The sequence below is a fragment of the Elgaria multicarinata genome, chromosome 5 (genome assembly GCF_023053635.1).
Source record: "Elgaria multicarinata webbii isolate HBS135686 ecotype San Diego chromosome 5, rElgMul1.1.pri, whole genome shotgun sequence".
Lineage (NCBI taxonomy): Eukaryota > Metazoa > Chordata > Lepidosauria > Squamata > Anguidae > Elgaria > Elgaria multicarinata.
This window is the reverse complement of record NC_086175.1, coordinates 12,833,897-12,955,792: the sequence shown is the minus strand read 5'-3', so window position 1 is coordinate 12,955,792 and position 121,896 is coordinate 12,833,897. Positions and strand designations below refer to the sequence as shown.

The window sequence follows — 121,896 nt, the reverse complement described above, 5'->3', positions numbered from 1 at the left end:
AGTACTATTTCTCCCCAGTCCTTTGCAATTTTATGCAAATTAGCCTATACGCATCCTAGTCTTGTACATTTCCTTTGCCTGCTACCTGCTCTACTTCACTTCTCCCTTTGACAGCTGAAACATACAAGGAAATTAACCAGGCAAGACTATACATATTAGACAGCCATAAGAGCACACTTTGCACTTGTGAAAGACCACCACCACCACCAACAACAATAAATAATAATAATAATAATAATAATAACAACAACAACAATAATAACAACCGCAATTGTACATTTTTAGGGACTAAAAGTTTAAAAGCTATTGAGTGAAAAGTGTTAGTGATTGAAACAACACAAATTGTGCATTTTTGAGGCACTGGGAAAAAAACCCACTTGGAATGAAAAGGTACAGTGATCAGAAGGGAGAGGGGGAGAAGGAAACAAGATGGGTTTTGCTGCAAAGTCTCCTGGGATACATGCCAGAGCCGACTGGAGGACTGAAGGTGAAGTAGGGGAAGAGCAAACCATGGCAAGCCTGATCATATGTTGGGCATTCCATGGGTTGTTCCTTGAGTAACCAACCCACTGTGGCTTATTCATAGAGTAAGTTAACATGATTTGTGAATCCAGGAGAATCTCCACACCTGCATACACTCGGTGTTCTCATGGTGGAAGGAAAGTGGAAGAATATCAGTTGTATGTTGAAAGTATGAATAGCATTACTTTGCTTCACATGAGATTTTTAGTAGACTTTTTGAGCCACCTTAACAGATTGTTTGTTTCTTTATTTACAGCACTTGCACATTAAGACACTGACAGATGATGTGGTAAGATTATTTTGCTTTTGTTCTGCTGTGAATTCATATCAAACAGCTAACAAGTACTTATTTTGGAATACAATGCTGTTGTGCTTTTTGTCATTCTGTTTACTGAAATGTTGTAGCTCACTTCAGATGTAATGCCAAATAATGGTTGCTGCATGAAAATGCCTCAGGCTCATGTGCTCCCTCCTTCCTTCACAGCATCTCTCACTTCCTCTTGTAGTAAACTATAGTTTGTGTGAATATGAATCAACCTGGGCTTGCTGCTTCCCTTGTCTTATGGCATTGTTGCAAGGAAGAGATTGGAAGCTGTCACTTGGGTCTTAGTTAACATTTTAGCATTATGTCTGCATCCTAAACTGTGATTAATCAACTATGGATTATTGAAACCAGCCAATTTCATAAACCACATTTTGAAGCGGTCTTGTTTCAGTACATCATAGTTACCCTATTTCTTCGATTCTAAGACACACTTTCCCCCCATCTAAACATCTCTAAAAATGGGGTGCGTCTTAGAATCGCAGGTGTGTCTTAGGTTTTTTTTTTTTCCTGTTGGTGGTACTGAAATTAGGGTGCGTCTTACAATCGATGGAGTCTTACAGTCGAAGAAATATGGTAATACTAATCACAGTCTGTCTGAATTTGGACATAATGCTAAGCTCTAGTTAGTTCAAAATGGAAGCAAAAGCGTCTTATTTCTTCCTTGCAGCCATGCAGGAGGAGAAGGGGTGTAGACAAGCCTGAGTTTCATCCAAGCTTATTTGAACCATACTTTTGTATTATGTCTGAATAAAGTCCATCTCTTAGTAGGACTGGTAATTTCACAGGGAGATGGTAATTTCTCCTCTTCTTTGTTAGGAAACAAAAGATCCCCAGCATCTCTAGCTAGAGCTAGGAAAGAAATCCTGTCTGCAGCCATGGAGAGCTGCTTCCAGTACTGTTGACAATCCTGGGCTAGATGGACCAATGTTCTGACTCTGTATAAGGCAGAGTCCTATGTTCTCATGAGAGTTTTATTATCTGGGCTTAGAAGCAGTATTTAGATCTTGCCGTTATTATACGTAACAGGAAAGAAACATTCTCATTTATAGAAAAATTCTTCTTAACACTTTCAGATTTGTTTTTGTTCTTCAATTGTATACATGTGTATTTTCAGTCATCAAGTTTATTTCGCTACATGCAGAAGATGGAGGAATCTGAGGCAAGTAAGAAGCACAAGGAGTCAGTGCTGTACAAAGGCTTTGCTTCCATGTTGCAGAAGCAACACGCCTGGCAGACTCCCAGCTTACACCAAATACCTGAAGATACACGAGGAGCCTTTATTCCCAACAACAGAAGAGGATGACTGCACAATAGATACAGTTTCCCATATGAAGAGGCCCTTGAAACGCATTGGGAACTATATCTATTGTGGAGCTGACTACCTTCTTCTTGGATTTTTCTATGGCTGTTTTGTCTCTATTTGTTTTTCTTTCCTGTTCCTGCCCCTAACCTGGGCCTCCACATCTCTAAATGTGGCTGACAGTCATGTTTTCTCTATCTTTGCTTATCGGTGAGAGCCTTGTCAAGTTGATTGTGCTTTTGAATATCTCTTATAGTAAAAGGTTCTTGAAAATTGTTTTTTGCCATATGGAAGAAAACAAGATCTGTACCCACACATTTCTTTGAAGTACTTACCATAAGTAGTCAAACATGCGTTAGCCTTTTTTAAAAAAAGAAGACGAAAGTTAAATACACATAACCTTACAGGTTTAAAGAGGGGGGTAGGGAGTTAATACTCGGTAGTAAGCTCTATTACTTGCTGCTTTTTCAGCATGAGTAGCAGTTGCTGTTATATGAGGACTTGAGTAGTAAACTGAACCTCACCCACCTAGGACAATTATCTTCCCTTCCTAGTCTTGGAGTTTAGTAAGGGGAAAAGCTGAACCACTTGATTATGTGGTAGTGAGTGGAGCAGATGATGCACATCTTCTCCCTAAGAACTCTGTTTTATGGTGGCACACTTTTCCAGGCTAAAAAAATGGCAATTTTATAAAAAGCGGTGTTGCTTTTGAAAGAGGTTTGACCAAAAGCTTAAACAAAATTTAAGAATGGAAGTGTGTTATTTGTGGTTTGTTCACTTTTAGTTGATCGAATTAGTGCTGAACGTCTGATAATATATATGATGCAGGGAACATATGTATTTATATATGTTAGGAGGCATGTACTCTTTGAAATGTTGTATAAAATGTCACATATTGTGCAGCTCAGTAATTGATAGTAGTAACATCTTAAGAGATGGCTGCTGTATGTCAGCTTCTGGAAATACTACATTGTTGAGTAGAATTTGCAAGGAGACCTAGTAGAAGCTTCTTTTTGATTGCTAAAGGAAAGATGACTAAGGCAATTTCTTCTGACTCCAACTTCAAATGCAATTGAGAGATTACTATTCAGTCACATAGCAAACAACACAGTCTTTTTTTTTTGCACCCTCCATTTTGGGGTATCCTTAATAATCATAGTTGTAAACATTAGAACAAGATGTAAATTGGCTATTGCTACTGGTTACACTAAAGGTAACTTCTTCCTCTGAGACTGGTAGAAATAAAATGTTGATAGGCATACCATATTATTAGTACTTTTTTAAAGGCTGTTGTTAAGGTATGCTGTTGATCACATGTGAGAGCAATTTTAGGTGGTGTTCTCTCTCTCTCTCTCTCTCTCTCTCTCTCTCTCTCTCTCTCTCTCTCTCTCGTTATATGTCTTGTTGAGACATGCTCATCCTTATTTTTTGTTCAGTTTGATAGATTTTCCAGCATAAGGATTCCAGGCAGCAAAAAAGAGAGACCAGTGCTACCAAATCTGAAACAATCACATTCCTCAACTAGTGATTGGCCTACCTCTGCAGATGCAGATGACTTCATCCCTACACCTTTGTCAGACAGGGAGGTCCTTGCATTATTTGAAAAAATGATGGTAAGAGTTGTTTAATAAGCTGTGATGCTGTAATGATTTCTTAAATGGAATACTAAATTTCTAACTGTTGTGTGGGGCTTTTCTTGCAAAATAATAGCACTGATAAAAATTATATCTGTATACAAGGTTATCAACTTGACCAATAGGACCTTAAGAGCGTTGAAATATAGTTTCATGTCCAGATATTCACTAAACACCACAAATCTGATGCAACTTTTAACTCCCACACTTGGTGGTTCTATTGCTTCCACTTTGTTGCATTTTACTTTGTTACTAATGACTCACCTCTCCTGTTAAAACTGATTACTTCCCTTCTAAACTACTTTAGTGAAAGTTGGGGGTGGGCAACAAAGAACTCCCATCAGTCCACGCCATTGGATCTGCTGGTTAGGGCTAATGGGAATTCTAGGCTGAAACATTGGAGAGCCACAAGTTGCCCACCACACTGGTTTAAGTCTTGATAGCTGCTTTACAACATGTTAGGTTACACCTCTTAAGGCCCATATTTAAATTCTGTGAGTAAAATACAACCAGTAAACTTGAATCAACAGATGATTAATGTACATATGTGTGAAGCTGTAATATGTACTGTAAACAGCCTGCTCCTCCGCACTCCACAGTCCCTTGAGAGTTCCGCTGTGTGGAAGGTAGAAAAACTGCAGCTGTGAAACATTAGCAAATATTCATAGCTTGTATGGGCGTTATATCTGAACTGGCTGTAAGTAGGAAGGGCAGTTTAGATACATACCCTATTTCTTCGATTCTAAGACACACTTTTTTCCCCATAAAAACATTTTTAAAAATGGGGTGCGTCTTAGAATCGCGGGTGTGTCTTAGGGTTGTTGTTTTTCTGTTTGTGGTACTGAAATTAGTGTGTGTCTTACAATCGATGGCGTCTTACAATCGAAGAAATACGGTAGATCTTCTTAAATAAAGTTCTGTTGCATGCTTAGTGTAGTGTTGGGGAGGGGGCCTGGAGGATGACCCTTTTTTTTATATATCAAGGTTATTTACATTCCTGCTGTGGCTTGGAGATGTGTTGCTCACTATATGATCGTGATGATGATAATACTTTTGCGTAGTGCTTTCAAGTATTCAAAAACGTCACCTGCATGATTTATTTGTAATCCTTAAAACAACCCTGTAAGTTAAGTCAGTAGTAGTATCCCCCTTATTGCATATGGGAGTTAGAGGATTGAGGCTGAATGAGTGCTTTGCCTAAGGCAGTGAGCTCAGTGTAGAAGTGACATTTGAACCAAGGACTTTCTGATTCTTAGTTCAGTCTCGTTAAACAGAAATAAGTTTTGTACGTCTTACATTTTCGTAATACAGAGTACATTCTGGCAATATGTTACCAGGTTATTGGTAAATGTTTAGAGAAATTGGAAGATGTCTTATTCAAAACACTTGAAATATTTAGGTGTTGTGTGTGGGAGGGGGTCTATGAATATGAATGCACTGTATAAGGCCAATGTCAAATTGATTCATGGTTGGTTGGTATCAAGGGAATAACACAAGTGCTTAGTTCTTTCTTCTTGATACAGATAAATGAGAAAATAACGGTTAAGAGTATTGGATTTAAACTTGGAGGTATTTTATATCAGGTGGCTAGATAAAATAAAATAAAAAGATTAATAACAGTAATGTGTGTATGATGTAACAGTCTCACTGTTTGGGCATGTATGTTTCCCCAGTTTAAAGTGTACCAGTTAAGTGTTGTTTGTTTGGTGTACATTTTGAATGGGGAGTCAACGAGCCCTTAAATGATTAATAGTGCAGTTCTATACACGTCTTACTCAGAAGTAAGTTCCAGTGACTTTATTGTTTGTGAGCAAAGGGCATGTACTGGTTTCTGAAGCTCAATAATGCATTGCTTGAAAGGGGGTATCCAGCATTTTTGGATTGCAGTGGAAGGGTCCACATTGCACTGTTACAAAAAATCCCCTTAGTCTTTTATTTGATTATGATTTATTTATTTATTTAAAACATTTGTATCCCGCCCTATATCATTTAGATCTTAGGGCAGCATACATATTTGAGATACTGTGCTAAACAACATTGACAGTTGCAAGCAGTTGCTCATAATCCCGCCCCCTCCTTTGGAGGTTCCCCAAAGCTGATTTTTTTTTGCCTGGAAGCACTGCAAGGCATTATTTTGGCATAGGCAAATACTAATGCTGGAGATGAGGAAGGACCTTGTAAATCCACAAAGGTTACTAACCTGCAAACCCCTGTACTAGCAAGAGAAGAGGCTCATATCCTGTGTTTCCTTGCTGGCCATAGAGGAGCGGGAGCTATCACCTCCGCAGCCAGCATGAAAATGCAAAATACTAGCCTCCTGGAAGACGGTAAAAAAAAGTTGCAGTTGCGTTCTACCAAACAGGCTGGGAGAGGAGGGACAGAGGTGGGGGATGGGCTTCCCTACCTTTGCAGCCAGAATGGAAACCAAGTGGACTGGTGGAGGTGGAATGGAGTGACCTGACCGTCCTCTCCCAGCTCACTCACCTTCATGAAATTCTGTGCAATCCTATGTGTATAATTCCTGATTGCCTGTGGTTACCGGGGGAGTTGGTAAATACGAAGCTGGTTTAAAATAAATATATCCTAGATCATAGAATAGTAGAGTTGGAAGGGTCCTATAAGGCCATTGAGTCCAACCCCCTGATCATTGCAGGAATCTACCTTAAAGCATACCTGAAAGATGGCTGTCCTGCTGCATCTTGAAGGCCTCTAGTGTGGGAGAGCCCATGACCTCCCTAGTAATTGGTTCTGGTGTTGTACTGCTCTTAACAGTCAGGAAGTTTTTCCTGATGTCCAGCCGGAATCTGCCTTCCTATAACTTATTTATTTATTTAAGCATTTTTATGCTACCATTCAGCCAAAAAAGGCTCTCACGGCGGCTTACAAAAGTATTTCCTGACAGTCCCTGCCCACAGGCTTACAATCTAAAAGACATGACACAAAAGGAAAGGGGATTGGGAGGGAGGAGGAGGGGGAAAAGGAAAGCAAATTCAGGCACTACAATCTTAGTTGCAAAATTTGAGCCCATTATTCTCTGTCCTGCACTCTGGGATGATCAAGAAGAGATCCTGGCCCTCGTCTGCGTGACAACCTTTTAAGTATTTGAAGAGTGCTATCATGTCTCCCCTCAATCTTCTCTTCTCCAGGCTAAACATGCCCAGTTCTTTCAGTCTTTCCTCATAGGGCTTTGTTTCCAGACCCCTGATCATCCTCGTTGCCTTCCTCTGAACCCCCTCCAGCTTGTCTGCATCCTTCTTGAAGTGTGGTACTCAAAACTGGATGCAATAGTCAAGATGAGGCCTAACCAGGGCTGAATAGAGGGCAACCATTACCTCACATGATTTGGAAGCTATACTTCTATTAATGCAGCCCAAAATAGCATTTGCTTTTTTGCAGCCATATCACACTGTTGGCACATATTCAGCTTGTGATCTACAACCATTCCAAGACCTTCTTGCTTGTAGAATTGCTGAACCAAGTATCCCACATCTTGGTTTCTTTTTCCTAGATGTAGAACTCAGCTTTTATCTCTATTAAATTTCATTCTGATGTTTTCAGCCCAGCGCTCCGACTCATCAAGATCACTTTGAAGTTTGTTTCTGTCTTCCAAGGTATTAGCAATCCCACCCAATTTTGTGTCATCTGCAAATTTGATAAGCACTCCCTGTACCTCCTTGTCCAAATCATTAACAAAAATGTTGAAAAGCACTGGTCCCAGGACTGAGCCCTGCTGTGCCCACTTTTAACCACCCCCAGTTTGAGAAGGTACCATTGATAAGCACTCTTTGAGTCCTATTCTGTAGCCAACTGTGGATTCACCTAATAGTTGTTATATCTAGCCCACTTTTTGTCTAGTTTGCTAATTAGTATGTCATGGGGTACTTCATCAAACGCTTTGCTGAAGTCAAGATGTGTTATGTCCACAGCATTTCCACAGTCCACAAGGGAGGTTACCTGATCAAACAATGATATTGGATTAGTCTGGCAGGATTTGTTCTTGACAAATCCATGCTGGCTTCTAGTAATCACTGCATTATTTTTTTATAATCTGCTCCAAAATTTTCCCAGAGATTGATGTCAGACTTACTGGTCTGTAGTTCCCAGATTTCTCTTTCCCCTCTTTTTGAAGATAAGGACACCATTAGCCCTCCTCCAGTCATCTGGCACTTCCCGTGTCTTCCATGATTTTGTAGCACTTCACACATCTTCAATGATACTACTATCCTCTTAACATCCTAATTATACCTCAAAATGACCACTTAGTCTTTAGCCCCACTAGAAAATAGACCTTAAACATATGTAGCTGCATTCATGTATATTCTTTCATGGTTACCTTGCCTTTGTCTTTTGCTATATCGTCTCTCTGTCTCTTCCTTGTTGAAATTTAGATTGTAAGTTCCTTGAGGGAAGAGAGTTGTTTTTTCTCGTGTTATTCTGTAAAATGTATGTATATCAGTAATGTAAAATGTTGTGTGTATCAGTGATGCTGTAAAGTAAGAAAAAACAACCTTCCTGTCCTTTCCCTAGCTGCTCTGAAGTGGTTTGTAATAAGAAGTGCTTTTTTTCCCATCAGAGGGACATCATAAGTCTTGTACGTGTAATACCTATGTTGGCTTTTCTTCCTTAGGAAGATATGAATTTAAATGAAGATCGAAAGGCTCCATTGAGAGAAAAGGATTTCAGTACGAAAAAAGAGATGGTTATACAATATATTAGTTCCGCTTCTAAAGTGGTAAGTACCTTTCTGGAAGGGAAAGAAAAAGTATAATAATGCTATTGAGAGTGGTTTTGGTTGTGAACAGGAAGCTCAGCTGGATTGGTTAGCGTATGTGAAGTTAAATGAAGCATTGTACTTATTTTCTGACTCTGACTTTGTGCTGCCTTACACATCCTTTGGAATAAAGGTTGAGGAAGACTACGGTAGTTTAGGGCAGCTGTTGTATGGGCTGCAGGAAAGGGACGAAAAGCTGACTGTCAGTGGGGAGAATTACCTAGCTGAGAATCAGTGTCTCCTGTTCTTTCTACCTCTTTCTCAGCATTGTATACTAACTCTGTAGGCTGGCCTTCCCCAACCTGCTGCCCTCCAAATGTATTGGAATACCACACCAAGAACCTGCCAGTCAGCTCTGCTGATTGTGGGGTTCTGGAAGTTTTAATCCAACACATTTGGAGGTCTGGTAGGGGAAGGCTGCTATAGGCTTTTTCTACATGTGCAACACTTTTCTATCATAACATTTTTTGCTCATTTCATGGATAGTCTTAAGCATTTATATTTGTTAAAGGCAGGGGATGTTTCTCTTCCTGAAGTTGGAAGGCAGGTTTAGGCTGCAATGCTATGCAAGTTTAGGTAGCAAAAAGTCCTACAACTCCCCACATTTGCCAGCCAGCTATGCTGGGAGTCATCAGACTTTTTTCTGTCTAAATATACATAGGATTGCATCCTTTATTCAAAGAATTGATCGATCAGGATTTTTTCTAGTTAACTTGCTGCCTTCAATAGACAATTGCATGGGTATTGAGCACCATTTTCTTGGTGCAAAGGTGGAGTATAAATCGAATAGAATGTATAAATAAAAACTGTAGAAAGACAGCTCCATCCATCACATTGAAATTAAAGATTAACAAGCAAGTGAATGTATCTTCGCCACTGATTTTTGTACAGTGAGGACAAATTAAATGATTAAGTAAGATTCTTTATATAACTTTGTTCAAGTTGTCACAGGGACAGGCTGTATGGTAGAAGAAATGGTAAAGGTTTTTCGAAGGTTTGTTTGGAATCACTGTTGTAGAATAATAGAAACAAATAGCCCTGCATTGAACATATGGTAACGTGTCATTTATTTTTCATTTCTTTATTTTCAGCATCACCTTATCATTTCATTGCATTTTAGCAGTGAACCAAATAGATATGCCTGTCTTGGCGGAGATCACGTTACCATTAGTTTTGTCACCCATATAATTAACTCTGTTGGACAATGTTGTGTTTGATCTCTTGTTTCTTTGTTTGTAATTCCTTTAATTTTTTTAAAAAAATCTACAGTTGCCTGTGATCTGTAGTACTCTTTGTAGACTGACAGACAGCTCCACCAGGCCCAGGTATCATCTAGTCAACAGACTGTTCCCAACATGGGCAGGTCAAACACTTCTATAAAGCACCTCCCCACCTGTTGCAGTTTGTCTTCCAGCAAACGGGACATGTTTATTTAATAAATACTGTGTTTCTGAAGCTGGAGATTCATTTTAGCTGTCATGGTAAATCACCTTTAACAGACATATGCTTTGTGAATATGTCTGATGCTTTCTAAAGCTGACTAAACCAGTAGCCATTGCCACATCCAGGAGTGATAAACTCCAGCAGTTAATTATGAGTCTGTCCTGAATATACAGTCTTGTCCATGTACTTCTTAACTGCAAGTAATAATGATCTTTCTGAGGAGGTATTTTGGAACCACTTTTGTTTTGTCAAATCCAACCCTGTCAAGAAGGGTTTGTTCTCACCACCAAATTACCCTTCAAGTAAAACTGATGGCTGTCAAAGAAGGTTAGGGGAGAAAATCTCCTACAGGTGTAAAAGCCATCAAGAGTCTGTGCCCTTGCTGTTTGACTATGATGCATGGATGTTAAAGGATCAGGTTGATCAATAACGTTTTGTATTATTATGTTAAGGGTGTATCAATTGATTTTATTAAGGGTATATTAATTGATTTTGCAATGAGCATTCAAAGATTTTTAATTTAGAGTTAAAGCTGCTACATTGCCAAGAAAGGTATTCCAGAATATGTTGCTTGTGCAATCCACGTAGGTTTTCATAGAATCATAGAATAGTAGAGTTGGAAGGGGCCTCTAAGGCCATCGAGTCCAACCCCCTGCTCAATGCAGGAATCCACTTGCACTGTTGCAGTGGTCTATTATTTAGTGACAGGGAAAGGCTGGACAAGTCCAAAACCCCACTGGAAGGATGGAGCCAGTCACTGGTTATCTGGTAGTGGCCTCTGTGTGTGTTAGGCTGTTATTCATGTAAAAGAAGTGGGGCTTTAATATGTTCCCATTCATACTCAATTTTAAATGGTGTTGTGTTCAGTGTGGAGATGAGTGATGGTATATTTGAATTAGTTGCTGTATTGCAGTGCCCCTGGGTATGCAAAGCTAGTATGTTTGTGAGATGTAGGGAGGTTGTACAGTGGCAGGTAGTGCAAAAAATGTAGTTCCCCAAAGTCATATTAACGGAAGTACAATCCTGTGAAATGTATGCAATGCCCTGCAAAATGCCTGAATAAGCCTTTGGTACTGATGTATTTGCTGCTGCATCATCATCATCATCATCATCATCATCATTATTATTATTATACCATATTTTCATGGTATACCCCTTATTCTGGACTATAGTTTAGATTTTGAAGTCTAGAAAAGGTTGTATGTTGATGAAGTATTGGACTGGTTTGCAATTAAAATTTCTGTTCAGCGAGAGCCTCATGGATTGATTGCAACTATACTAAAATGTAGAGAATTGAGATATGTGAACATCACTAATGCTAGTTTCCAGATATGCATAAAATAACTGCAATAACTGTGACTGCTGCCTTTCAGGGAAGCCTCAAGCGTAGCAGACAGATTTCACCACAAGAGTTTATATATGAACTGAAATCTGGAACAGCAGATGAAAAACTTGTCAGCTGCTTAGAATCCCTTCGAGTTTCATTAACCAGTAACCCTGTCAGGTAATTCAAGTAGCTAAACAGTTGTTCTTGTTTTATAAATGTTTGTATATTACATTGTTCCTTCATTGTTACTAAATAAATGTTTTAAGATTTTACAAGGTGTTCTATTTGCAAGGTTATTGCTAGATGTGTTAGCGATGGCCACTTTTGCCTGTGTGTTTAGGTCACCCCCTGTGTGTTCTCGTTTACAAATGGTGTATATCACTGCACTAAGTCACATAACACATTGTGATAGAAATACGTACTTGCAAGCCTAATATTTTTTGTGCAAGGTGAATTGGCATTTTTAGATAGGATAAAATGGCTACCATTTGTGCCGTAATCAGAAGAGAGGATTTATTTTTTGTTTTATAGTAGCTCAGAAAGGTGCTGTCATGTGTACATTATTATGCTATTGGTGTGCTTCGTCTGTGTTGCTCATTCACTTGTTGCTAAATTAATCTCCATATCATTATGATGTTGCCAAAAGGTCTCTTGAACTAAAATTAGAATTTGATTAAATCAACAATTAATATGAGCTGTAGTATTTTATGGCAATGTCTACATGAAATTGCTTACATGAGTTTATGAGCACCAAATGTTCACACATTTCATAACTTGCTCTAAAACATTATCTAAAGAACTATATAAGGCTTTGTATTATTATTATTATTATTATTATTATTATTATTATTATTATTTATTTATATAGCACCATCAATGTACATGGTGCTGTACAGATTACACAGTAAATAGCAAGACCCTGCCGCATAGGCTTACAATCTAATAAAGTTGTAGTAAACAATAAGGAGGGAAAGAGAATGCAAACAGGCACAGGGAAGTGTAAACAGGCACTGGGTAGGGTGAAGCTAAACAGTATAGAGTCAGAACAAACTCAATATTTAAAAGCTATAGGGAACAGAAAAGTTTTTAGCTGAGTTTTAAAAGCTGTGATTGAGTTTGTAGTTCTCAAGTGTTCTGGAAGAGCGTTCCAGGCGTAAGGGGCAGCAGAAGAAAAAGGACGAAGCCGAGTAAGGGAAGTAGAGGTCCTTGGGCAGGCGAGAAGCATGGCATCAGAGGAGCGGAGAGCACAAGCGGGGCAATAGTGTGAGATGAGAGAGGAGAGCTAGGCAGGAGCTAGGCCGTGAAAAGCTTTGAAGGTCAACAGGAGAAGTTTATATTGGATTCTGGAGTGAATTGGAAGCCAATGAAGAGATTTCAAAAGTGGAGTGACATGGTCAGAGCGGCGGGCCAAGAAGATGATCTTAGCGGCAGAGTGGTGAACAGAGACCAGCGGACTGATGTGAGACGAAGGAAGGCCAGAGAGAAGAAGGTTGCAGTAGTCCAACCGAGAGATAACCAGTGCGTGAACAAGAGTCCTGGCAGAAGAGACAGACAAAAATGGTCAAATCCTGGCAATATTATACAGGAAGAAACGACAGGATTTAGCTACTGCCTCGATATGAGGAATAAAGGAGAGCGAGGAATCAAATATAAAGCCAAGACTACGAGCTTCCTTGACCGGAGTAAGCGTGACATCGTTGACAGTAAGAGAGAATGAGAGGTGAGGAGAAGGTTTAGGAGGAAAAACAAGCAGTTCAGTTTTTGCCATATTAAGTTTCAAACGACGATGAAGCAGCCAGGCTGAGATATCTGAAAGACATGCCGAGATACGATCGTGAACATCAGGAGAAAGTTCCGGAGATGAGAGATATAATTGTGTATCATCGGCATACAGGTGATATTGGAGGCCATGAAATTGAATAAGCTTACCCAAGGGCAGCATGTATAAAGAAAACAACAACGGGCCAAGCACCGAGCCTTGCGGAACCCCTACTGAAAAGGGAAAAGAAGAAGACGAGCTGCCATTAGCCAACACGCTGAAAGAGCGACCCTCTAGATAGGAGGCGAACCAGTTATAGACAGAGCCACAGAGTCCAAGGTCATGAAGGGAATCTAAGAGAAGATCGTGATCAACCGTGTCAAAGGCTGCAGTTAGATCAAGGAGAATAAGAACGGAATAATGGCCTTTAGACTTGGCAGTAAGAAGATCATTGGTGATCTTGGTAAGGGCTGTTTCAGTGGAATGCAAAGGACGGAATCCAGATTGAAAGGGATCCAGAGCAGAGTTACTAGAGAGAAAGTCAAGACAACGAGAGTAGGCCACACGTTCCAGGATCTTTGAAACAAGAGGCAACAGAGAGACAGGTCGGTAGTTAGACAGAGATAGTCGATCAAGAGTGGGTTTCTTGAGAATGGGAGAGACTGTAGCATGTTTAAAAGCAGAAGGAAATGAACCAGAGGACAGAGAAGAATTAATGATGTGGAGCAAGGACGGGAGGATAGCGGGGGTAAGATTAATAAAGATGCGAGAGGGAATCGGATCACGGGAACAAGTGGAAGGCTTTGACGAGCGCAGTATTTTAGACAGTTCATCAGCTGAGACCGAAGGGAACGCCGAGAGAGTTGCAGGAGGAACTGACAGGTGAGGAACAGGAGCTGGAAGCGGAGCAGAGCTGGCCAGATCGGAGCGAATAGTTTGGATTTTAGCATTGAAGAAAGAGGCAAAGTCATTGTGCACTATAGTGTGCACTATTGTTACCTCCTGCTTAAGTGCAACGTGCATTTGTGGTGAAAAGACAACAGAGAAGTTGCTGACCTAACCTTCCTCAGATTGGGAGTTCCAGAGTCTGGGAGTGAACACGGAGAAGGGCTTCCCTTACGTCTCACAAAACATGCCTCTGCTGGTAGTGGGATCCAGAGGAGGGCGTCCCAGTAGATTTTAAAACTCGGGCAGGCTCATTTGGGAGATAGCCTGGTCCCAAGTTCTGTAGGGCTTTATAAGTCCTAACCAGTAGTTTTGACTTACTAATGACAACAGAAGAGTGCAGTATAATTGTATTTGAACTAAATATAGGTAAGGGGGCACTCAACACTGTTGTGGCGGACATAGGATTTTTTGGTTTCTGGGAACTGATGTTGGAGCCAGCAGCCCTCTTCCTCCCTGTCTTTAGCCTGCATGGTTATCCCTTCCACAGCTCCTTTTCTGTGCTTGGGAATGAGGTGCAGAGAGGGACTGGCTTCCCCCTCTGCTGTGAAGCTCCTTGGCTAGTGAAAACTGCAGGGCAAAAGGAGCACCGAGGAAGGAATCTCCTCCGTGCTTCATCTGCCCTGCATTGGATAGTCGTTCGTTGTAAGCACCCAACCTCAGAGGCCATTGCAATAGGATTGGACCCTAAGTTGGGATTCTTTTGTAGAGTTCATTGAAAACCAAGAGGCAAAGGGGTAACTGCCAGTTCCTTAGACATGAAAACGAGGAAACAGGATGGTGCCAGTATATGGGCATGCTCAGTAGCTAGAGAAGAGGACCCAAGTGGTTTAAAGGCTTTGACAGGCAGGACAAAAAACCCCACTATTTTGTTTAAAAGTATTTTTTTTCTTGCAGTTGGGTGGAGAACTTTGGACATGAAGGACTTGGCTTATTATTGGATATTTTGGAAGGACTGGTCGAAACAAAACTGTAAGAAGTACTCCCCACCCCATCCCCATATAAATTTAGAATGTTCAATAAGAGTAGAAAAACCTACATTTATGGTATAAATGTCTTGCCCTTAATTTCTTGCATTTAGACAGGACAAAATTCTGAAGAAGGTACAGCATAAAATCATACAGTGCTTGAAGGCTTTCATGAATAACAAGGTCAGTAACCTCATTTACTTAATTATTTATGGCTGCAGTCTTATACTGTGTTACATTGGAGTAAGCCCCATTAAAGCCAGTAGGACTTCTGAGTAAATATGCATAGGTTTGCACTGATATTTTGCTGGATCCAGCCTTGCTTCCCAGCCACCCCGCCCCCAATGAAGATAAGGATTCCTTCAGTTTATGGAAGGACTCTGGATTTATTGTAGGCTTCCTACTTGAGAAAGTGGTGGGTTGCTGATATTTTGCTGATGCCTCTTGCCTCCAGTGTCATCTCCAGGGACACTCCCTTTGACAATGCCTGGCTCTGGGGAAGGACCCCTGAGAGCCAGGTATTTGGGTCTAGCTGGCTCTCTGCAGAGCCATGCCAGCAGCTTTTTGGGATTGACATGGTTCTTCAGAGAACAGCTATGGGGTGAGAAATGTGACACCAAAGAGGTGAGTGGGAAAGGTGGGGGGCTGATGGGTGGGAGACAGATGTGGTTGAGGCTGCGGGTGAGGATTGGAAGAAGACAGGCATGGCTGGCACCCAGGCGTGTGAATTGAGTGAGGAGATGGATGTGGTGCAGGGAGACAGATGCCAGAATGGTGGTGACAGCATGTGTGTGCTCTCCTGCCTCAGGTGGCAGGAGAGCTTGTGCTGGCACTAGTTTCTGGGAGCACCATTTTGCAATAAAACAAGGTTGGTGCTCCTTGCACACTTTGTTTTAAATACAGCTATTCCACCGATGGGTTTCAGAGGGGCAGAAATTGGCCCACAGACCCTATGAAGTTGCTCATCCCTTGTATAAATGAATCTGGCTGACAGTCACCTTCTGCTTCATTTCTTTTTCTTTTTTCTATAGTATGGTTTGGATAGAATAATGGGTGAACAGAGAAGCTTTTCATTACTGGCCAAAGCAATTGATCCCAAACAAATCAACATGATGACAGATATAGTTAAGCTTCTTTCTGCAATATGTATTGTTGGAGAGGAAAACATGTAAGTACAGCACAAAATCCATGAACTTTTTTTAAAAAAAAAACAAATTGGTGAGAATTTTATTTGGAAATCATTTGTGTTAACTACTGAGAGGCTCAAGCTTAGACTTGAAAATACTAATGGTATTGAAAAGTAAGCATTTTTGTTTTAATTTGTGGGCAGTTTAACTGCCACCTGTGTATGTTGGAGTCTTTCACAGACAATGTTTTGCCAGGACTTACAGAATAAAGCCTTGCTTTATCAACATCTGTGCAACCACAAGGGCTAAACAGCCTTTATAAAAGAGATTCTATGCTTCAAGCATGTGTAGAATTCTATGGGTATGGATGTGATCAAGCATGATGTAAAGCTTTAAGCATACATTTCTATTTCCCTATCAAAATAATGTGTTTTGGTTTGGTTCCCTTTAATGCTATAGCCTTGAAAAGATTTTGGAAGCTTTGACTACAGCAGCAGAAGAGAGGAACATTGACAGATTTTGTCCCATTGTGGAAGGTCTTCAGGGGAATTCAGTCCATTTGCAAGTAAATGATACCTCTGTAGTATTTTATAGCAAATAAATGCAACCTATCTACTGCGTGTTTACTTGTGGAAATAGAAATGCTAGGATATTCTCCTCAGTTCTAGATGCAGATGGATATGCAGAGAAATGTTTGCAACATCATTTTATGTTGAATTTGTGTGGCTCTGTATGTTGATGCCTCTTTGTACAAATATTATCAAATCAGGCTTTAAGTGTGTAAATATTAGACAAGTCGTTTGCATTTAACATGTTGTACAACTCTGAAAACATGTTTTCTTGAGAACTGAAAGCCCAGCAGTGATGGATTTAAAGAACAGCAATTTCCTCATATTTTGCTGAGCAGTGTAGAGTTTACATGCTTTATACTATTGTAGGTATTTCAGTATACTTGTTCCACGTTTCCCTACAACATAGTCTGCCTGGAAAACCCCCAAAACATTTTGGTCATTTATTCACAACAAATCTCTACCCGATTTAGCATATGATCCGATGCATGTTTAGACAGAAAAATGTCCTGGAATTCCCAGTAGTTGTAGGGCTTTTCCCGCCTATCTAAACATGTATAAATTTACACCTTAAACATTTTTCTTTTTGGCATTAGATTATTTCAGTGAATGTTCTAATCAAATGATAATATATTCTTGTACATTTAAACCAGGGGTAGGCAAATTTTAGGCCACACGTAACTCCCCATGTGCCCTCATCCCATGCTGTTGAAATTCACATGGCGATGCAGCAACATAAATAAATGACTGTTTACCATTGAATTTTGGCAGAAAACTGCTATACAAGGCTAAAATGGAGGGATTTATTTTGAATATGTTTTAGTTTGGGTAGATTGGAAATTTGTATTTTGTAAGCTGCTGAGGAGCCACTGCTACCTAAAACCCCCTAGGTGACAAATATAATGTATATTATCCCTGATACAGATGTTTTAGTTCAAACAAACTGTCATGTTATACTTTACAAGAAAATGAAATTTTCTTTTAAAAGCCATGTTGCGATGTATCATAGTTTTCACTGTTGTGTAACTCCCATATTGAAATATAATTAATTCTGGCTATCAGACTCTTGCATCTTAAGATGGTATTAAGGCTTCTTCAACGTTAGTACTCTTGGTTCATGCCCATTACTGGGCATATAACAACAACTTATATCTATAGCTTCATTCCTAAATGAAACTTGTTCCAATCACTGGTTCAGGAAAGTTTCTATTGATGCTTGATCTGGAGACTGAGGACAGCAGAGTTAACCATGCTTAACTATGCTTCTGCTTGGGAACGAAAAAACTCCCTAGGGTATTTTCAAGATGAAAGATGATGTTACCTCTCTGATGAAACATCAACAGTTGACAAAGTAACTGCATATCTGTTAAAGTCTCTTGGTGTTTTTACTATGAAAGAACTCAAAGAAGAATATTTAGGCAGACTGTTTCAAGTCCTGCCATCAATAGTCAAATTAATAAGCTAATGCTATTAAGTATGCCATTAAGAATAAGGCTATTAATTCTTACTAGGCTGTTAAATGGGATGTGCTCCATCCAATCATGGTGAACATGTTTTGAAGCAGGATTAAAAATTGACAAACTCTTAAAAGAGAATATTCAGGAAAGTGTTTTTTTACCTATTGCTACTTGATTCTCTTACAATAACTTCATTTTATTTCAGTTATATAAGTGTTTGGTATATTTTCCTAATCAAAAGTGAATCATTGGCATTTTATAGATATTGGTTTGCATTTCTCCTGACAAGTATATTCCTAGATAAATATTACAAAGCACTTTATATTAACACAAAGTGCAATCTATTCAGAAGTAAGTCCAATTGAGTTCAGTGGGGCTTACTTTCAGCTAAGTATGTATAAGATTCTGCTGTGAATATATGAACGGGCCTCTGTGCTCAAGCCAGTCTGAAGATGTGGCACAGGAGAAGGAAGGGAATATTCTACAGAAGAAAGTAAGATTGGTATCATGGAGAAAAGAAATCCAGAGCAAAAGAAGGCAGCAAGGGAAGAACGGGAAACATGATAGAGAAGAAGAGATCCAGGTTTTAATTAAGTTGGCGACAGTGTGGAACAAAGACTTAAGATAGTGAAGAATTGCAAGAAATAAAAATTCAATGAAATATGGGGAGGAAAGGAAGCAAATGAAAGCATTTGAGAGCAGTGAGTAAGGAGAGTGATTGCAAAATTGTCACAGATATGAGAAGTAGAAAATCCAGTGAGTAAATGCTACAATCTAAACATGAAATTAGACCTGAAATGGTGGTGTTTTTTAAAAATTAAAATCTGACCCCCACGCCATGACACATACATTTCAGAGATAATGAACCGGCATGTGTTAGGAAAATGTAAAATGAAAGGGAAGAATCAAAACACTGGGATTATGAGTTTAAGAAGGTAAAACTGAATTAGCAGAGGAAGAAAAGGAACGTTTGGAGGGAAACTAACGTCACTTTTGAACATGTATAACTTGAGACAATGATTGATCTAACACGCAGATGAAAAAAGGGAGAAGGCAGATTAATATAGGCGTTATTATGGGAGGCAATTTGAAATAACTGGATAAGATTGCTGAGTAATCTTATAAATATTAGGGAAGGGGACTGAGAACCAAGCGTTGTGAAGAACTAATAGAGAATAAAATGGCATAGAAAGAGGAATCAAAACTTATACACAAAATCTGGTAAGAACAGTACCACGACAAGAACAAAGAGAGAGGTCGGCTAGAATAGAACTATCAACCTTCTTTAATGTAGCCCATGAACAAGAGCACAAGTAGAAGAGACACTAAATTTGATTGGTCATGGCTGGAATATACCCACTGAAATCAATGAGACTTCAGTTAGTCATGACTCAAGTCTCACTGACCTCAGTGGGTCTACTTTTTGGATGATTAAGTCTGGATCTGACCCAATGCGATTAGCTTGGAGAAAGTCCTTGATATTTTTTTCCCCACGGAGTACAATGGATGAAACCCAGACATATAAGGATCAAAGAGAAAAAATTAAAATCCAATTTAAGAATCCAATTTTTAAAAAACAATCAGCGATTTTTATCTACTCTGCGCCCTTCTCTGCTAGCCTGCTCACTTTGCGTGCATGGAATTTTGTCACCTATCGCTATCAGGTGATTTGTTAAATACAAGGCTGCTGTACAAGATGTTTCCTGCATCTCTCTCACCAGCAAGAGTTCATTTTTTGTAGTCACCGTTGCACAGTATTGCTTTCTCCTTTACACATAGGGAAGGCACTAGAGGTTTAACTTTTCCTCTGACAAGAGGTTAGGCCAATCAAACATGACTTCAGCCTGCTGAGGAGAATGCTCCTAGTCCATGGCTCTGCATGTCCAGTCAGAGGAGCAGTGACTCAGACCAAAGGGGTTTAAGCCTGCAGTCTCTGCACGCAGGTACAAACGCAGAGAACAAGGAAAAGCCTCTCTTCTACACTGTGTTTGACTCACCTATTTAAGAAAATAGGTGCCATAGCTTGACTAAAATGGGCTTGGACTTTTTCCTCTCAGCATCCCACTGAATTCTGGGCCTTGTAGCTCCTGCATCTTGATGGCATTGTTTCCTTTCTACCTGAAGCAGCCAGTTACATGACCTGCTTCCTATCCCCTTTTCGCTTCCTGTTTAATTATATTGCAGTTTTTAGGCACAACTTCACGCCTCGCCCTGATTTGCTTCTCAGCCAGGCCAAAGGTGGCTCAGAGTTCAATATTTAGTTGGCTATTTTCAATGGAGCTCCAAGGTGGTGTACTCTGGGTTCTGTTCAATGGGACAGGTGCCCAGCTTGTAGGTAGGGCATTTGATTCCCATCACTCAACTGAAGTACACTAGGTCCAGAGACGGATAGCTCCTTGGTAATTGTGATTCTGACAGAGCCAGGAGTACTAAGGCTTGTCGTCTGAGGAAGCTGTTCACTCCCAAGTTTTTGAACGAGATCGGCTACAAATTCCATAAGCGTAGGGGCAGTCACACCCACAAGCACAGGTGAGAACTGTCTCCTTTTCCAGGTAATTTCTCATGCTTTTCCAAATCCAAACATAGGGCTGAAAGAGCTTCCTAGGATGTCAAGACATTATTGTGCTGTATGTTAGCCTTCACTGATTTGATGTCCTCCAACCTGCATCATTGGTTATTCTAGCCAGGGTTGATGAGAGTTGTAGTCCAAGACATATGGAGGAGGAAAGCTGCTGTAAATGATTCTAAATCCTTATAGCTGGGGATTAAGTTTATATCTGGCTCGGTCCTATCCATCAAGTTCTCCCATCTGGCTCCAACTACCTGGATGATAAGGGGGAAAGATCCAAAAAGTGGAGTCACTGAGTATTCAAATTGATTTCAGCTGACAGGGTGGTTGAGGCCAGTGAAGAGTTCCAGAGGGAGCAAATAATCCTTTCCCAATCAGTCTGCACAAGAAGGAAGGTAAACTCTCAGAGGAAAAGAAATGGAGTCTCTCTTCCTGCCTATGAATAGATGTTTTCAGCTGGACATATTCTATATTACGTTTTATTATCCATATGCTGCACCCCAACAGCAGGCTTCCCCAAGATTCCCTCCAGCAATCTGTTCTATGGAGCTTTAGACATTTTCCCTGACTCTACACAATCTGACTCTACCATCTTCCTCTAGTTTTCTAGAAGCTCTTGACCAAAGAGTGGCAAGACCTAGCTCGACCTAAGATTCTCAGAAATGTAGCCAAAAACTGCTTCTATTTTTTGTCTTCATGTACAAAATTTTCTACTGGATCTCAGTGTTGCTCCCCTTTATCCCAGGGTCGTATACTAAGGGTGAGGAGGAACTTCCCAAGATACAAGCCTCCCTGTCTTAAACTACTGACATATTGCTGCCTAATAATACTTAAATCTGAACACCTAATAGGGTCTTCAGATTTCGTGTATTATATTTTGTTTTGAAATTCATCGGTGTCTTGCAGGATGAAAGTATTTCTGCAGCTTAAATATTTTGGATTTGAAATAATTTATTGAAGACTGTTTTGACTGTTCTGGTTCTCTTTTGTTAATTTTAAAACTTAAGTTATAAATTCTTAAGTTGTATACATTACTTGATATGTTGATTGTGCACAAGTCATGTTTCTTTTAAAAACTAAAATTTACTTAATTAGTCTAAAATTGTTTAGGTACTCTCCCTTTATTCACAATATTTAACAGTTAACACACTAAGGTCTGGTTTGAATGGCACAGTGGCAAATCATGGTTTAATTAACTAATCGTAGGTTAGCTCTGGGTTGTTAACTCAAATAGCCCAGCACGTCTATGTTTGTACGTCACACAACAACCTATGAATGGAGCGTTCGTAGGTTGTTTTTTCAAACTGGAAATGGCTCGTGTGATCTGTGTGGTCCTATCAAACCATGGATTAATTAACCCATGTTTTGCTGCCATGACATGTGAATCAGATCTAAGAGATGTGTGTTATGGCAATTTGACACTACTGCATACATGGCAATAAAATATCGGCGTAATTGATTGTAAACTAACCTGATACTATTTACCATTGTTTGGTCTGTTTTCACCTGAAATGTTAGCTGTTCACATTCAAAACATACAAAGAACATAGTTGTTTCTAATGTCACTGACATAATCAAATGAAAGCTAAATGCTCTAGCTGAAATGTATCATCTCTTGCAGATAGCCTGCATGCAGCTCATCAATGCCCTAGTTACATCTCCTGATGATCTGGACTTCAGACTCCACATTAGAAATGAATTTATGCGCTGTGGATTGAAAGAGCAATTGCCAGTAAGTGCCGTGTAGTGTATATGTAAATGAATATTTAAATTAGAAGGTTTACCTGAGTTGAGAGGAAGTTGAATAAAGTCCTTTCTGGAATAATTTATTAAGATAGAGAATGAAAAGTTGCATATAAAAATTTATTCACAAATAGCTAGCTTAACATGAAATAAAGATATGTAACTACAGCACCGGATTTGTTTTATGGAATGTATTCCAAGTTAGTGTGAAAATATATTTTGTGTATTTGAATAATTAATAGAGATTCTCTAAAATATATACCTTGCTGTGTTAAAAACTGGAGTCTTTTCAAAATAACTCATTTTAATGTGCAATTATTAATTAGGCACTATTGTATTATTTTCCACTGCAGCAATTGAAATGCATAAAGAATGATGCTCTAGATATCCAGCTCAAAGTGTTCAGTGAGCATAAAGAAGAAGATATGATTGAATTTTCTCACCGTTTAGAAGATATCAAATCAGAGTTAGAATATCCTTTGAAAGAAGACAACTCCCCCACCCCTGGGACCCCAAATAGACCTGGGTTAGCAACAAGCATCCCAGTTATGTGTTAGCTCAGATCCATACTAAGTTATATGGGCAATTAACATATTTTGCAGAAAGTTCTCATCCTTTTGCGTGTTTAAAAGTGGGATGTGTTGATTTGGAAATTCTCAGCAATAGTGGGAACAGGCAATTTGGGCCAAATGTATGTGACCAACTTATACTTTTCACCCTAGATTAGTTTATACTTTTAAGTATAGTAAATAGTGCCATGTGCAAATGGCCTCTTGAAATTCTTCACTTTATTTGTGGGCAGAGAAATTGTGGGGTGCATGGGTGGGTGGGAAACACAGACTTTTTTCCAGGGAAAGGAGAAATTCTCAACAGTTTCTCACAGCTAGAGGATGTTGAACAGCTTCTTTCTTTTTCTAAGGGATTTGGGGAGGGGCACGTTGCATTGTCACTATAGGTCGGAACAGCATCAACTGTTTGCAGGCTCCCCCCATTTGGCATCCACCATAATGCAGCTGTGAGGGGGGCAGTGTTGTGTATAGTTTCAGGGAAAAGGTGGAACCAGTGCTGTGCCAAGATCTATCCTCCAATTTCCTGAAATTTTCTCGCCTGAATCCAATCCATGAGAATTTCTCTGAAATATTCTCCTTCGAACTTCTTTTCGAAAGCAATTCCTTTGCTATCAGAATGGTCTAAAAATGTGGGAGAAATGTTCAGCAAGGCACTAATATGTAAATTCTTTTCTGAAAGCATAAAATGCTTATATGACGTAGAATGGAAATTAGTCGTATCATCCTTGACTTGATTACTGAAGCCAATGATGTTTACAATGTAGTGTGGAACACTGTTAAGGACACAAGTGCAGAAGGCTATTTCCTTTCTATACTTCAGCATCTCTTGCTAATACGAAATGACTATTTTATACGGTAAGAAAAACTTCCAACAGCTCCTACTCAGGTATTTATTATAAAAGAATGTATAATATTGATCTGCTCATTTTTTTTCTTGGGGAGAGTAACTGTGAACTGATGCGAGTGAGTTAGTATTAAATAGGAGGAAGACCTCTAGGGGACCTGGAGTTTTCTTAGAGCATCAAAGTGATACGGTGCACAAGCCTGCAAAAGAGCTATCTTTGCTCCTTAAGACATATAACTTGTTGGAGTTAGCTCCCTCTTGTAAATCAGGCTACAGTAAGATTTGTTTACTCATGCAAGCAATGTAATTTTGGAGGTGGCTCTCCTCTCCTCTTTCATTATTAACAACAACAAAAAAGTGTCATGGAAGAGGTGTTGATTTCTGAGAAGTACCCTCCTCTGGCATTACACTTATTAGATTATTTCAATGACCAGTTATTTGTAGAAGAGATCTGGCTCCAATAGCAAATAAACTGGCTCTTAAACTGCCACTGACTTTGAAAGAGCTAATGACAATATAAAACCAGGGGTGCAGTCCTTTGTTTAAAAGTGTTATGGATGCCCGTGTATTGCTCATTTTTCAAGTGAAAGTATAAATATCCACTCCTGGATGTTTATTACACACATGCTCTCTTCTCCTGAAGGCTGGCATATAATGGTTACTGTTTGTTTCATACATTCATTTTTATTTTCTTCATCTTTGAAGTGCTTGTCTACACAAATATTTAGCCTTGGTGTGAATATTTTTGCTAATACAATTGGAAGCAAAATGATTATACAAAATACTGCAGGGTGGAGAGTCTTTTTATATAAACATTTATGCAATGCCTTTGAGGTCTAGTTTATGTTTTGAGCGCATAACGACAACACAGTGTATGTGTCGAGTGTGGATTGTCATTGAATTGTGGCTTATCGTTATGGGAGAACCCGGCACTACGGTTTAACTATGGATTGTTAACCATGAACAACATGGTTTTTAACATGAGGACAACAGCCCTCTTCCACTATTGCCCAGCATCTGGTATGAGGCATGTTACCTCTGATCCTAGTAGTAACATATAGCCATCAAGACTACTTGACAGTTATAGCTTTATCCTCCATAAATTTATCTAATAGTGGAGACAGGACATAGTCTATTCCTTAACTGTGATCAAAGGATAGGAAATGGGCCATTGGATTGTAAACTTCCATCCCTCTCAAGCAATGAATCCTCTTCACTACCTTAACAATAGTTAAGTGTTATATTGGTACTACAACTCGCATTAACTAGGCTTCAGTCTTGACCTGTTTTTGATACAGGTTTCAAATCCTGGTTAAAATCAAGCCTAGATTAGCATCTGCATGTATCACTGAAGCAGAATAAGAAGCAACATTGTGTCAGAATTTTCTAATCTTCAAGGACACTATTTTCTGAAATGAGGGGATTGTTTTGATTTTTCCAGCATAAAATTGTAGTGCCAAATGTTTGCTTCTCAGCAGTAACATAACTTGCAGAATGACTCAGAGCAATTCTGTAATTAACAGAAACATAATTTCTCCCATCTCCACTTCTGTAGGCCTCTGTATTTCAAGTTAATTGAGGAGTGTGTTTCACAGATAGTCTTACATCGAAGTGGAGTAGACCCAGATTTTAGTTATCGTAAAAGAGTGGATGTAGACTTCAGTCATTTAATGGGTAAGGTTTTTTTATATATTACTGCTTCATACAAAAAGGATAATAGAATATACACCCTATATTCTATTATCCATAGGGCTATCTTTGGTTTCTGGGAGCTAGTGTGCCCTGCCTTGACCTCACAATTGTTTATGCATTGACATAAATCTAATTCTTCAAAGGGAGAGAAGTAAAACTGGGAAGTGAGTCACTGTTAGGCATTTTTCCATGCATCTTCAATTGATTTCACTGAAAGAACAGCCCTTTGGGAGGGATGCAAGCCATATGAGGGTGGGTCTGTACTCTAAGACTGACTAACTGGGTACAGATGACACTTTAACTCACAGTGGGTTATTCAACGCATTGTGGATTATTGCGTCTTGTCAGAAACTTTTGTAACCCACAATGGGCTAATTGACTGAAATAACCCATGGTCTGTAGAATGGGTTGTTTATCCCACTACGGATTATCATGTCATCTGTCGGGCACTGTAGGTTCATTTCCTCGCTTAAAGAGTTGCAAGAGGGCTCCTGATTGCTGCTGCCAGTCTCTCTGTAATGGAAACAGCAAAGCAGTTGCAATATCCTCCTCTGGGTGCAATTTCACAGGATTTTGATGGTGCATTGGGTGCCTCCCAACTAGGAGAGATTACCTATGTACTTTTGTCCTGATCCTGGAAACTTCCAGGGTTTATATGTGCTGTTCCCTTTTTGATGCACTTAGGATTTCCCCTCCTCTGCGTGTAATTGTACAGAATTTTGAAGTTGGATCGGGTGCTTCCCGACTAGGGAGGCTGCCTATGAACTTTGGAGGGTTGCAGGATCGGGACCAAACTTTATGCCCAGCCTCCCCTAATCAGGAATCACATGATCCACCTTCAAAAACCTGCACACACATACCCAGATGGGTGGAAAGCTTGGGTGCATCAAAAATGGGGTGGCATTATCAACCTTTGGAAGGTTGCAGGATCGTGGCCAAACTTCATGCTCAGCCTCCTTTAGTTGAGTAGCACCTGATGTCCCCTCAAAACCCGGTGTCTTTTGCCCACAAGGTCTTTTTTGTCATATTCTCCATTCTGTCCTCATGGTTTATCTGCTTTGGGAGAATGGGAATTTCACTGGCACTTTCTGCCTCCTTGGGGAGGATGTGGCGTTAAGGCTGGCGAGCCTTAACTCCCAATTTCCCTGCTTTTTGGTCCTTGGTTGAAAACTGTAGAGCCTTAACGTTGTTTTGTAAACTGTAGGTTTTTTGTTTAATTAATCAACATAGTGCTGTAGCGCTGTGTCGTGGGGCTGCTATTTTTCCCATTCGCTAATGCACAGCTGCATGCATTAGCAATTGGGCTGGGTCTCTTCCCCCCCCCCCCCCCTTCACTATATCGGCTTTAGTGCTATATTCTGATGTTTCCTTTAGAGTCGTGTGGCGGCAATTTGAACTGCTGTTACTGCGTGACTCTCTAGGCAAGTGATTTAGCCCTCGGTGTTGTGGTGTGGGTCATCATGGATTATTTAAAAAATAAGCCACTGTGCCTAGCTTATTAAACCATCATGGACTAAGACATCTGAACCTGCCCACTGAGTATTGGAAGATATTTTAAGACTTGGAAAAACAAACCAACCAACTTGGTTTTCTACTTAGATATCTGTATTGAGCAAAAGAAAATGGAAGAACTTGAACAGAGAGCTTCAGAATTTTCACAAAAGGTTAGTAATTTCACAGTAGGTTTAATTATGTTTGTGTAGCTTTTGATGCATGCATGCATGAGTTTCAGTCTGTTCTGAGACCTGAACAATACAACTTTTATTAGGGCTGAAACAGACACGATGCACACGATCCATGATTATGATTGTTTCTCAAAGTTTTATTTTAACTTGACTTATAAAGCAGCTTTGTGGTCCCAAATTGGATTTGGACAGCGGTGTTTGGGCAGGCATGGTTTTAACCCTTCCTCCCAATGCCATTTTCCTAATCAACCCCCACCCCCCCACTGTAGAAAAAGATGGGTACCTGTATCATGCTTGTCTTTATTTCTCCCAGCAGGGCTGATAGCAGCTAAATCAGATTTTGATTGGAAAAGCGACATGGGGGGAGAGGGGTTGTTAAAACCTCCCTCCCCCAACATTGCTGCACTCATCCAGTTACAGAAGCCACAGTTGCTTTTAAATGTCAGCATTATGTCTCTTTAGCCTGCAGTATTGTATGTTGAAATGTTTTATTGTAAATAAACATATTTGTACATCACATCATACTGTATGTTTTGGATCCGCTGGGTTCATTCTATCCTTCAGAGAGGCCCCCAAATCAGACTCTCCATCTACAACAGCCTGGTGCTGGCATAACTAATTTCCCCCTGATTGTACTGGGGGGAGGGAGGGGGGGTTTAAAAAACCCCATCAAAGTTGGTCTCCCAAACCCCATTTAGGATTTCACTGTTAATGTATCTAGGCAATACAACACCAAACACTTAAAGCACTCAGGAGTTTCACTGGCAGCTTGGAAAGAATAAATTTAATGATGTACAGTACTTTCATGTTTGTGTTCTAGTTTGAAAATGAATTTGTAGCTCATCAGGAGACAAAGGCACAACTTCAGAAAATTGAAATAGAACGCAAGGTAAAGGAATTCCTTATTCCTAAAACTTTTTGTTTATATAATCACAGTAATTGAAAACAAGGTTGTATATTGTGTTACAACTGGCTACTATTACAGAAATGAATTAAAGATGCCTACTTTGTTCTGAATATGTTTAGTTTTTGTCATTTCTGCATAAAACGCACACACATACACACACACTGCTAAAGCGACTAACTTTTCAACCTCTGGTCAGAATGAATGAGTTGGGACATAATGACCAGCCATGGGTTAATTAATGGTTGGTTGTGCCATGCAGGAGCAAGCCAGTATGCTGCCTCCGGCATGCTTGCCACTTCCCATTTGATTTACAACAGTAAATCATGGATTAAAGCTCTGGACTTTTCCTCTCTCAACCAAGAGTGCTGGGCTTGCATGTCACTGAGAACAATCCAGGAATGGAGCATTTTAGGTTTCTTTTCTAAATTGGAGGCAAAGTGGAAGTGGCAAGCAGACAGGAGACAGTGTGCTCTCTCCCTCCATTTCTGCAGCCTTGAGAACCCATGGATTATGTGTATGGCAGGTGGAAATGGCAACTATGGCTATGGGACAGAAAATACCCAGATTGGTGCTTCAGCTAGGAAGAAGTGCTCCCAAAATGAGATTGCATTAGCTAAGGCCTTTCTCAGACTTTTGCAGAAAAGAGAAAGGAGCATGTTGTTGTGCAATAGAGCAGATTATCTCAAAGAGTGGACTATATGTGGCATAACACCACGTATCTTATAGTTAGGCATGATTGGAAGGTGCAGCCACAAGGGTCATTGTTTGGAGTTCGACTTTTCCAGCAACAGAGCTGGGAAAATATTCATCTTATGAAGAAAGGTAATAACCCCTTCTTCCCTTTAAGCTTGAGCAGGGTATCCCACTAAGAGTGAATGTGTATATTAAACATGCATTCCTGGAGAGATGTTACTAGATTTGGCAGAGGTCTCTTTAAATTCCCCTCTCTTTACAAAGACACTGTCCACCTTGAGAGGGAGGAGTTGGGCGTGATCATAAACCTGAGAAATTTCAGGGGAAGTGCCAGAATTAGGCTGTAAAGCATTTTTTTATTCTACTTGTTCTTTCCTTGTGCTTCGGTGAGCAGTTGGGACAGGGCCAAGGATAGGCTAGGACTCGGGGTTCAGAGGTAACATAAAGCCACAGTTACATCAAGCAGGGATTTGTAAAGCAACAACAAACCATGCTTTCAAACTGGGGTATGTTGCTGAAAAATAAATCATGCTTTGTGTAGGTTAAACGAATCCTGGCTTAACTTTACAACTTTACATGTCAATAAAGCAAGTGTCAAGTATTGCTTTAACTAAGCAGCTATATCTTATGTTCAGTCTTGTAAATAAGGCCAGAAAAGTTACTGGCTTCAACATATATTTTAGTAGCCTTATACCAGGCTAGTTAAAATGACAACAAAAACAACCTGACAGCTTTCTATCAGGAGGTTTAGTAGAGGAGGAATGGATATTTCCTTCTGTTATCTTCCAGCCTACTTGGTTTCTATGCCGGCCGGCCGTGGAGGAAGGGGCTTCAGCAATCCATCCCTCTTCCAACAGCCCTCTCACTCATCTAGATGGAATTCTATGCACTTGCATGGAATTCCTTATCATGTATGGTGATCAGGAAAGTAGTTAAATGCAAAGCCGCTTGAGTTCCTTCTAACTTGAGGCTGTCTTTAAAGAAACTTGAAAAATCTCTTCAGATAACCTTGCTTTAAAAAATAATAATGAAGTCTTCCAAATATCACTTAGCCCATGAGAACTTGGCCAGGAGGCTTTCAAAAGAGGCTTGACCTTATGAACTTGGCCAACTATCTCTGCTTAAAGATAAATAAGAGTAATTGTTGCAGAACCTGGTGAACACTTGGGGGAACTACTTCAGGGTGAGTGGAAGGCCTGGTTCAAGCATCACAGTCCAATGAAACTATGGTTTTATTGGACCAGGGAGGAGCTGTGTGCCCATGCAACTCCCTCCTGCCCTTCTTGCCTCACATCTCTTGTTTGGGAGAAGTTTTAATAGCTTCTTAAACCACAGTTTCCGGTGTCATCCAAACTGGGTAACTGTGGCTTAAGGACATCTTCCAAATGAGGATGTTTTAATGCTCGTTATTTATTTAAGATATTTATATACTATGTTTTAGGTGAGCCTCACAAAGCAGTTTACATAAAAAATATTAAAATAATAAGCAGCAATAAAAATGTATATAATAAAACAGCAAAGACAAGTAGAAAGGGAAAAAACTTTTTGAAACATAGTTCACTCCTCACCTTGGGGCAAGATGGTTCTTGAGTAGTGTTGTGGTGGCAGTTGGCAGAGGGAAAAGCCACCTCAGCTGGAATACTGGGAGCTAGATGGTGGGATGTGAAGCAAGGGAGCTCTTAAACTGCAGGGTGCCCCCACATCATCATCATCATCATCATCATCTTTCCAGGACAGAGTTTGGGAGTGTGTGGCCCTCCAGATATAATGTTTTTAAATGTACTTTTAATGTTTACAGCCTTCTGAAGAAAGCCTTTGAGAAGGCACAGGCCGAAATGCATTGGGCTTTGTATCAATAAATCCTTTGCATCCTGAGAATCTGTTTCTCCCTTCTTTTCACCTGACTTGGGTGCTTTCTTCCTTTGGTGTTTGGGAGTTGTAGTCATGACAACATCTGGGGGGATGCACATTCTCCAAGTCTGCTTCAAGGCTATGAAAGTTGCAAGACAGTTTAAAAGAGCTCCACTTTTCATACTTCGTGTATGTGTAGAAAGCAATATGGCCTTCTGTTCTCTTGGCCCTAGCAGTTAATCTTGGGCATAGCAATTGATCAGGCCAGGCAATGGCAACACCCTGCCCTCCAATACCCTGGAATATGCCCACAATTATCTTTTTCTTACCTCTATTAAAGTCAATGCAGTAATACTGCTCCATTAACTTTAATAGAGGAAGGGAAAGGGGTGCCTACTGAAAAATGGCTTGCGGTGGGGGGCGGGGGGGAACTGACCCCCACCAAGAACTCTTGGGGCAACAGGGTGTTTGATGGTGGGTGGGCTTCACCCAAGTCATTTTTCGTCAGAGGATCCTTTCCTCCAGCTCTATCAGTGCTGTGAGATCACTCATTTGACTTTAATAGAGTTGTGGAAAAGCATCCCTTGCTGAAAAGTGCGGAGCAGGGAAGCCCATTCCCCACCAAGGATCATTCGGGCAACAGGGTCCTTGGTGGGGTGGGGTGTTCCCCCCTCCACTTGTTTTTTTCTGCATAGAGTTCAGTAGAATTGGGGACAAAAATCACATGCAAAAATATGGCTGGAGGAGGTGGGGAGCAATAAAACTAAAGATCCAGGAAATGGGGACCAAGAAAAGTGAAAATCCAGAAAGGAAGGGTGGTGCAAACATCCCCCAACAATCTGTGACGGCGCCTGTGATGCTTTTTCAAAATGTCAAATGTGCCCGCAGGTCCCAAAAAGTTGTCTATCCTTGGTTTAGGCATTTCAAATGGAATTCTAATGTTGTTCATGTCCTGTATGTATCCTTTTCATTGTGTATCTTCTTTTTTGCTTTTCATTGTGTATCAATAGCTACTAATCCTGATAGCACAGTGGAATCTCTAGATTCAGAGGCAGGATTCCTCCGATTACCAGTTAGTGGGAGACAAACTAGATGGAGTGGTTGGTTTAGCTACCGGGCCCTGCTCATAAGCTTCCCAGGAACACCTGTCTGGTTGCTATTGGAAATGGGATGCTTGTGAACCGCCCAGAGAGCTTCAGCTATTGGGCAGTTTAAAAATGCAATAAATAAAATAAATAGAGTAGACAGACTGTTAGACAGACTGTTAGTCCAGCAGGGCTCCTAGATCCTTTTGTCTCTGAGCTGGCGCCACAACATCATTTGAGAAAGATTACAGATGTAGAAGTTATTGTGAAAAAGCATTGTACAAATGTTGGATCCAAGCTGCATAAAGCTTTTCAGGTCATCACCATCTCTTTGCATTGTGGTTGGAAGCAAATAGCTAGGCACCGCAGTTGAGTTGCATGCTCTTGGCAAGCTCTGGCATTCCATAATTATTGGATGGAGGACAGAATTGAATCCTAAACTGGCAAATTAATTGTCACACACAAATATAGCTGTATAAAGTGATCATCTGCATAGGCTTATTTTACATTTCTATATTGAATTTACAATTGAGAGTGGTTATGCAGGGTTTAAAAATTTGCATTTTGCTGTTAAGAGAGATGCAACATTTGCATTCATTCTATGGGATGTTTCATAAACTCAAAACATTTATTTTCAGAATGGCTCAGTATCAAATGGGTTAGGTGCCGCTCCACTCCCATCAGCTGCTGCAGCATCTGGTTTATTACCACCACCACCACCACCTCTCAATGGAGCGCCGCCACCACCCCCACCGCCCCCATTACCACCTTCATTTATGAATGGTTCAGGAAAGCCTCCTCCTTTTGGTGTTCCTCCGCCTCCTCCACTACAGACGTTGCCTGGAGCTCCTCCTCCTCCTCTTGTGCTGCCCTTTGGATTAAAGCCTAAAAAAGAGTTTAAACCTGAGGTCACTATGAAAAGACTCAACTGGTCAAAGGTAAATCAAGAATGGAAAGTATCTTATGCAAAGCTCTACGTAGAAATGAATGCTATGGCACTGGAATTGAATTAAATGGTAGTTAATATGTGAGATGCAATCACCAGTGGCTAGTGAGATGGTGTGCTGGAAAAAGCCTGAACAGTGACAGAGAAGGAGAGTAACCTTGTTCCCTTTCCAGTTGGCATTGTGAGGCAGTAAAGCCATGGGAGAAGTTAGATGAGTACTGTGCATGTACATAGCTGCTGATGGGCCAACAATGCCTAGCACAGGCTACTGAATGATGCTAACTTAAAAGCTCCCAAAACATAACTGCCTTGTCATGTCTACCAGTAAGGGTGTTGGTCTGTCCTTCCTCTTGGTTACTGCTCAGCTTCTTACTTCCTAGTGCACCATTTCACTAGCTGCCATTGTACTGAGCATCTCATCTTGTGTCATACTAGATGGCAATTGCTATTTGTGTGTTTAAAGCTTTGTCATTTGATTTTCAGATCTATATAGCACATGATTGACACATCTGTTTAAAGCTGGTGGTTTCCATGCTACTAAGGTTTAGATCAACCTTCTCTAGCCTTGCTGGATGGGACTGACGGGAGTTGTACTTCAACATTGCTGGAGGGCACTAGATTGGGAAAGGCGGGTTTAGGCAGTGATGTCTATGATGTACTTCAGTCTACAGTGCCGTTCTTGTTTGCTCCTATCCTAGTATTGAGATCAATAGTGCTCAGCTGTCAGTACATGGTTGTTGCATGTAATCTCCTGCAATTTTGCTCAACAAAGCTGAAATGTGAGTACGATCGTAAAACAAGCCGTGGGTTATGAGGGTTGCCAAACCCTCAAACTCTGCCACCTGTGTTTGCAGGGCAAAACAGGCCACAGCAAGCTGGGCTTCAGGGACTGCAAAAATTGTGCCTGTGAGTGCCTGGCACGATTTGACAACCATGGTAGGCTGACATGTTGTGTAAACAAGGTCACTGTCTTGTTTACACACTGCCAACTGCATTAAAGTAGCATTCACTGTTTGCTGGCTAAGGGTTTTTTGTTTTGTTTTTTAGTAAAGGAGCACCTACAAGTACAGTTTGTTATCTGATGGGCATCTACTACTTCTTTGCATCCATATATAACCAGACTCTTACTGTTTAGGTGATCTAAACATCAAATTCTAGTAACCCAGATGATCTATAGTGAATATAGTGATCCAGGATTAGAAGTGTCATTGTTAGCTATCTACATATCACTGGCAGTTAAAAATAAGCTGAAAAAATGGACTGGTATCAGAAGCAGTTGCTTCTCATGAGGCATGGTTACTTTTGTGTAGCCCCATCACAATCTGACATGCTCCAAGACCTGGAAAAGTTAGTGAAAGAGGATGGTTGAGAAGTACATTTATTTGGGGGAGTGAGGAGGCCAATCCTGGATGCAATCCTGATATAGTCTGCTCCCGTTGTGCAACTTAGTCCTTCCCTTTGATACTGCTACTGGGTGTCTGGAAACATTTGGCAAAGCTATCTACCCCATTTGGTCAGCTATGCGCATTAGCAAAAACAGAACATACTTCATCTTAATAATTATTGGATAATTAATAATCAATTTCAATATTATATGTGTGACTTTTACAATAGTATGTCTGTAGCTGATTAATATGGTGCAAGTATAGACTTCAAGGTTATGATATATTTTGCAGATTGCACCACATGAAATGAATGAGACCTGTTTCTGGATAAGGGCAAATGATGGCAAGTATGAGAATGCTGATCTGCTATGCAAGCTGGAGCTTACATTTTGTTGTCAAAAACATGGTAAGTAACTAATTCTGATCTAAATTACCAGTTACTAGGAATTGAACTTATTACATTTTGATTGAACTGTCAGCAGTTGTAATGATTCCCACTGAAGAATAATTATGTATATCATTTGAGAACTAAGTTAAATAACTAAGTTAAGGGGCAGTATCCTATACCGCCGGTCCGACCGCTCAAGCTATTGATATACTGCTAGTGTAAGTGACCTCTAGCAGTATGCCAATAGCGTAAGTTGGCGCAATGGGTTTTTTGGGGAAACCCATCATGCTTGTGCTGTTGGATACTGCCCAAGCTCTCTTATGAGTGTGGCATATATTTATTTGTTAAATGTATATACCACTCTTAAATACCAACCATAAAGCAGTTTATAAATCAAATAACAATACAAGCCTCAAACAATATTAAAGCACTAGTGTTAAAACACTAAAACCCCATAATATCTAACAGTTCAACTGTTCTTTATATTATCCCATAATAAGATAAAGCTGAGATAATTAAATTTTGTTCAGAAGTTTATATTTAAATCATGACCAGTTGGTTTTTTGACGTTTAATCTCTATGTTAGAAGAGGAGAACTGGTTTGTGGGGTGGGGCAAATTGCTCCCCAGCTGGCACTGAATTGCTCACTGAATGAATACAATGCCAGTCAAACTAGGCTGTTTCAATATTAGGAATTACCTTCTTCCATGTGTCTGTCCCTAGAAAATCCTTTTATATTATGTTCATACACACAGCTCTTCAAGTGCGTTAAAATTAGTATGTTAGTTTATCAGCCCCTTTATTTGTTTAAATGTTAAGAAAACAAACTAAATGTGTATGCTGTTTAATTACGTCTTAAAATATTTACAGATATAAAAATGTCCAAATACAACTTTCAGTTTGACTATACTGCTGAAATCACACTAAATGTGCTCTGTTGTTTTTATTTCTAAGTAAATATTGCAGTTCAGCCATTTTTAGCTACTTGAAAAAAAATGGTTGCGTACCAGTGTAATGAAGTTGTAATGAGTTTGTACAGTAGTGGGTCTGACACTTTTGCATGGATGAAAATGAGGTTTCCACATGTGGTAGAAGGTTAACCAAAAAACGCAGTTGGATAAAAGCCATAGAGATCTGATTAACCATGTTTATTGTGGTTATGATTCCCTTTTGTAGGGTTGAACTTGGTTGAATAGGGTTGAACAGAGGTTAAACTTGGATATCTGAGAGACACCACCATGGGTTATTGTATTGTCTGAATGCAATGTGTTTTCTGCAGGGTGGCTTGTTAACCATACAATGTGGTTTATTTTTCTCAAACAAGCCAGCCTGAGATCTCATGGCTTGTTGGGTTCTTCAGGGTGGCTCTTCAGTGCATTTTGCACCCCATGGAAAACGCACTGCATTCAGACAGCTCATTAACAAACCCTGCAGAAAACTCACTGCATTCAGATATCACAATAACCCATAGTTCAGCAACAACCAACACTGAGTGGGTTAGGGTGTTGTGTGAACCCAGCCACCCTGGGTATGTAGAAGTACACAAATTTGGGGATTAGGCAGAAACGACATACATATCTAACAAACCAAGTTGGTGAATAAGAGGCATTGAGAAAATGAAGATGGTGGATGGCCATCCTGTCATTAAGTAGGTTTTTAGAAGCCATCTTGAGAAGAGCAGGGAGTCAAGAGCTTTGTGGATATAGTGCTGGTTTCTCTGCACTTGGGTGCTACATGGCAGAATGCTGGTTTAGCGTTACAGGGATGAACCTGCAGGAACTTTGGGCTTGTGTGATCCTCCCTCTGCAGTTTGGTCCAAAGATAGATAGTTGTTCAGTCTTCAAACCAAGATTGAATGGTTATTATCCTGCTTAATTAACTAACCATATAATAAACCAACTATTAATAAACCATGCTGAACATCTATATTAGTGTCTTGACTCGAGAAGATTTGTCAGCTTTTGTAACTTTAAATATAATAATAATATATCCTTACTTTTTGCTGACAAAAGGATGTGAGCTGAATTCTTCTAAAGAAATTTCATGTAAGTCTTTGCTCATAATGAGTGAATCTAACATGTGCTGATATCCGATTCCAGGTATTAAATGCACTCCCAACGCTATCCAAGAAAAAGGGCGTCTTAATATTATAAGTTTACGCATGACAAGTTGTAAAGCTTTGTATAGATCTGGCTAACAATCAATAGAACTTGAGTACACAATTAATTTCATTTCTCAGGTCCTTAGGCATGCCAAATTTGTTACTTAAAACAAAATGTTATACTGTATCCTGACCTCCCAACAGAAACGCGCCAGTTCAGAGTTCCAGCTTGTCATGACTTCCTCCTTCTTCCCAGTTTTCCAGTCTCCCCCCACCCACCCCGTCTGACATTCACTGTTCTGTGGTGTCTGAGCATTCTTCATAGAATCATAGAATAGTAGAGTTGGAAGGGGCCTATAAGGCCATCGAGTCCAACCCCATGCTCAATGCAGGAATTCTTGATATTCATTGGGATGGTTTGGGGACAGGGTTTTTGTAAACATTTTTTGTACTTCTACAAACCCTAAGATTTTCCTAAGCATGCTGATTTTTTCAATGGCCTCATTTTGGCTAGGTAGTCACAGATGCTCACTGCCTGAATTCACTATTAGAATTTATTTATTTATTTATTACATTTCTATACCGCCCAATAGCCGGAGCTCTCTGGGCGGTTCACAAAAATTAGAAGAAATAGGAAACTCAAACAAGAAAAGGAGATTGGTGCATGGAAGCAAGTTGTTGCTCAAATAAGAGGATCTACGTGTAGGATTAGGCATCTAAACCCTCTGCCTAGATCTCTGCATCCACTATAAACCTATTTATTTATTGCATTAGTATCTTATTTAGTTTCCTGGTGCTGGTTCGGGGCTGCATATTACAGTCCCAGGAAGATGGATACTGTCAAAGCTGGTAGCACAGCCAATCTCCTTTTTTTTCTCTGTTCAGTGAGTGAACACTTTGCCCCCACTCCACCCCCTGGTCACAGGTAGGTGTGTGTGTTTGTGATGGCTCCTGATGTATCACGACCCATGTGTATTGTGACAGCGCTGCTGAGAATGTTTATTGTTTGATTCTGAAATCTAATAACAAGAAACTTGTTAAGTTCTTCTCGTATGTAGTGGAACTCTGTACATTTGGAAAAAGTTTCTTTTTGTACAGACATGATTTTGAAATCCCACCCAAAGTCTATTTTTAAGAAAATGTGTTAATTTAGCACTGCTGTATACTGACAGATGTCATTGTACTTTTTTTATAGTAAAAAAAGATGAAGGTTTTGAAGAGAAGAAATCTGTTAAAAAGCGAATCAAAGAACTCAAAATTTTGGATCCAAAGATTGCCCAAAACCTTTGTAAGTAAATGTTTGAGATTATTTAAAATATTTAGGGATATTTATTGATTTTGATTGTTATGTTTGATGTTTGCTTTCTAGATGTCAGAGCATTACTTTTTAAATAGTATTTTAATACAACTCTCTCTTTTTGATGAAGCAACATGCTATAACAACAATATGTTCAAGTTTTGTAACAGTGGACAAGGAATCCATTATTGTAAAGAAATGTCTTGGATATATTTTTCACTAAATTAAAACAATTTAATTGATTTTAAAATCATATTTGTTTTTAAAACTAAGATAGCTGTATCAGTATGTCTTCCATTCATGGATGGATATTTGTGTTTTGTTTTTAATATCAGGAGTTTCTTTTTATTTCATCTCTTTCTGGATTGCTTGCCATCTTTACTGGAGATTTAGCTAATGAACTTGCTTTTTGTTCTCCTTCTCTCACACCATTTGCTTCTTCCTCTGCTTTCTCCTGATTACAGGACTGTTTTGCATGACATGACAGTCCACCATGGGTTATTTTATAGCTTGTGGCAGATGTGGGGTGCATGTGGCTGCCATTTTGAATATGCTACCCTCACTCAGGTTGTTATGTTGTGCGAAACTGGGTTATGCAAAAGTTAAACAACCCATAACAGACCCCCACCAAGGACCCTTGGGGCAACAGATTCTTTGGTGGTGGGGAGGCTTCGTCCCTCCCTTCACGCTGCTGAGCTGAGCACCTCTCGAGGGTATAGAAAAAAGGAGTTGGAATAAAGATGTTTTCAGGAGGCGCCGAAAGGAGTGCAAGGTTGGCGCCTGCCTGACCTCCAGAGGCAGGGAATTCCACATGGTAGGAATTCACTCTCTTCTCTGAACATATAGTTAAGATCTGGTATGAATATTTATGCCTCCCCATTCCTATCCATTTAGATATGTCTTGGCAATCACTATAGTTGGACGATTTAGCTCAACTGTTTTTGTTTTTGTTTTCAAGTAAAGCAAAGTAGAATCTTAAATGTCCTGTTTCATATGCTTTCCATGTGTTTTTCTTTTCTTTAGCTATTTTTCTAGGTTCTTTTCGGGTGCCTTATGAAGACATAAAAATGATGATACTGGAAATAGATGAAGCCCAGCTGTCAGAGTCCATGGTTCAGGTATCGTGAATTGACAAGCAATATTTATTTATTTATTTATTTATTTATTATTGTACTTAAATCTCCCCAATGGCTAATGTTCTCTGAGCATATAATCAGGTTTTCTGTATGATGCTCCCTTGAATACTCAGCTTGATTCATAATTAATTTTAGTTGCATTTGTAGTAAATGCAAGGCCTATATCTGAACAAGGCCTATATCTGAACAACTTGGATTTCATAGGTTAGTGACTCCAGATACTGCTCAGGACTACCTTTGCCTGGAACTCCCAGTTTCTAAATTTCTCCTTCACATATGTAAATCTTTCTGTAGTCACTTGGAAACATTTTTTTTACATGATTGTGCTATGCTTAAAGAAACTTGTAACACTATACTGGTCAATTTGAGTTCATTTGCTAAAGGTTCAGAGCATATTGTCTTGTACTTTTACATTGCATATCCTTGGTATGCCCTACGTGAGGTGCATTACAATTTGAAACATCTGTTACAGAAGTAACTAGCTTACATTATCCTACTTAATTAGAGCGATAGGACTTGAGATCCTGCTTTTGCTGTACTTCAATTAGCCAGTTATCAGTAATTTCATCTTTGGAGGTAAGTTGTACAGGACATCATATTGCATATTATTTTTTCCAAGTGAAAAATGTATGCAATTTTATTTGTAGACAAGAGGCATGAAAGTGACAGACTTTATTTACTGTTGAAAAATATCTTAAACAGTATGTCTGTATGTAGAGAAATGCATCAGGGAGAGCAATCCTATGGCCCCTGGGAGAGATGTAGGATTTTTTAAGCCTCAGTTAGGGTTGTTAACCCTTCTGAAGATGGCCCAACTATTAGTGAGTGAGCAGGATTTTGCAAAACTCCCCTTCCTAGAGTTGGAAGACCTAAAGATGGTAGCACTCGCGCTGGTAACTTTGAGGCTCGATATCTGCAATGCGCTCTACACCTTTGTGCTTAGTCCAGAAACTACAACTAGTGCAAAATATGGCAGCCAAGTTGGTCACCGGTACATCTAGGGGTGACCATATTTCACCAGTTTTAAAAACATTACACTGGCTGCCAATTAGTTTCCAAGCGAAGTATAAAGTGTTGGTTATTACCTTTAAAGCCCTACATGGTTTGGGTCCAGGTTACCTGTGGGATCGCCTTCTCCCATACAATCCGCCCCACACACGCAGGTCCTCTGGGAAGAATTTCCTTCAGTCAGCCAAAACTAGGCTGACAACTGCTGCCCAGAGGACCTTCTCTTCTGCCGCTCCCAGACTGTGGAATGGCCTGCCAGGAGAGATCTGCCAACTCAACAGTCTTTCTGAATATAAAAAAGCAATAAAGACTGATCTCTTCTGGCAGGCCTACCCAGTCAAATTTTAAGACCTCTGGCTATTATTTTAATAATGTATTAGTTCTTATATGTTTTAATCAGTTTTATGTATTTTATAACATTTTGTATTCCATGTTGTTCCCCGCCTTGATCCAGAGGGAGAGGCGGGTAATAAATAAATAAGATTATTATTATTATTATTATTATTATTATTATTATTACTGCATTTTTTATTTGTAATGGGCTTTTGGGGAAAAAATTCTGCTAGGCAATTGCAGTACATTGGATTCCATTCCTAACTTGTTCGTAATACCAGTACTTCATTTATGTTTCTCTTCTGCTTCCTTGTCCTGTGCTACCTGATAGCCTAATGAAGAATTTATATTAATATTATTAGCTCCAATGTTCTGCAATAACTTTTGTGTTAGGCTATGTTTTTGGAGTGTGTTACCAATAAAATATATGTTAATGTTAAGCTGGAGTCATTTTTAATTAAACGGTTAACTTTATTTCCAGGTAGGAATTTAAAGGGCTCCATTGGACACTATTAGGAAATGGTGTAGAAGGGCTAAGTTAGAAGGGTGCAATATGTTACCTTCCAACTTCCTGTTTCTTTACTTTTATTTCACGGTTATTCTTTTTTTAAAATCTTTTGTTATGTGTTGTTGTTTTTAAAAACACATGCGTTTTTTTCTATACAGTGTCATAAAAACAAAGGTATCTAAAAGGAGTTTACCCAGATAAACAAGGCGGTAACCAATGAAAGGAAAATCACATTTTTCACACAAAAAATATATCAAGCAACTTGAGCTATACACTACTGTAGCTATACTTTTGTTCTGATATATTATATATTTAAATTATTTGTAAAGTTGCATAAATTTGTAAGGAGTAGTTACTGTGGCATCGAAATGCAGCATTAGTTTTTTCTAGGACATAGAAACCCCATGTCCCAATAGGAGGCTAGTCTAGTAACTCACTTAAAGTTCCTCATATTCATGATGGGAAACAATATATTCATTATCGGCATTTGTTAAAAGGTTCTCCACCCCCTTCATATTTTCAAATGCTTGCTCTTCTTTCTAAAGCCTTTTACAGACTGGCAGTTTGGCAATTTTTTTCTGGCACTTGACACTATGATACAACAGTTTTCTGAAACTGAGAGAATGGACTCCCTGGCTATTGAATCAATCAGTTGAATTCTGCAGTTACCTTTCACTAAGATTTTAGTTAGAGTAAGATTTTAGTTTTCAGGTATTTAAGTTTAGGGTTTTTTTGGTTTTTTTAACTGTCTATTTGGACATTAACTTTAGGATACCTTCTGAGAGCAAATTGAACTTTATCCCTTTCGTATTTCTTTTGATTATACAAAATAAAACATTGATTAACTGGTCGAGAAAAGGCCATTAAAGAGTCTAATTTCATGTCTTTTCATCGTATGCAGAATTTAATAAAGCACCTTCCTGAACAAAAACAACTCAATGAATTGTCCAATTTAAGGAGTGAGTACAAGAACTTGTCTGAACCAGAGCAGTTTGCTGTTGTGGTAAGTAGCACTGCTCTTTTAGCTTTTGCTTCATGATTGCATGGTATTCATGTTTTCCCTATTCTTTAAATTGTTGGAAGAAAATTTGGTACTTTCCTCAGAATTCTCTCTTCAAGAGAGCCAGGGTGGTATAGTGGCTGAAGTGTTCGACTGGGAGTTGTGAGTTCTAGCTCCCACTCGGCCATGGACACTCACTGGGAGACTTCCGGCCAGTCAGAGACTCTCAGCCCAACCTACCACACAGGGTTGTTGTGAGGATAAAATGGAGAGGAGGAGGATTATGTACTCCGCCTTGGGTTCCTTGGAGGAAAAAAGGTGGGATATTAATGCAATAAATAAATAAGAGAGCCATTTGTCATTCATATATACAAGATCACATGGAAGGCCTTTCTCGGTGCAAACATAAGGCACTTGATTGTGAATCAGCAGACGTTAAATACTTTCTTCAGTTCCTTCAGTCTGGCCTGAAGCCCAACACATTACACAGACAAACCATGGTTCTCTTCAATTTTATCCAAGCCCCTCAGATTATATCCACACTTAAAGAGATTCCTCAGAGGGGCAGCATTCAGCAACTCCTCTACAGGTTTTCTTCATGGCATTTGGACATAGTCACACCATAAAGCCTCCGTTTGAACTGTTAAAAACAGTATCGCTAAGAATCCTTTCCCTCAATGTTGCATTTTGCATCGCCATTACATCAACCAGAAGAATCTTTAGAGTTGAGCGTAAGGGCCGCCTGTGCATGATCCACAAGGACAGATCTACCCTTTGTATGGTGCCTTCCTTTTTTATAAAAGTGAACACTGGTTTTCATAGATCCAAAGAATTTATTCTATCATCAAGCTCTCTCACTCTTCTGAGAGGGCCTGGCACAAGCTGGATGTACACATCAGACAAACTGAGAGCCATTAGGGGGAAAAAGCCGCAGCATATGAATTCCTACACATACCAAAGCTACTTCACATTACAGCTCACTCCACCGGAATGGTGGCCATATCAATATTGCTTTTCCACCAATGCCTACCATGTAGAATACATTCATAAAGTATTACCAGCTGGACATGTTGTCCTCTACAAAGGTGACCTTTGGGAGAAGGATACTACAACATGTGCTTTCCCTTTGTAGACTTGTTTATCCACCCTCCATCTTGAATAGGTTGTGCACATTCCAGTCTTCGATGCCTCCTTCACACCAAATGGAGAATGGAATATTGTGATGTGGATGTTATGTAAACAGCAGTGTGAAAGAACAAGCAAAATCCTGAGTTATAATTCCAAGAAATGTGGCTTGTGTGGCAGGCTTTATTTACTTGTTTTACCATTTATACTAAGGTCTCCTTCAGAAGTTCACTGTGGGCTGTTTATTATATTTCTTCTAGTGCAAACCCCATGGTGCCATAGGGGCTATTTATCTGAGAATTAATGGATAAAGACATGTTTCCCCGTTTCTACTCCCTACTGGAAGAACTGTACATTTTTAAAATAAATCTACTCAAAATAAATCAGCAAAAGTAAAAAAAAAAGTTCTTTTTTAAAAGAGCATCTACCATTTCTTTAAGTTGAAAGGCTAAACCTTCAGAACCACAATTTCCAGAGTTCTTAACATGTCTCTTGGCAGAGGTTTACTCACCACCACCAATGTGAATGGTTTTGTGGAGGAGGGGGTGTGAAGCTCATTTGCCCCATTCATCAGCCTCCCTGCTATCACCACACCCCAAAAACTACAACTCCCAGTGCGCTTTGTACTCACTCATTCAGTCAGCTTTACCTCAGTCTCTTGTTGCTGGACTTGGCTTGCTTGTTGTGAAGCTTCTCTGGCTGGAGCTTGTCCATGGCAGCTGCTTTCTCAGGGGCCTTCCTGTAGGAGCTGGGATGACCTCAGGTTGGGCCTGAACGAAGCTGGGGAGGATGTGCTGTTGCTGCTGTGCCTGTGCAAGTGAGGGCAACGTGTGTGTGTGTGTGTGTGTGTGGCTCCTCCGCACCCCTCTCTATCCAAGTACTGCGTTACTGCAGGCTGGCCTTAGCAGATGACCATGTTGATGTTATGGACAGCGGCAGTGAGAGTGACGGAATATAAAAGGTATTGTGAAATTTCTGTTGCCAGAGGAATTGGAGACTGTTTGGCAAGGAGCCAAGAAACATCGTGTTTTTCTATTAAAGCGCGAGCTTTGAACTTTTTCAGTTTCAAAATTTTCTGCACATCTACACTGCTCAAGCTTCAATTCCCCCCCCCCACACAAAATGAGCAAAATTGGTCTTGTAGATCTCTAGTAATAAGCCTTACACTGCGTACTCTTATGTGGAACCTAACCTAGTTCTTCGATTCTAAGACACACTTTTCCCCCATATAAACATCTCTAAAAATGGGGTGCATCTTAGAATCGCAGGTGTGTCTTAGGTTTTTTTTTTTTCTGTTGGTGGTACTGAAATTAGTGTGCATCTTACAATTGATGGCATCTTACAATCGAAGAAATAAGGTACATATATAAAACGCTACATCAACGTGTGGCATGCTGGAGGTGCAGAGCTATGAGAAGAACTTTGCGTTGCAAAGCAAAGCAACACAATAAGCACAGCTGGCCTTGAAACATAACATTGCTGAAGCCGCTGAACTGCTTCTGGCCGATTCGGACCAATGGCCAGCTGCTGCCCCCCAGCCGCACGAGTTCCTTGAGGCCTCTGCATGCGCCAGCAAGCCACCCAGCCTCTCTGGGCTACCGTAGATTTGGTGTTGTAAAGGAGATTTAGTGTAGAGGAGGCTGTGTAACTCACTGGCACATGCGCAGAGACCTCAGGTAATTCCTGTGAGTCAGAGTGACTGCGAGGGAACAGAGGGGAGTCCAGTGGACTCCCAGTTGGCTTTTCAGCCACCCCTGTGTGAATAAAGAAATGTATGATATTGAGCAATGAAATACTAGTGCTCTGATGCTCTCTGTGCGAGACAAGCTATTTATTGGGTATTTGTACTATATTTAATTTAAACGTGATGTAAGACTATACTTTGATCTTCCTTTTTATCCATCCGAATTAGCTTGAAGAGGGCAATGGCTCTTCATACTGTTCACAGTTGGATTTTAGTGGCTTGCACAAGTGTTCCTAGTTCAGTCATCTGTTTGTGATAACATGTAGGCGTGAAGTTGAAGCTTCAAATCTGCCAAAGCTATAAATCACCCAAGATTATACTAACTTCCTCCATGCTAAAGCATGGTTTTAAAGGAGCTTTTTCTCCCCTTTTTCAATCAGATGAGCAATGTAAAGAGATTGAAGCCACGGTTGAATGCAATACTTTTTAAGCTTCAGTTTGAGGAACAGGTGAGCAACATCAAACCTGACATCATGGCTGTCAGCGCTGCCTGTGAAGAGATACAGAAGAGCAGGAGCTTCAGTCAGCTTCTGGAACTGGTGTTGCTAATGGGAAACTACATGAATGCAGGATCTCGAAATGCACAGACGTTTGGATTTAACCTCAGCTCTTTATGTAAAGTGAGTGTTTTAAAGCACTATAGTCGCTCTAGCTCAGTACTGCAATCACTTCCTTTTCATGTTTTCAATGCTACTTAAATTGCTTGTTCTGTTTTTTGACACTTAACCTCTTCAATAATTTGAGCTTAAATATCTATTCACTTCTGCACGCCCACTTACAACAGCTGCTAATTTGCTTTGAGCTAGACAAAAGTAGACTTTGCACATCAGGTAAATGTGTACACTCTGTTTTGAGATCACTGCACACTCTGTTTTAAAAGCTTCTCTGTTTACCACAGACACAATGAATGTGATGTAGTGAACTACCATTGCTGCTCATTGTCTCAGTTAGGAATATTTTCAGTAGTACTTCAAAAGTAAAATGTGAAAACCTGTGTTAAATGAATACTGTTAAAAGCTCAGTCGGTCAAATAATTAACCCCAGTCCTACAAGTAATTCAGATTTGTACAGTATATGATACATTCAGCTCAGTTTTGCCTCCAGATCTTGAAAGTCAATATTCCCCCAATACTAACTGAATGTGTACAGTTTTGGTCATTGTTTGATATCGAATTTCAGTATTTGAAATCATATTTTGCAGAATCCATCGATATTTAGCAATATGTGAAAGTTAACATGCCTTCTCACTTAACAACTTTTGTACTAACCACATACATTCAACCAGTTGGGAATTCTTTCCTGAATAGGCATCTAAGCCAAACAGTTGAATTTCAAACTTAGATGTCAAGATTACTTTTTGACCAGCTTATGTATTATTTTATTTATGAGACTTTATATCCTGCCTTTCCCCCCTCATGGAACTCTGACTAGACTCAGTCCTGCTTATGTTCAGCAAGGTTGTTCTATCATGTTCCTTCAGGCCAGGCCCTAGGTCCTGGATTAAATGCTGCTTCTAATTCTGAATTAGAAAGTGAAATTCAAAATTGCAATTTAAAATGACCCAATTTCTAATTGTTCCAAAACTTGTTTCAGTCTCCCACAAAACTTAATTTTCAAATACAATGCAAGAAAAATGAGCCACTTCTACAACGTAAATATTATGCAAGATACGATTTAAATTTACTGATGTTTCTGAATATTTTCTTACTAATTTCTAGTTAAAAGATACCAAATCAGCTGATCAGAAGATAACTTTGCTTCATTTTCTGGTTGAACTATGTGAAGAAAAATATCCCAGTCTCCTGAGCTTTGTTGAAGACTTGCAACACTTGGATAAAGCAAGTAGAGGTTTGTATTTAAAAATAGGCTCATATATTTTGTTTTACTTTTGCCCAGAATGAATAAATTTTGAACTTTTGTAGCCTGCATTAACCTCTGCCCACAGCTAAGAATTTGCATTCAAATATCTTCCTCCTTTTATTTATTTATTACATTTTTATACCGCCCAATAGCCGAAGCTCTCTGGGCGGTTCACAAAAATTAAAACCACAGTAAAACACCCAACAGGTTAAAACACAATTATGAAATACAGTATAAAAAGTGCAACCAGGATAAAACCACACAGCAAAGTTGATATAAGATTAAAATACAGAGTTAAAACAGTAAAATTTAAGTTAAAATTAAGTGTTAAAATACTGAGTGAATAAAAAGGTCTTCAGCTGGCGATGAAAGCAGTACAGTGTAGGCGCCAGGCGGACCTCTCTGGGGAGCTCGTTCCACAACCGGGGTGCCACAGCGGAGAAAGCCCTCCTCCTTTTTCATGCTGGTTGCTACTTAGCCTAAATTGGCAGGGAAAACTAAGGCAGATGTATGGGGAAGGTTAATATATTTCCTGAAATTTAGTTCATTTCACACACACAGAATGTCCAGAGCTCAACAGTGTTACTCAGTGAGAAGTGCAAAAGCAAGGAAAACCCCGTGGGGGAGTAAAAAGAAGCCAAAGGCAAAGGTAGAACCAGGCAATCTTCAAAATGAAATATTTACAAAAGTTTATTTACAGCGCACCTTGGCACTGTAAATAAACTTTTGTAAATATTTCGTTTTGAAGATTTCCTGGTTCTACCTTTGCCTTTAGCTTCTTTTTACTCCCTTACTCAGTGAGAAAGCAGCAACATAGGAATGGAAATATTTTCCATGATCTTGGCATGTACCTTTGAAATGAAAAGGTAAGAAAATACAAGACTTGAGTGTGAAGGTTAGAGCCCTACAGAGGCAAGGTAATATAAAGTCAGGCCTAGAGGCCTGGGGTTTTTCTTTTGGAAGGGGTATCCCTGAGAGAGATAGTTTTATTTTCCCCAGTTAAGATTCATTTCTCCAGTTAAATTTCATTTCTTCAGAGTTGAAACAGTACTTTCTGTTTTGGGGGAAGAGAGTATAAAAAGAGATGAGAGAGCTAGAGCAGGAAAAGATGAGAGCATGAGGAAGACACAGCTGGAAAAGCCTAAATGAAGCTAGAGTAAAAGAATTAGGATTTTTGCACCTTTTATTTTTTCCCCCAATGCCTTTTTAGCACTCAGCTCTATTGACTAAATAACTTTGTAATTTGTTTTTTTAATTGATTGATTGATTGTATTTTTATACCGCCCAATAGCCGAAGCTCCCTGGGTAGTTTACTAGTACTAATATACTGGTAAACTGTTGTGTTCAGCCACAAGTGTTTGGAGTGTCACTCATCCCATGTCTACAGCTTAAGCCCCATGTTATTGGAAAGGGGGAAGTAAAAAGGAGGATGGTGGAACTTTTAAGGAGGCAAGAGATCCTTAAAGAGTTGCTTAAGGGGTCCAGGAAACGGAAGGAACCTTGACATTGAGCAACAAGATTTAAGAAGTCAAATCTGGAAAAAGAAGATGAGCACTCACCTGATTTTTTTTAATGGCTTCCATGTTTTCCAAACCTCTGTATGGATAGCTTCTGCACCAAAAATTGTTTCTGCAGTGGAGCATGGAAATACACTGACACGAAGAGGTCAGCAATCTTGGAGAAAGAGACACTGCAGCTTAGTTAAAACTTAGAACTGTAACAGAATACTTGCATGGATGGATAGGACTGTAATGCATTGTAATATCTATTTCTGGTCTGATTGTCAGTATGCAATTGCCAATGACCATTGGATTAAACAGGAAATATATTTAAACCTCTTTATTGAGCTGATCCAAGAAGCTGTTTAATCATCTATGGTATCTGGGTATTGGTGATGTTTCATTCTCTCATATAGACAAAAATAGTACATTTGTCCAGTCAGGAGGCATGGCCATCTATAGAACTGACTTCTCCTGATTATGCTCCCTATTTCCCAGACGTTGCACGGGTCATAGCTTGACTCCCCAAGAACAAGCCACAGAGATCAATCTTAAATTACTGTGTTTTTTAAAACTCAGCTCACTTTTTCTCCATCCAGCCCCTTGACACATCGTAGAAAGGTTGTTGAGGAGGCATTAGCCTGCAGATCTATTATCCATGAAGCTTTGGAGAGTATCAAAAAGTAGTGGTGTCTTTCTGCCCCCTCATCTCCCTGATGCTTTTCTTCCCTGTGGAACCATGTTTCTAAGGCCCACCTGCCACCACAGAGTGGAAAGGAAAATGGATGACTGTCAGATGGGTTGCACAGATAACTTTGGTGTAGGCTGGTGTAGGCTCTTGACTTTTCTTCTCATAGATTCATCACTGGATGTAATTCAACGCTAATTGAAGGGCCATAGCTTCCAATGTGGTATCCCAATGCATTTTTTACTCCAAAATGGGGATGTAGATGTTTTGCTCTTGACTAGTTGGCAACTTTCAGGTGCCAAGTTCTTTGGAGAACTGACAGGTGCATTTCTAGCAGAGACCCAAAACAAGAAAGCCCTTCCAACTACAAAAGAGACAACAACAACCACAACACTACACAGCCATTTTGGAACTTTCTGTAATCTAAAGCACTAGAGGATCAAATATATACATGACCAAATGGACAAGAAACAAGTCGTCAAGAGTTCTTCACAGTCAGCTGCTGGGAGCTGTTCCAAAGAAAGCAAATATTGCTCTATATGATACATTGTAGAGCATTGATACCTGACTTCCTTGCTATGAACCACAAGTGGGAACAAATCAACATGAATGCATGGGTTGATGAGATAGTCATGCATAGATATGTACTGGAATTTGTCAGATTTGGGTCCTCCCTGTGTTTTAGGAATGAGAACAATCATCAACTCACTTGCCCAGCCATTACTAGACATTTATTAGACATAGTACTACTGGATACTAAACAAGTTTCAAAGTCCAGACATACTCTGGAGCATTTTTTTTCTTGCTGCCAAAGGAATGGTGACAAAGTGATTCTGTTTTAAAGTGTTGTGGTTTCCTGAAGAAGAGAAAATTCAAGATGGAAAGATTGAGGTCCTTTGTGTTAGTGCTTGATGGCCTTATAGGCCCCTTCCAACTCTGCTATTCTATGATTCTAAGAGAACATCTGGCATCCATAGATGTGTTGAAAGCACACCTACACATCTTGATATGGGCATCTTATTTAAAGTTCCTGCAGTTTGCTTACTACTGTAGGTACTTAAAGCACAGAATGTTACCATTTGGTCTCATGGCAGTACACATAGATTTAACTGAGGTACTAGAAGTGCTGGTGGTACATCTCAGGATGCAGGTGGTGTTCCTCTACCCAAATCTAGTTGACACTAATTTGCTAATGCTCTTCGGAATCAAGTGCTTCAGGCCATTCAAGTCATCCTAGCTTGTATCAGAGTCCCCATACTCATGATGAACTAGGAGAATTGTTTTCTGGAGACAACACATGTGTTGGAACATCTGAAAGTGAAAGTAGACAGGAATTTAGCATGTTACTCTCAGAAGTACCAAGTTTGGCATGCTGGCACAGGAGGTCAAGCATTCTGCCCAATTGACTCTCATGGTTATTGTTTAACACCAGAACCAATGTGTATTTCCAGGATGTTGTGAACCATCTTACCTATATGAGGATTCTTTAGAACATCTTTCTCTTTAGGGTGAAATATCTAGACCAAGGGTAGGCAATGTGGTGCCTATGGGCAGCAAAGCACACCCAGACACATTTCTTGGCACCCACCAAAGTGCTCTACGTCTCCCACTTAATTTAAAACAAATCAAAGTTTGTGAGGGAGCATATGGGTAGTCATCCAGAATGAGAGAGAAAAAGATATAGGGAATGAGTTGTCTCACAGAGCAGATGGGAGTGCAAGAAAAAAGTGCCATCTGTGAAATAGGTTTCTGTTGGTGCTGAAAATTGACTTCAGAGGGGTTGTTCAGTGTCTTGGGGATCAGACCCCACCTCTGCCTTGTAGTCAGTCTTTGGGGCAGTTTACTTGTCCATTGTGACTAGGCACACCACCCAAGGCAGCCATTTTGTGGTGGTGCCCAGGACAGCTTCTTAAAGTGCCAACTGTGCTCTTGGGCCCAAAAGATGTGCCTACTACTGATCTGGACAGAAACATATACTCCTGATGGTCTCCCAGTTCTGAAACAATTTCTAGTTTCCTTGGTACAACCTGAATACTTTCATCCTATCTCAGTTGTGAACAAGATGCCCAAATATCTCAGCATGTGCAGTATCTAGCTTCAGCCCATGTGAACTTGCTTTCTGCTTCTAGTGGCATGATTTTTACCCTTGTAAAATATGAAGCCTTGGAGTAGGTTGTCTGTCCTATACTTGGCACATATGTCTTTCATTAGGCACATAATGATCTTGTACATGCCTTCTTGCAAAGATTAATCTAAAGAGTATTCATCTTTTGGCATATCTGAAGTTTTAATTATTAATATATGTTTTAGTTTCTGCAGAAAGCTTGGAGAAGAGCCTAAAGCAGATGGAAAGGCAGCTTAAGCAACTTGAGAAGGATTTGGAGACCTTTCCCCTTTCTGAGGATATTCATGACAAATTTGTGACAAAGATGGCCATATCCTTTTTCTGTTAAATAACTTATCTGGCTTTGTCTAAGGTTCTTTTACACTTTTTAAATGTATTTGCATAATCTTTATTCAACATACAGCCATCACTTTTGACAACCCTAACCTCATTTCTACCATAAGTTACTAAGAACGTAAAACGGCTTAATAAAGATTCACCTGTAATTTATAATCTGGAGGTAGTGACTCCAGTGACTTTAAAATTTCTTCCTATACGTATGAAAGTACATCATTGAATGAAAACACACACAAATCAATAGCATCTTGAGAAGTTAAGCATGGCAATTTTCAACTGTGGAGTAAACAGTTTAGTTCAGACATGAGACGAGAGATAGAAATAGCCATTCAGATTGTCCATTTTGATTGTGGTTGTTCAACTGGAGCTGATTACTTTATAGTACAAATAAAACTTATTTCAATTTCTTTAAGCTTCTCCTTTCCCTCTTATCCTCTTGAATAGTACCTGCAATTATTCCTCTGAATTTACAGGAATAATCATAATCCCCTTCGGTAAATCCTATGCATCTATCTGCAGACTTCTCTTCGGGCTTTTTTTGATCTGAAATTGTTCTGTGCTTACTTTATAGTTTGCTAAGTAGCAAGTAGTATGAACATGGAGGAAGAAAGCACACAATTGTTTCACATAAAAGCAGATAGGATGTTACTTTTATTTACGTTGGGCTATAGGAAAGTCTAAGAATAATATGAAAGAAAAAATCAAAAATTTTATGGTTCGCATTCCGTTTAGCTTGCCCTTCTTGTTGCTGACGAGGTTTGTATGAGCTCTTCTAAGAGGGATTGATTGCTGTTGGCTCTTTGAGGCCAAAGAACATATTTTCACATGTATTGCTTTTGTATAGTATATCCTTTGCAGGAAATAGATGCGTTCACGTTTTAAAGCAATTCTGCCAAAAAGTCATTTATGCCATACTGAATGCTAAAATTTCTACAGTGGCAGTTGTCAAGGTTTAGTGGCACATCTGTATATATTTCTGCCTTCTAGTTTACAGATGTTTCTTCTGGGGCTTATGACTTTTAAGTAAGAATTGCCAGTTAGTCTGTTGTTCAAGAGGTAGTTTGGAGTTAGCAGAATGAAGAGAGATGTTCTCTGATTCCATATGAAGAGGCGTTTCTGCATGCATACATGCAAAAATGTTTGTCTTTCCTTGCTTTCTTAATCCTCATATTGAAACATCTCCTATAACATGCACAATTTATGAGAGTGCTTTCTAAGCCAGTACTTTATGTACTTCATATGAAGATAGGTACATACAATCTACAGGTTCACACACAGGTTTCTCTTGTTTATAAGATGGTGGGATCTTGTTTATAAGATGGCGAAATTTCCAGTACTGGGAACTTCACAGAAATGCTTCACCATTTTTGCCAAAACTGCATGTGTCACTTAAACAGATGGTTTGATCTTTAAACACTGTTAACATGCAATAGTTAGCTGACTCCTGTTAACTCTCCCTATAGGCAGGGAATAATTGAGGAACAGTGGAGTTACATGTGGTTTCTGGTAATGACTGAGCTTGCTAATTAAAGAAACTCACTTCTAGGAAAACTAGCTACGACAAATTACAAACCAAAGGAGTCTTGATGTAAAGGTTAGATAATCCTGCACAGCATGAAGAGGTCTGGGCTTCTTATTGTTATGACAGGGGAAGTTGAATGATGTGTATGTCTTGAAAGTCATGCGGTTCATAAAAAGCAGTTGGCAGGAAAGTTGAGACAGGAAGGATGAGGCTTCGTGAAAACTAATTTTTCATTCTGCATACAATTATGCTCCATAGGCAACTCAGCTATTACATCCTGTCACTAAATATCACAACCTGGAGCCTGCTAATGAATTGATTAGCGTTCATATTTCTTTTGGAAATCAGATATGTCCACATTCAGTGCACTTTATTATTGATAGAATTTATAATTATGTAGATGGGCTCCTTTATTGGATTATTCTAGTTGGCTGACCATTATGGTTGTGTACTTTATTTTACATGTAATTAAATTCCTTTGTTATGCTGCAGATAGGAATTCCAAAGAAATCAGACCTAGAACGTAAATCTATTTATGCAAACATAGTGGGGGAAGACAATTAGAATTACTTCAGAGATATTATAGATGTGCAAACAAGTTAAATAAAGATTGAGTGCTTGAGCAGTATTGAAGAGCTCAAGTTTCAAGATCATACTATGGATGTAATATTTTCAAAGTAAACTACAAGTACAAGAGATCTTAATACTGAACACCCAGATGTTTGTTTGTTTGTTTATTTATTTATTTAGAGAGTATTATAGGGATATAATAGTTTGATGCTAACCATTAGATAATTATTTAGTTTTGTCAGTATTTGCTTATTGAAGTTTGATTTTTTTAAAAGGCCATTTGCAGTTACATTGCAGAAGACCACAAATCTACATTGTTAAGAAGTTGAATATTTATTTTATGAACAGGTTACAAAACTCTATGTTGCACTTCATTACTTTTTCAGAATAGCAGGGGAAATGGTGTCTCAGTTTCTTAATAAACTGACAGTTTTTGAAAATAAAGCATTTTAAAACTATATAACAAGTTAGATTGGTAATTTTGCTTTATTAATCACAGCAGTGTGTTTAATAGTGTGCTTAACCTTAAAAGGTTTTATATAAATCTTTCCCTGTAAGATAGTATTGACTTGGCATGAAGATCTATTGATGTAAAATCAAATTTCCAGTGCGACGAACTGCTATAGTCATTCAATGAGTAGGAAATTGCCATCTGAAATATAACTTCCCATTATGTTTAGTGAAATTACAAGGGCTGAGTATCTAAAAACATAGGAGACAAGAAATTTTAAAATATTGCTCCAGTAATATCTAGCACCTTTTCATCGTTCGTGGACTAGCATGATACATTGAGTATCAAGAGGTTTTTAAGATACACAGAAAGAAATTCATCCAAAAAAGGGCAAAAAAGAAGCAAAGAAAATCAGCTCAGGATTGTTTTTCATCTAGGAAGAAAATCCAGCATGAACTTGAAAGGAGGATTGGAATATTGCGTTGCATTAGATAAAATTAGAAGCATGTCTGATAATAATAATAATGAAAGCTATGGATTTTTTTTAATGTTGCCAATATTGGTTAATATATAGAAAAAGGTGTCTGAAGTTGAAGTGGCATAGAAATTGACAATTATGTCAGTGAATAGAAGGGAAGTTTGATTAAAATGTTTAAGTGCTGTACTGTTTCCATCCAAATACCTCTATTAACAGTCTTTCCAACAATTAATGATTAGAGAACAATTTCCTAAACATAATGAAAAAAAATCCCAGTGGATTTGGCTTTTATAAACACTGACACCAACATGCAGATTGGATATACTTCTCTGTCACTGCAACTGCATTACTTCAAGGGCTGGTTCTCCAACTGCGTTCCTTCAAAGGCTACTGTATTTCTTCGATTCTAAAACGCCATCAAAGCTTTTTTTACTTTTTCTTACAGACGCACACTAATTTCAGTACCACCAACAGAAAAAAAGCTTTGATTCTAATAAATAATAAACACACCCACGATTCTAAGATGCACCCCGTTTTTAGAGATGTTTATATGGGGAAAAAGTGTGTCTTGGAATTGAAGAAATACGGTAGTTCAAATTGTTCTTTCTGCTCTCTGTCTCTCTCTCTGACCTTTCTTTCCTTCCTTCCTTCTTTCTCTCTCTCTTTCTTCTTTTCCCTCCCCCTCCCTCCCCCTCTCTCTAGATCTTCTTTCCTTCCTTCCTTCTTTCTTTCCCATTCCTTCCTCTTCCCTCCTCGCTTCTCTCTCTCCTCTTTCTCACTACTGTTCACTTTCTCACTCCCCTGTCCGTCCGTCCGTCCGTCCTTCCTTCCTTCCTTTCTTTCTGGTTCCTCCTCTCTGCCTTCTTTGTCACTGTTTTTTTCTCCATCCACATGCAAATGAATGGAGCTTAAAGTGTCAGTCTCAATCTGATGTTTCTTTTTTTAATGACTACTGGTTTTGTAACTCTGTAACCTTAACGAGCCCAATGTTCGTGTTCTGTAACCTTAACAAGCCCAATACACCTTTGTAGTTCAAGCAAAAGAGCACTTTCAGAAACTTTCTAGGATGCATGACAATATGGAAAAACTGTATCGGAACATGATGGAATTTTATGCTATCGATTTGAAGAAGGTTTCAGTGGAAGAATTTCTAACTGATGTGAACAACTTCAGAACAATGTTCATGGTAAAGTATATATAACAATAACATGTTAGACTCGGCAGGAGTAGCATAGTCATTAGGCTTATACTTTCAAGTTTCCGCTGCTGTTAACATCACTTTAAGAGGATAAGAATATTCTCCAATGGCCAGATTGTGTATAGGGGCGGGTAAACATACAAAACAGCCCATTCACTCAAAGGAAGGTGTGGTACTTATGAGAAATTAATGTAGTTTAAACAGCAGCTGCTAGTATAGGCTTAAAATTATGCTGCATATCATTCCCTCTGTTTTTGATGTTCAGTGATGAGTGCTGTTCCTTATGTAGCTTTAAGAGCGTCACCCATAAATAAGAGGAGATTCTTATGCACAAATACAATTTTATTCTACCTAAGTAAGTTAGAAGAGAGTAAGAAACAAAAATAGAAAAAAGGAAAATGGTTCATGGGGTGCTAGTAGTCCTGCTCCTTTCCCAGTGCTTTGCCCTTCAGTCCCCTCACCACAGAAGGGCTCATGAATAATGAAAATGTGGCTCATGCAGAGTGAATCCCCCCTCTGAAATTTGCACGTGGCACAGCCTCATCCCCTCGCATGCCCCGATTGGCCACTGTGGCGTTACAGCCCAGAAGTCAGTTCCCTAATGTATGTCTAACATTTGTAAGTCTATTGTGTTTAGAATGTTGAACTGAGTGGGTGGAGATTGAATACCTTGGGGGGGGGGGAGGATATATAAGGGAATGACTGAGGTGATAGGTGGTTTTTTTAAAAGTACTTTGGTTCGAATTAGAGGATCAGGGCAAAGAGGGTTGACTTTTGAGTGTAGTGTGCAGATAGTCAGTCGGTGTATATTAAAACCATCCTGATAATAAAGAAAGTTCAAGAGTGAAGGTGTGAGAGAAAGGAAAGCATGTATGAGAAGAGAAAGGATTGGATGAGAAGTTTTAACAAGGGTCTGAAAAGTTTTATTATGAAACAAAGTTTGTGAACATTGAAATAAATTCTTATTCAGTTTGTTTTACTACCACAAAAATCCCACGTGCCTCCTTGGCATTTATCATTTGCAGTTATATACATATTTTGCAGTTATATACATATAACACCCGTTCTGACATTAATTCACCAGCAGCACATATAATGCACAGCACATTATTTTATTCCTGAAATCATTCCTGTTTAACCCCTTTCTCCACATAGTTTGTAGAAAGGTGGTGTTTGTCCCTCACCTCAGGCTCATAAAGTGGTGGCGCTTAGCTTGAGCAGGGAGTGTCCGCGGACAGGCCTGTTGTAAAGAGCCTGTATCGTGGCAGCCACCTTCATCCCCTTGTTGCTGGTGGCAGCCACCTTCATCCCCTTGTTGCTGGTGGCGATAGCCTAACTGCATGGCTGCGCCCAGGACCCTACTTCGCACCACACTGAGTGTCCGAGTAGGGCTGTCCATCAGGGGTTGCCCTGTCTGTTTGGCCCAGAGGAAATGAATTGCTATTAAAGTTCAGTCTTTGAACTTTTTCAAACTTGATTTTTATTTTGCACGTCTACACTGCTCAAGCTTCAGTTTAAAACAAAAAGGAGCAAAATTGTTCTGGTAGATCAAGTAATAATCGTTTTCATTACTGTATTCTTATATAAGATGTGCCTCTGTGGGGGAGTGGAGAAGGTACAGGGAGTGAACTCAGAGCGGAGGACGCTGGTCTGCAAAGTTTCCCCCTCACAATATGTCATACTCGGTTTTACTGCCAAGAGGGTCTACCAATTAATTGTAAAAATGCTTGATACAGAAGAAACCCCCCCCATCAATTTCTAAAACAGGGTTTATAAAAAGAGAAAACCAACAGTCAGTAAGTGAATGCATATAGATCTGTTAGAGAAGGCAATACTGGAAAGCCTACAGTGTTTCAAGCTACATTCTATTCTTAATGGGGGCAAATGTAAATAAAGACCTGTCTGACAAACAGCTGAAGTGGTTCTAGGGTTGGATGATCTCCAATATTGGTTGACAGGATAATTTATTTATTTGTTTGTGGCATTTATATACCCCTAAATATATTAAAATCCCTGAGCAGTTCACAATATTAAAATAAATTTTTATATATTAAAAACACAACATTAAAAGCACATTTTGAAGCAACACAAGAGGAGAAGCTTCCCTGACTTAGGCCTGTCTTAATAGCAGACAACAGCATCTTGCCAGCGTTTATAATGGAGCTTAACAACCTAGTGGGCCTGTTCAGACGACACTTTAGGGACTGTGGTTACTGAAACTGGTTCTTTGGGGTTAGCACTAAACACAAACTGCTGTTGCACACGTTTTAAGCCGCGGTTATTCGCACACATTTTAAGCCACTGTTAGTTGCACACATTTTAAGCCACGGTTAGAGTAGCTAACCCTGTTGCAAATGGTCCGACTGGGGTTAGACAATGACCAGAGTTTAGCAAAATGCATTGCACACAGCTCCTTAAACCCTGCTGCTTAACCAGCAGGGTTTAAGACTTCTTCTGAACAGGCCCATTAATTTTTAGCAACAAAAGAATGAGGATATTTCCTTATGGTAAGAATCTTTTCTATAGTCATGTAGACTCTTTTGTCTTAATATTTTATGCTGATGAAACTTAATTTTTGTTAGCAAGCAGCAAAGGATAATATGAGAAGAAAAGAAGCAGAAGAAAAGCAGAGACGTGCTAGAATAGCTAAAGAAAAAGCAGAAAAAGAAAAACTAGAAAGACAACAGAAGAAAAAACAGTTGCTTGAAATTAAAACAGGTAATGTAGACAACAACTTGATTCGTCTAAATAGTAACACAAAGCAGCTGTCCTAGGTGCTATGTCGCTCGATTTTTTTAAGACACAACTGGTTGATCACAGAAACTTCAGAGGCTGTAAATAATACAAACCGTAATAAATGACCAGCATTTGCACATCTCATATATATGTTCAGCTTAATGTTTTTCTTAATGAACAGAGTTTAAAATATGAAACATTTCAGTATAAAACACCAGTTCGGTCACAAATTAGAGTATCCTGCAATGTTTTTTGTTTCCTTGATACAAGAGGGCTCATATTCCTACTTTTCTGTTGTGCAGTGAATATCTCCCATAGTATGTAGTAGTATGTAGAAGCATGTTCACAACAATATTCTAGGCAAATATTCTAGGCATGAGTTTCTAGATGCTTGATGTTCCTATTGAGTGTTCATGTACCCAGGAAATGTACATGCCCAAGGTTCTCTTACTGATCTGCTCATGCTCAGAAGCTGCTTACTTGTTGAACTTCTTGGGTACATAGTGTTCAATTTGTAATACAGCCTAAGAATGATCAACTAGAGAAGTTCATATTCCAAGCCAAGTGGATAATGAATTTCAATGTCATCTATGTAGCTGACATAGGGCTTGTTCAGACAACATGCCAAGCCATGGTTAGGCCACAAACCCTTTTGCAGCAAATGGTTACTATGTTTAAGCTATCGTTACGTAGCCACCGCGGTTAGCAATGGTTGACATGACATGCTAAGTCATGGTTCACACAACATGCTAAGCCTTAATGTTGAGCTCAAAATACTTAACCACCGTGGCTTAGCATGGTGTGTGAACAGTGTCGTAGAGTAATACTCAGTCCAGACGGTGCACAAACTGGGCTAAGTGTGTGCTCTATAGTAAAGATGCCGCCATCTAGCAGTAAAGGCTTCTGTGAATGTTCATGTTTCTATTAAATATAAATAAACAAACTAAAATATGGAGAGAGTCTGAGCCAATCAGGATTATTTTCTCTTCTATATTTCATGTTCGTTAGCTGGTTTTAGAGGCATACGTGAACATAAGAACTGATTTAATCCACATCTGACATTTTGGCCCGCCCTGATTTGGAGTCGCAGAAAGCTTCTGGCATTTACATTTCACAGTTTTAAACTCTGTGTTCAGAATAGTAAATCTTCTGTGTAACAAACCAGCACCATTTAAGCTGTGCTGTATACTGATGACTATGGTAGAAACTTCAATTTTTTAAATTTTATTTTTCGATTTTCTCTTCTACTAATACAATTTTCTGGGAATACAGAAAAACTGCTTTGATACATTGCTTACAGGTTCAGGGATATGTAGAAGTTCAGTCGTCATATTTCAAAGAATTTCTTCAAAATGTGTTTGGCATTTTATCAGTTGGCTCAGAAAGCAATTCAGGTTCCTTTCAGTCTGAGAAGGATATTACTGTAAACTTAACAGTCAAAATGGTGATAGTAGTAACTCATTATTGCTTATAAACTGCCATTTGATCAAAACCTTCAAGGCAGTTACCAACTAGAAATGCAATGAACACCACAGAGATTTTATTTGACAAAATAACCCAGTTTTTCTCAAATTACTTGACATGTATACATGCATATATACTTTTAATTTTTGGTCGAATTCCAAAATATATATAAAATTTACTTCTGCAAACAACAAAACCAAAAAAATTACAATGGTTAGCAATACATTCAATTCTAAATACAGTCACATACAGTTTACAAAGAAGTTGTTGAAACTCATCCTTATTTGTTGTATTATCTGCTCCCCCACTCCTCTTTTACTCAGGGAGTAGTCCTTCTAGAAGGATGATACTGCTGTAAGTGGTGTAGGAGCCTATGAGGTGGTATCCATATACCGGCTAAAAGGACATCAGGTCTTCTTCACAAATTTGTTTTTGGATGAGATTCCCCCTCCCCTTCTCAAGAATGTAGATTGGGCTTTTAAGTACTCAGCTAAGACCACATCCCAAATGTTCTTGAACCAGTTTCTCAAGAGTAAACCCAGCACTTGTGCTTAGACATGGCTAGATGTGCTGCTGCAAGAAGCCATGCAAGCAAATCTCTAGGTAGGATTGGTTTAGGGATGTCAGAATAAATGTATGCACACATCTACATATATATCCAGTTACAACCGGAAAATTATTGTCAAGAGGGCAGTATATGTGCATAATTATTTTAAGTAGCTCTTGAGAATATGTAAGTAGTTTTATAAGACCCTGTTGTGTTCTAATAGAGAGAAACAGATTGTTTCAAGCCAAACAGTCCTGTGAGTAATTCTGCTCTTTCAATGTAGTGTTATATGTTTTTTTAAAGAATACAGAGGATCAAAGTATAATGAATGACATAATGAGTGGGCATTCAGAAGATCCATAATGACATGCAATTTTTATGATCCATTCAGGCAAACAGAATCTGAAGAGCTAATATGCTTCATGCAAATAATCAATTTCATCTTCGAAGGCAGTATCTTACAAAGCAACCATCTTCTGCGAGGGAAGCGGGGTTTATGATGATCTGTGGTTTCATTCAGGGTTCAGAGGGATGTAGAAGCATACGAATGGTGTTGCATTACATTTGAAGTTACTGCTCTATCTTATTTTAGGATGCAGTGGTGTGAAGTGAATCAAGTGAACTTTGGTCTGCTTTAGTGGACACAATATGAACACTTAACAGGCCTGACTTCTTGGAGACCTGATTTATGAGTAAATTAAAGGCTTGTCTGAATTTGGAATTGCTAGCATTTTATTGCTACAGTCTTTTCTGGATCCCTGTAAATCGTCTGGCATTTCTATGGTAACCCTGAAAGCTGAAGGAATTCCCTCCATCTCTTTTTACAGAAAGTGATGAGACAGGAGTGATGGATAGCCTACTGGAGGCTTTGCAGTCAGGTGCTGCTTTCCGAGACCGAAGAAAGCGGACAACGAGGTTTAAAGGTAAATACTTTTTTTTCTTGTTAGTTTCTATGGAATTATGGCACAGAGTTATTTTTTTTTAAAGAGGACACTCATTGGCTCAAAACCACAGGACAGAACTGCTTTAAAGTGTTGTTAGTTACTTTAATTATTTACCTTGTGAAGACAAATGTAGAAGGGGGTAGTATCATTATATTTTACAAATCAATGTACTGAATTTGGACTGAAGCCTGTGAAAATTAGGTTTTCTGAATGCTCCAGTGGGTAAGAAGGTATAATGAGAGATGACCAGAGGCTATTCACAAGTCCAGTAAATTTGATAGTTGTATTTAAATCATAGCAGATAAACAAGGGATCAGGTTTATGAGAAAAAGAAACACATAAGAAAGAAGAAAATAAATGAATTTTAGAGGAAATACAATAAAATTAGTAAATGAAAAGTACAATATGGAAGAACTTGTATTAAAGAATAAGGTGAAATGGCTCTTACATACAAGGCTTACGGCATGAAATATTAGCTACAATTAGCCCATTATAGAATTCTACATTTGCCCTAGTCTTCCACCAGTTCCCTAATTACGGCTCACTACATTCCCAGTTGAATAGCACTGTGGCCTGAAGAGAGAGGCAACCTATTCCAAAAACAGGAAATAGGCTCATGCAGCCTTAGATCAGATATGGCAACCCTTTTTCAGCCTGAGGGTTGAATTTCATTTCAGAGAAGCCCTGAGGGCACATTCCAGTGGCTTATAACTCTGGTTTGTGTGGGGAGAGACAAGCTGGAATTCCCAGTTTTCACAATAAACAATCCATAGGTGGAAGGTCCATAGTTTGTTTGGCTGTTTCCATTGAAACATGTATGAACATGGTGGCTCATTTACAACAAGCCGGAATTGTTTAGAATGCAAGCAAAACCAATGAAATCTAAAAGCAAAGTTCCTTTCCTGTGTGTCTAGAGGAAAGAAGATTTGCAATGCATAAAAGGCATCTCCCTCCATCATCCATAACTAAAAATGGTTTCTGCATTGTTATCAAGTCTGGGGACAAAGAATCCACACCACTCTAACTTACTGTCAAGAAACAGCATCACTTGGTCTTGAAGTTACAAATGTTATCTTAAAGTCTTATTGGGGTATACTGTATTGCCAGAAACATTGAAAGTATCCAGTTTTGTATCTTTTCCATACTGGTCCATTGTGCCATAGCTTGATCAAGGCCCAATCACCACAGCAAGTATTCATCTGTCTTTTCTCGCAGTAGCCAAGGGTTTAGGCTGAGATAAATCTCTGCCCTCAGAAAGGACATTCAGACCTCCCTTTCAAATTAAAAAATAAACCAGGATTCTCTTAGTTAAAGTTCTTCTTCCATTCTTCTCTATAGCACTAGGCCTTGTCCCCAGTATCCATGGACTCCCCAAATAGTCTGAATAAAAGTATGATTATTTGTGAAGACTCTTCTATGGACTCATGTTCATCTTATAGTAACAACATTACATGATAACTTGTAAAACGTAATTTTTCTCCCAGGGACGTTTAATCTGAAGAAGTTCCTTTTGGAAATACTCTTGTGTGCAAATGTTAATAGAAGATAGTTTCTTTTCTTTCTTATTTTTCTTTTTCTACTTACAGATGTGCCACAGAATCTCAGCCCAACCTCTGAGAGGCCTGTTTTGAAAGCTTGTAACCATGGTAATTCATAAATCACATGTTCTTACCTCTGATTCCTATTGATTTATCCTTCCATAAAAGGCTAAGATATTTTTTGTTTTCTATCTGTCTGGAATAGTGTAATAAAACATGGGTCTAACGTCAAATACAACTCTTGCTTACTATTTGCATGCTTAAATATTTTCTTCTATCTTTACCTATCTGGCCTGCATTTTCACTTTCTCTAAAGTCTGAGGAGTTGTGAATGTCAGTGTTCTTAATCCAGGAAATTAGCAAAGCGTGTCCTTGGCTCTTGAAATGAAATATACAAGTTTCTGAATTAAAGCAGAGGATTGGCTTAACTTATTGATTGGACAGATGTACTGTTCGTTACACCTATAAAACAATAGTATCTTTATCTTCTCTGATTAAACAGTTTCAGAAAATTAGGGGAATATGGTTAGACATTGTATAGTGTTAGAATGGTATATGTTCCACAGTGAACCTTGGGTCTAATCAGTCCTTGGTTGGTAGACTGCCTGGAAATCCTATGTATTCTACCACGGAAGAAAGGCAGTATATATTGGTAATACAGTCCATTGTTCTACTATAAGAAGTGTATGTCTAAGCTATTTTATTTTGAGTGATTTTGTGCAAGCGGTTTAAGTTTTGTTTGTTTTATTTTATTATCTAAACACTTCTTTCTTGTAAGGTTAAACCCAATTACCACTAAAGCTACATAAGAATAAGTTAAAGGTCAGCTGATTTTTACATCTGTGTTTTGTATATCTTTAATTTAGGTTAATTCTGGAAATGTTGAGTCATTGAACAACACACATACATTGACTTGCTGGGTCAGATCAAAGTACATTGAGTCCAGTATCTGTTCCTATCACTATTCAGCCAAATGCCACTGAGAACTAACAGACAAGGCATAATGGTGATAGCATTCCCTGCACCTGATATACAGAACATTGCCTTGTAAATATATGTTCCATTTAGCTATTCTGGCTTGATAGCTTGTGGCCATTAGCACAACCTTTAGCAGTGAATTCCATATGTTAATCATGTGCATAAATAACTTCCTTTTCTGTCCCACCCATACTTTTGGTCAACTTTTTATGGCAGGAGCATTAATTCACCTTAGTGTTTGCTTGAACCCTGAAGAAATGTCAGTATGCTAGCATTTCATGATCTATCTATATTGTGGTAATTTTCGCTAGGAGAATGGAAGCACTGATTGCTCTGTCAAACACTTTTCCAAATTCCTCAAAGTCAAGGATGGAGAACTTTGAGCTCATGGGCAAAATTTGGCCCAACCAGCCAATCAATCCAATCAATGGGGCTTCAAGCAACGCCTCTCCCTGAAGGTCTGCCCCATGTAGGATAGTGGGGAGAGGAATTTTATTTCATTTTGTTTAATTTCAAATATTTCTAGGCTGCCTTTCAGGACAGGAACAATCCCAAAGTGGCTTAGCCCGCCCAAGCCTTCTTGTAACCTTCGGATCAGAGGTAACAGTGGGGATTCTCCCTAGAGTGTCACCCAGTTGAGAGGATGAGTAGCACACTAAGTACAATGGAGAAGGCATGGGCCAGTCAAAACAACCCCGGCCATACCCCAAGTTGGAGGAGTGTTCCTCCAGCAGGTGCCTTGGCAGAGGTCACTTCACTGTATGCCAGAGAAAGCCAGTATTCAATGAAGCTGGGTCCCCAGCCAAGGCATGGGGTGGAGGAGAATTCCTCCAGCTGGTGCTTTGGCAAGATTGGCATTGCTGCATGTAGGCTTTCCCCGGCTGGAGCATAGGAAGCTACCTTATACTGAGTCCATCTAGCCCAGTATTGTTGACACTGACTGGCAGTGGCTCTCCAGGGTTTCAAAAACACAATTGGGGTGCTGAGAACTCAACCACAAAGACTCACATGTGAAATATAAGATAGACGCAATATATTAAAAATGTGGGTGATATATACAGTATTCTTACATATACAGTTTGTAAATAAGTATACAAAACACTTTCTCCTTGCTGATACACCGCCTTAAAACGCTACAAAAAAAATCCAACGGGGCAGAAGCCTCTACTATATAGAAAATAAAGAAAACAATAACAACAATAGTGTCCCATGTGTCAGCACTAAAGTCTCAATAACATGTTACAAAACAGCATATGGGGAAATTATTTTAGTAGTAAAAGTACAGAGTTGTATCCCCCCCATATTCACTAATTAGGGCATCTAAATAAACATTCTCAATTCTAGGCGTCTAAATAATTGTAGGTGTCTAAATAAAATAGGTGTCTGGTACAATTCCCGTTTCGAGGAGTCTTCATCAGTTGGGCGCTTATTCATAACGCTTATGAATCAGTTGGACGCTTATTGGACACTTATCCAATAATCCGCTGGACGCTTATTGGATGCTTATCCATGGCTGTATGTTTGGGGTGGAGCCCTCCGACATTATCTTGTAGTTTTCATGTTTAGATCAGCCACATAAAGCTCTCAGCACTCCAATTGTGTTTTTGCTATTTCAACCACAGCCTTCTATTTTCTCCTCTTCTCCAGGGTTTCAGGCAGGAGTTTTTCCAGCCCTACCTGGAGATGCTGGGGATCGAACCTGGGACCTTCTGCATGCCAAGCAGATGCTCTGCCACTGAGCTATGGTCCTTTCATCGGGGCCCATGTACAGTGAAGCTGGGCCCCAATGAAAGCACTCTCTGGAGAAGTTCCTGCCAGCACTTTGGCTGGTGACCAAATGAACATCAGGGAGTTTGTCCTGCCCACTGGCATTATTCAGCTCACAAAAGCCTGGGGTGGTGATGGTCATCTAGCCTTCCACCCCAAAACAGTTACCCATCCCTGTTATAAGGTGCATACAGGTGTGTGTGTGTGTTTTCTAATCCAAACGAATATGTTCTCCCAAAGATCTTCTCCCAAAGTAAACCTTAAAAGCATGCCACATTTTGATACCCAATTAGTAAGGTCTCCAATGAGAAAAAGACTTAACAAAATGTTGTAAAAATAATTCCAGACATATCATCTAGTGTGGTGATCTCACTAGCAGTCATTCTAATCATAATGCTTTCTGTCTACACTCTCAACTAATGGCTCCCAGAGCTTCATTATATCAGAGACTAAGATTGGTGTCAAGCGTTCATCATGACATTGTTACATAATCTGTGTAGGCAGGCTGTTTAGGATTTTCCCAAACATTGTCTTCTGTTTTTAAATGAGCAATATTCTAGCAAACAGGTTCGGGGCGGAAGAGTGTCCAGATCTATTGCAGAGATCCCCCGGAATCCCTTCCATTGTCATTGGAGTTGGTGGTTCCCACACATATCTTTTTCCCACACATATCATGTGAGGGAGTTGCTGCCTTTCTCTTATATGGGAAAAAGTAAAGGTGGTGGGGATGGAGGGAGTTACAGAGATGGAGGCTAAATATACCCCTGTCCCTGGTGGTTTTATTTTGTTTTAGTTTTGTTTTCTGCAAAGAGGTAGGTTTTGGCACACAGACATACACATCCTACTGTGAGTGATTTGTAACCTTTTAGTAACCACCCACCTTGTACATCAATATAAAATGGCTAGTTTGGTCACTTTAAGGGGAAGGGCCATAGCTCATTGGTAGAGCACATGCCTGACATGTCCAGCCATGGCTGTGAAACCTCTGCCGGTCAGTGTAGACAATACTTGACTAGATGGATCAAGGCAGCTTCATATGTTTCCCTTGTAGAACAAAAACTGGGTTGCTGGGTTCTGGTGCATTAGGAGCAATGGCAGCATCACTCATTTTAGCCAGAGGGTATTATTATTATTATTATTATTATTATTATTATTATTATTATTATTATTATTTATATAGCACCATCAATGTACATGGTGCTGTACATATTAAAAGAATAAAACAGCAACACCCTGCCACATAGGCTTACATTCTAATAAAATCATAATAAAACAATAAGAAAGGGAAGAGAATGCACCAAATAAGCACAGGGGACAATAAAACTAACAGTGTGAAAGTAAGAACAAAGTCAAGTTCTAAAAGCTGTAGAAAAAAAGAAAAGTTTTAAACTGAGCTCTAAAAACAGTAATTGAACTCTTGGACTTGGTGCTACCTCTCCTAACCAGTAGTTCACCTGCTACAAGTTGTGAGACATTGTATAATTCATGTCTTGAAAAGGCTTTAAAGTAACTGTGTTTATCTATTACTTGCCTTTATCCATTTCTCAGCAGTTTCAAGAGGAGCTCCATTAGTAGTCCTACAAAGGGGAGTGGCTGCATCATTAGGAATGCCAAGTAGCACTACTACAAAGCCTCCAGTAAGCAGGCTAAATTGAGAAGACTAAGAAGTCGCCTAATAGTTATGTTAACCCAAGCCTTACCAAGAGTTCTTTCTCCTGAGCAATGGATCCATGATTTGGAAATCTGTTAGGATTTCACATAGATTCAAGAGTTGTATCTCTGTCTAAGGAATAATCACTTCCAGTGGTAGCAGGAAGTTCCGATTTTAAGAATAGAAGAATGAGCTCATCTTCAAAATTCTTTCACGCAGCCATATTTTCTCCTGGCATTTCTCTCTTTCTCACATACACACACTCATCCCTGGGAAAAAGTAAGGCAATTGCTTGAGAGTAAAATCAGGCCTAAAGAGGTTTGGACAAAAACTTTAATAAAGGGATCATCAGACTCATGGGCTGTGTAAACAGACCCCTAGTCCTGAGAAAGGTGGCCAGCCACCTGCTGATATATCCAGAAGGCTCTTCTGCATATTCTAACACTAGGGGGTGCCATCTATCCACTGTTAGGTCCTGGACCTGACAAGCCACTACTTTGAAAATTGGGGAATACAGGATGCAACATTTTCTGTTAAGTCAGAATGAAATTAATTCCATAATGAAATAAGAGTGCTATTTTTTTAACCAGGGTTAATGTGTAAGGAGCTAAGTGGTATATTGTATAAAGACCTCCTCTACCTAGCTGTCACCTTACTGCCTGATCAAATAATTATTGTTGTCTTGGTGGTATTACATAGCTAAATATGTATTAATGGAGAAAACATGAGCAGTAAATGTTGCCGTAATAAATTATGCCATACATTTTTAAACATTTGGAAAACAGCATAGTGGTAATATTTACTTTCACTATGCTGTATACTAGAACAGTATTGGTCAAGAGAACAGTATTAGTTCTGTTGAAATTCAGTTTAGTCATGTGCCTTATGCACTTTATGTATTTATAGCTAGCAGAAAGACGCCTTAAGTGGCAAAATTTTAAAGAATGCTTTGGTTATTCAATACTGGATGAAGAATGTTAAGGTATCAGGTAAAATATCTAGTTTCACGATTGTACTGTAGATGGTACTCTTTGCCTGCTCCTACCAGAGGGGGGGGGGGGGAATATATATTTAATTCAGTGTGATCCATCATCAGGCAACTGTTCAAAAAGTAGCATTCTTAAATGCTCTCAAATGTCCAGTAGCAAAAATAAATGAAGGGCATAGTGCATTAAGGGATTTCCAGTGGAGTCTCTCAGGGCAGAGAAAACTGCTGTGTGAGAGAGCTCATGGGACAGATTGTGCTCTTACTGCCTTTAGCAATAGCTTCCTAACTAATCAGTCTCCAGGCTTACACCCTGCTTTAAGTTGAGCTGCTTTCTGTTTGCTAGGCACTGACTGAAAACGGGACACAGCCAATTACTCTCTGCTGAGTTAACCCTGTTTCACTTTATCCAGTGGACTATCATGACAGTCTTCTTATGGCAGCTTATTCGTCATCTCTCTCCATTTTTATATATATCTCCTCGCCCAGTTAGGATAAAGTACATTTTATATCAAATGTGCTCCAATTAAGCAATCACAAATGTAGGTCTAATGCAATAAGTTAGGAGTATGTGGAGAACGCAAAAACTCTGAATTAAAACGTAAATGTTGTGTATATTAGAGAGAAAGATTAAAAAAGGGCAGGTTTAGTTAGGTCATTTACAAACATTCTATGGCTCTCATTGGCTTATAATTATGGGCCAATGAGCTGGCTGATATTGAGGAATTATACACCAGAGGGTCTAGACTAAAACTGTATGAACTGTATAAAAGAGGCAGTTCCAAACCGTCAGGAAGAAGGTTGGAGCAGTATAATCCTGTGGTCAATGGAGATATCAGCTGAAGAAGGAGAGCCTAGAAAGAAGCAGAAGACTAGCTGAGATAACTGAAGGCAGAAGCTGTGAGAGTTAGCCAGAAGACAAAGGTTCCAGAGTGGCTCTCCAGGTTCAGCTCTGGGACAGAGTGGCAGTACAAGGCAATTGGCCTCAAGAATCAAGAAGATTTCAAAGCAAACAACTGTGACAGCTGTAGCCTGGTCCTCAAGTAACTGACCTGAAGGACGACTTCAGGAGAAGCTGAATAAGCCTGCCAGACAGAGTGCATCAGTCTTAAGAAGCTAAGGGTCCGTTGTGAGTGAGTAGCTTTAGGGAGTGACAATCTTGAACCCAGTATCCTGTCAGTGAGTATAGGACCAGAGAGGGAACTTTAAAGTTTGTCCTATGTGCCACTCTTGGAGTGTTAATTGAGGAGGAGTTGAGGAAGTGTAATTGGCATATGAGAGAAGTGAATTTGTTCAGGATATAACAGCTTCCTTAAAGTGACAATGCACAACTTATTGATAACATCTAATTTATATAATATTAGTATGCATTGTAAATAAACAAGGTTTTAACTATCTATCATCTATCTATCTATCTATATATCCTGTAAATATCTGTGTCTGTTCATCTCATGCTTAAGGCCTTATAGCACACTACTTTAATATTGATGATGTACTAAGGAGATAGTTTTATTAGAGTTTTATGAACCTACCCGTACACTGTGCTCAACATCTAAGGTCCTCCTCCGAGTGCCTACTCCGAGGGAAGCTCGGAGGATGGCAACAAGGGAGAGGGCCTTTTTGGTGATGGCCCCCTGACTGTGGAATGATCTCCCTGATGAGGCTCGCCTGGCGCCAACACTGTTATCTTTCAGGCGCCAGGTCAAGACTTTTCTCTTCTCCCAGGCATTTAACAGCATTTAACAACGCTAAGTTTGTTTTCTAACGGACCCCAGAACTGTTGTTTTTTAAATGGATACTGATGTTTTTATACTGTTGTTTTTAAGGCATACAAAAATGCATATATCAGGAGAATTCAAAGAATCCGTACACATTTCTGTGCAGACTTGTGTCTGGGGTTTTTGTTTGTTTGTTTGTTTGTTTGGTTTTTTTTTTATTCCAAACTGATGTGGAAACAGGATAGAACAAACCGATGGCTGGAAAATAAAAATCCAAAACTAACAGATTTGCCCATCCCTGATATAATCCTTCCAGGTTCATTTCCTGAGATGTTGACTGAATGGATATGTGGTTATTCACACTTAGGAACCGAGCCCCACAGCTCCAGGGAAATCTTGCTGATTAGGAACACTTCAGTGCAGTGAATTGAGTATTCATTGATAGCAATGCCAACGTGCAACCACATATGTTGTAGCCTTGTACTCTGGAGGCCTACAAGGATTAATTGCTGCAAGAGCAGTACCCAAATGGGTTGGGAAAGAAAGTGCAAGTAATGGACACATGTGAGGAGATTATGACAATATTTTCTCATGGGATCATTGTTTGTTTCTGGGGTGGAATTTGTGATGGGGATCCTGAATCTTTATTGACTTTGTTCTGGAAAATGTTTTGGATAGCCCAAAAGTGATGTCATTGATGCTAAATGTTGCATCAAAAGAGACCGTTAGACTGCAAGTTTTCAGTCAGAATTCCTGATAAAGGAAAAGCTGAACAAACGTGTCTTATATGTCTTCCAAAGGTTGTGACAGGGAAGAAGTCAACATTAGGGATACAGAGAGAGAAACACTTATAAAATAAGGCTAGCCATGTAAGGTAATTTCATTATTTTGTTTTAAAAATATGGTATCTCCTAGGTTCAATTGACTTTCAAGTGATAACCCTTCTGTTGGAAAGTAGTGTTCTTCATACCTTGAAGACTAAAGCTGCTGTCACTGTTACGTATCTGTCACATTCTAGAATAGAAGTAGACTATTTTTTATCTAGATAGAGCAAAGCTGAAATACACAATGGCTTTAAACCAGAGGGCTCTCACTGTTCTTACATTTGCTTTCTGTACTAATCAGAGGAACTTAGTAGGTCTGGAACAACTGAGTCCTATCACCAGGGATTTACTCTTGAGGCTGGATTCTGAGGAGTTTGTGCCACAATCACATGCTTAATTCGGATTTTATACTTGTAATTAACAATAGCTGAATAGTATCAACTAGCTTTCTAAAAGCCTTTTACCAGGAAATTGGTACAGTATTGCTTGCTGCTGTGTAGACTATGCTTGTGGTGTTCTGTGCCTGATCTGCCTTTTTATGGCATATATGTTAGTCCTAGTGCAGAGTCCTTAGACAGACTTTTAAAGTCAAGAGCAATCCTTGAGAGTAGTGTATGGTCTCGTGTAGGGAGGGTGTTTTATCTGGGAGAGCCAGCTGGCCTCATTCTCTTCATGTATCCTTCCTTTTACAAACTAAATGGTGTAGTTGTATTTTATTTATTTATTTGTTGCTACATTGCAATATCTCTTATAGATTGCGACAAGGTCTGTTGCAGCAAAAACAGATTCTTTTGCTACCTTATATAGAACAGATTTATTGTAACTTAAGTATTATGGGCTGCAGTTCATCAGATGAGTGAAATATTATCCTCAGGACAAGTAAGCATGTGGGTAATATAAGCAAAGTTACTTTTCACAGCAGCAATAAGTGATGCAACACAATCATCCCAGTCTTGTTACCTTAACACCTGTACTGAGAATGGAAGTTATTGTTGCAATTCAAGGTTAAACAAATAGAATTAAACTTTCTGATTAGTTCTAATCCACCAAGTTCATAGAGTTATAGAACGGTAATGTTCAGGTTAGCAGTAGTGTGTCCTGGGAGGCAGAGATATTCTCCCATGAATTTCTGAATCAAGAAAAGTTCTTGTAGTACGTGTATGAGACTAACAACATTATAGTGTACACTTTCATGGACTAGGCTCTAGTCCACAAATGTTTATGCCATAATAAATGTGTTTTTCATTAAGCTTAAAGTACAAGTTAGCCATAATATGAGTCCCATTTATTTCAATAGCTCTACTCTAACCATGATTAAGCCTGGATCCATCCCAAAGAGTATTGTACAGACTTGTAATAGAAAAAGACATTCTGTACGCTGCCCTGTAAACTAAAAATAAAAAAATAAAATAAAAAAATATATAAATTGACTGTTTATCCTTCAGTGGGTCTGTTCAGACAATACACTAAGCCATGCTTAGGTCCCTAAGCCTTTTGCAGCAAATGGTTAGTGACTGTGTTCAAACTGTGATTATATAGCCACCATGGTTAGGAATGGCTCACACAACACGTTAAGTAATGGTTCACATGGTGTGCTAAGCCACAATGTTTAGCTCAAAATACTTAACCACCATGGCTTAGTGTATCATCTGAGCAGGGTGAATAGCTAATTTGTAATGACACAACTCAGCCAGATCTTTGGCCCTTCTAATAACTGCCTTTTTCAATAACTTTTTTTTTCAATTGTTGTATATCATATATCTATTTCAGCACTGATTACATCTAAATTAGTACTTGTTCTGTTTTAACCTTAAAAATACTCCATATGATAAATTATCTCTTAAATATATAGGATGATTACTAGTATAATGTAATATACTATTCTTACCAGTAGGTTTACTATAACTTTAACATAAATTTCTCCACCTAATTTATTTATTTTTAAAAAAACATTTGTAATCCCACCTATATCACTGGGATCTCAGGGCAACATTACAGATAAAATCATAACAATGTAAATATAAATAATATACACAGCTTAAAATGTATTAAATCATTAACAAATTAAAACCATTAGAAAGCTGTAATATGATTTGTTAACTTAATAGGAGGGTCAACTGTATTCATCCATGTAAAGAATTCAACTACTGCAAAATCAGTATAAATTATCATTAATATATCTGCCACAATATATTGCATATTGCACATATAGTTTTTTCTCTTCATTCAAAATAACAGTTGTTTCTAAATAGAACATATATGTTTGCTATATAGATGGGTTCAACATTCTAGGGGCAACTCAACTTCCCATGGCACCTCTGTTAATTTCATAATTAAATTGATGATCAAATCTATTTTTTCAAGTTTTATATCTAGAATATCTCAGATCCAAAAATGCTCTAGAATATCTCAGATCCAAAAATCGGTTGTCATGCTCCAGCATGAAAAACAGAGAAGTATAAGGAATTAGCATCCATAGTAATAAGATATGGATCTTTCTGAACTGCTAAATATTCAACAGCTTCTATGAAATGTTAAATATCTTGTATATATAAGATGGATTGTGTTTAACAGAGTCTCATAAAAAAACTACATATTGTGCTACAAAAGTCTGCATCGGAATCCAGACTTAGGGCACAATCCTATGCAAGTTTAGACAGTAAAAGTCCTACAACTCCCAGCATTCTCCAGGCATGGAAATTATTGCATTCAGTATCTTTATCCAAAGTATGATTCAGTCTTGATCCAGCCCTTTGTTTTTTGCTTCTACAAACTTAACACAATTACCCCTCTGGAAGTTGGTTTCTTAGGCTGAAATCCAACACACTTATCCAGGAATAAGACTGATTGAATTCTATGGAACTTACTTCCCAGTAGACATTGCCATTTCTGATGTCAGATTTGTGCCTGTTGATTCTTTTGTGTAAACATTGTCTGGTTAGTCCTATGTAGAAGGAAGGAGGGTATGGCTGAGAGCTAATGACAGGCCTACCACCCAAGACTATTGAGAAAAAGTATAATTTTCCACTTGTACAGTTAATGGTATTGCTTTAGCAAATCTCATGACAGATGAAAACCTGGAGTATTAACCAGTAGAGGTGGTGCACACGTGGCCAGCCCTGCTGGGCCCCAGTCCACACATGGCCACGATATAGCCCCAATGTGCGTGAAAACAGTGGTTTCTGGATGGAGCAAGTCATTCCTCTTCCTATATCATGGTCACGGGCAGACCTGGGCTGGTCACGCGTGCACCATTCCTATTGGGAACTACCCCTAGAATTTTAATTTTATAAGAACATACCAAAGATATATAGAATTAAAGTCCAATACATAGATTAATAAAACTCAACCAACCAACAGTAGGAGAAAAAATATTGCATATTGTTATTGCATTGGACTTTGTGTTCCATTCATGGTTAGGGTTAGGGATTGTTTTTTGAAGCAATGGAGAGAGGGTGGAGGAACTGTCAATCAAACTCTGTGTTGACTTTTACTCCACTCCACAGGAAGCTACACCCACACAACGGTGGGGCTGGAACATGTGTGGTGAGGACCCCCTACAAACTCCACTGTTGAGTGGAGTTTCCCACTGAGTAGAGGAAAGTGTTGTGTGAACTGAGCTGTACTGTTTAATTAAGCACTTTCTTTAATATCTGATAATTGTACGACAGCAAATTTGGAATTGAAAGGCATCCCACACTTTTATAGGTTTTATAGTTCAGCTTTGACTTGACTGTTTGCCCTGTACCTAAAGTATTCCTGCCCTTGAGCCACTGAGATGGGCAGGAGATGAACTCATCTCTCTCTCTCTCTCTCACACACACACACACACACACACACTTTCTAAATTAAGCATCCTCATAGTTTTCATCTAAATGTTTCCCAGTTTGTCAGCATCCTTTCTGAAATGAAGCACAGGTTTCATGATGTGTTCTTACCAGAGCTTGGAAAAATTGGTCATATTGTTTACTGGAACAGTATTGATAATGTAAACCAAATTGCATTGTCTTTCCTGACAAAGCATTGCATTGTCAACTCATCTTCGGTTTTAATCAACTATGACTCTGAAGCTTATATTCTTGATTCTACTTCTGGATAGCTGTTAGTCCTGAATGTATGCTTGAACAGCTATTATATGAATAGCCATTATTTGCTTTTCCTGACTGACTAATCCCATTTGTTCATGTTCAGTTCAATTTCATTGTTGCTAATTCAGTGTTCTAGTTAGTTGAAATCATTTTGACTGCAGGACCCAATGCTTGTTTTATTTCCTGGCTCTGCTTTTTACCAGAAAGCACTTGCAAGATGCTAGATATTATAGAAATTAGAAATTCATGGTAGTGTTCTGTTAAGTGTGCCTGTGCCCCCAAAATAGTAGTACTAGACTCTCAGATTTCCTTGGTTCAACAGAATTTTGCTGAAAACAAATGACAATTTTATCATTTCTTCATTCCTGATACATTATTCTAGTTAACCTGAATTCATTTCCAATTAACAGCTTGCTATGCGCTTTGGGATAATTAAATTGCAGTGTGGTCTTATCTTGGTTTTCCAAGCAGACGACAGCCCATCCGTATAGAAGCCTGTCGATTACTGTTGGGCCAGCTCTATTGCTTAAGAATAAATCTCCCCACCTCCACTTGTTCTATCAGTTGCTATAAAATATTAGCCACCTGTGAGAATTTGCATATTTGGAAGAACCTCCTGTTTAAGCTTTCTGGCTGCATTCCAGGGTGTTTCCTTTAATTGTTTTAGAAAGGAAAGCAGAAATTGAGCCATTTCAAATGTATCTAGTAAATTACTCTTAAAGGTACTGTATGCTAGGAAAATAGACACAATTTCTTAATTAATCTTGAAAAATAAAGCAAACATTCTGAAGTGCCAGTGGGCAAATACATGGGCTAGAACCATGGCTATTCTGCTCAGTAGCGATTATGCCGTACAAAAGCTGAAGCCAAAGCCCTGTGTCGTCTGGGCAACTCCAGTTGCCATAGCGATGGAACTCTGTTGCAGGAGCAGGGTGAATGCTAATTGTAGCCATTTGTTGTTCCCTTCTGTGTCTTTCTCAACTCAGCACAGTTGCAAAGCAGCCAGAGTTGCTGGGTGAGCAGTACTGAATGCCCCCCAAAGCATTGCTGCTGAAGGCCACCGGATGCTTGGCTTTAAATAATTGTTTGAGTAGTCAGCAGTGTTGACAGTGCCACTGTGTGGGCAGGAATGCAGTCTGACTTGAAATGGAGGCAGCTGTTGATTGGGAAAGGAGGATTTGGGGGGAAAGAGAGCTGTTTAAAATCTGTTGTGAAAAGTCTGTTTATATGGAGATTACTTTGACACCCAAAGTCTGACCTGGTTTGCACAATAATTGTCACCTACAGTGACTTAAATAAGTCACTGTGGTTTGCAGCATGTGCTGGGTATCCATGGGCACCCATTCTGTGACCCAATCCCACTCATAGGTGGTTGAGTCATCCAAACCTGTCAGGGTGGGTTGTTGGCGTGGTTAACAAATCACCCATAACTCTAAAGCAGCCCCACCCTCACCGGGTTCAGATGACACAACAACAACAGAAACGGGAGTTGGGTTACAGAACAGGTGCCTGCGGATGCCTGGGAGATGCCACAAACTATGGTGGCTTAATTTCACTACTGCAGGTGCCAATGTTCGTGCAAACCTGGTTTGTGTGTATATTAGGGTAATATATTTGTTAGGCCACCTCAGAGTGCAGTCTTTTGGGTTGAACTCCTGAAAGACAGAGGACTCTAGTTTGGAGACCTTTGCCTATCCGAAGCCCTGCCAGCAAGAGTCAGGCAGGGCAAGAGGAGGATGTAGGTGATTTTGCCTCTGTTCCTCTGTTTAAAATTTTAAAAGCAGCTAGACAGGCTTGTGAGCCCATCTAGCAGATTTACCTTTAATAGGTGGGGAAGGAATTGGAGTGGGCAGGGAAGCACCTGTATATCCAGGCCTTTCCCCTACCCATGCCATTTTCTCCCTCTGACTTCTCTTGGAAGGTTGAAGTTACAAACTTGTAAGAGGAAGCTTTCCACAATCAGATCTCCGTCTCCACACCATCTCTCCCTCCTATGGGTCTGTCTGCAGGCATGCAGGAGGAGATTGTCAGCATCCTATAATGCCCAAAAGTTGTCAAGTAGACCACAGGGTTGCTCTCTTGCTGTCACCAAAAAAAACAAAAACGCACACCCAATGCACGAACTTTCCAAGTCCTCAGATCCATCAGGCAAGATATTATAAAAAACAGACAAGGGGTGGTGGTAGCACTCCCAAGTGAACCCTGAATACTTCCACCTGGAATAGCTTGAAATGAATGTCTGCAGCCTCCTTCCACATTGCATCTGAATTTAGTTTCCACCTGCTTCACCTTCCCCACCAAATAGCTGATTGGCAGGATTTTACCTCTTTTTTTTGGGGGGGGGTATTAATCATTTGTTAGATTTGCCAATAAAACACAAACAATAAACACTTCCCCTGTCTTGTTCCTGCCGTCTTCATTCCCTCTCTTTAGCTTTGCCCCTCCCTTCTTCATATCATCCTGTATTTAAAGAATAAATATAAGTAAGTGTAGTGAGCTAGTTTGGCCTAGTTGTTAGAGTATTGGACTGGGAACTTGGAGAACTGGGGTTCTAGTCCCCACTTGGCTATGAAGCCCCCTGGGTGACTTTGAGCCAATCACTTACTCTAGGTGTAACCTACCTCACAGGATTGTTGTGAGGATAAATTGGAGAGGAGAAGGAGGATCATATATGTCATCTTGGGCTCCTTGGGAGAAACACAGGATATAAATGTAACTAATAATAAAATTTAATTTTAAGACTCTAATTATGCAGATTTCATGACTTCAACATCAACTCAGTCTTTCCTGCCTTCCCTCCGACCCTGTTCCATCCAACCTGTGTGATAAAGAAATATGAAGATCTTGTACACATTGTTTTTTTACTTTAAGCTGGCCTAACAAATATATTATCCTAATATGGATTTTCTTATCGCTGGCACGGCTGCCTTTGCTTTTTGTGTTTCATAACAATACTGATGTTGCCCTTGGAGCAGGGATTTGGAGCGTGTGGCTTATTTTATGCTGTTGGACTCCAGTTCCCACTATCCCTCACCATTAGCTATGCTGGCAAGTGCTGACTGGAGTTGCAATATAAGACCGTCCAGAGGGCCGCACATTCCTCATCCCTGCCTTAGAGCAGTGGTTCTTAGCCTTACTTACTCATTGTGAAATCTTTGAGATTTCATCACTTAGCCCTTACTCAGCAAGATGGATTGCTATTAATTATCTTCTGCAACTGCACAACTAAATTTAAAAAAAATTACTCAGGTTTGAGTATCTTTCTGTACTTTTAACTGCATGCCACTAAAACGGATAAATAGGTTTGCTAGTAATACATTGGAAGAATCTGTAGTATATGCATTCAAAAAGAGTATGCCTGTTCAAGAGCTGCCCTCGTATAACAAGAACCCAGAAAGAACTTAGCTTTGTGAATATGTATCTGATAGCCAGCAGCCATAACAACACAATTGGAAGCGTTTCAGATAGCATGTATATCAACTCATGTATACTTAAAATGGGATGTCTCTGTTTAAATTCAATAGCACCGTAATGATTATGTCGTAACTGATGAAATGTGCAGAGATTATACCAGGCGTACAATATATCTTTGCTATAAAACACTGAGGTATTACAGAATTTGAATAAAAATTCGATAGTTCTCTGATCTGACATTAATATGCCCTTTGTGTGTGTTGACTTTCTTTCAAATAAAACAAAGTAGTTTCTATCATTTTATGCTTTGGGTTTCCCAAGTATGCAGCCTCTTAAAATGAAATCACACTACTTTTACAAAAGAAGATCTAGAGAAATAGAAGTTTTGATGAGGTCTTCATGATGCTTTCTTCCCCACTCCTAAATCTCCTCCTTGCACTTCCATTCCATTTGTCAAGCTGCTCCCTATGGATCTAAAGAGCTCTATAAATGCACTTAAAGCACTTACACATCTGCTGATTTTCCTCCCTTGATGCTGCAACCCTTTTCTCTGCATGCCATTCCAAAGGGACCCTGACACTCAAGAACACCTTTTGAGTAGGTGCAGCTGAATCTTTTAGGAGTCATCTGCAGCCCTTGGAATCTCAACCAATATCTGAAATAGTCTCCCACTCTATATTTGTCAAAGACATTTTTCTTTTCTTTTATCCCTCTTTAAGATCCACTTCTTTAGCATAGCCTTTTCTGAACTACCCCCACCCTGACTTTGGGCATGTCTACACCAGCCCTATATCCCGGGATCGTCCAGGGATTGTTCCTGTGCATCCAAATGCCACACAGGGTATCCCGGAAGCAGGCAGGGATGATCCCTCCATTTTCCTGGGATAACCCTTAGGTGTAGAAAGGGCCTACATCTGCTTTGGAGGAAAAGGATACCTGCCGTGTATCCTTTTCCTCCTGTTCATTTGTTAATCTCAATCTACTCCTGTTATGTCAGTGTATTGAAAGCTTTCTAGGAAGGTCCAGGCCACTTCTGAGTTCTGAGCATCTCCTAACACACTATAGACATGTTAAATAGTAGCATTAATTAATTTACTTATTGTATGTATTGCACATGACAGTCCTCAGCTTGATTTTTGTCAAGTTACATGAATAACTTTTGAATAACTGCTGTCCTCTTATTGCATTGTAAAGTGATCAGTATATTTTGAAGTGGGACTGGAGAGCCGGAGCTCTCTGGGCGGTTCACAAAAATAAAAAGTTTATTAAGATAAATTGCAGTTAGTTACCCCACTGAAGTTAATTCTCAAATATTTCTCATCAATATTTCTACAGCATTTAATATCCACATGTGAACTCCTGATCACTCCAAACTTTACCTCCTATGAGAGATCAATAATCTTCTGCCCCAGGTTTAATGGATATTAAATGCAGGAAGTGGGGACCTTGACAACGTATCTGAGAAATAACCTTTTCGAGGCAGGTCTTAGCTTATTTAAGAATTTTCTTGTTCTACCAAATTTGTATCTGTTATGTATTATTTTGGCATATCTTACAAGCAATGTAAGAAGTTTTTGGCTGTTTTCAGAAAACACGATAGTCAGCAGTGGGCTAATAATCAACTCGACAGTTGTTTATCTAGGCGGTACTCCCCACACAACATGATAACAATCAACCATGATGTGGATTAGGACCAGCATTGATTTAACTATTAATCCATGTTTAGTTGACTCAATCATCTCTCCCTCTGTCCTCCTGCTAGTATCCCATCAGCCATTCCTGATGAAAATCTATCCTGCTGGCTGGACTAGAGTGGCAGCCACCACTTTGACCACTCTTGCCTTGCAAGTCTGTGGCTGACGAAACAACCAACGATGGCCAAGGAAACAACCAACAGTACCTTCCACACAACACTGTAACCAATGGCAGTTCAAATAGCTAACTCTGCATAGCATTGATTTCAGCCAAATAACCAACCATTGGTTAATAAAGCTCCCTCCACACAACACAATAACCCATGGTGGGTTAAATAACCAACTGTTGACTATTTAAACCACCATTGGTTATCGTGTTGTCTGAACCCAGACTTCCAGTGAGTTCATGGCCTCATCTGATCTACCAAGGACAAACCATGAGAGTACAGCTATTCTGCAAGTTTCAGGGGGAATATCCGCATAAATGTAAGGTTTAAGCCACTACCCTCGCAGGGACCCTTGGAGTTTTTAGTTATGAGCCTTCTGTTATGAACCTTATGAGCCTTCTATGGTTATAAGAGCTTCAGCTGCTCCTTCAGTCTTTATGTTCCACATATCCTTTGTAATAAATGAGAGGATCATCTGAAGATGGTTACACAAATAGGCAAAATACATCATGCGGTTTTTCTGCACTGAAAAAGCAGAAGGTGGCTTTTTATTTACATTTTAAGCAACAAGGGCAACAATAATTTTCACAGCCTGCATTATAAAGGCACCATAAAAGAGTTTTTGAGACCATACAGATCAGCCCTCATTCATCTACTCATTCCTAAAAAATAAACTTATTTGCTTCTGTTCCAGATTGTAACATTTTAAGAAGCTTTGATGTATGGATTCAAATGGATCCACACTGAGATTTGGCAGATTTAGATTTTCTCCAACTACCTTCTTAAGATGTCAGGAATGCATAATATTTCTAGGCATACAATATAGCATGATTGAACTGTGAATTTGTTTTCTCAAAATATATTTAAAATCCTTAGAATGTGTTTATTGAATGTGTTCAATAAACACATTCTAAACCTTTATCTTAGCTCTCATAATTCTCTTGTGGGTTTTTTTCCTGGTAGTTGCCCAATATTTATGAGATCTGTTTTAGTGTTGAGCAGTTGACATGCACAGAAACATTCAACTATTTCACAGCTCAATACACTCCACTACTGTTACTCTTAAGAGTGCAGTTTTCCCATAATATACAATAGTTACTTCTATTCTGTGATGAGGCATGGGTAGAAGTGTAGCACAGAAGAAGTAGGTCAGAGTGCTGGTCTTTATGCCAGAGCTAGGCCTACAAGGCCTCTTGTCCCTATCATGGCATATGATACCCTTCCTGCCACTGAAGGCACCCATGGTTTAATAGGTAGAAAATGTTCTTGTAAACTGGACGCGTCAAAAATGTCAGATATCACACTACAATTTTCAACTGAATTTGTATGTAGTCTCCCATTTGTATTTTAAAATTACTTCCAACCTGAAGAGTTTCTACTCTTGTTTTCAAAATACGGTTTTATAATTGTGGGTGGCCAAGCTGGGCCATTCATAGTTATGGTTGGGGACACTGTGGCGTTACCCACATTTCTATTCCCTTAGGTATGTCTGTCTGGTTGAATTTGTCTAGACAGTAAGGAAAGTTGGACTGCGTGGGTGTGGCTGGTGATGCTGTGGAAAGGGGGGAGGAGTTTATATATATGGGGGAGCTGAGTGGTTCTGGGTGTTTGGTTGGTGACTGGGTTTGGAGGGTAGAGGTGTTTAGCTGTGTGATTTTTTTGTCAGAGTTGTGTGACGAGTGAGTGAAAATAAGATCATAGGGACTAAAGATTGTTATTATTATATTTGTTACTACCAGAATTCTTAAGAATAGGCAGGAGTTAAATAGAATTTGAAGGAACTAAGAACTGTAAACAACAATAAACATTTTCTTTATTTTGCTACCATAAAACCATGTGTCAGTTTGGCTGTGCCACCTGCTCTATTAGTTCATAAATAAACACATTACATTAAACCTTTAGCCTGCTATATTCACAGAAAAGCCATTTCCAAATCGCCTTACCTTTTCCCTCTGCTATAAGGGAAAGGTTATACTTTTCTTTTTAACCCTTCCTCGGGTATTTAAGTGGTGGTGCTTAGCCTGACGGAGGTGTGTGAGTCAAAGCCTTGTGTGTGTAGGGGGGTGGGCGTCGCAGAGGACATTTTGCATATTTTTCTCATGGGGCAAAAAGTCAGTTTTGGAGGCATAGCTAAGCTCCCCTTTGTCCGATCTGTCCCATGTTTTTCACATAGCAATTTTCCAGTGGATTAGCTAGGTTTGGTGCATAACGAAGCTTATTATGAAATGTTATCAGGGGAAAAGGATTTAGCCCTCATGTACAGAATGGACGGAAGTTACCATTGCCCTTTGAGATATAGGTCTGTGGAGAGTTCTTCTACTGCGTAGACAAAGGTAGAAGTTCTTTTGGAGTGTGAAAATTTGAGAAAAAGGAATGAGAAAGTCAGGCTTGTTAAATAAGGATGGAAAGCCGCCTATTTTGCCAGGCTGGGGGAGAGTGAGTTAACTAGCAGCGAGTTTGAAATCTAGCAAGATTGGTTGAGGATTGGGGGAGATATGACCTCCCCGCAACCCCATTTGTTTGTATTGAGGGATGTCAGTTTGAGGCTTCGGAATGTTGGCACTGGGCTGTGGGTCATGCGGCCAGAGAGGGAGGATTTATAGGGGCCGTTGTGGAGCCCCACGGGAGAGCCACTTGGCCCAGGTCAATCAATCAACGTTCAAGGCAGGGAGAGCTAATTAAAGGCACTGTGCCCTGCCCCTACAGAAAGGTGGTTGTCGGACTTTTTGTTTGTTTGTTTGTTTGTTTGTTTGTTTCCATGGGAATGTGTCTGAATAAATAGAGGTAGAGGGATGCATTTAAGTCTGTGCGGCATGTTGTATCAAAATGTATTTGTACTTGGTGTCGGGGGTGAGTGAGGGGAGGGATTTGCCAACTGATAAATTTGTGTGTGTGTGTTTGTACATAGGCCTTGGTGTGGGTGGAGTTGATCAATATAAATCCTTTTCAATTCATGGTGCTGCAATTTAAGATGACACAAGAAGTCTGCTGTGCGTATGCCGCACACCCACCGTAGGATTATTGAACCCCAACTTTCTCACAGTTGTTGACTCTTAATTGCCTGCTACCGCAATATGCCAGTATGTAAAATGGGTTTCCATCTCCCTTTAATTTAAGTCTTGGAGAAGTGGGCTTGTCTACAAATGCCTTCCTCTGTGTTGCTCATTTAGCTCATGCTTAAATATTTATTTATTTTATTTATTTATTTCATTTCATTTCTATACCGCCCAATAGCTGGAGCTCTCTGGGCAGTTCACAAAAATTTAAACCATTCAAAGTATAAAACAACAATATAAAACCATAATATAAAATACAATATAAAAGCTCAACCAGATAAAAACAGCAGCAATGCAAAATTACAAATTTAAAACACCAACTTAAAATTCATTTATAGACTGTTAAAATGCTGGGAGAATAAAAGGGTCTTCACCTGGCGTCTAAAAGCATATAATGTAGGTGCCAAGCTCATTCCAAATAGTCATCTGATCATACTGCCCTTATACAAATCTATAGTGTGACCACATTTGGAATACTGTATAAAGTTCTGGTCACCACACCTAAAAAAAATATTGTAGGCATATTGTAGAAAAGAGCAAGTAAAACGATCAAGGGGCTGGGGTTACATGTTTAAATAAAAATATTAGTCAGTTTTAATAGAAGTGATAAGGTTCTCCATCTCTTTACATTGGCATAAGTGTCTGCTGGGTAAATCAATGAAATGTTGCCTCTAATAGAACAATGAAGAGAATGCTTAATATATCTGTAACATCTTACTGATTTTTCTCATAACAAATGTTAAAGTGCAGGTGATAAGTTTTTAATAATAAAAACTCTTAAGGATGCCATATGGGAAATGTAGACTGGCAAGACATTCTTATTTCATAGTGTGGGCAAAATTAGAAAAGTCTTAATTTTAACATGTGCTTTGCATGCTTAAACCTTTAGTGACAAGTAGTGGCTGTAGAAGTGGAGAGGGAGGGGGGGAACTAAATAATTGTCTGTTTACTTCTGCTGAGGGTGCGTCCGCTGTTGTGGCATCTCATCAGTTCACGTTGTAACATTACCCCATAGTATGAGAGAGGCATATTAATATTATAAGTCACTGGAAAGGCACATGACTGCTGATTTGTAGTGTAATTTTTTAAAAAATGCAACCATCCAGGGCATTGTTCTAGTTTCTGACAACCTTTTCTTGGACCGTCTTTTCCCCATATGTGTGTCGAGATCACCATTAAAGACACTGCTCTAGCTGATGACCAGTGATCCTGAATGTGGAAAATAGGAAGCTGTATCATACTGAGTTAGACCATTGGTCCATCTCGCCCAGTGCCGTTAACTCTGACTGGCAACAGGTCTCCAGGGTTTCAGTCAAGATTCTTTCCCAGCCCTACCTGTAGATGCTGGTGACCTTCTCCAGGCAAACTGTGTGCTCTACCACTGAGAGATGGCCTCTTGAAACACCATAGTTGGGATGCTTTCTCCAGAGAAGCTTGCATAATGCCAACTTTGTCTTTCCCATGCAAAGCAAAGAATACTTTTAATTTCTGTCTGTAGTTTGGCTAGCTTTTATTAATGATGCTGTTCTCCATGTTCATACAATTACTTCTAAGATTTTATCACTGTATTTTAATATTTTAATTGCATACCGCACTGGGAGCTTAGTCTGAGGTGTGGCCTATAAAAATGCTATATAAGCATTGGTCAAGACAGCTTTGCTGTCCTGCAGAGACATAATATTCTTCATCATGATCCCAGGGTCCACAGTTGTATTTGGCTGTCATTTTAGCAATATTTTCCCATTATTTCTGAACCAAACCAATATCTGAGAAGTCATTTTAAAATGCAACTAGAATTAAGCGTCATGCACACTGCATAGCTGATTTCAATATATTTATACCATAGTGTGTGTGTGTGTATGTAATACATACATATACATATACACATACCTTGGGAGAGCAAGTGTACTACTTTCTAGAGTTTAAATCCTTTTAAGCACACTTATACAGATTAAAACTAAGCTTTGCCTTTGTGTAATGAAGGAGGATGGATTGTTGGGGATAGATGTGCTAGTATCTAAGAATTCCTCAAACAGAACATCAACCCTGCTTTTCTTATAAGTTAATTAATGTTAATGCTTTTGACTTCGATAATTATAACTTTTGCTTTGGAAGTCTGCATCTAAAGTTCAGTGTAAAATACAATTTCACCAGAATTTTTACAAGGTTGCTATTTTTTCTACTGTAAAGCCTGCAAGTTACATTTCAGTTTATTTATTTATTTATTGCATTTCTATACTGCCCAATAGCTGAAGCTCTCTGGGCGGTTTACAAAATTAAGACAATTCAAAGTATAAAACCATAATATAAAATACAATATAAAAGCACAACGAAGATAAAAACAGCAGCAGTGCAAAAAAACAAATTTAAAATACAAATTTGAAACAGCAAAGTTAAAATTAATTTATAGACTGTTAAAATACTGGGAGAATAAAAAGGTCTTCACCTGAATTTTTGTTCTATATATTGGCATTGCAAGATAGTATGTGTTTGAAGTAAATCTTCTGTAAACCAGTTAATTGTGCATAAAATGAAGGTATTCAATTAAATATTGTGTGCAATTATTTTTACAGTGGAAGTCAAATTACTGTGTGTAACTTTTTATGGGGCAATAACACTGAAGACTCTTTGTATGCCTGTTGATCTGTTCTTGAGTACAAAAATTATCTTCTTTTAACCAAATGTTCTATATCAATCATATTTGAAAAAGATCTATCATAAGATCAGAAGTTTCAGATTGGATCTCATGGTTCTGCTTGCATGCTACAGAAACAATCCCGTGCAAATAGGAGATTCTTAGGCTGATATACCAGCTGCGCCCTTATCTGGACAGAGATAGCTTAGCTACAGTTATCCATGCTCTGATAACCTCTCGTTTGGATTACTGCAATGCGTTATACGTGGGGCTGCCTTTGAAAACGGTCCGGAAACTTCAACTGGTACAAAACAGGGCAGCACGCTTACTAACAGGGACTGGCCGACGAGACCACATTATGCCAGTCCTTTTCCAGCTTCATTGGCTGCCAGTCCAGGCCCGGGCCCGGGCCCGATTCAAAGTGCTGGTATTAACATTTAAAGCCCTAAACGGGTTGGGGCCAGGTTATCTGAAGGAACACCTCCTCCCATATGTACCTGCCCGGACCCTAAGGTCATCCTCAGGGGTCCTTCTCCGTGAGCCCCTGCCAAAGGAAGTGAGGCAGGTGGCTATCAGGAGGAGGGCCTTCTCTGCTGTGGCACCCCGGCTGTGGAATGAGCTCCCTAAGGAGGTTCGCTTGGCACCTACATTATATGCTTTTAGACGCCAGGTGAAGACCTTTTAATTCTCCCAACATTTTAACAATCTATAAATACATTTTAACATGGTGTTTTAAATTTGTAATTTTACATTGCTGCTGTTTTTATCTGGTTGAGCTTTTATATTGTATTTTATATTATGGTTTTATACTGTTGTTTTATACTTTGAATGGTTTTAATTTTTGTGAACTGCCCAGAGAGCTCCGGCTATTGGGTGGTATAGAAATGCAATAAATAAATAAATAAATAAATATTGCATTTATATCCGGCCTTTTTTTCCTCCAAGGAACCCAAAGCGGCATACATAATCCTCCTCTCCATTTTATCCTCACAACAACAACCCTGTGAGGTAGGCTGGGTTGAGAGTCTGTGACTGGCTTAAAGCCACCCAGAAGGTTTCCATGGCTGAGTGAGGACTAGAACCCGGATCCCCCAACTCCCAGTCCAACACTCTAACCAGTACACCACACTGGCTCTATAGACACTAAACAGTATGTTCTATAACCTGGAGATCCTCAGCACAAATATTAGGTCAGCCAATAACACACTCTCACTTTCTGTTTCTTTCTCTTACATATACACACACATGCATGCACATTCTCACACATACATCTACGGTATGACAATACAGGTGATTTATTTATTTATTCATTTATTTGATTTATGCCCTGCCTTTCTACCAAATAATGGCACTCAAGCTGTCTTACAAAAATAATTTAAAATAGATTAAAACAATAAAACAGATTAAAATACAATAAGCACAACAATTTCAGCACCCAACCCACATACCTACTTACAGGCCAAAGGGCTTCTTGAATAAAGCATTTTTCGCCTGTCATCAGAAGGATAACAGAGAGGGAGCAAACAGTCTCCCTTGGGAGGAAGTTCCACAGCCTGATAGCATCCACCAGAAAAGCCCTCTCTTGGGTCGCCACCAAACGCATCTCTGATGGTGGTGGTTTCGAAAGAAGGCCCAGGCAGGCTTGTATGGTAGAAGGCAGTCTTTCAGGTACCCTGTTCCCAAACCATATAGGGCTTTATAGGTCATAACCAGCATTTTGAACTATGCCCAGAAACAGATCTGTAGCCAGTAAAGCTGCTGTAACAAGGGAGTCATGTGCTGCCTGTAACTGGTCGTGGTCAACAATCTGGCCGCAGCCTTCTGGAGCAGCTGGCAGTTCTGAACAGTTTTCAAGGGATGTAGAGCATCTTATAGTGGTCCTAACAGGATGTAATTAAGACCTGTGTGACTATGGCCAGATGAGATGTCTCTAGGAACGTGTATATCATATAAGACTGCTGTAAATATTACTAAGTTAAAAAATGTTCTTTGCTTTTCACACTTCAGAAAAGCGCTACATAAATACTAAGTACTATCATTAAATTCAACAGTAATTGCCTTGATGTTGTAATTATTGTAAATGGGGAGGAAAATGCATCTTCATGAATTGTTGTGCTTTCTGTTTTTATCAGAGCTCAAGAACTGAAGTCTATACATTAATGTTGTTGAATAGTTTTAGTTCCAATTGAGGCTAAACTAAAATCAGATGGACTGAACAGAGTTGACAGCACCTTTCTGAGTGATGAAATTGCTATTGATTTATGACAAATACCAGTAAAAGTGGTCAGGGGCTGTTTTGCTGCTGTCATTTGAGAACTGAAAGTAGGCAGGTTTGTTATCAATCATCTCTTGTCGGTATAAGACAGCAGCAAGCTGTTATAATTGATTTGATGGCTACATCTGAGTTGAGCTCTAGTGGGCACTATGGATTGTCGTAGGGCAGTGGTGCAGAGAATTGACATGGAAAGGAAATGGCATGACTCTTCAAAGGGAAAGTTACATGATGTGCAGGAAACATTGATCAAAATGTTCCTCTTGGGGGGCGGGGGAATCCAGGTTGAGATGTAGTTGCAGATATCCATGACTCTGAATTTTGCCTAGAAAATGTTTACTACGTCCAAGCATTTACATGACTGACATTAAAGAAGGCACATCCTGAAAAGCGCTGCTGACCATCAAACTTCCAGGGGTTTCAGAGGAGACTATCATTTCCCCAGGCACTTTCAGGATGGCTGCCAAAGGCCGCTGGCTATTTGGAAGTTTTCCATGGGTTTTCGGAGCCAATCATATTAGCTGAATTCACTTTATTGTAGGAAGAATGTGGGATTGGGGAGGAAGTTTTGTTGGCTGCAGTTATAATGTTGAACCAATGTACAAATGTTAAGGGTCATTAAGAGTGGTTTTCAATTTTAATACCTTCAGAAACGATTCCCGTATTGATGTGGCTACATGTCTGCAACAGAACTCCAGTGCACTGAAAAAGATTCTGAGTCAAACGTAGGGCCATGTATTAATTGAATGCATATCTTAGAACCTAGCAGCTGCACATTTCAGGGAAAGCCAATAGTCATGGACAGGAAACTGGGTTGACATTACTGATCTCGTCTTCTTATGAATTCCTCATATGCTCCTGTGGAACCTAAGCCTGCCATATTCTCCTAAACTCCCAATAAATTGTGACTTTTTCCAACTTGTACAACAATCAAATAAATGATTTGATAGTTTGTTGTCCAAAAGTCATAGGTCATCTCCATCACTCCTTAAATATATTTCGTGTTGTGCTTATTAAATAGTCTGCCTCACCTGAAACTTCCTAACAGCCATGACTCTTCAAGTTAACTGTGTTCTAGTAGATGTAGTTGTGTGGTCTTCTCTAGAATGAATGCTGGAGACCAGGGGAAATGGTATGAATAGCGACCAAAAAAAAAAAAAAAAAAAAAAAAGCAATGACACAATGATGAAACCATAATGTCCTCATGGTCAGTGAAGTTTCCCTATGAATTATAAGCATATTTTCCCAGGTAGAAGAAGTACAATCATTACTATAATAGAATAGTCTAATGCAGTGGTTCCCAAAGTGGGTGGTACCACCCCCTTGGGGGTGGTGGGATTGCATAGGGGGGGTGTTAAGAAGCAAGGGGGCGGCAGGTGGGCACTCGAGGTGGTCTTTTCCATACCAGGAGTTTTGGTTACAGAAGGAAATTTCTGATCGCTATCCTGCACTATGGAGAGTGGTTCAGAAGCTCCTGGTTGCATTTCCAACATCATATTTGGTGGAATGTGGTTTTAGTGTGGTCTGCCTACTTCTCTCCAAGCAAAGAAATCGATTCCAGATTACTAAATGTGGTGATTTAAGACTCATGTTAAGTGACTTTAAACCAGACATTGGGAAACTGGTATCCCTTCATCAAGCCCATCCATCACATTAGGAATTTACAGAATAGTGAGGTACTCTACCCTAGTTACTAAACGTGATATCTAATATTCTTGCTAAATGACTATCAGACTTTGAAAAGATGATATCACTGGATCAAGTTCATCAATTATGTTTAATTGAATAAACTAAAAAGATGCAATTGGATTTTGAATAAATATTCAATTGTTACTGTTTTGAATTTTATTGTTATCTTCCTTAGTGGGTCGTCGAAAACTGCTATTCTGAATAATGATTTTTATAGGGTAGGGTAGGGGGCACTGGGCATGAGTTTGTGGAACCAAGGGGGTGGTGACCTGAAAAAGTTTGAGAACCACTGATCTAATGCAATGATTCCCAACTTTGTGGTCCCCATATGTTGATGGACTGCAACTCCCATCATCCCTAACAATTGACTATGCTGGCTAGGGATGACGAATTATAGTACAACATCTTGGGACCCTAAGGTAGGGAACCACTGGTCTTGCTAGCTCTTGCCACATATTGAATATAGAGCAGTATAGAATCCTACACTAGGTTGGCTAAAAGATGCAGTCATGGATGTGGGGTGAAAAAGTATAGGTTATTCAGAATCCCTTTGGATTAAACCTCACCTATTATTAAGAAAATATTCAGAACATCGTATTACAGTTAAATTAAATAAACAAGAAAAGTTTGTTCTAAATTCTGAATTCGCTGAATTATTAACACAGGCAGGTAGCTTCTCTGACCTGCTGCAACAATAGTTGAACTCTGAAATCAGCAGACTCTCTCAGCATAGACTTCATGTGGCCTTCCCAGATAACTCCACAAAGGCTGGGAGAACCTAATAGGAACTAAAGGCTACCTAATAACGGTTTCAGTAGGGAAGGTTTTTATATATAGGATCAGGCTTCAGAAGAACTTAAGATGTGTTTACAATAAATATCACATTTATTGCATCCTCATTTTACATTGTCTGACTCTATAACATGCTGAGAAAATTTTAAGTGAGTGTAAGCAGTCGAGAGAGTCTTACTATTAAAATGTTATGTCCCATTATAGCTATCTCTAGCAGTCATTTCTGGGGCTACCAGTAATGCATGCTGTAGTAAAACAGGAATGTAAAATATGCAAAGTTGGTTTAATTGGTGATATGTAATTAGAAAATTGCCATTTTCTGATATGTTCTCCTTGTGAGCCATAAAGAAATTGTCAAACTCTAAAATAAAGCTTCTGTGCCTCCCATCTCCCTGCATTAAAGTGAGTGGCTGGTGGGATTTATGGAAATCTGCTGACCTTTCAATTGTTCTAATCTCAAAAATGTTCTCATGCAGCTCAGCAACCTTCTTTGCCGCAGTCTACTTCTCTTGAATATCCATCAAAGGTATACATGTCACTTAAGAGTTTTATCAAACTAAAATTCATAATACCACAATCAATATAGCACAGTTTTCATCTTAAGTTTTGACTCGTAATGATGCAAAGTTGCTAATAATCTGAAATTATAGTTGGTGCTTTCTGCCACAGAAGCTACCTGAGCCACCAAAAACAGCGCCTAATCTAATATTACCCCCGCCCCGGACTGCAAAACTAATCCTTCAGGGGAGTGCAGCCTATCCATAATAGGTTGAATCTAATCTCCCTGATTAGAAAAAACTGCCTACCAACAGTACATATATCTTCTTGTTTTTCGGCTTTCATCAAGTCTATGACCTGTCCCAGTTTAGTACTTCCACCATTTCACCTGCATCTGATGAAAAGAAAAGAAAAATCTTGTAGTGACACAGCACCCAAAATCCCAGAATGACCTCACTCAGTTTCCTGTAGAAATTAAGCAGCTTGGAGACAGCCCTGCGGCAAACCATAGCACAGTTGCCATAGGGCAGAGCCCTCTAATACCAACTGTTGAAACAGTTCCCCAAATAACCACCTAACCTTCCCCCAGAAGGATGCTATGGTCAATAGTATAGAAAGCCACTGAGATGTCCAAGAAAATTACCAGTATTGCGCCTGTCCTTCCTCCACTATAGGTCATCATGTGGGCATCCAAATCCAATTCAATGCCAAAACCAAGTCAGAAAACAGATTGAATAGGCTCCATATAATCAGCGTTACAAAAGAGTGACTGGAATTTCTCATAACCCTCACTCTCTCATGAGCTGTGCCTTAAAAGGGTATGTTTTTGACTGACCAATAGTTAGAAAAATCACCAGGGCCCAGAGAGGCCCTTTTCAGGGATTTGTCTGTTCTCTAATGCGTAATCTCCATTTGCCCAGCTGTAGTGATTGCAAGGTACTGTGATGGGGCATGCTTGTCCCAAGATGACTCACAAACGTAAATTAAAGCAATATATAATCCACCAAACAGTAAAAATTAAACAAAGAGCCAAACTAAAAAAAAACAGAATAAAAATCACAGATGTGGGGTTAAGCCAAACCAAACATGCAGTGAAACAAGTCACAGGAAGGTGTGGGGAGAGGGCTCTTAACCAAACTAAAAGTGCATTGATACAGATTCTGGTAGCACCAATAGAAAGGGGGTCAATTGGGCTTTGCTGATGAGTAGGGAAGTTCTGTAATCTGGGCATTGCAGCTGAAAAGACCCTCTTCCAACCAACCAGGCCTATAGTGGCAACAGGATGCAAAGCAATTGCAGTGAGCAAGCAGGCTCATGTTTGTTTATTTTTTCTTTATATCCCGCCTTTTTTTCTCTCCAAGGAACCCATGACAGTGTACATAATCCTCTCCATTTTATCCTTACATCAACAACCCTGTGTAAGGTAGATTGGGCTGAGAGTTTGTGACTGGCCCAAAGTCACCCAGTGAGCTTCCATGACTGAGTGGGGACTAGAACCCGGATCTTCCAATTCCTAGTCCAACACTCTAATCACTACACCACATTGGCTCTTATACTGGAGAAGCTGGTCCTTCAAATATCCTGGTCCCAAACTATTTAGGGCTTTATAGATAATAACAACACTTTGAGTTGTGCTCAGAAACAAACTGGTAGCCAGTCCAGATTAAGCAATATCAGAGTACCAAAACTCACGTCTTAGACACAACTGTGATAGTTGTGTTTTGCACTAGCTGAAGTTTGCAAACACTTTTCAGAGACAGCCTCATATAGAATGTGGTGGGAGTAATTTAATCTGGAAGTGATCAAGGTAGGTGTGATAGTGGCAAAATCTGCCTTTCAAGGAAGCTGTGCAAAGGCACTCCTGGCCATATCCACTACATGATTATGCATGAGCAAAGCTGTACTTAAGAGTATCACCAAACTGTAGATCTGGTCTGCCAAGTGGAATGCAGCCCTATTCAGAACAGGACTTACATCTACCTCTGGATTGGCTCTCCTAGTGACCATCAACAGTATCTCTGCTTTTCTCTGGATAAAATCTTAAGCTTGTTAGCCCACATCCAGTTCATTACTGCACTAAAGCATTAGTTCAGGACCTCTACAGCCTCTCTGGACTTGAATGAAAAGGAAAGAACTGGGTGTCATCAGCATATTGATGACATTACACTCAAATCCCTAGACACTCTTCCAGCAGTTTCATGTAGATGGTTATTAGCATAGGAGACAAGATGGAATAGTATGGTACCCCTTAAGCCCAATCCCTAAGGTATTAAATCGTAGTTTCCCGGCATCACTTTCTTTGACTGCCTCCTAGGTAGGATCAGAGTCACTGTAAAACAGTGTCTAATCCCATCCCTGCCAGATGGTCTAGAAAATTACCATGGTTGATGGTACTGAAAGACACTGAAGTCCAGCAGAACTAAAAGAAATGCACTTCCTCAGGCCAGGCATAGGCCATCCACCGGAATGACCAAAACTACTCTTCCCCCTGAAACCAGTAAAAAATTGAGATTGGAAAGCAGCATCATTCAGGAAAATGTGGAGTTTGATAATCTTGCACAAGAAAGTAAATTTAAGACAGACTGATATGTATCTCAATGGTAGAATCGATAAGAGTTTCTTTAACAGGTCCTACCATTGCTTCCTTTAATACAGCTGGTTTAGCCTCTTTTCAGGAAGCATTCACAATCTCCACCACCCAACCAATCAGTCCAACTCTGGTTGTCTTAATCATCCACGAATGGCAAGGGTCAAGAGGGTAAGCCTCATATGAGTGGCCAGCCTCATAGCTCTGTTCACATCCTCAGGCTAAACAAGCTGAAACATATCCATTGAAACAGGGCATGGAGCCATTTATAAAACCTGTTCTCAAGAAGGAGTCTAAATGACTATAAGTGACTTTACTGACAAAGTGTCTTGCAAGTTGGGCAGTTGGCCAGTGATGGCTCCTCTCCACCTCCTTGAGGGCTAAGATGTAATAGTCCCAGAATAAAGCAATGAGAGCAGAGAAGTTAGATTCTTCTACACCATGACCCTAAAATGAACAGGGTCTGTTCATTTTAGAGCAGGCCTTAAAATGAACTCTTAACTTGTGTTCAACTGAATTTGTCATAGGTTTTCCTCTACCATCACTCTAGCCATCTACCTAGGAGTGTTTTAAGAGTGATCACATCAATTGCCTAGGCCATTTTCCCATTCCAAAGATTGAGCAGAATTCTAACAGGACTACCTGTCGTGACAATAGGAAAATGCTTCAGAGTGGTTAGGAATCCATCTGAACCCATCAGTCTCCAAGGGCAGGCCATCTTAATAGGGCCCCATCTCTCGGAGGTTACTAGTCTCAGTGATAACCAACTGGTCACAAAGTTGAAAGCAGTCACCACGCAATGATAGGCTATTTGTTTCCACCCACAGAATTCTAAGTTGAAAAAAGGATTCTATGAGTTTCCAAGTTTTATGAACCGCTCAGAGAGCTCCGGCTATTGGGCGGTATAGAAATGTAATTAATAATAAATAAATAAATAAGTCCAGCTTCTTACTCAAAAGCAGTAACTGATATCCAGTGCATGTTTCCTACCCATTTTAAAAGGAGGACCATTAACAAGCACTATCTAAAATTTATTTATTTATTTATTACATTTCTATACCACCCAATAGCCGGAGCTCTCTGGGCGGTTCACAAAAATTAAAACCATTCAAAGTATAAAACAACAGTATAAAACCATAATATAAAATACAATATAAAAGCTCAACCATATAAAAACAGCAGCAATGCAAAATTACAAATTTAAAACACTATGTTAAAATTTATTTATAGACTGTTAAAATGCTGGGAGAATAAAAAGGTCTTCACCTGGCGTCTAAAAGCATATAATGTAGGTGCCAAGCGAACCTCCTTAGGGAGCTCATTCCACAGCCGGGGTGCCACAACAGAGAAGGCCCTCCTCCTGGTAGCCACCTGCCTCACTTCCTTTGGCAGGGGCTCACGGAGAAGTTCAGCTATGGATACTGTCACTTTTTTTTTTTTTTGCAGCGTTAATTTTGAAGGAGTAATTATAGAAATTTGAGATACAATATTTGAATAACCAATTCCTTTTAAATTCTTGTCTGGCTCCCTCTGTGATTGATCCATTACTGAGGAAGTTACTTCAGAAATTTTTCATTGAAAAAAACACATTCCTTCAGTTTGGGTGTTGCTATGGTCGTATGGGGTGGGGTTGGGACAGAAATTTGAGGCCTTGCAGAATGGGGTTGATGCCACATTTTTTTTTACCAATAAATAGATAAATAACAAACATGCTAAACTCTGTGTTTCAAATTAGTTCTGGGCAAAATTAAGTGCTGAATGAAGTCAAACGGCCTCTTCTGCAAGTTCAGAATCTTCTTGCATGATTATAACATGAAATTCTAATTATTTGCAATAGGAATGTAAATAAGGTGGCACCAAGCCTTATTTGCGATGACTAATGAAAGCTGTTGACTGTAATCAGAGAGATGCAGAGCCACAGGGGCAATTCATTAGGAAAAATGTGGCTGCCAAGGAGCAACTGCATGCCAGTTCGAGCCTTTCTGTTTTTACATCAAAATATATACCGTATTTGTTGCTGTAAATGATGATAAATAACTCCCTTTATGAGGGGAGTAAGTGGTGATAAGACATTGCTGCACTGTTAATCCTGCCAACTTCTGCAAAATATCTACAGGGTATATGTCATTCTTGGCTTTGCTATGGATAGCTAAAGATGCTTGCCATATTACACTGATTAAACACATTTTAATTGTGGATTGCTTGTGTTGGGTTGCAGTTCAATATATATTAAACACATGCTTAAAGTCTTATTACTTCAAGCAATAAGCATTTACTTCTGGAATTAATCAGCTCTTGGTTTGTTGGTTGTACATCCTGGATTTAAGATATATTTAAACCTGCATGTTTTATTGTATGTGTGACCTTATTAAAGCACCAAGAATATTCATATGGCATCTTTTTTTTTAATTAGGGCATCTCTGGAATACTGCTTTGGGTTGTTGTTTTTAAAATTTCTGAGCCTGCTCTTTCGAGACAAAGGAATATTATTGTTTTTGTTTATAGAAAAGATATCGGGATTTCTTAAATTTTCAGGAAGTGTGGCAATGACCACTAGCCTACATTTAAAATAATAAAAAAAGATTAGACGAAGTCTTGGAGGGTAGTCTAACAATAGATGTAGTTTAACAAAAGCCAAATGGAGGGTTTATTATTACAGGCTGTGTGTCTCTGATATCTGACTGATGGGATAAACAGTAGGACATGGCTATTTAGATTATGGCATGCTTTTAAGTTTTGCCTGATGTATGGCTGACCATTCTTGGCAAGAGCTCGTTGAACTAGGTGGACCCTTAGTGCAGCAAGGCAGTTCTTCAGGTTGGTATGTCATTGGGTGGGAGTGGGGGAAACTGCTCTTCAAAGCAAACACATTTTTTGAAAGGTCTCTGGATTCTGAATTTTTTTTTTTTACAGCAGTTCAGATACTGATGTTATTTATTGCTGCTGCTATGTTTTTATTACACCTGTCTTCCAATGAGCTCAGGGAACCACACAGGGTTCTTCCCCCATCCATTTGTTATCTTCTGAATATCCTTATGAGGTGGGTTAGACTGGAAATGTGTGAATGGCCCAGTGTCAGCCAGCGAGCTTCATGGCTGAGTGGGGACTTGAAGTTGGGTCCCTATGGTCTTAGTCTGGCATTCTAACCACTAAGTGCAAAGAACAAAAGGCGCAAAATTTCCCTCAACCGAAAAATCATTAAACAGAAAAAAATATTAAACAGATGTTGCACAGGATCCTTTATAAAAAGAACTAGTAGTGACATATAATAGAACACAAACAAAATTCTATTAGGCTTAGGTCTATAAAATATATTACAAGATGAGCCAAGCGTATTTCGACATAATAATATTTCATCAGTGGCCTAATATTGCAACAAGTCTGTAAATAATAATAAAAACAATTAGACTACCAAAGTAAAACAATAATACATTCAAAAAAGCAGCAGGCTGCAAGCTCCAGCAGTTAATCATTCTGCAGACTTTAGACATAGTGAGAAAAACCTGAAGTTTTGGAGCTTTGAAAAGGTTACTTGATGTGCTGCACAATTAGAAGCAAAGATAAGAAGAAGAGCAATACTTTGGATTTACTCTTTACAATTTACTGGCTTTAACTCTGAAGAACAGAGATTTGCAGCCATACAAAACCAAACTAGTCCCCATCTACAAAAAAAAACAAGATTAGATTTTTTTATTATTATTTCTGGTTTCTAAATAGATTTTGTTCTTTCGTATAGTGACATGCCTTAAAATATGGAAGACAAATTAGCATTTACAAAACTGGGCAAAAAAAGCCAATAGTTTGTATGTATAGTATATTTAAAATAAATAGGCTGCTTTTTTGCCCCCGAACCAATGTCAAAGTACCTAACAGAAACTAAATTAGAAAAAGAATATAAGGTCATATAAACAAATTAAAATTAGCAACTAGGGATGTTAGTGAACTTGGCCTGAACTTAATACTCACTTCAAGGAAGTGAGTGTTATTAGGCATCTGAATTCTTATCCATCTTAGATTACAATCCAAGTCAGAGAAGATTTCACAATTCACCATCTCTCCCAATCCACAAAAAAAACCCTTCCTTTTATTATTTATATTTATTTATTACATTTATATACCACCCCGTAGCCAAAGCTCTAAATTCTTAAGGCAGCTAGTTAACTTCTCGTTTAGGGAATACAAAGTTACTCGGTTATCTTCTTGTTTAGGAAACACAAAGTTACTCAGCTGGAGCCATGGGAAGAGGGAAAGCCTCTCTCCCCCCCCTCTCCAGGGTCCTGGTAACATGCTACGAAGAAAGGCTCCTTTGAATCTTGGGAAGCAAAGGGGTAGATGAATAAGCAACATGGAAGACACTGGCAAAATAATACAAGCCTTTATTAAACAAGAGAATGCCAGTAGCAAAGGGAGCAAATAGGATAGGGAGTGTCAGAGCCTGGGCACCACAACAGAGAGGGCCTGTCCTGTGCATCCACTAACCATACTTCTGATGTTGGTGTGACACAACTCAGGCCTTCCTTGAGGATCTCAAGGTGGGTTCATGTGGAAGAAGGTGATCTAGATACCCCTTTCCTAAACTGTTGAGGACTTTAAAGTACCATTAGTGTATGTCTGTTCAACCCGTGCACTTCTTTTCTGTCCACCCATTCCAGATCTCATTCATAGGGAATAGTGTCTTCCAAGAAATAGGAAGGAATGCTTCTTGAATTGATGTCATTTTCTTTCAAGCAACTTCACATGTTTACTTAATTTTAATAAGCAGTATTAATAATAATTCTAGTAAATGGAACATAAATGCAGCTGAAATCCTGCTCTTTCTTGCATGTCTGTGTTTAGGTTATACAAGTAAAACCCTTTAGGTGGACAACTTAAACATGTAAGTGTGTAGTAGCTTATTCTAGTGGTAGACCATGGAACTCTAATTCACTTTTTAAAGGCCAAGGGAAACGAAAGCTTATTGCTGCTTGTTCCTGGCCATTTGAATGAATCGTCAAAGATGTCTGAATGATAGTTCTGGTTATTTAACCAGACAGCTCGAAAGAAGGTCAGGTTTCCATGAATCTCAAAGGGAAATGGGTACCCTGTTACACATGTCTTCTTGACTCAACCTGACATTCGATACCAGCCTGTACATTTGGCTCTGGGTAAATCCTGAAGCATTCCTTCTTCAGGTTACTTATTCAAACTTTTGAACTTGCTCGTAAAGCTGGTTCACAGCCAGCCACACTTCTACCCATTATTAGATCTCTTTCACCCACATTGTTTTTTGCCTCAGGGGCCAACAACACTGTCCAATGTCACCACCATGTTAGGTGGTTAAATGTGCATGTGTGCATAAATGTAAAAAGATGTCAGCATAAAAATAATAGCAGCTGCATTTGTAACACTTCAGTTTGAAGACTGATATTAATTGATGATTATACAGAAAGTTAGTCTCATTGTCCATTTTTAGTGAAAGCATTTGCAAGAGGGGAAGATTCAAAGAGTCTTATATGGCCCATGCCACTGCACCGAATTATCTCCTTGTTTATCTTTATTCTCTGTTGACTGTTTGAACTGAATGTGCAATGTTCTTTGCATGGTTTTGCATGTCGGTTATTTCTGTGCTAACTGAAGTTAGGCAAGGACTGTATAAAGTGACTTGACTGCTTGTTCATCTGAGAGCAAGAGATATTCTGTACATATGAATGAAGATTTTATTGAAGGAAATGACTTAATTTCCATTAATTAAAATGGAACAGCCATTCATATTGGAAGCATTACCAGATCAGAGCTGTTGTTCCCTGAGAAGGGTAGAGTAGAACCCTCCAGAGCTGCTGGTTTATGGGAACCATGAGAAGAATGGTTTGACTAAATAGTGCCAGTGCTTAGTCATGTAAACACTCAAGCATTGTTGTTATCAGTGGTGCTATGAATAATCATTTTAATTTTGAGCAAAGGCAAAAGAATTCAAAAATCTAGCCCTCATGATTTGAGATGTTTCAAATGGGAGGAGTCATTGTCCACCTAAATGTTCTGAGACAGTTAGAGTTAGAAGTGTCATAAGTAAAATGCATGACATCCTTTCCCCTCGATTCTTAAAAATGAAACTTTGGGGACAAATCTGAATATCCAAAATAAAGAATTATATGTACTTAAAACCTGGATTGATCATAAATTCTGAATAAAAGCCAAAGTATAGCTTCTCCAAATACTGTGGCGGAGTTTCAATGATCTAGCTTGAAAAACTACATTTGGGAAGTAAACTGTGGTCTATGAAAAATCATGCCAGAAAAAGGACTCCTGCTTTTCAAAAACTTGTCATTCTTTCTAAACGTAATAATAATAAAAAATGCACAGACGAATTAAAATGGCACTTTACAGCCATAGAGCTACTTTCCACCAGTGGAGGGGCATCTCTGCCCTATCCATACCGCGCTTGGGTTATGATTGCACTGCCTTATATTAATAATAATTAAAAAATCAAACAGAGCCAGCTTCACAGGGGGTTGGAATACCCTTTAGTTTGATACAGTGAAGCCTTCGACGAAATTTAAACAGGTACCAAAGTTGAACGCACTGTGCCCACCGTTCTATAACTCTGTCTCTTAGATACTCACCCCAGCTATATGCTGATTAGGAAATCCTGCTCCTAGTGACTTAAGGTGCTATTGCAGGCTTCAAACACATGGACTCATTTAAATTAATTAAAGCATTTTATCAAACACATGGAGTCATTTAAATTAATTAAAGCATTTTAAAGGGCACTTCGGAGGGGGAGGAAAGGCAGTAGAAGAGGCATGGGTTAAATCATATCCTGCCCTCTACGGTCTCCACCCCGCCCCACCAATCGGAATGCTTCCTTTACCCCCTTTCTGAGATCAGTTTTCCAAACTCTTAGAGATAGCTGGCTGTGAGGGAATGGGGGTGGATTGATGACTGTCCCTTCCAAGGTTGGAGCGCTGTTTCTGACTTTGGAAGGGGTTTTCTGAACCATCCCATGGTTCCTGTGTTGTTTGCCCAGGGAGCATAGGATTGCACTGCCTGGTCCCAAACATTTTGGGCAATATCTGGTGCATGTGCAGGAGCTTATGGGTTTTCCAGTTTAGTTTTCTTTAATGTGGGGTATCTAAAGGGTTGCATGGTATCCTTGGGGTGCCGGTCTTTCAGTAAGAGCCCAATTCTGCTGATGGACTTTGTAATGGTTGTTGACTCGGTATTCCCCCCCCCCCTTTAAAATTATGCTATGTCAGTAATTTTCAGCCTTCATTTCAATTAAAGGGATGTGCTTTCAGTTAAATTTAATATAAATTCAGTGGGCTTACCTGTTTACATTAAAACTGAGAAAACAAAGAACTTTGTCAAATTCAATTTAGCATTACGGAGATTACTGCAGCACAACAGCCCTTTATCTATAGTAGTGTATAAAAGCACTTCGAACAGTGCATCAATTTTCACAGCCATTTAGTAGATTAGAAAGCAATTGTAAGCAAAATAAAACCCACATTAACTCCTGTCAACAGCCTGCCTTTTTCTCAGTTATGGATTGGTTTGAAATAACGGTGAGGTCTGAAGTGATTGCATCAACAGAGCAGATGTATTATAAATATGAATGAACCCACTGTAAGGGAATTCAGAGTTATATGGCAGATATTTGTCCTCTCTATCTGTGTAGCAGCTTTCATGTGTGTGTATTTTTAAAACGAAATTCAAACAAAGCTCTGACATAAGGGAACATGTCACTGTCTCCAAGAAACAATTCCTTATGTTTTGAAACAGTAATTATATCTACTGACAGCTTTTTAAACTGTGCTCAATTTTCTATTCTAATGGTATGCTAGTAATAGCTGTCTGGTATTCTGTATGCAATCAACCAAAAACTTATATAAATGTAATCAAAGGGGTTTGCTCTTTTTTATTATTGTTTTTGAAAATGAGCATTCCTCTAAACAAACAATTGTTCTGATACATCATCTTTGCAACATTATTTTCTAGTGTCGCCTTGAAAGCAATTAGAGTCACTAAAAAGCACACTTTATCTGAGTAGAAAGAAGTCAATTAGCTTAAAGGCTATTAAAATAGAATTGACTTTTAATCACAGGTGGAAAATCACCTGTATTTAATGCTCACGATCCTCTATATAATGTAAAATAAAGTTTGCTTTTTAAAATAAAAATAATGTACCTCCCTTTTTGGTCTGTGGGCAAATTTAGAAAGAGGTTTTTTTTTTAAAAAAAAAAATACAACATGAATTACTGAAGAGGGTACTAGTGCATATCTTTTTAATTGCTTCCCTAAGTTAGAACAGTAATTTTCGTTCAGATAAGGGGCAGTTCTATGCTGCTAATTTCCTTTCTATTAAAAAAAACAGGGAAAAACCTGACCTTCACTAAAGTTTTACCTAACAAGCAATGTCTGCCTTGCTACAATATGTATAATCACAGATTGGTATTTCTCATTAGGAGACTATAGTATTTTACATTTCAGTATTAAGTACCTGAATAAATTGAGAATTGCTCAGAGTAGACTCAACTATTTTTAGATTTGTTTTTTGTGGGTCATCATCAGTTTTATTGCATTATCCTATGCCGTTGCATAAAACTATACACAAGTATAAACCCTAAGCCAATATTACAAAGATACAATGACAAGTAATGTAAAAATTGTCCTTAAAAAGTCACAGTTTTCCAGATCTTCAGGCAGATTGAAAATGCTGCACCCATTGGATATGTCATTATGACAATTCCACTACATCATCTCCTTGCTCCAACTCGTGTGTCATCTTTAAAGCTTGCTAAGACAAATTCAAGTATTGCCTTGATTATATTGAAGTATTTGCTTCCTTACAGAGAAAATAAGTTCAGAAATACTAAGTAATTCAAAAGTGAGTTTCAGAAGTTTTGGTATCTACTGTAGGTATATGACAGTAGTCTATCTCAGTGTGGTGCAGCCCACATACAAAAGTGAGTTTGTCACTAGTGTTAAGTCCCTTAAATTAATGTTGAGTAATAAAGTTTTAAAGATACTGAGCGCCAGTCCAAAGGTAGGTTCAGAAGCAGCCTTCAGCTTGGCACAATGTGCCATTGGGAAGTAAGATGGGACAAACCCAGCATGTACATTCAAGACTTTGCATGTACTGAAGGGTGCTCTTAGATTGCTGCTACTGAATATTGAATAAAGGCACTGCATATGTTCAAAAGAAGCTGTGGTTAATGGTTTACACTGAGCAGGATTTTTGTTCCCAGAAAGTAATAATGTTAATAATTAGAAAGCGATGGCTATGATTTGCTGGAAAATGAGAGGATGATTAAGGTATTTATCTTTATATTAGGCTACTGCTTTTTATGGTACTTATGGAAATGCACTTAGTAAATTATTCAAACTGAATAAATTTTGCATGAAATTCTGCCAACAGCTAAAAATACTTCTGAATTAAGTCACAGATGTGTGTGTTTTTTTCTTCAGGTATTTGGCATTCTTAGTTTGATATTCTATTTGGAATAATATTTCCTACTCTAAAAAATATTTAAATTTCAAGTCGTGCATTGCAATTAAAAGCTCGAGGCTTTGGTACCAGTTAATTTGCTTCTTATCGCTCTCTCAGAGCCACTTAGTGGGGATTCCTGGTGGCCTCCTATCAAGGCTCTCAACATGTCCACAGCAAACTTTTAGCAATTCTACACATTGTGTACTCCTGAACCATTCTTTTTTTTAAAAAAACAACAACAACCCAACACATATTACCTAGTTCAACTGAGTTAGTATACATACATCTTAAAGCATTACTATTTTTTTTTCCATTTTACACATTTGTAATATCCAACACAGAAGAGATGAAGAAAAGAGGAATGGGAGCTATTAGAAAAGGGGAAAAGTCACCAGGTGAGTCAAACAACACTATGGAGAACGAGAAGAAAAAATAGCCAGGAGGCGAGGAATTCATCAACAGCATAGTTGCCTGTTCTTCCCCTGGCCCCAGTCTCTTGAGCCCCAAATATCCCCATTATTTGACTAATACACCTTAACTAATGGGAAATAGTAAACAAACCATCACATCCATCACATCAGGAAGAAGCTGCTGATCTCTTGGCAGCATGAGGATTCTGACTGAGTATTTGCCCCTGTGTTTTTTGCCTTGTACGAAACTCTGATTACAAGGTAGATCTGCCAGAAGGCAACCCAGGTTCCACTTTAACTACAGTTTGCAAATGCAATCCAAACCCAGGTATAAATTCTGGTTTAAAAAAGTCCTATGTGCTATGGGCTTGTTTTTGCAGCCTAAAACAGCCGGACCATTTTTAATTAAGAAAGTGAAATGATCGCAAGCCTCCAAATGATCGCAAGCCTTATGATAATCCTATACAGTGGCAGGAGGGAGCAGTGGAGGCAATCTTTGCTTCCATATCCTCTCCCCGCATTTTTCACCAGGTAGGCTTTTTTGCTCATCTAGCATAGGCGTTTCGGAGGGGTGGGGAAGGCTCAGGATAATTTATATCCTGGCCTCTCAAGACTCCTCCCTTCCTCTCCCACTGAAAACCCACTTTTCCCTATTGCTCCATAAGGTTTATTGAGATCTTGTAAGTCAGCACCTTCTCAACGTTTCTGTTCCCAGCCAAAATGGGATCTTATCATCTAAAGCAAAATCGGATCTTATTAAATTGGGACTGAGGAATAGCAATGTAGAATCATGTAAGAGAAGTAACATAAATAGTAGATTCGGAAGCAAGTGTGTTCAAGAATCAAGACAACTGATTCCTAAATGTATCAAGTGTGTTTCCAGATAAGGCTTTTATGGTGCTATCACCCTACCTCATTCAATGTCATTGTCGTCTACTTGCAGCCCTCCCATGTTTTCGCACTCGTTCTTCCATCTTTTCTTTTACCACGGAAAACTCTACTCGAGAGTAAAAGACGGAAGAGCTACACAATACGTTTTGACCGGTAGCGCTAGGAGCCCTCCATCTGGAAGCACCCTAAGGTCAATTTCTCTCCCACCGTATACTATATGAGTCACCAAAGAATTGAGATGCTGCAGAAGAATCCTTCTGAATTACTCACTCGTTTTGTTCAGAATATCAGAGCTGTTCATATGCTAAAAATGTAGACTAGTTAAATTAGTTTCCTTAGAGAGGTGTGTTTACCTGTTGCTTATCACATGTATGTGTTTTATCTTCCAGCCATTGTTCTGAGCAATTTATTTATTTATTTATATATTTATTTATTTATTTATTTATTTATTATATTTCTATACTGCCCAATAGCCGGAGCTCTCTGGGCGGTTCACAAATGTACAGCTCAGCAATGTACAGCACAGTGTACACTGTACACTGTACAGTGTACAGTGTACAATGTACAGCTCAGCAATGTACAGCACAGGTCAAAATAATAATAGCACACTTTGGACTAGAATGTTGATAGAATAAAGTATCACAGCCAGGTTTGTGCAGTTGAAGATCCTAGCTAAACTATATTTTGGTGATTTGGGTTAGTTTTATGTGTATTAAGGAAGGAGAAAAGAAGTTACGTGTCAGGAAATATGAAAAAGATCTTAAATCTTGTCTTTGAGAGTGTAGTCATGCAGGATTGACATTGATTAGATGGAAGGCTCTGAGCGCTCCATCCACCCTAAGCCCTGCTAGCAAGAGATTTGCAAGGAGGGAGAAACAGCAGAAGCTTTTTTAGCCTCTCTGTCGTCTGTGCTGTTTTCACTTGATGGGCCTCTGACATGACCTAGTCCACCTATCATGGCTGGGGACAGGAACTGAGAGGTTTTTGGATCTAACAGATCTATGGCCTTTCCCCTCTCTGCCCACTTGCCCATCCCTGGAGCGCCAATTTCTTCACCCTCCTGAGGTTGTGGCACCAACCCTGGGAAGCAAAACTGCTGTGGAGCTTTCCATGGTGGCTGAGAGGGATGGGAGTGGGCATGTGTTTGTGGAAATCCCTGCTCAGATTTCCTCCTCCAAGGTCACAGCATCATCTACGGCCTTGGAAGGGGAAAACTCCACCATCCCATAGCCCTCAGTCACCATCTAGGGGCCATAGGGTTGTTCTCTAAGAGCAGTTCCTATAAATAAATTGAAAACACACTTCAGTATTTTAAGATTACATTGACAGGAAGCCAGATTCCACCTGAACATCAGGAAGAACTTTCTTCTTGACTGTTAGAGCAGTTCGACAATGGAACCAGTTACCTAGGGAGGTTGTGGGCTCTCCCACACTAGAGGCCTTCAAGATGCAGCTGGACAGCCATCTGTCAGGGATGCTTTAAGGTGGATTCCTGCATTGAGCAGGGGGTTGGACTTGATGGCCTTACAGGCCCCTTCCAACTCTGCTATTCTATGATTTTAAGTCATATGAACTGAGTTACTGTCTTACACACAATTACTGAGGGTAAGTCCCAAAGTACTTCCAAGTGTACATGTATAAGATTCTGTTGTTAATGTCTTACATGTGCTGGGCAGAATCCCTGGGTTTTAATTAAAAGTTTTAGATGTAAAGATTACATTTAGATGTAATATTTTCTATTTAATTTACTAATCTGGGTGAATTTTATAGCAAATGATTATTGAATTGTGACTTGAATGGTTCAGTGATTTAGTGTTGTTGTCCTGAAGCTTTCCTTGTAATCAGCAGGTGCTCTGGTATTAAAATAAATATTTTCTGCTGTTAATGATAATAATGACAATCATAATAATTGTCTGTCTTATGTTACCTGCTTCTGATTGAATTCAAATTTTGCATAATTAATAATCTCTTAAACTTTGGTTTATAGCATTAGCTTCTTCTAAAACTGAAACAAGCACAGGGAAACCAAATCAAGTTGTACATAAACTCTTTAAAAAAAGCTTGCTTGTTTGGACTTCTTTTACATTTTTTCCAATGTAATCCCTTTTAATATCTTTGGTGAGTAAATTCTGTTTTGTTACTGTTGGTTGCTTGTATAAATCCCATTTTTATAATTGGTTGTTAACTTAACAATCCTGAATTAGAGTATTTGCCTTGCCTATATTTGCAAATTAAGCACAAGGAAGAAAAATGTCTTAACCTAGATGGCCTTGCAAATTAGTACCTATGAATGTTGGGGGGTTTGTTTTGTTTTTTAAGTTGTGAACCTGTCAGCAGTGCTTCTCTATTTTATCTTATGTAAAGTGCTTTTTTCAAGTTATTTATTGGTAGTGCTGCTTTTACTGAAGTAATAGATCTGCATCCCTTCTCTCTACAGCCCTACACACACACACACACACTTTGCTCCATAGAGTGCCCCAAACCTCCAGAACTGATTCAAGGGGCAGTAGGCGAGAGGGAAATCTGTTACGACAACAGTGTCTTGTGGATGGAAACTAATGAATACAGCCCATAGTTTTGCCTAATGGGTGAAAAAAGCAACAAATGTCTGTAATAAATGCTCAGGCAGCAGCGAACAAATGACTATTTTGGGAGTAACTACCAGTGAATTCAGTACAGAAACAGAATAAAAGTTTATTAGATTCAGCTCTCAGACTTTGTCTTATAAATAGCAGAATTGGTAGAATTCTGAAACTATGGTGTTTGGCTTCTTATGCTTCTAAACTTTTAGGGTTTAAAGACCTGCTACAGCTGTATGATTCACTTTCACTTATAAAAATGTGCTGTGTAAGTAATTCCTCTGGAAAGTAAAATACTAAGCCAAACCAGGTTAGACATATTTAAATTTTACTCTCTTCTTTATAACAGGAAGGTATTATAATGACTTGCATAATTATACATTACTGTAAAAGGGTCACATGCCAGCAGGAACAAGTGTTTTGCAGCAAGCTTTGCAAAGCTTATGCAATTCAGATTGCACTTTGATTATTGCTTAGTATTTGCTTATTTAAAAAACAAATAAGCAAGCAACTAGAAGTAGATTAAACAAAATGATTATTTGGATCTTCTCTAGTTGTATAGAAAGGATTTTACTTGTGCGTTTGCTCTGCTCGAAAGGTTTCATATTAAGGCAGATTCATAGTTTAGCTGTTTTTACAAAAAGTAAACTGTGGAAATTGTAATACTTCAAGTTGACTCCCTAATATCCTGCAGCCTTGAACTGAACAGGCTTCTGAATTATGAATTAGCACAATATATTTCATTTACTGAGGACGCAATTCTATGGACTCCACCCTCTCTGTTCACAAGCCCCCAAACTCAGGAGCTTCTAAAATTCCTGTGCCCTGCCGGGCTGAAACTGATAGGGCAGACAGAGGTGATCCTTCCGTTCCCATCTCCTGTATTTTCACTTTTGGTAAGCCTGTCTAGCAAGGGCTGTTTGGATGGGAAGGGGAGGAAGCCTGGAGGAGGCTTAAGATAAATCATAATCTATCCTCTCCGGTCTCCTCCCCACCACCACCCACTGGAACGCCCACTTTCCCCCCTCTCTGAGGTTGATGATCTTGGAGGGGCAGCTGGGGCAATTCTCTCCATGCCAGTTGCGATACGGTGGATTTCTGACTTCCTCTTCCAAGGACAGAGTACTGTTTTCGACCTTGGATGAGGTATTCCAAGCCATTCTGGAGTCCCTGGGATGCATGGCCAGGGGCCATAGGATTGCTGAATCATTTCTTAAGGTAGTTTTTCTTAACTGCTAAATAGGGTGGGAGAGAGAACTACATGTTGCATATACCATGGGAATACCACTAGATGTAGCAGCCTCCTGTTGAGGTTCCGCCTTCCTATACCATAGAAAGAGCACAAATGCTAAGCTATGACCTAATCATGTCAGCTTCTTCAAATCTGCCAGTGAAGAGGAAGTGGGAAAACTCTGATATAAATATTTTAGATATTATAGGGCAGAGGAGGAAACATGTATATCAGGCGCCATTTTCAACAGCATTACTGTGGGGCGTGTAACATGCAGTTGTGAAAATAGAACTCTAATTGATCAATTTATCCACTTCCCAGATTAAGACAGTCAAAATTTTAAAGCAAACCCAAATCGGTTGGGTGACCAAAGGCCAAATTCCCCATCCAGCAGATATCTGGGATCATGTCCCTACCTTTGCTAGAGAGTCTTGCCCTCCTAACAACAAGCACAACTCACCCATGTCTTGGCACAGGGCCAGTGAGAAGGAGATTGACAATTTTCTCCCTGAAGTGGAAAAACCTCTCGATAGACACTCCCTGCTGCCATGTTGAAAGCCCATGTGAGAGGGTCACACCAGTGATATGTCTATGAGACATCCCCCCCCCCCCACAACCACAGATATTCAGGATTCCATCTTTCATGAAGGATCCCTATTTGCATAGTCCTCTCATCATGCCAAATGCCTAATTGTTGGAGTGTGTGTCCTCCACAGGGCATGAGTTTAACTGACAAGACACTCATGTGGCTTTCAGTATGTGAGGGGGCTTCTGTGGATCCCCCTTATATATTCCAAGAATATGTAGGGAGCCTTCGTACATTTTCTTACTCCAAAAACTCTGATGGAGTAAGAGTTTTCCAGCTGGAAGGAATTGTCCAGCAATTGCCACAGTCACAAGCTATAAAGCAGGTGTTAGACCGTTAGCAGGACATGGGAGTCTATTCTGTAGTGTTCCTTGTTCCCCAACCAGAAAGGAAAGCAACTTGAAATGTTCCACAGGATGGAAACTTTGTCATATATACTCATGGACTTTCATCTGTGCAACTATAGATTTTAAGGGTGGATACCTACATATAATAAGGTCATTCTAAGTTCTTATTTTGCTTCAACAGATGGCATCTGTTGCTCTTTGGGCTCTCCATTTCACCCAAAATATTTGTAAAGGAGCTGGTTGGTTTTGTGGAGCAGCTCGAGTGAAAACAGGTTATCTACATCTATAAGTATTTAGATTATCTCCTTATCAGAGTACCATCTTTGGAGAAGATACCCTCTCCCTTAACTTCAAAGTCAAGGGTTATGCTTATACTACAAAGACTAATTAGATTTCCTGCCTAACTCCTATTCAGCTGTTCGCCCTCATGTGATTATAATCATGTGATAGGAGGAGACCAGGGCCATCTCTTTCATCTCTGCAGCCTCCAATATATATATGCAGCCGACAGAAAGCTCTGGCGTGGGCTGGTCCATGAAGTCACGAAGAGTCGGAAGCGACTGAACGAATAAACAACAACAAATATATTGGAAGGGAAAGTTCTGAAGAAAGTTCTGAAGCCTGCTATCTCTGTGTAGGCTTCCTGCATGATATAGAACTCTGTGTAATCAGAGCTCTAAATCACAGGCAGGATGCCTACACACACAGAGCAGGCTCGCAGCTTCATAACTTCCACCTCCATTGCATAAAACGTGCTGGGGTCATGCAGCCAGGACATGAAATGGTGGGTCAGCAAGTGTGGCTCTGCTTTTCCGCCTCCTGTGATTCTAATTGCATGAGGCTAAATGCCTAAACCGGGCTTGGGATTTTCAACTTGTGTCAAACTTGAGTTAAGCAAGAAACCTGTGGAGAGGAACATGTGAAGCTGTGACCTGCTCCTGATCTCTTAATCATCTCTAATGAGATTTTCAGGGCGACATATTACCTTACTAGGGCTGCATCAAATATTGCAAGCTTCTAGCTGTTGTCTGTATACAAGGCAGTAGAAAAATGGACAGCAGTACCAATGAGTAGAACAAAGCAGGGAAAACACCTTCCAAAGGTGCTAGGACCATTACATCATTTGTTTCAGGTGCAAAAAAAAAAAAAAAAGTTGACTAGTTTTATATTTGAAAATAAGATTTTTCATTTTGGAGTATATGGGGTTCCGGGTTCAAATTTTCAAAGGGAAAACTTGTGCTAGAATGTTGGTTCTTATGCTATGGTTCTTATGCTGTTGAAATGTTTTGTAGCGATGAGTTACTGTTTCCCCTTATTTTTAGGCAAATCAAAGTTTTTCATGTTGTTCATTTAATTGACGTCCTTCCTTTCCACTAAAAATAGTGCTCAAAGCAGATAATAGTGATAAACATAGATAAAATGTAACATAATTAAAACATAAGCATCCGTTAAAAAAAGAGATATGAAATAGACTGCTGGTAGAAAGTAAATAAAGATGGAGCTAGCCTTGCTTCCCTTGCCAGGAGTTCTAGATTTTGAAAATAGCCACCAAGATGGCCCTCTCTCATGTTCCCATCAAATGTGCCTTCAGTAGTGGAGAGTAAGGCCTCCCCTGAATCCTGTAGGCCTCTGAATAAGTTAATAATAGCAGATATTTGTATAGATTTCCCATATTTATTTTAATTATTTATTTTATAATTATATTTATGTCCTGCCTTTTTTTTCTCTTGCAAGGAACCCAAGGTGGCTTACATAGTTCTCCTCATCTCCATTTTATCTTCACAGCAGTCCTGTGAGCTAGGTCAGTGACTAGCCCAACGTCACCCACTGCGTTTCATGGCTGAGTGGGGACTAGAACTTGGATCTTCTGAGTCCCAGTCCAGTACTTCAACCACTACACCACAATGGCTCCCATATGACTGCCAAAATTAATACTCACAGTGATGGAAGCAAGGACTGCTAACTGCCCTCCTTCACAGCAGGGTTACCAAAATCATACCTCTGTTCTCATGGCCCCATGACTCTGACCAAGATACTGCTAATGTGCGGGCATCTTCCAGGATAGATCTCCATTTTGCTGTTTCCAAGGCTAGGTTACTCATTTACCCACAAGCTTAGTAACAGAAGGTACTATGTTGTAGCTGCCCTTGCACCTCAGCTTACTGTTCTTCTAGAACCTAACAAGTTGGTGACAGTTACACTCATTTGTGCCTCCATATGCCCCATAGTCAGCAGCATGTGTTGTGAATGACAAAAAAATACCCACATGCATACACACAGAATATGGGCACATAGAGGAATGCTAGAATGTTGATGAATGCTTGGTTGCTCTGTCTGTTGTGGAGCAGATCGAGTAGGCCTCCATCATCAGGAATGGGCAATTTCTGGCCCTTAGATGCTTTGGCGCACAATTGCCATCAGTGCTAACCAGCATAGCAAGTGGGCCCAAACCCCTGATCTACATAGATGGAGATTTCTCAACCTCTGTTTTTCCAAAGGCTTTAAAAAATTTGAAGTAGCTATCGGTTGCATCAGAGCTCTTTAGTCGTTATTCTATATTCCCCTTTATTTAAAAAAAGAAAGAAGCAAATTGCATTCATTTCCTATTTGTGGATTATTTTATTCTCTCTTCTGTTTTGGCAGCTGTATTCAGGCTTTGAATGCTTTCCAAGAAGTGGCTTCATTGTCATTTCAAATCAGATTTTCTCTTCCCAACACCTCCAGGAAAAGGTGACATAGCTAGGCCCTTACTAGTAACCATGATGCATCAAGAGTGCCCCTGAAATGCAGCCAGAAACTGACAAGTGAAATTATCCTAGAGCTAATTTGTTCAGGTTTTTAAGCTATGCACAAGATTTAAAGGCATCAGCACATTGTGAATTAGGTTAAATTGGTTTATAGTAAATTTGTTGAATAAAATAATGGTTGAGATACTCCTATATAATTTAGAGCAGCCTTCCCCAGCCTAGCGCCTTCTAGATGTTTGGAATTATAACTCTCAGATTTCCTGAGCATTGGCCATGCTGGCTGGGGCTGATGGGAGTGGAAGTCCAAAACACCTGGGTGGCAACAGGTTGGGGGAGGCCGATTTAAAGATTTGGATTTCAGAACCCAAAGAACTGTATGAATTTTTAGGTAACAAGTCCTTCCAAAAACATACACAGCATACTAATCTAGTAAGAGAGCTTTTAGAGGCATGCTTTGCATGTGAGTGTGTGTGTGTGTTGGGGTGGGGGTGTATATCTAGAAAGACTAGCTGAATGCTGCTAGACTCTGGGCTCATCTACACCAAGCAGGATATTCCACTATGAAAGCGGTATATAAAAGGCAGGAGCCACACTACTGCTTTATAGCGGTATTGAAGTGCACTGACAACTGTTGGGGCCCATTGAGACATACTATATACCGTTTTCATACTGCTGTATGCTGCTTGGTGTGGCTCCTGCCTTTTATATAGTGCTTTCATAGTGAAATGAGCCCTGTGTTAAGGCTAGAAGCTGTTCAGGTTTTTGGTTGTGGGGAGACATAGTTCACAGTATAGGCCTGCCTTCTTTGCATCCCACTTTTGGACTAACTTCATCTTTTACTGAGATGGATGCTGCTCTATCTATAGTTGTTCCGACGCTCATATAAAGACTTCTGCCATATTACTTTGGTTTCTGACCTGTTTACATATATTCAGGGTCTGAGTGTCAATAGCATGGTTTGTAATATGGTTAGAGAGCGTGTCTTTCCGCATACACCTGTGGGCATGTGAGAACTCCAGGGGCAGCAGCAACCACGTCAAGCAAGGTATTGGAAAACGGATCCTCCATTTGGAATAGAGGAAGCAGCAGCATGCAATTCAATGCCAGTTCAAATTGCAGCACCCTGAGTGTGCTCACTTGGCTCTATAACTCAGGGCTGAGCCATACACCATGAGACTGTGGCCATAGCTAGACCTAAGGTTTATCCCTGGATCGTCCAGGGGTCAAACCTGTTCACCTAGGTGACACACAGGGATTCCAGTGCTCAGGCAGGGGTGAACCCTGGATGATCCCAGTATAAACCTTAGGTCTAGCTGTGGCCTGTGACTTCCAATGTTTTGTGACTGAATCACATTTAGTGCAGGTAGCCAAATATACAAAATATATTGCCAAGAGTACCTTTTAGTTGTAATAAATACCCTTGTTATTGCCTTTATTAGTCTGTCTACTTTAATTCTTGAGTGTTCTACTGTTCTTGAAATCCATTTGTTTTTTTTATTCTCACTCGCTGTGTGTCTCACCGCTTCATGTTCCCTATCTCTACCACCTCAGTTCTTCCTGCCTTCTCTCTGTCAACAGCTTACAAAGCTTCTTCCTTGAAGCACTTTGACAATGTGACCCTACTCTGTCACATCTGCTTAGTTTAGGTGAAGGGTGATTGCTGAATAATGTAGGGAAAATGTAGTGTTAGAGGAAGGGGTTCAGTCTAACATTTCAAGGTTGCATAAACTGACCTGGCATCAAACTTACAGCTCCAAGTGTTAAGTGATTGTGCAACTGTTACTTGCACATTGCAATCGTATTCTCTGTACCATAGAAATACGTATTTATCCTTTTCAGAGCCAGTCCCAACTTTAATTATGCCCTGGGAATGACTTTTAGTTTATTGTTTTTTAACCATACTTGGGGCTCATCTACACCAAGCAGGATATTCCACTATGAAAACAGTATGAAAGCAGTATATAAAAGGCAGGAGCCACACTACTGCTTTATAGTGGTACTGAAGTGCACTGACAACTGTTGGGGCCCATGCTACAAATACACCAAGCAGGATATAACACTATGAAAGCAGTATATGGTATGTGTCAATGGGCCCCAACAGTTGTCAGTGCACTTCAATACCACTATAAAGCAGTAGTGTAGCTCCTCCCTTTTATATACTGCTTTCATACTGTTTTCATAGTGGAATATCCTGCTTGGTGTAGATGAGCCCCTACTCATCTCCTTGCTTTCTCTCATGGGTGACCAGATGTAAGGAAAGAGGGCTGCTGTACCTTTAACAGTTACTTATAATATGGAATTTTAATAGATTCTTCTTTTGATAGTCAGGGTGGAGAAAATCTACACCCGCTGAAATGTCATTTTTCTGGTGTCTTCCTTTGCCTGTATCACCCTCTCTGTGTTCTTTGTTTAAAGAAAACGGTGCTGTGTGCCTGCCCTACCTAAGGTTCGGTCATGATCCATTTGTGCGTTCTTTTCTATCAGTGTGCCTGCCGTACCTAAGGTTCGGTCATGATCCATTTGTGCGTTCTTTTCTATCAGTAGAAGACCAATGCTAACAAGCATTGACTACTGTAGTAGTACACAGCTATGGAAACATTTGAATATTTGATTGTGATCAGGACTTATCAGGATGTTTGGAAAGGAGGAATGTACAGATAATAAATTGAAATGTGATGCATTCACAATTCCTGCATCAAAACCTGAGCATCAGGTATAAATAATTGGTATTGAATAATTGAAAGGAAGAAGTACTGTCAGTTGAATTATTTTATTATCTGAATATTCATTGAATGTACGATTAATAATCCGGTGGTAAAGGATACAAAAGTTTCACTCTGGATAGCTTCTCTCCATTTTCTTGTATGAAAAGCAAGTCGGCAGCTTTGTCTTTCTACGTAATAAAGCTCCAGCTGAGCCAGACTTGGTGTCTTCAACATTTATGGGACTTTTTGCCAAATGAAGAAACCTGCAGTGGGTAGAGACTGATAAAGACGAATCATAAATGTGCTGCCACACTGTGCAACCCAGTTTAAAACATTGTTCGAGACATGCCTCATATCATATTTCCAAATCTTTCTCTAGATTAGAAATAAAAGTAGAGATGTGATTATTATTATTTTTAAAAAGTGATTTTAACACATGTCATTACCCAGAACAATTTAGCTTTAAAATGTTTCAAACATAGCATTAATCATCACCTGTGCCTAGGTGTCATACATAAACCAGCTTTGGAAAGTATTGTACAGTGATCAGGTTTCATAATAGTTCAAAGTATCACATCTGTACATGCTCTCTCACTCTACCTTTCCCCATGGCTAATATGGGTGGATGTACAGCCATGGTAAGCTTAGGAACAAGTACCTGTACGCCTTAATTATATAGCACCATTTCAAGTGTACCGCAGGTCTCCCATATAGGCCACATATCTGACCCAATAAAGCATGGTCTTAATGCTGGGAATTTGATACCTTTCCAAAAGCCCTATTTAGGGATCGATTGTGCCATTTTATATTGTAAATGGATTGTAGATTTCAAACACATTTATCTATAAGTAATGGCACATATAGCTGATTTGGAGGGATACTTCACTTTTCCCAACGTGGAGATTAATATTCATGTGGAAAAAGCAAGTAAGTGGTAATGTATGGATGGATCACAAAAAAGGTATCTATTTCTCGCCAGGTATGCTTGTTGGGAAGTTATTACATTTATCTGCTTCCTGATGCATATACCCGGAGAGAAACGCTCACAGTTCCTTGCGCATTACATTTAACACTCTCTTCTTGACATGAGTAATTATATCCAAGTCAGAAAAAATAATGTGAATCAGCTCTGAGCCATGTAGTGAACCTGGCTTTCAAACACAATTTCTAGCAATCAAAAGTGAAGTGGCAAGAAAGAAAATCAAAAAACACTTTAAAAAAAGGTTTTCGAACAGAATGTATAGAGCTAGAGGTGCTTTGAGATGCTGCTATCAACTTAACAAAGTGGAAAATGTCAGACCTTTCCACTCACCATTAAGAATTAGAATCTCAAACTGAACAAATACTATTCAAAGGCATAGTGGAGAATGCATTTTTTAGCAAACAGCTTCAGAACTGGAGATGATTTGCATTTTTCTGCTTGAAGGAAGTAGGAGGTGGGGTTTACCACAGGTTTTGCTTCAATCATTTTGCATAAGGGCCTTTGACATGGGACAGCTCTCTGAGGAGTGAATTTGTTGTGTATGTGTTCTCCTACTTTTTAGAAATGTTAAGTGTACATCTAACCATAATGTGCAAAGCACTGGGACCATTTGCATAACGTGCTAACCCACACTCAGTGTGGGTGTTTTGAACCGTGAGTTGTTTGTTGAACCATGGGTTAGTGTGTTGTCTGAATGCAGCCAGAGTGGCTTGTTAAAATTGCAGTTGTGGCTGATTTTCCTCAAACATGCTACCTTGAGAACCCATGGTTTGTTGTTGGGTTTTTTAGGGTGGTTACCAAGCCACACTGCATGGTTAACAAGCCTCCCTGGATGCATTCAGACAAGACAATAACCCACCCTGTGAAAAACATGCTCCATTCAAGCAACCTGCTATCACCTACGGTTCAACAAAAACCCACCATTCAAAACAACCCACACTCAACCATTGAGTGTGGATTAGCATGTTGATTGAATAGTTTTTCTGAAAGCTACTGAAGAAATCATAATATCTAAGACTTAGGGTGCAATCCTATGCCTATGTAGACGGGGGGGGGGGGGGGGAACCTTCAAGTCCCAGCATGCCAGTTGTAGGATTTTTTGATCTAAACATGCATAGGACTGCATCCTTATTGGAGAGCTACAGTATATGGCTTATTTCTATGGAAGAAGGGGAAATCAACAGTAGACTCGAATTGGATACCAATGATTTGTTCTACTAATGACATTTTTTGGTGCATACCAGGAGCCTTTTTGAATGTTTGTGTTGCCTCTAATATGGCTATTCTTCTTTTTCAGGCTAATATGACTATTCCACAATGTCCCCCCTCTGTCTCTCTCAATCTCTGAGTTATTTACATTCGTCTATGTAAATTCAAAAAGACACATCATCTTGCTCATATAGTGCCATTCCTTTAAGACTTGTGTGTGGCTAATTCTGGTTATATATTTGTGTTATTTTCTCATCCAGTAAACTGAGCTAAATGAAAATTGCTCCTCTGTTATTAGGTTTTGAGTAACAATTGTCCCCCTGTTGCAGGAAGAGATAGAAGGGGGTATTTATTTTCTCCAAACAGCCAAAAGGTGATCATACTTCTAAAATTCGTTGAGATTGCCCAAGAAACTGTGTAAAAAACTCATCCATCATTGTGAGCCCCTGGTCAGGGAATGACAGTGCAGTAAATATCTTCAGCAGCAGCCTTTTAATGTACAAGCTGTTTTCGGTAGGGATTTTCAGCACTCACATAAAACACACTGTCATGAGTGACTGCCTGTGCTCCAAAGTCATTACTATTGGGATGATGGAACATCTTTCAGCGAATAACCAAAAAACTCTAAATGTCATGTCAAGTTTGTTGAAGCCATTTTCAAGCCTTGTTCAAGGTTACATGAATATTGAATATGCCTTTTTTAAAAAAAAAAGTTTGAGATCTATCAGAAGGTTCACTCAAAGAAAGATAGGTAGAAGACTAACTCGATTTTTTAATAAATTGCATTGTTTAAGGTCCCAATTCTAAACTGAATTTATAATTCATTCAACCTCTTAATGTAACACATTCTGGGAACAAACAGTAAGGAATGGATTATGATGTATCCAGGGGCATCTAGACAGGCACTGTTAAAGGGCTCTGGTCTGATCCAAAAAAGAAATTCATAGTTTCATTGGCAAGATAAGGTGGAAGCACTGGTTTTACTGGTAAATGGCCATAATAAACTTGTTAAAAGAACACTGTTCTTTGTTGGATAACTAAATATCAATACTTATTTACTTCCAAGGGTGAAAACTTATAAATAAAACATGAACAAAAATACCCTGGACACAGCCTCATTCCAATATAAACTATATGGACTCAGGACTTCCCTCTCTCTAGGTGAACTGGGAACCCCTATTATTTGGCTCATTGAAGTGGTAATACGGTCATTATTGAAGAAAACATTTCTCTCCATGATGGGGTTAAAATGTGCTTAAACCCATGCTTGTTCATGTCCAAAGCTGCTTAATAAGATGTATTGCATACTAACAAATATCAAGCCCCTGATAGTTACTCATCCTCAGGGAAATTGCTGCCAGTTAGGCTCAGTATCCCAATTTTATATACCAGCATAAGTGTTTTTCATTGTCACCTGCTTAACGATGCTCTCTTTCTCACTTTAAACCTACAATTTCTTCAGGGCTGCCACACGTTTCCTCCCCTCTAATCCTCAGTACAGTTCCATGATGTGGGCTGAAAGTGAGTGTAACTTGGACCATGGCAATCCAGGTTCAAATTCTTACTTCGCCGTAAAGCTCATTGACTAACTTTGGCTAAGTGCAACAGTATCCACTGTGTCACAGTAGCTTTAGTACAGATCAGCCTTCTCCAATCTGGTGCCCTCTAGATACATTGGACTGCATCCCCCAGCCAGCATGGCTGATTGGGGATCCTGGGAGTGGTAGTCCAACACATTTGAGGGGCACTAGCTTGAGGAAGGCTTGCAGGTATGGGGAAGGTGTTCTTTACTTGAGATGAGAGATACTGTACCTTTCAAATCCCTAGCAGGATTCTTAAGCTCCTGCAATATGATATTTCCCACACATCATTCCTGTTATATTAGGGGTTGCCTATAAAGTCCTTGGGAGTTTTATTCATCTATCAAGTCAGAGAGAAAGGAATACTGTCAATCTGGAAGCTTCTTGGATCCTTTTCATGAGTTAATAAATGTAAAAGCTCTTGCTACGTTTTGATTTTAGCCACAAGTGTATTCCGATGACTTAAACTGTTACATGGGGGAGGAGATGGTGCCCAATGTTCTTTTATTTCCTCTAGGAGTAATTCTTCAATCAGAGGGGTTCCTAGATGTTATTGATTTCAGTGTGAGTGATGAGTGCTCAGCATTGGCAAGCGCTCACTACTTTGGCTTTATGAAATGTAGGTTGGGATCCAAAGGGCAATGCAACCAGTTCCATGTACCCAAGAGGATTTGGGTCCTGTGTTTTTTTTCAGTATCACCTTTCTGACCACCCAGCAAACAGTTTCAGAAACAGGATTTTTCAAAACAAGTCTATGATATACATGGGAGTCTGTTACTCTTAAGGGAAAAAATGGTTTATAAATCCTGCTGGTCTTGCCTAATGTGGCTGTTTGGATCCTGACCATGCAGTGTGCTGGTCCATGGGTAATTTGTTGTTGTTATTTTAGTAACTGTTCATTTTCAAGTTGGTTTTCCTTATATCACATGTTAATCTTTGCTATTCTGGTCTTTTAATTCCTGAGCTTCAACAACGATTCACTCTCCGAAGTAATGTGACTCCTTGCCACGTAGAATTGCACAACTTTGCCAGTTTTCAAGAGTCCGGATGCTCTTGAAATCACAAAGTAACTGTGATTTGTCTATTTTATTCCTTACAGAAAACCAGAAAGCACCAACAGAAAATTTACACTCGCACCACAACATGATTGCAGTGTCATCAAGGAATCCTGTGAGCAAGGAGCTTAATCATGAGATGGGAACTAATTCATCTGCAGAAAAAAAGAAAGCTCTTTGGAAGAAGGATGTCAGCAATGGAGGCAGCAGCAGAGGGAAGGACACAGAGCTTGCCGGCTTTGTTTCTAAAGGAGAATCAATACCTGAAGTGGAGGCTTTGCTAGCAAGATTACGAGCCCTGTAAATTATTCCACTAGTTAAGCAAATACCGAGAGTTCCAAGAAAAAAGGGTTTTATGATCTTCATCAGACTGAACTTCAGAATGCAGCTGGAATTAATCTCCACATCAGAAATACCTGCAAATAGAAAATTAACACATTTGTAACTTTCAGGGAGAAGCATCCATGAGATGTTAGCTTTCAAACAAACACCTGATTTCTACTTGCTTTTTTTTCTATTTGCTTTCTGAAGTGGAATCATCTTGGTACCATGTGTATTTTACAACCCTTTGAAGTGGCACTATAAATAAGATTTTCATGGCTGTTACAAAGTTTATATGTACACTTTGTATGATGCACATATATATTCACAATTATACTTTAAACTACACATTCAAAATGGCTTTGTGTCTGAATATAAAATTGTCCTGTTGTGTTACTATAATATGGCTTTGAGAATTTACTGCTAGTAGATAGGCAATTCAAAGATAATCAAAAGGGAGAAATTTTCTGGGCTCACAGCTCTATGAACTGATATGCTTTCTTCACTATGTGCTGTATTTTAAAACAATTTTAAGCTATTGTCTTGAATTTTAAAATTCAAACCAAACTGTGTACTATATATTCACTTCTCAGCAGTTTGAAATTTTAGTAGGAAAAAAGTATGCAATACAATATTCTACACTTTATTAAGTTTTATAGGTAAACTGTGATTGCTTGTGGGATGGGTGCTGAAGAAGGCACTGTGTATCTATGCATAAAGTACTCTTTCATATATGATAAAATGCACATCCAACATATAGCTGCTGTTCAAACTTGAAATGTCAAGCACGGTTTTGACATTGTTTGTTCATGGCCCAAACTATAACTACCAAAGAAACTCAGTTACTCTCTTTGGCCATGAGTGATCTTAAACTTTCTGTTGTGCACAGAAAGACACCTACGGAAATAACTCACTTTCTAACTGTTTGTAATAGGGAGTGTTGATGTATTTGATTGAGATCTTTCACATGATGAATCATTATTGGCATCTTTACTAAGTCATTTGTCAATTGCACAGCTCTACGGAGATGGCTAATCACTAGTAACAGTATGCTACTTCCAATTTTAATTGTGTTGGTACATTTGATCTGTATACAAGATTCCTATCAAATCATACTTGCACGTTATTTGAACACACTGAGTAGTAATTTTCTTTAAAATGTCATGTAGGAGCCTTTTTTTAAAAAAAATTGTATTGCCTTATTTATTTATGAACAAATAAAAGCTGTAATCCGTTTTATATAATAGAGGATATGACTTCTATTTTCAAATTCCTTTTTGGGACATTTTAGACATTGCTGAATTTAATAAATTACTTTGTTACACTTATTCTTGCAGTGTATTTACTTGCTTTAAAAATGGACTAAGGCCTTTGCAACAATATGAAATTCCTTTAATGATGATAACCTATCTTGGTATTATATACTTAGATTATTCCTGTGGCTTTTCCTAACATTAAGGGCCAAAATATACATTGTGAGAGAATCCATCATTCACTTTTTTTCTACACCTTTTCTCCATACAATTTGCTGCAAGTGGTTCACAACAAAGTGTTATGAAAAGTTCATTATGAAATTGTACTGACTTTTGTTTAATATGTATAGGAACACATATTAAAGAAAATCCCTATCAATATTAAAAGTCAGAATGGTTTTAGAACAAGTACATAATAAAACATCAATATCAAATCAATTAATGACTCCATCAACAATGACAAAGTGAAACACCCTCTGGCCTTGGTAGTAAGACTAGAAGTAGAAGCCTTTTGAAGAGCTTCATGGGGAAGCAGGTTAAGGCCTTAGCTAGACCTACCTGTTAGCACGCGATGGAGGAGGGAAGATCTCACGATGTGTTTATCGCGAGATCCCTCCTCTGTTTACACGTGGCAACCTCAGAAGGAGAGGTGTCGTGCCCGCCATTTCTTTTATTAAAAGGCCAGCAGCACACGAACGCTCGTGCATAAAAGGTAAGTATTTTTTTAATTTAAATTATTTCCCCAGCTCCCCCCACCCTACCCAGCGCTCCTGAGGAGCACTGTGCCCCTTGCGCGGCTCCCAGCTCCTCGCGAGGAATCACGAGGAGCTGGGTCAACCCGTGGCGCCCTGCCACATGTTCCGCAGTCTTGGGCTCAGCCCGAGAATGCAGAAAAACTCGGGCTAAAGAGGAAGGCGAGATCCTGGAGCAAGGGAGGGATCATCCCTCCCTGATCCCGGGATCCCATGTGAGTCATGTAGATGCACTGGGACGACCCCGGGGATCAC

The 121,896-nt window shown here is 39.3% G+C and overlaps 1 protein-coding gene across 1 annotated transcript; it reads left to right on the top strand.

Annotated features, from left to right (window-relative positions):
• The first annotated feature begins 784 nt into the window (after positions 1–784).
• On the top strand, positions 785–119,790 carry DIAPH3 (diaphanous related formin 3). Its single transcript, XM_063127427.1, has 27 exons — positions 785–811; positions 3,584–3,760; positions 8,409–8,513; positions 11,369–11,499; positions 14,924–14,998; positions 15,108–15,177; positions 16,026–16,162; positions 16,581–16,686; positions 22,338–22,448; positions 22,813–22,931; positions 23,767–23,883; positions 25,428–25,546; positions 27,164–27,228; positions 28,070–28,138; positions 32,424–32,723; positions 34,408–34,522; positions 37,801–37,893; positions 38,926–39,020; positions 41,789–41,890; positions 45,137–45,376; positions 46,475–46,604; positions 51,114–51,238; positions 55,307–55,471; positions 58,066–58,201; positions 61,058–61,153; positions 62,761–62,820; positions 119,360–119,790. Exons 2-27 carry the CDS (start codon positions 3,755–3,757, stop codon positions 119,617–119,619), a joined length of 3,147 nt encoding a protein of 1,048 aa, XP_062983497.1. The 5' UTR covers positions 785–811; positions 3,584–3,754; the 3' UTR covers positions 119,620–119,790.
• The last annotated feature ends 2,106 nt before the right edge of the window (positions 119,791–121,896 follow it).

Coding starts and splice junctions, on each gene's coding strand:
- DIAPH3 (XM_063127427.1), top strand. Junction 46,605..51,113: donor CTTGGATAAAGCAAGTAGAG/GTTTGTATTTAA, acceptor TATATGTTTTAG/TTTCTGCAGAAAGCTTGGAG. Junction 55,472..58,065: donor ACTTCAGAACAATGTTCATG/GTAAAGTATATA, acceptor AATTTTTGTTAG/CAAGCAGCAAAGGATAATAT.